The following is a 144,179-nucleotide window of genomic DNA, read 5'->3' as shown; positions in this document are numbered from 1 at the left end:
ATGAAATTCTCTGCACAGAATTTAGAATTTCCACCCATATACCTGTAGTTAAATTTTCCATTAGTGATGAAAATGACGGGGAGGGGGGGTGGTTTACCTGATTCTTCTGAGAAATAGAACTCTATTGATCTTGCTTCCACACTGACAGCAAATAGTCTGTCACTTGATGAAACTACTCAGAGTATTGGAATACTCATAGTATTGGAAATACTACCCATAGGTATAGCATTGTAGTATTATTTGCTCTATAATTTAATATTCTAGCATAAGTATTTTCTACAGGCTTTAATTCTCCCTTGAAGAGTCTTTAAGAATATAATTTCCTCAATAATATTTATCTTCTTGTTTTTTTTTTAAATTTTTTTTTCAATGTTTATTTATTTTGGGGACAGAGAGAGACAGAGCATGAATGGGGGAGGGGCAGAGAGAGAGGGAGACACAGAATCGGAAACAGGCTCCAGGCTCTGAGCCATCAGCCCAGAGCCTGACGCGGGGCTCGAACTCACGGACCACGAGATCGTGACCTGGCTGAAGTCGGACGCTTAACCGACTGTGCCACCCAGGCGCCCCTATCTTCTTGTTTTTTTAAGCTATATTATCTAGGGACCCATCAACTGATAGTGAAGATGATTGCTTTTGGTGCTAAAAGAAACCTTAAAATTTAAAACATTGTACCGAAAACAAAACAAAACAAAACAAGACACTGTAACATTCCCCTCACATACACCCATTTACACACAAGGAAACTGAGGCTCAGAGAAGTTCAATGGCTTTTCCAAGGTCATACAGTCACATAGTTCGCCAGTAGCACACCTGAGATTGTAACCCAGGTGTTCTGGTTCCTGATCCAAGGCACCTTCTGGCATAATACCCACTCCCGTGCCTGAACTGGAGGTAAAATAATAATGAGAATAAAAGGAGCAACTGATTTTGAATTCTTCCTGTGTATGTACGAACTGTTTTAAGAGCTTAATACAATGTGACTTATTTAATCCTCTCGACAACACTGTAAAGTGGACGCTACTTATTACTCTCATTTTACTGACGAAGAATTTGATAGACGTGCCACAGATCATGACCCCGAACAGAGCCAAAACTTGAACCCAGGCCTTCTGACTTCAGAAGCTGCACGCCTGTGGCACAATCAGTGTATTCCAAGGTATGAGCCAATTAGCGACTTTGAGACAAATAGTAAACGTACAGCACTGTCACTTGAATGGTAGAGACTGCAGCAAGGGGATCCACTGAATATGCTAGTTTAGGCGGCATGGCTCGGTTTTCTAAGTTTATCCCGGGGTATAAATAGAATTGCATCAATTATGTCTCCATACATCTGACAGCTGCAGCAGGAACACCATCAGGAGGCATTGCAAAGGCAGTAACAGCCTTGTTCCTGGATGCTCACAGCACAGTACCGACCGAAGGCTACAGAGGAATGGAGACAGAGACAACAGCCTCCTGGGACTCAGTTCTCTTCCACAAACAGCTGATTTCTTTCATCCCGACCATCCATTCCCGACGCTTTCTTGGAAATGTGTCATGCTACAACATTTACAGGCGATCTGAACTCCACTGCCTCAGTGAAGAGACCTGGAAGAAGTAGGCTCCTTATTTCACTTATTTGCCTTAATGTCTATATTAATATCTATATTAATATATGTATTAATATCTATATCTTGATATCTATATTGGCAAGCTTCAGATGTGCAGACTCCAAGATCCGACATCTATAAAGATAGATTGAAGTGACAGGACAGAAAGCAAGGATTCCCACAACGGGACATATACTGCTCAGTACTCCATCCTGGATAATGGCACCCAAGTGTCTATGACTTTACCTGTCTGTGAACAGCCCTCTATCCCTGTCTGACACATAGTGCGTGTTCAAAAATATGCGCCGAATAAATTAATCTGAGTTGAAGCTTAAATGGGGGCTGGTAGAACCAGATCAAAGCCCGGAATAGGGATCCAAACATTGCAGGCGACTTCCTCCCAGGTGGCAAATAGGTGTTTGTACATCTGGCGAGCATCAGTGTGGAGGAAGTCAGTAGAGGTTGCAGATCACGATAAAGAAATATTCAGTGTCAGGAATGCAATCAAGACAGGAAAAGGAGATGCAATGAACCAAAGACAAGGAGACCTGAAAGTGAAGCAAGAACTCTCTCAGATAAAAAGCCTTGAATATTTTTGCAGCTATAGGAAATGCCAATGGTAAGCTTCCCAATACCTGGTCAATGAAAGGATCCTGCAGATGCTGGCGGGGCATAAACGACTATTTCTCAGAACACCCATGTTTTCTATTATGGATCTACCAACAACGAACTTTCACGAAGCTGCTTAAGATTAAGTAGAAACATGACCAATGGGGGGAAGTGATGAAAAACAAAATTTGGGTTGCCATACAAAGGAGCTTCATTACCACTGAAGCAGAATGTGGGCAGAGGCAAAACAGCCATTGAAAGTGTCAAGCATGGTGTGCACGACACTGTGTGGGGAGTCTGCCTACGTACCTGTTGGGGTTAATTCCATGGATAAATCTACAGTGTTATGGTGACTGATCCCAGCATGTTAAGAGTAACCGTCAACCTAGAATCTCTTGCTAGAGTACTGAGAAACTATTTGTAACCTACCTATTTGCAGGAGATGAGAATCCCAGAAAAATGTAATTCCTTTCATTTTTATTAGCTTTTTAAATTATGAAAGCCCTTTTTAGTAACAACATGAAAAAATTATTTGCAACACTAGTAAAAATATCATGAAGGACACATGGTATGTTCACATGCTCACTGAAATGTCGGCACACAGATCCTACCATGTAGCTTTGGGGGTTCCTTCATGGAATGCAAGCCTCTTTGTGTCGAGTCTTTGCTCATGACTGGGTCTTTCAAAGAAGACACCCATCTCTCAGGACCTAACTTTGGCTGACTGCAGACAAACAACTGATTAGATGGAAACAACTCACCAATTGCTTGACTGACAAGGAATTTCCACACCTGACTTATCCAATCAGTTTGTGTAGGCAGAACAAGGAACACATTCCTGGAACGACGTAAGGACTTCACATGTGCCTGGCGTGATTACCGTAACTCAAAAATCTGGCTTGGAAATCTCACATCTTTATGATGATTGTAGTAGGGAAAAAATGGTAACTTGTTTCAGTGTTGTTGTTGTTGTTGTTGTTGTTTTATCATTTATAACCTCTGCTTTTGTAAGAAGCATTAGTATTTTTCTCTGTGTTTGCCAGATGTATAAGTAGATCACTCAAAGGAAGCATCTTACATAAAATGTGGCATCAGATTTGCAATAATGACCTAAAAACCCTCTGCTTTATTCGATCTACAAAATGATGTGATTACATTTTATGTAAGGGTTCATATTTTCCAGGTATTTAACATGTGATAGTTTATTTAATCACTTTGTCATAACACTGCTCCTCTTACCATATCCTTTATAATATCTATTCAATAGAGAAGTAAACTGAGGCTTGGAAGGATTTGGCAAGTATACAAGAGAGTCACTTTCATCATTTAGTAAAGAGTATATTTCTCTGGAAAACAACAAAAACAAAAGGATCTTCAATCAGGCTATACCTCAGCATAAAAATGCAAGAGAAGAAGAAACAACTCAACAGACAGGGTCTTTGGTAATAAAATCGGAGTGCCAGTCAACTCTCTAATTGCTCTCAGTTGCCGAGTAGAGTCAAGGATTGCATCCCAGAGGAATGGCATCAATTCAACAGCTGAAAGATACATTGGCATTATCCAAGCCTGTCCAAGGGAATAACGGGGAGTAGCCAGGATACGGAGAGAAGCCAGAACATGATGGCTGTGGAGTTCAGGGAGGGCAGGAATGTGAAGAGCTGTAGATGGACTGTGTAGACGTATAGAGGGTGGAGAGACCTAAACTGGGATAATAATCCATGGCAGAAGATCCCACGGGATGTTCAATGTGATATGAAACAGCCTTGGCTTTTTACTAAGAAGTACAAGAAGGACATCTTTAAGCCAGTGGATGTAGGTGCATCGTCAGTGGATCGAACCAGTTACTATGTGGAGAAGAGCAGAACCAGAGAGCTAGTCTGGTAAAGAAAAACAATAGGGTTCTTATGATAATCTAGAGGAAATATGACATAGGACTGCACTAAGGTAGTGGCAGTGTGAATGCAGAGAGATTGGAGAAGTAAAATTGTGTCTGCGAAGTAAAATTCACAAGACTTCTTACTGATGAGATGTGCTGCCTAAAAGAAAGCAAAGAGTCGAGGATGATGCCAAAGTTGGCAATTGAGCAAATGAGGTTTAGGAGAATATAGAAGAGATAACAACCGTGACTGTGGAAACAAGACTCCTGAGCATCTCCAAGGGCCCAGTTGAGGCTGGAGACCATGAATTCCCCGTGGCCCCAATCTTTATGGAAGGGACATTTCTAGAGCACCTGTCAGTCAGGGGCAGGATATAGCATCAGAGAAGGCAAACTTGTTTGTATTAGAAAAGGGGACATTTCTGAATGAGCATGAGCTGAGGGCAGGAGGGAAAATGACTTGGAGTAACGACAAGAGTGCGGAAGTGATGGGTCGTGCAATTTAAATCAGTAAGGAAAAGAAATGAAGAGAGAAGGAAGCTGGTAATATGGCTAAGTTGGAGGGGAACTTTGTTGAAGGTCCTTATAGTGTGAGGAGTACACACTATTAGAATAAGAGAGCTAGAAGGATAGGAACTTGTAGATAGAGTGGAATATTTGCGTCTCGGATTTTAAGAGGTGACGGAACCATTCCAGATGATGACATTCTCATGGGTTTGGGTGACGTGACACAGGTGACCCCATGGACCTCACTGGGGACAATGAGGAGAAGGGGCTGAGAGACCAGATTACTAGATTGGTGAACATTAGCGCCTTCCAGGGTGACTAGGAGGCTTGAAGTGGGGATGAAGAGTATGGGCAGTTGGAGCTTCACTGAAGGAGACAGGGTGGGCTGGCAGTTGGTAGGTAAGGGTAATGGAAAGAATGAGGGTTGGTGTAGCAGCAGCATGAGCCACAGGAGAGGAGGACTTTTTTTATTCTGGAAGCTCTGAAGGATTCCGGCAGCCACCTCCAGCTCCGGAGGTCCCTGGGTTGTGAGAAGATAAGCATACTCCGTTTGAGATGGCTGCAGGGAAAGCGGTGCCCGCAAGGGATAGTAAGGCGTCAGGGAAGGAGCTGTAGGGAAGGAAAGTCATTCTGAACCGAAATGAGAACTTTGGAGGGGAGAGAGGGAAGTCTTCGCAGGAGTAGGTAGATGAGGCGTTTGTATCCGGGAAGAGGAAACACAGCGCACCATGAGCGAGAGCTCAGGGAAAGCTAAGCTGGGAAAGGATAGTCCAGCTGAGCAGTCTCAGACTGCTGAGAAACAGTGACAGAGATCTAAGATATGATGAGTTTAAGGTGACTCTATTCTCCCCCCAACATGACTAATATGCAGATCTAGCTTACGCACACTCAGGGTTTAGTGTGTGAAGGGTGCATATCCTAGTCTGGAAGGCAAAAGGCAGTAGGAGGAGCAGCGCTTGGACACCTTCCCCAGAAACGTTCTGAGCTGAAGTTTCAAAACGCTATGCAGAGCCTCACAGATGTGGTCAGCATGGGTCTACAATGTGGAGCTGATGAGCTGCTCATCATAGTGATTAGGAACACACTACAGTCTCCACTCTGTGAACGGATGTGAAGTCTCATTTAAGTTCAAAGTCTGAGTCACTTGTCAACATTTATGGTCAACCGTTTAATCACTCTGTGATGCTGCCCCAACTTATTTTACGAACAGCTATAAAAGGAAGGAACTGAGGTGCAGTGGGTTTCAGTATCTTAGCGAAGGGTACACACTGACAGCAGTGAGAACGAACGAGAGCTTGATAAAATGGGAAAAGAAGAACAAACAAATGCCATAAAACTCAGTCACAAAACACACAGCTATTGGAATAGAGGGGGTCATTTAGTTAGGGACAAGGTGTCCCCCATGTCTCGGAAAGCCCCGGGAGCTTCACTCTGTTGCCTTCATTGATGCCATAAGCAGGTATGAAGCTCTATAAAACTAAAGAAAACTAAGCTTGGTGTTGTTTACGAGCAACACCGAGGAATACAAAAAAAGGTGACAAAGTCTCGATGAGTTAAATACCCAGACCAATAAGCAATCCACAGAATGAGGACCACTTGACTAAAGGATACATAGGACATGACAGTCCCAAAAGGGCCAGGGTAATAGGAGTAGAAGTGGGCGGTGGGTCAGGAAACGCTTAGTCCAGGAGGTGAAACAAACAGGATCTTCAAAGTGGAGTGGGTGGTCACAAGTTAGAAACGGAGAGAAAGGGCTTTCTGGAAAACTGGAGCCATCAGCGGCACAGAGCTGTGCAACGCTGTGGTCCACTGGGGGGATGGCACACAGTGCTCGAGGGTTCCAGAATCAGGGGTGAGGAGAGAGACAGAAAACCAACCAGGGTGGTAAGAAGAGACATGATTTGAAGAACTTCCTGGGACTTGGGCTTTTCCTACAGGTAGTGGAGATTATGGAAGGATTCTAAGCAGGAGGATCATCTGACTAGATTCGCAAGTTAGAAGGAGCACACCAGCTTCATTACGAATGTGAATGTGACATTTGAAATCACCTACTTAATACTAATTGATATGTATGATAATGATTTTTAATTAAGGTAAACCATATTCGTCAGAGCCTTAGAATATATGGAAATGTATAACATTTAAAGAAATATTTTCTACCCGACTGAAAATTTTAATGAAAGCCTCTTGATCCTAACATGACCTTATTTTGACATTTTGAGTTTAAAGGAGTACAATACCATTTTTTTGGAATTCACTTACAAAAACATCTCCCCCCCCCCCCCAGTAATGCTGGATGAATGTCTGTTTTCATACAGTGCTTTGAACTGAGAACAGGCAAAATAAAATGTTATGACATGTCCTAGGGGTCTTCCAAAGGTTGTCCATTCAGCATAATATAGAGGAAATGGCCAACGGTTTTCTGCCACATTGCACTTTAGAAATAGCTAGCTATACAGAAGTTATAAATGTTCATTGCCTGGGAAAAGTATTTGGACCATTAGTAATAGCTATTTCTCCAGATTCACCCTGATTTCCACTTGGTTAAGAAGCCACTCAGCATGATTTTCTCATATTCATATCTCATTATGCTATGACATTAGAGGACCTCGGTATATGGCTCTCCCGGGGAGGAACCACCACCAACGGAAATGGTTTATCCATCATTGAGGCAGCAATGAAATGAGGTACGACTGTTGCCTAGGTTACCTTTCCCACGGGATCTGCTTTAAGTTGTGAGTCTCTCGCTGACCAGGAATGAAGCACAGGGTCATTTAGGTCCCACAGAAAGATACATCACTGGGTTGCTGGAAATGTCTCTGTAACACCAGCCTTGAGAATCAACAGTCTTGCTGACGATGTCAAAATTTGTGGACAATGTCACTTCGGGGGAAGATTTCACCAAATGATTACGAACTCTATGAGCATCAAAGTTGGAGGATAATTAACACTGAGATGGAGAATTGATACGGGGGTATCAATTCTAGAAAGTTAGGGAACCAAGACACTAGTTGTTAGTAGCTAGTCATTTTTAGGGCAAAATTTCATCAAACATCTATACGTTAAACAGAGAGCATAATGCGTGGGCTGATCTAAGTGAATTTCGACTTTAGTCTCTCCTGAGGTGTTAGCAATTGCTGTGCATTTCATTTGCTCAATAAACCTGTCCGAAACACTGAAGGACATAACGTTTTGAGGTGAACAGTGCCCAATGTCAGTAAATTTATCATCTCGTTGGGAAGACGGCGCATTGTGTTCCACGTGCACGTGTTGATAGCTTTCTGTTTCCTGTGCCCTCCGTTCATTTTTCCCATCACTTAAAAGCTTCCTCTTCTCAGAAGCAAGCACAGTTATTCTAAATAGGCTAATAACCCTGATGTTACTGGCTAACGTAGTTATTATGGAAGGAAGAACGTTATTTATAAGAACCTTTGGGAAGATGAAATAAAAATTAAAAAAAAAAAAACAACTCTGACATCACATCTCTTCCAAATCGGATCTTGTATTTTCTAGGAAGATGGTGACATTGACCCACAATTGGTGTTAATGCTGAAGATAGTACACTAACCCTGGCAAAAGCTATCAGAAATCTACTACCCACCCTTGCTTACCTCATTCTCTCTTTGTGAAATAGAGTAAATGCGTGCAAAATAGCTCTTGTGGTTTTGTGATGCAGAGAGAAACCAGACAGAACATAACCAATTAATCTGTTAGGACTCTTTTATGATGCTGAGCCTGTGGACAGCCAGCAACCGGCCTCTCCTTTCCATGGGTCAAATAGTAATATGTTTTCACACCGTTATGGACCCATCAGAGGCGAAGAGACACATAAAATTTATAATTCACACACTATTTCCCTGGGTCAGATCACGGGAAAGGATAAGGAAATTAAAAATACGGAGACAAATGCTGAACAGAGAAAAGATTTGAACATCCAAGGAAGGAAGAGAGGAGAAATGGAGGTAAGAAAAGAAGAAAGGCAGACAATGAATGGACAAGCCTAAAAAAATATGAAGGAAAGCAAAGAAATGTGAATAAGATTAAAAAGAGTAGTTGTGATTGGGTTTTATGTAGAAACTTCTTTTTAAATTTATAATATACCAATTTCTGAAAAGGACTTGGAGAGGTTTTATAATGAACTAAAGGCATAGAGTAGACCCATCAATACACAGGTCAAGGAAACAGGAGTCATAAAAAAGGAGGCAGATGGGGCGCCTGGGTGGTCAGTCAGTTAAGGGACCGACTTCTAATCATGTCATAATCTCGGGGTTCCCTCTGCTGCTGGTGCAGAGCCTGCTTTGGATCCTCTGTCTCCCTCTCTCTCTGCCCCTCCCCAACTTGCTTGCATGCACGTGCTCTCTCTCTTTCAAAAATAAACATTAAAAAAATCTTTTTTTTAAATGAAACTTCTACAACAGAAATCAAAACTTGACTCTAAACTTGAGCTTCCAAAAGAACTATACCTACACACACATTTACTCCGAGAAAGAGAACAATGTAAGGAACTGTCCATTTCCCTTAATCCTGAATTGTAATAGGGATTTAGCCTTTATGTCTTTATATGAAGATCCCCATATAATATAGTAAAGAGCATTTTTAGTGGTTGTTTACAAACACAGAGAAACATTTTATGCTATAATATTAAACGTGAGAAAAACTTAAAAAAGGAACATTTAAGGAGAAAGGAGATAAAAGGGGATAATGTGAAGAAAAATAAACTACAATGTTTTAAATGTTTTTTACTTATTTTTGAGAGAGAGAGAGAGAGAGAGAGAGAGAGAGAGCGCAAGCAGGGGAGGGGCAGAGAGAGAGGGAGACACAGAATCCAAAGCAGGTTCCAGGCTCTGAGCTGTCAGCACAGAGCCCAGTGGAGGGCTTGAACCCACAAACCATGAGATCATGACCTAAGCCAAAGTCAGACGCTTCACCAACTGAGCCACCCAGGCACTGCCCACCCCCCCCCGCACCCCCCCCAAAAAAAAGCTTTAATGTAGAATGTACATAAAGAGGGGAGAAAAAAAGAAAAACATGGGAGAAAATATTGTGAGAACTAGAAATGTAGCAATACCCATTCAAAGAACAAAAAGAGAATATGCATAAAATAAATCATCAGTTGGACTAAGTCACATGGTCCTCAGAATCCGTATCATAAAGATACGTTATAGACGAGATTCTTTAAAAACTTGAAAAAAAATACAGCGTCTTCAATAAAGTCAAGGCAGACCCATTACAGAGTGAATGCTTCTTTGGAGAGGATAGTATAGTACCCAAAATGAGGAATGGAAAACATTAAGACATACAGGCAAAAGGCCAGTGAAGTGTGTTCTTATTTTAATTTATTGTTCTTTCCAAGATCAAATTCGATTTCAAAACCATGCAGCTGCTTTTTCAAATTGAGACACTAAAGAAGGCAGATCAGATTTCGTTTATATGCTCACATTGCTCCCAATAATAAGAATTTTGATTTAATGACCAAGATGGGAATTACAGTGATTGTGTAAAAGGAAAGTTAGAACACCACTGCCTCCAATAAGAGGCACCTAGTCCAGAAGAAATAGTGAGAGTAATACAGTCATGATTCCTCTAAACAGGACCTAAACCACTGAGTTAGATTACTCATTGCTCCTTTTTTTTTTTTTTAGACCCTTTCACTATTAATCCAATATGTAAGCACCTACAAGGGGCCAAGCTGGGAGATGGACAGAATTTATATATAGATGAACGTGGATATCTATCTAATTCCTCCTGGCTTCTGTTTCCAAGTAATAGAGTAAGATTCTCCAACACACATTTTAGGCTATCATACAAGACCGAAAAAAAAAAGTTTCTTCTTTTCAAAATGTCTCTTGATTTGGAAAACATAATTGTGCTTGCCACATTTTCTATTGTTTCGTGTCACACTGTCCTGAATTCTCAGAGGCTGCTCATTGGCAGTATGGATGAGAATTCTGACACAAAGAACAGTGGGCATTTCTTTGTCCACTTTCCTCCCTGAGATCCTGAGAATTTTGCACATCATTCTCAACACAATTTTCTCCCTTGATTTATCAATTGTGATGAGAAGTTGGAACTTGTTGACATAGGTGAGTCTAAAAAAGAAATTCCTCGGGGCACTGGGTGGCTCAGTCAGTTGAGCGTCTGACTTTGGCTCAGGTCATGATCTCGCGGTCTGTGGGTTCGAGCCCCATGTCGGGCTCTGTGCTGACAGCTAGGAGCCTGGAGCCTGCTTCGGATTCTGTGTCTCCCTCTCTCTCTGCCCCTCTCCCACTCATGCTTTGTCTCTCTCTCCCTCTCAAAAATAAGTAAACATTAAAAAAATTAAAAAAAAATAAAGAAGAAATTCCAGTTGACAAGTTATGACACTCCTCAATCTTCCTATAAAGAAAAACACATGCCAGTCCTTTAAAAGTTTTGGGAATTCTTAATAATATACGCGACAGAAAGTGCGATCAATGTGCCCAAATTACCGATCACTTCAATTTAAAACCTATCAGTCAATACAGGGAAGGTAAATTAGTCACATCAATGATTCATTATAGTCCCAAGCACTTGAAAATTGAACATACTTTCCTCAGTGAATTATTCAGTAAATTAATCTTACGGTGTGCATGCACAGCCTCAATTAATTAATCCCATTGAACCAGAGATTGATAGGGCATGAATGTACTTCATGACTTTAAGCAAGTAATAAAACTTTACGAAGGCATCTCTCCTTGTATTCAGCTTTCCCTAAACCCTCAAAATGAGCTCTGCAATAGTGATGCATCTCTCTTCCGACACTTATCTCTTTTCTCCCCAAACACATTCCTTACAGGAATGAGCTAAGCATTGTAATAGAAGTCTGTAGGTTGATTAATGGTGCTGACTCCTAAAAGTTTGTAAGTCATACTCTGGATATAGTGCAGACGCTTTGGTAGGAGCATTAATCCTTCCCCCTGGACCACTAGGGCATCACATAGGATCTCAATTCTTCGTTCTGAAAAGAAATCAGCAATTATCTAAAAGAACTAAAAGTACCCAAGGACTTAATTTGCCATTCACTCGGCACAGTCTACTTCATTATAATAACAAATATTTGGATGGAACTTACAGTTCACCAAAACCTGTCATTTGCATGATCCCTTTTGTCCCCCTATGATAGTTCTACATGGGAGATAAGGTACATTTGGTTAATACTTCTATTTTGCCAGTGAGAAAACTGGGGCTTAAAATTCCACTGCTTATTAGAGTTACCCAACACCCTATGAAGGTAGGACCTGAAACGGCAAAAAACCATGTTCCTCTTGTAGAATTCTGCCTCATTTCCCGTGTTTTAAAGGGGCTTGTTCTGATTCCTTTCATGGGCCCCTCCGGGTGCAGTCACGACGTTCCTCCATGATTCCACTTTCAGAGAGGGTGAAGTCATTCCCAGGTGGGGTTCCAAACTGAAAGCCCTTCAACAGCCTCCAAAGAGCCCTGCTCCGCCTTTCTGAAGCAAGCAGGCTGACAGGGTTTATTCTTTTACTAACCACTATAATATGCAATAACAAATGAAAGCTGTAATTGTTTTTCTTCCAAATATAACCTTTCTTTAGATGCTGTTTTATGAATCCTTCGCAATCCTAAACTGGAGGGTAGGTGAGTCTGAGGTTGCCACTTCGGTGATTGCATAATCAATTGAGAAAAAATTGCACGAACTGGGAACAAGAGTAACAACTGGAACAATAATGAAAAGAAGTACAAGGAAGCGGAGGTAAGCAACTGCATGTGTATTTTTGGAATCCTGCAAGACAGGAGATTACGTTAGGCGTGAGAGGAAAGGAGTTAAAGGCAAGTTTCACTTGTACTGTTTGTGTGATCTTTTGCAAAAGGTCTAGACTTTTCATTCAATATAGCGAAATGGCATTTAAATGCACGACCAGATAATGAACAGTATGACACTGTTCTTGGCCCAATGTGCTACCAATCTGATCTAAATAGTTTCTGCATTCAGAAATGAGTTTCGGGAAATAAACCTTAAGTGGGCAGTAAACTATAATGGGAAAAAAAAAAAAAACAAATACAGAAACATTTGCTGTCAGTCTCCCAGATCTGCTACCTGCGCGTTTTATCCTTTCTCTGGCATTTTAATGTATTAATTTATAATAAGTTTATAATTAATACATTTTTAATACATTAAGCTTCTGAAAACATGTCTAATTTAATGAGTATTTCATATCTATCCAAATACTTTCCTAATGTAAACCAGGCCATTCTATTAATGCACAAGCATACATCAAAGATATTGTGGGTTCTGTTCCAGACCACTGCAATAAAGTGAGCTTCATTATCTTTTAAAAGTAATACCCAATTCCTGGCATTGTTTTGACAATTAAACTACTAACGTGATAAGCACTCACTACGTACACAGAAATGGTAGCTGGTTATTAGGTCTCCAGCAAAATCAGATTATATTCTAGGGCTCCCATCTTTGAGAGCAGAGGCTCAGCTCTACTTGCTATGGGCATGAGCTGGGAAGGAAGTCCGCTCAAAAATAGACAAATGTGCTCTAGAGACCTCCTCCAGAAGCAGACTCCTCCAGAAACTGGGAGATGACTTCAGCGCGATTTCCAAAGACGTATGTTTTCGCTTTTGAGAAAGGATTCCTTTAAACAACTCCTTCTTGTACAGATAGAAAGCTGATTATTTTGCCGCCCTGAATAAGAAATAGGCTGATTCATAATTTATTCTATTTTCATTCTAAATCTTTCAATCAGAAAGAAGCCAGGCACAAAGAAGGTGCTCAAAAACATGTATCATATCCAGGCATACCTCGTCTTGCTCTGCTTTGCTTTACTGCACTTTACCGATACTGTGCTTTTTATGAACGGAAGGTTTATGGCGGTCTTGCATCCAGCCAGTCTACTGGCACCATTGTTCCAACAGCATTTGCTCACTTCACACCTCTGGGTCACATTTTGGTAATTCTCACAGTAGATCAGACTTTGTCACGATTAGTATATTTGGTGATCTGTAATCAGTGATTATGACTTGCGGTCGGCCTTTTTTAGCAATCAGGTGTTTTTTATTAAGGTACAGACATTTTTCTTGGGCAGAATGCTGTTGCACACATTAACAGAATACAGTATGGGGTAAACATAACCTTTGCGTGCACTGGGAAACCAAAGAACTCATGTTGCCCACTTTAATTTGGTTGTCTGGAATTGAACCCACAATCTCTCTGAGGTATCCCTATAAATTAATGGATGAGTCTGTTTTAGATTATGAAAGTATTGCATTAGATATTGAAAACTTACTAAGTTAGACATCTTTCAGGTGCTTAATGTATGAAAAATGTATTAATTATAAGTTTATTATAAATTAGTATCTAAAAATCAGTTCTCCACTTGCATCCTAGATTTTTCCCCTTTTTTTCCCCCACATAATAGTGGTGAGCTAAATAAAGCTATAATAATAATAATATAACATTGACTGAGGCTTAGGACGTGCCGGCCCTCACAGCAAGCGCTTTGGCCGATTATCTCACTTATCCCACACAGCAACCCTGAGCGAGGTGCCTTTACTACCCTATTTCATAGACGATGAAACTAAGGTGTGGACAAATTAATGTTATGTGCGTCGCTACTAAATGTATTGAAAAAATCAACTAGTAGCTTTGTGGTAGTAATGACACAAATTTATCTGTTGAAGTCATCTTCTTAAAATTAATATGGTATTTCCATGGGACTGCGCACACTCTGGGCCTGTTTCTCATTAAAAATAACAACACTCTGGGGACGCCTGGGTGGCTCAGTCGGTTAAGCATCCGACTTCGGCTCAGGTCGTGATCTCGCGGTCCGTGAGTTCGAGCCCCGCGTCGGGCTCTGTGCTGACAGCTCAGAGCCTGGAGCCTGTTTCAGATTCTGTGTCTCCCTCTCTCTGACCCTCCCCCGTTCATGCTCTGTCTCTCTCTGTCTCAAAAATAAATAAACATTAAAAAAAATTAAAAACAAATAACAACACTCTGGGGCGCCTGGGCTGGCTCAAGTTGGAGGAGCGTGAGACTCCTGACCTCTGGGCCGGGAGTTTGAGACACAGGTTGGGTGTAGAGACTACTTAGGTAAATAAAACTTCAGACAAACAAACAAATAAACAACACCCACACTTTGGGCGGCTATGCCTTTGACACCTCACAAGCTGTACCAAGAGTCAGAAGTTCTGGATGCAAGTCTCAGCTCTGCTACCCCCTGATGGGAAAGGGGAGACTTTCTACCTTAATAGTTGTTCTCCCCCAACAGAGAGTGACAATACTGTTAGGTGAGATGAAGAGAGTGTGCTGGAAGGTCCGGAAGAGGGCGTGCGGTCCCAGTTCCTTCAGGACAGGGAGCAGGGTTTATTATCTTTTTATCTCTCAAAGCAGTATTTTCTTCTCTGCTATGACACGCACATGGGTCAGTGAAGGGGCATTCCCTTGGGCATACTTGGAAATTAAAAAGCAATAAATATAATTCTACTTTTTCTCTATTCAAGTGAGTATACTACAATGCAAGTGAGTAAGATTAAAATAGATCTGTTCTAATGTATTGGGAAAGGACACTATTCACAGATTTTTGTGCCATAAATATCACTGTCCATAAATTACTTGCGAAGCATGTCAAAAATAGTTGGAAATGGGGCATCTAAGCTAACTTGTGGTATGTACTCAATAAATATCTGTTAATTGAATACATGTAGAAGGAGGAAAGAAGTCAATTATTTTATTCCTTGATAGCATCCAATATCAAAGAAGTAAATATTTGAACCATAAAAAAGCTATAATGTTATTGAAGAAGGATCAGAAATGTTTAATTATATTTTTTGATATTAAAATTCCTTTTCTGAAAAAAAGCCTCTCATAGGAAGGTGTGAAAATTATAATCTGTGTTTTAATCACGTCTGTATTACAAAGACAAAATTTTAACAAAGAAATTATTATGAAGAAAATGAGAAATTGCCATTAGCCCATTACTGTATTCTTAATTTATTTTATTTTTTGAAAGCATTGTCTATAGGGGTAGATATTTAATATGGTTGTAATATGTAAAAAGAAATTGAAGAAATTTATGGGTGGCCACTTGAGAATTTAGTGGGATCTACTGAAAAAGCAGACCTCCTTATCCACAGAATATCTAAAAATCTGCCTGAAGACTTGTTCTAATCAATAGTGAGAAGAATATCATAATATGTATAGAGGAGAAAAGCAAAGCAAAAAAATCACATTCATCTGAATCATAAATGCTACATAAGAAAACATAAGAAAATTCAATATATAAACTGGTTTGAAAAAAGGAGAAATTGATTGAACTAAGACATTTGATAGCTGTATAGTAACTAGTTGCTAAGTGTTAACTTGTAACCAAATACAATCATTCCAATTTCTTCCTCCTTCCCCCAAACCAGTGCGTAAGTGAAGATATAGGATGAGGATCCAAATAAACAAACATCAGACAATATGGTGGCAAGGAGCATGGCTTCGACCCCAGCCCTGCCGGGACCTAACCTGTCTGACTTTGGGCAAGTTACTTACTAAATGTTCTGATCTTTAATTTCCTTAAATTTAAATGGGGAGAGATAATGGCATCTAATTAATAGAGTGGTTGTATATACAGAACACATAAATGTCACTTCTGCTTTTTCGTTGATTTTGCTGCTGTTATGTTTAAGAAACTATCAATCCAAAATATTATGTTAGATATACTGTTAGGTATTATATTTTCGACTATGATGGGAGCTATGCAATGTGACAAAACACGAATTTTTAATCCATATCATTGCTGAAACCCAACATTTCATTTGCTGCATAAAAACATTTACTTCTCAAATGAGTAATTCAGCATTATTATACAGTAAGATTGTTGGTTCTGTTACCCTTAAGTAAGGCTATTTGGGTGGGATTGATCAGAAATATTTAAAGTTGTCTTTGGGAGTGAAAGAAACCATGTGTAGCTCCACTGCGAAGGAAGAGAATTTGTATAATAGAACAACTAAATTACTGAACAAAACAAAGTTAAAAACCCAACATTTGGAATAACAGTTGAGTGACTAATTTGAATAATTTGGTATCGTCTCCTTCTCCCTCCCTCCCTCCCTCTCTCTCTCTCTCTCTCTCTCTCTTTCTCACACACACACACACACAACCACTTAATTTTAATTAACTGCACCAAAACTTAAGAATCATATAGTCAGAAGAAGTATGTGACTCCTAATCGCTAACAAAACCTCAGTAGCACAGAAGAAATAGTTAACAATAATAAAAAAGCAGACTCAAGTTTCAAAGATGGCACCATGCTATTGAAAGGAGAGAGAGTGATGGCAGGTTTAGCTGTGCCTAAGTATCCACACACCTCCAATCATGTTTTTTTTTTTTTTTATGTCCTTCCTTGGTAAACACAAAAGGCTTTATTCTGAGAATCTCAGTGATGAAAAGAGATTTGCAGTCTTCACATCTTACAAAAAGGTGACAGGTGTAGTAGCTGAGCCAATAGAGCATTTGGTGCTTTTATATAAGGACCTTAAACTTCTGAAAGATGATTCAGAATCCTGTTAGAGGACCTATCAAATTGTAACAATAATTACTTCGCTTCAATTTAAACTCCCAGAAAATAAGGAAGCATTACAGTCATGTGGACATAGAATGTTACCAAAAGAAGCAAAATGTGTATGTTTACTATGCTAATCAAAATCATGCTAATTAAAATCTGAGTATGATACCATGTATAGAACTGGGCAATACTTTAAATATGAAGAACAAAGTGATTAGCGAAGCATCCCTTTTATCTGCTTGAATTACCTAAATAATCTGAATACAGCGTTGAATGTTGTCTTTGGTCTTTCCTACTTTACCTGCTCCCCTAGCCATAGCCCCACTCCAAACCCTCAGATTCGTTAAAAGTCACACTTACCAGCTAGTAAATATGCATGGCTCTTGGTGTGTGTGTGTGTGTGTGTGTGTGTGTGTATAAATTTATCTTGGAGGGAAAATTTATTCAACCCATAAACTTTCTTTCACCCACTGTTGGTTATACTCTGCAAATGACCTAATACAAGATGATTTCAGTACCTTAAAGTCAATCCTTCTCTGATAAAAATGGTGGCTCAGCCATGTGTGCTTAAGAAATGCGTACAAATGTGCGTGTGAACTAAAGAAGTGCATCTAAAGGGGTACAATCAGGTAGATTTGAGTATGAGACTCTCTACAGACACATTTGAAGAACATGAGTTTCAAGAATGTGCTTAATCTGCATGTGCATGTATATATGTATATAAATGTGTGTGCATGCGTAGATAAATATACATCTTCTTGGGATGCAATTCAGCATAATTATAAACCTGAGCTCTGCAGCTGTATGTTTGGCATTCAAATCCTAGGACCAACATTTAGAAACTGTGTGACCTTAAGCAAGTTTTTTAAATTCTCTTTGCCTTAGTTTCTTCATCTACTGAGTAGGCATAAAATTTTACCTACCTCATGGAGTCGTAATGAAAATCAACTAATCTTTTAAAAGTCTTAGCACTGGCACATAGTTGTCAGCAAAAATTATTGTCTACGATTATCTCCCCAAAAAGAAAAGATACATGCACTAATAAGTATAACTGTGCTTGCCATGTATGTGTTAGAGAATAACACGGTCTATACCTTATGTGCATTTTACTATTTTCTCCTCCCCCTCCCCTGGCCACTCCATAAATGTTGGCACTTTCTCCACCATTAGAGAACAGTAACAGAAAGAAGAGCTGGAGGGAGGGGCAACTGGGTGGCTCAGTAGGTTAAGCGTCTGACTTCGGCTCAGGTCATGATCTCACCATGTGTGAATTCAAGCCCCGCATCAGGCCCTGTGCTGACAACTCAGAACCGGGAGCCTGCTTTGGATTCTGTGTCTCCCTCTCTTTCTCTCTCTCTGCCCCTCCCCCACTCTCACTCTGTCTTGTCTTACTCAAAAATAAATAAACATTTAAAAATTTTTTTGAAAGGAAGGAAGGAAGGAAGGAAGGAAGGAAGGAAGGAAAGAAGGAAGAGCTGGAAGCAATCACTGAGCCCAGAGTAATCTCTGACTCAATGTGATGAAATTCCAGTGAGAAACCTGTGTGCCCTTGGCTAGTCAGCCTATTAAACATATTAGCACACAATTAGCACACTTGAAAATAAAGCAGGAACTCTATCTAGGCAAAGACTTGTTAACTCCTTGGGAAAGCAAAATTGAAACTCATAATTCAGAACAATTTAAAAACTTCCTTATTGTTCACTGCCAGTGTAGGTGGCTTTAGTATTTCAAATTCTGGGTCTAGTAAGGAGATCTCACTTACGTATTAGAGGTGCAGACTTATATTTGCTCCCCCAAGTTTACGCTCATGCGTATATTTCACCTCCTCCTTTCGTGGACATATGCAGATTTGTAGATAATGAATATAAAGTTTCTGATTACGTTTTTTTTAAATTATATTCATCAACAAAATGGCTTAGATTTGCAAGTAAACATACGGACCCTGTCCACAATTCCACTTTGAAAATCAGGATGGGCTTGTTCACTTTGAAAAAAATAATACTAATACCGGATGATTCAAAATTTAGTCAACATATATAAACATACTGCTATGATCAAAAAGGAGAGAGAGAAATTCTTCACTGACTGTTCATTAGTCAGAATGCTCAAGACTCCACCTAATGTACCAGAGTAAGTGGACTTTGCCTCTGTTTCCCACCTGCTTCGGTTTTCCAATTTACAGGCTTGTCGAATCCCGCAACCTATATCCAATTTATGATACAATCTGAAGATACATTTATTTATGAACAAATACAAGGACATATGCCCTATCATACCCTGCCTTTGGTCCAAAAATGCTAAGGCACTGAGGCAGTTCTGCAATATACTTAAGAATAAATACCTGGTAACTGTGCCCTTTCATTTTCTAGATGTTTGTTCGTGAGCAGATGACTCAAGGCTCCATTATTTTGCCCTCCCCAAAGAAAGATGATGATGAAAAGTTTAATCTCATCAAGTTGTTTTGAAAGTTAAATGAGATCATGAATAGAAAGGGCTTAGAGTTTGAGGCATATGTTAAGTCCTCAAGCAGTTAGCAGTTATTATTTCTCCTATCCTCTATGTCTAAATGCTCTTTTCTTCCATTTCCAACAAGGTATTTGCACATCAAGCGTAAAACCAAGTGATTCCTTGGTAAATCCTTCATGGCATCTCCAAGGAAGCCAAGCACATTTTTCCTTACAGAGAAAATGGGAAGCATCAATATGGAAAGAATGATACTGGGAAAGAAACAAGAAAAACCAGGCAAGAAATACACTCTATGCTGCCCTGGGTCAAGAGCTTGGTGACCTCTACTTTCTCTTTCCTGAATCCCTGATAACACCTTCATAGTCTGAGATGGAACTTCTGGGATGGAAAACCGGGGGGTTACAGAATTTAAGAAAATATAAGACTGAGATATTTTTGGTGCAAGTTCTGGATCTAACATTCTTTCTTGTTCTTTGGCCTGATAACGCCTGTTTTGCAGGTAGCTTTGACTGAGAGAGAGTACAAAACCCAGGCCTGTTACACAGGCTGGCTCTAGTCTCAAAAGAGAGGTACAATGGGGCACTTGAAATTTCATTTTAAGAATTTACCCTTTCCTGAATATGAAATAAGTAGGGATTCAGGGTGAAATGTAAGACTAAGACTAGAATGTATAGGCGCATCCCTGTTTGTGTGTGTGTGTGTGTGTGTGTGTGTGTGTGTGTGTGTGTTTTAATAATCTGAAGGTCAAACAGAGTGAAGTGTGCAGAATATTTCACACAAACATCCATGCAGTCCAGTGACAGGTTCTAGGTTCTCTCAAGGTAGCCCATCCCAGTTCTCACCCAGAGAGGGGAAATGACTCTTGTTCCCACCTCCACATTTCTGAACTGGGTCAGGAGCACTCACAGTCTTGTGGGATAGAAGATTTTAGATTTCAGATTTCTATAGTCATCTTAAGATGACTTAAGCATCTTAAGATGATGCTTCCATGTGTGAAAGCAACAGAAAGGTATGCATTGCTATGCACTGGCTCAAGAAATATTAAGTTCATTGAAATAAAACTAAGTACTTAAAACCATTTTTCAAGACATTGAATCAGAACAAGGAATTTAGAGATAGATCTTGCTGAACAACGTTTGTAATCATAGAAACCAGCGAAGCAAGGAACAATAAAGTAAGAGTTAATACAGCACAAGGCAACTGATTGGAAATACTTGAAAAAAGAAACCATGTATAGAAGGATATGCATATGTAATGAAAATAAAAAATTTAATGATGATCATTATACTCTAAATCCTCATTTATATCGCAAAAGATCTGAAACTGAGTATGAAGTAAGCAAACGCTAAAGCAAAATACACTACATCTTATCCTTGGCTTTGATAATGACTATAAAAAAATAAGGATAACCTGTAATTTTTCAAGGTAAAACTGAGAGCTAATTAAATTCTGAAAACAGATTTACACTCTCTAAGTCATTATTGTGAGAAAAAGAAAGGTTGAGAAGGCAAAAGATGGAGAAGAAATAAAACATGAAGGACAAAATGAAAGCAGACAAAAAGGCAAGAGGAGACAATGTGAGAGTATTAAACTACCAGCTTAAAAGCAAATACTCAAGGATCAAAAAATAAAGAAATACAAGTGCAGCCTCCTTAAAAGAAACTGACCTCAACAAAATGACACAGAGAATTTAAAAATAAAAGAATGACCCATGGTTCTCAAAAGAAAAGAGAAGCAGGTGGTAGCAATATTCGCTTAAGAACTAGAATTGCAAGCAAAATGTTTTAAACAGAACAGAAAAAGTAGTAATAATTATGTATAAAATTCAAAATGTTTTCTTTTTTAAATTTTTTTTCAACGTTTTTTATTTATTTTTGGGACAGAGAGAGACAGAGCATGAACGGGGGAGGGGCAGAGAGAGAGGGAGACACAGAATCGGAAACAGGCTCCAGGCTCTGAGCCATCAGCCCAGAGCCCGACGCGGGGCTCGAACCCACGGACCGCGAGATCGTGACCTGGCTGAAGTCGGACGCTGAACTGACTGCGCCACCCAGGCACCCCAAAATGTTTTAAAAAAAACCCTATTAGAATTCGACCAGAAACAGTTAAGTGCAAGAAATGCAAATACAGCTAACAGATCAGAGAGATTACAAAAAAGAAAAGAAAAGAAAATGAGTAACAGAGTGAATATAGGGAATAAATATAAACATAACACGTGTGTATCTGTGTGTATAACCACCCCTCTTCAATAAAAAGTACAATCTTCTTTTCAATTTCCAACTAATTCAAAATCTGAGAAACTGAGAAAAATCTTGAAGAATAGACATTATAAGGCCACATTTCTGACCAAAGTGTGGTAAAATCAGAAATTTACAAGAAAATTTCAGTAAGAACAAAAGCAACAAATACTCAACACTTTAGATATTAAAAATTAAGGTGACTATTGAGTTAAAAGAAAAGCCAAACCATAATTTTCAACAAATACGACGATTTGTGTTGAACCTTGGGTTTTGCTCTCATTGAACTGTATGCTTACAAATCCATTATCTCACCGAATCCTGCAAAGCACTCTAAGAAGTATTTTTACTATATATTGCAAATGAAGAAACATAATGATTTAAAGTTCCTTTCACAATATGTGCAGAAGTCAAACCCACGCCTGCATTTTTCTGTGCCCATGTTCTTGTTAACCGGATTATATTTCACATTTTTGGATGAGACCAAAGCAGGTTTTAGAGACAAATTCATAGTTATAAGTGTTCTCAGTACCAAATGAGAAGGATTTCAAGAAGAAGGTGCTAAGTGTTTAACTCAGGAAGTTATGAAAAGAAGGGGAAAAAAAGATCCAAATGAAATCAGATGAAGTAACTACAAAAATAGGTAATAAGTTATAAAATCAAAAGTAGAAGAATTAGGAGTATTAAAATTCATAAAACTCTGGAAAATCTTGCCAAAAGAGCATGAGAAAAATAGGACTACAATTAGGAAAAGAAAAAGGTAACTAATAACAGATTTGGAGAATAATCAAGTTTAGCAGAATCATATGCACAATTATTTGGTAACAACTGTCAAGAATTTTCATTAAATAATCAATAATAGATAAATGATAAATCCATAATTTACCAAAATTAATGAAGATATATAAAATATAAATAATCAAAAGGCTTAGAAAAAATATAATCTATATTTTTAAATTTTGTAAAAAAGGATTTGAGCTTTGTATCAAAAGTTTTACGGGTGGGCTATTCCAACATTTAAAGACTTGATAATCCTCATGCTTTATAAAAACTCTTCAACAGCATAAGGGAAAAGGGGAAGCCACCAATTAATTTTATATAATGAGTATGATTCTGATACAAATATGAGCCAAACGGAACTCAAAAATTTTTTTAAAAACTTTGAATCAATCTCAATTTTGAACATAAATGCACAAAGTTTCAGTGAAATAGTAGCAAATGGAATTCAATTCAACAGTACATTAAAAGAGAAACTTCTCATGACAAAGTCATTTAAATTAAAAAATTAAAGCCATATCAACAATGTGTGTACATATATGTACACACACACAATAATCCCAATGCATTAAAAACAAAGTATCTGATAAAAGGCATTTCTTTAATATCAGAGCACCTGCCTTAAACCAACCTCAATGCCATACTATTGGTAAAAGACTAACAGAATTTTTATTAAAATATAACAAGGATTATTTCAACATCATTATTGTATTTTTCAGTTTTATAACACTAATATAAAATATCTACCTAATTCAAAAAGATGTTAAACAAAACAAAAAATATATTTATTGCAAAGCAAGGGGCATTTTTCATGATTTATAATGAATGTATAATGGGGCCTATTTATAAATAATATATATGAAATCCAATAAATTAAAATGTTCTAAAAAAATGCAACGTCATACGCTAGACTCACCTTTCACTAAAAATCCTTCTAGACAAAATTAAAATCCACAAGTAAATATTTTACTTGCACCGCTGTCATTTTAAATTAACTTTTATAAACATAAATCTTTCCATACTCCTTTCCATCCTCATAGAGTACATCATGAAACACGTTTTAAGAATATCCACAAAAATAACATATATTTTGATACAGAGGTGAGAAGTTTGTTCCCATCTTTGAAAAAAGGAACAGCAAGATTACCTTTGGAAGATATCCATAAACACCTGAATTCCCGGGCAGATGGGGTTAGAAGAGTCCGCTGCTTGTGAACAGCTCAACAGCATGGAGTCCTCCAGGTTGGTGTATCTCTAAACGTGACCCACCTGGAGATCCATGGTGTCGAACAATGAACTTTCCACACCAGCAAGGTCTCCATAAAGTGAGGGGAATCCTCTTCACCATCGTTGGTTGAAGAACACACAACCTATGTCTACACTAACCCAAATCAGATTCTGTCCTTTGTCTTCTAGCTCAGAATGCCCTCCATCCATTTTCCATTTTTAAGCTCCCGGCCAGGATGTGTGCTTCCCAGAATCCAGATTAATCCTGAGCTTGGACATGTTGCTTTTGCTAAAGAAAGATGAACACGCAAACTAGCCAAACATTGCAAGTTGTGTCTACTTTCTCCTAAAGGTCCAAAGAGCACACCATGTTGGTTGCTGTGTAACAAACACATTAAATTGTACTTAGTGGCCAAATATATACATCTTGCTGTAGAATTTCAAAGCTCCACGACTATGCGTCTGTCATTACAGTTGTAACCTATACTTAACATGGTGGAGAAAGGATGCCCAGCTAACAGTCATGCGTAAAAACTGACGTGGGGTTGGAACTGCAACCAACTGTTAAAGGTCTAGTTGTTTCTGATTTGCCCTTTTCCATTCAGGGTCGTCCTAACAATGGTCAGGACCATTGTTGTTGTCCCCGCAGTCTAAGCTGCTCTATCCTCACTGTGGTCTGCTCCTGGTGCAGACCAGGAGCTACGTTTCATGGGATCCTTGAAGTTTTTTTCTGCTCTGCTTATTTCTGCTGTGCTCCTCAGCTCCTCACAGATGGCCACACCAGCTGCTCCAGAGCCCTGCAGTTATATTTGCTCCAAACACAGCCATTGTCCTGAGGCTGGAGTTAAGGTATAAGGAAAGAAAGTATCTGCATATGTGGCCTGTGTGCACAGGACCAGGGAAGGGCATTATTTAAATCCATGCATCCCATCTGTTTCTGATTTTAGATGCATTTACTTGGGGGCAATGTCTGTCATTTTTCAATTAGAGAGAGATAAAAATTAAAATGTATACACCATTGGGAGATACCATAGGTTAACTTCTCACTCCTTACAAAGCTGCTACCTAAATCTAAATTCTTCTGGAATTTATACCAGTTGTTAATTCTGAAAAAACATTCTAATTATCTTAACTACTGGCAACCGACTGCAAAAACAGATAGATGGACAGATAGATGAGTTTAAAAGAAACATCATAGTATGAATGTTAGTAGTAAATGACTGTTCCATATTTTGATCTGAGAGTAACTTCTGAGAGTGCAGAGAGGAGCTTAGAGCCTACTGGAAGCCACAGAAAAAACAAAGATCTGGTAAGGGAGGGGGCTGAAGTGTTAAGTTCTTCATTAATCTAGTTTAACTAGGAATATCATTTCATTACAGGAGGAGAGAATGATCGACAGTCTACTGACAGTTCTTCCTATCCGGCTCTGTAATAGATGAGCAACATCGCAGATGTATGCACACTCCCGTGTCAGAAAACCCCGGATTTCAGTTTCATCCTGGGTTCTAACAATTTAACCAGCAGCTACCTGTGCAAGTCACCCAGCCCCTGATCCCATGCCTCTCCGTGTGTTATTGGTAAGTGATAACAGTGTTTGTGAGGTATGAATAAGATAATGTGTGTGCAAGTTCTCTGTACATTGTAAAGCTTACACATTTAGGAAGTTTCTATACCATTATTATTTTTTAATGCAATTGACCAAGGAGCTGAAAGGCCAGGTCCTTAGAAAATGTGATCAAATAGCAGCTGCATGTTTTTAATAATAGAAATGGAAAGGAGGAGGGAAAATGACAAAAGGGGTTCATCAAGATCCAGAGACCATTGCTATCTGTGTTGCTACACTACAGGCTCACGGGAGAAGCTGCTGGTCTGTCTGATTCACTCCAGAAAGGGTCCAGAACATGATAGATGCTACATAACTAGACGCTGGAGAAAGAAATGCGTGTTTTTCTTTTCTTGTGGTCGGTATTTGGTATGTCCGTTTTCAAAACCGCCTAGAGGCCAAAACCACACTGATCCTGGAAATGGGCCTCTCATGCACCTGCCTCCATCCGTTTCCACCTTGAGCACAGAGGCAAACCCACTGTACCTTTCTACTTGGCCAAGAACCAAGGGTCACCACTCAATGTCCTTAATTTTGTGCAGTTCACAATTATTTGGATCCCCAAAGGACATTTTCATTTTCCCAGTACAGGGGTCTCCAAAGAGGGGTGCCTGCACTTCAGGGGATGTGTAAGATGATCCACTGGCTTGCAGGAAGAATTTACCTCATTCTTTTTTTTAAAAAGATGTTTGTGTGTGTGTGTGTGTATGTGTGTGTGTATAAATTATATATATAAATTATAAATTATATAGGTTAATGGGATATTGCATGTGTGTGTGTGTATAAATTATATATATATATAAATTATAAATTATATATATATACATATATATATATATATATATATAGTCAAGCAATATCCCGTGTGTGTGTGTGTATATATAAATTATATATATAAATTATAAATTATATAGGTTAATGGGATATACAGACTATACATATATATAGTCAAGCAATATCCCATTAACCTATATAATATCCAAATATTGATCAGGGCTCAAACTATTGTGATTAGAGGTAAGGAGCTGACATCCTCACTAAGTACCTACCCATATCACTCACATCTCTCAGTGTCCTCCTGCTGATTCCCACACGACCATCCCCGCCTCTCTCTGTGTCTCAGAGCTTTATCAGCAACCTAGAAATCTGCTCTGCCCGGCCCTTGTGGCAAGCCGGAAATGTCCCCAGGAGGCAGCCTTCAAATAATGATTATCTCAGCCGTGAGTATCGACATTGCCCAGCTCCCTCAATCCTCGGGCAAGATAATTCCGAGGCCCCGTTTCTGAGAAGTCCCCACGTGTTTGAGCTCCAGTCACCCTCTGAGGTGCCCAGCCTGACAGGACATCCTTAGCGGACTGCCTCTAACTCGGCTTTTGCTTCCCTGCATTTATGTCCTGAGCACAGATAGGGTCTTGGAGGAACCCCGCACCAAAAAAAAAAAAAAAAAAAACAGTCGTGTGGTCAAGATCGCCCAGATGCCACTGCTCCGCACTGTGCCTTATTTCATTGATTTCCAAGGCAATCCTCTCACAGGTACTGACAGAGCAAAATCAGTCCTGGTTTATTTCTCTCTATGGTAGAGTATGGCTGCAACGCCTAATACAAAAAAAAAAAAAAAAAAAAAAGAGCAACGTTGCAGCAAAATGTGTGGGTTAGTCTTAAGGTTTGTTTCCTTTCACCCGTATCTCCAGAGACCATCCTGGGCTCTTTCCGGGTTCTAAGCGGACGGAGAGGGAAGACACCCCACTTGGTGGTGACAACGGCCTCAGAAATAACCCTGCTTTTATTTGGGAGGCATGACTCTTTTTTCCCTATTAATGCACGCAAACAACATCAGGGCTCACTAGGTTTCTATGTTTGTTTGTTTATTTGAACAGTCTTCAGTGCCTCCTAGAAAACCAAAGGGAAAACAATGACAATAATAAAAACTAAGTACTCCTGTTTATAGAAGATTATTCTTCTTTATCTGATACTTTTCACTGTTTATCTTCCCTCGGGAATTTACTAGAGGTATCTGCATGAACACATGCTTTTTAAGCTACAAGTACATCCGTATCTGTTTGTCACCTAATCCATAATGCTCTCTTTGTATCTTTCCTCCCAACTATGAACTCTGAAGAAGATTCTGATGGTCTCAAAATAAGTCTTTGAGTTCAAGGAACCATAAAACAAGAGACGGATTACTACACTGTGTATTTTACAATGCACACAGACACCTTAGGGAGAGGTTGCAGCATTCAGTATTCTCTCTCTGTATCTGTTGCATTGTTTCTAAAGAAAGTAATGGAACACTTCTCAAGCCTCTTATATTAATGCCTTCTTAAATTCTTAATTTGTTTGAATGACATATATTCTGACTCTCAGTGACATGAATTAGGTGCTTAAATATCACACTCCTTAACCAACAAATATGCAAAGATGTGGCGTATCTTAGAAAATTTTTCATACTGTTTATCTCATTTGGAGTAGTCAATGGAGATCAGGAAGGTGGTAAGAATTCCCTGGTAGTCCCATTACAAAGACTCATTGAGTTTAGAATCAGTGGCTTAGATTCTTCTTGGGGTGAAGCCAATTATTCACATTAAAAAGTTAAGGAGCAGTCATTTGTCATCTGTGCTATCACAGGAAGTCTGGGTGCCCAATTGTGGGGACATTTTCTGTTTGCCAAATGACAGAGTTTCAATACAGAATCAGCTTTTCCTTTTTTTTTTTTATTAATTTAAATTTTAGTTAATTAACCAACAGTGCAATATTGGTTCAGGAGTAGAATTCAGTGATTCATCACTTACATACAATACCCAGTGCCCATCACTTTTCTTTATAAATAATGGATAATTAAATATAAATAATGAGTAAGAGCAACACATACGTGAGAAACCCTCTAGAGTGAAAGTGTTCATTTATGGAAGGCAATGGTCTATGCCTACTCGCCCATTATGAAACTACACAGATGATGAAGTTTTAGAGATTACTAGGAATATAATCAAAATATTGATATTCAGAATTACATAACATTCCTGAGAATAATAACTGTGATGTTTTGAATTTATGTAGCACAAACTCATGGTAAGCCATAAATCAGCCAAATCAACTTCAGCACAATAAAATCTGCCCTACTTACAACTTGACGCTTCATCATGAACTCTTCAGAATTTTCTATTCTTTCATACCTGTTTTATGTCTGTCCTTATATTAGCAACAAGATCTGAAGAGTGAAATCTTTCAGTTTTGTGTCCACCTTGATGGATAACCATGTTAAGTTTCTTTAACAAATCAAATAAGTGTTCATTTTAGCCTTTTAATTTCCCATTTTGCGTAGCCACGCCATAGCATTGACTGGTCTACCTTCAGGGTCTACCGCACCCAGTATATATTGAACACATCCTTTATTCTTTTTCCTATTTACTATGTGTCACAAGGTAGCTCATCCTTTCTGGTCAGCTACTTCTTTCTTGAAAGTCAGTTAGTCACTGGGACAGTTATTCTTTCGTTAATCAGGCACAGAAAGGACTCCACATGATCTGCTAATTCACACACACACACACACACACACACACACACACACCACTCTAATATTTAATCCAGTCTTAGAGATTTAACAATGTGAAGTAATTAACTACATGAATGATAAAATCAATGTACCAAACACTGATTATTGATAAGACCAACTTTTCTACTAGCTGTACCCATTGAGTGTTTGTCAGTGGAGATACCTTGTTACCAAATTAAGAGTATTTTCTAGATTTAACACTACTCAGCATTTAACAACTGGCAAGTTTTTGTTTTTAATTCTGCAAGCACACAATGAAAACATGAGCTTATCAAGTAAGCATTCCAAAAAATCATTTGTATAGACTCTGTGAAAATACATAAACCTTGAGAAAAATATTTCATTATTTTCAACATTAATTTTCCATTAAATTCATTATCAACTTTTCACCTGAAGTGTCTGATAACTAGAAATAAGATCACCTGAAATTTATTTATTGCCATCACAACGTGGCCATCGCTGGCAACAGCAGCAATCCTGAAGTATTTAAGACAGGAAGGAACAGCCCTGTATTGGCTAGCCTTTGTGATTCTATTATAGAAACACACAAAAATTAGATAAGATGTTGATTTTAGATAGAGATGACATTTAGAGTTTTACTTTCCTTTGGCCAGGTTTCTTATTTTAAAAAGAAAAACCTGCCAAAAAACACATTGTGGGGAGACATGAATGAAAGGCAAAAAGTGGGGAGAAACAGTGATTAGGTTTACACAAAAGTAAAAATTAAGACACGCAAAGAAGCAAATATGAGCTCTCCCCTGTGAAGCACAACAAATGCATGTCTGTTTTTACTTTTCATGACTATTATTAATGCTTGCCAAAAATGGCTCTAACAGTGGTGCAACCAGAACGCTGTAATTAGACTCTGAGTTACACCTAGGTATTCGGAAGGCAAACACAGAAAACAAAAAGCAGGGAAATGAATAAAAGATCAACTATTTTCAATTAAGAAAAATGACCTAACACCGCTTTCCAGTTCAGGAGCTCATTTATTACAGATCTGCCTTTGTTTGTTACCACTTGGCAATCTTATTTCCTAAAGGGAGACAGCATGAGAGCTTTTGAGCTGGGAACAAACGCGAGTTGAAAATAAGCTGTTTATATATGAATATACATATGCAATAGCAGTTTGCCATTATTATGCTGGCAAATACTAAATGCAGATAGTGAAGATCTCTCCGCTAAGACTTCTATATCGCAGCTTACCCTAATGCTCCTCTATATGCACTGGCTTCCGCAAACTCAAATGTTCAAAACGGAAATAATCAGACTTAGGAAACTGGCCCCTTTTCCGTCAGCCCAACTGCCTACCCTAAAAACCCAATTAATCACTCTTGGGGCCTGATTTTTGGAGGGCCGACCTACCACCACTACCACCACCAACACACGTACCCAATCACCCAGGCCAATCTAGCCTGACTTTTCAATATTTTCCCAACCCATCCTCTCCTTGTGACCTGCATCAGTACTGACTTAGTTTGTGGGTCACCGCCCTCTCTTACCTCATTTACTTTTCTGGGCTCCCTCCTTTCAGTCTTTCTTCTTGCCAAATTATTCTGCAATCTTCAATCACTGTCATTTTTCTTAACCATAAATCAATTGTTTCTCTCCTTCCATTAGCCTTTTCATGATGTTTCACTTCCTTAACCTCAACCTTGTTAAGGTGATATGTAAGATTTTTGACAGTATGTCATGGCCAACCTGTACAGCCAATGCCCATGACTCACCCTGCTCACTCCTGAGTCTGGTCATCCTGAACTGCCTTAATCTGGCAAACCCATCATGTCCTCCCCTCTGGTCATTCTTCAACCTCAACCGAGATTCCATGACCCTAAAGATGTTCTTATGTACTTTTCAGTTTGGGCTAGAATCACCCTGAAAACATGGATATGAGTGCACACGTGAAAACACACACACACACACATACATACAAATATACACATATGCAAGGCAGAATTATTAACTCTAAAAGTACTGGGGTCTTGGATCTCTTGGGTTGTATAGCTTACAACATACTGAACAATCTTCCAGCCTTGAAAGTACCACATTCTACTTAGAAACATAATCCCTCCTAGTGAAAACATTAATGCTGTCTTTAGATACACTTGAAGGTCTCATTATATTGCTTTCCTAGACCTAGACTAGACTGGGAAATTCAGGGAGATTGTTGGAATTCAGGAAAGTAACATTGACTTTAACCTCTCATAATCATTGAGGAATTGTGTCCCATTTCTCAGAGGATTGTGGGTACTGCCTTTCTAAGTGCCTCTGGTGAATATCACCTCTTAGAACTTCCAGAGGCCATCTAGTTCAAGGCTCTAACTTCAGGGTGAGACTAAAGCCCAGATGAATGTGACACTCTCTAAACAGGTCTACTATTACTGTTGAGGTTTCTTCAATTTCAGAAAGGTTAGAGATAATTTCCCCACTGCACAAATGCTTTTCTTTCCCTCTTGCATTGTCTGTGAAGAAAGAAAAAGAGGAAGTCTTACATTCTCGAAGACTTGGACTATACGAAGCATGAAATAGGTAACAGAAATGTCATATGCAAGAAGACAGTCCACCCAAAAAGTACCCCCAGTCTGTCACACATCACACATTCCCCCAGCTCCCCGACAGGTATATCAATTAATTGATCTCACTGATGATATACAGCTTCAAGACTTGCATGGCCAGAAGCAGAACTTCATACTCCTGAAATAACGGGAATCCAATCCATGTTTTATATGACGGTGACTATACTTCTTTTTCATTTCATTATTTATTTGAACATCAAATAGGCTGAGAAAATTGTTTATAGATGCTTGAGCATCCCACTTGATTCTTTACATTTTAAAGGTGCAACAGAGGTTTACAAGTGTGTTTCATTACACAAAGCAAAGCTGCAACAGAACACAATGACATCAATAAGAGTATGCGTCAGCAAAAAGGCATACTGATCCATCAGATGCGATCTGGCATTTGAGGCTTTTGCCATAAAAAGGAAAAAGTGATTTACCAAAGGAATATCATTTTAGGTGCTATGGGCAGGGTAAGGAAAGGTATAGTAGCAGGAAAGTTTAAACTGTGTGAATCTTAACTATCTCAACCATGGGAGACAGGGGAATAGGCATGTTAAGACTAAAACCCCAACTGTTTACTAGCAGGGCTATTAAACCTATTATCAGAGACTCCACACTAAGAAGTGTAAACTGAGGCACAGAAACAGCATGGCCAGAAGAGCGGAAACATCAGAAAGGGTTCATAGAACCTGCCTATTAATTCTGCATTTTAGATGTAACTCCTGGACTAATGAAGAGATGGAAACGGAATGAGGAAAAAGTCTGTAGCTCCAAGGAGATGAGGAAAATTGCAGGACTGAATTGCTAAAAACTTAAGAATTTCAAATTGTATTTTAAGAGGATTCTTCAAAGTTTTTAGGACATAGATTCTCATTATACGTGCTCAAAATTATGCATTACAGGACACACAGAAGTTTTATCAAACTGGAAATGAGGCCTATTTTAAGTACGCAGCTTTATATTTCTACCCACGGGCCCATTGTGAAGATCAAATAAAGAATAATGTTGTGAACATATTTTATATAATTAGGTAACATTATGAAAATATATTATTATTCCCAGGAATTATTTGAATCCAGGCAGATAAAATATTCTGCCCTAATTTCCTTTGCCGATCCTAGAAAAAATTTCCAGCTCTAAGATACCAAGAGATACCTCCATATTCCAAAGCACTGTATGAGTTTACACAATACTGACTCAAAAAATAAAAACAATTTAAGAAGCTGAAGTGCAAATGTAAAGCCCATTCGGTGACAGCCTTCAGTTTGTTCCTTTGCCTTATCCCCCTACTTGACAACAATGACAATCAGGCCCTGTTGAACAAATACTGTCCTTTCTGAAGAATTCTCGGTGATTGATAGGTGGCCACAGCTAAGTGTTGGATGCTTCTTGAATATAATAGCTTACATACTGTTTATAGCTTGCAAATATTGAGAGCCCTTTTTCTGATTGAAGATAAATCCATACACATTGTAAAAATTAAAAAAGAACTCTAAAAAATATAAAGTGAACATTCATTATGTTTTTTCCGAGAGATAATCAATATTGCATTTTCTGTAGATCCTTTGGGATTCTTCTTATTCATATGCTACCCTTTATATATCTATTACGATGATCATGATATAATCATTGGTATCATTCTATAGAGAGTGTGGTCAGGAAGGATATTTTGAGATCAGATACTTTTGTTTCTGCCATTATATAACACTTTGTAACCTACTATAATTTTAGATAATGGTTTATATTGAAGGGTGTCACCTCCAAGCTGATCACAGTTTCAATGATGATAGAACCAAGAAGAGACAAGGAGGTGGGAAGACCGGCTTTGTCTATTGAGAAAAGGTAGGATAAATTGGTTAAGAGTCAAGAACAGTGGGCATATAGCCAGAAAAAAAAAACAGAGAAAGAAAATTTGAAGATCTAGAAATAAAAGAACAGAATGAAATACAGTGCGTTTTACTAAGAAGAGTGTTTTAGGCCCAGCTGGCCCCAGAATAAAATGGGTTTGAACTGCACAGGTCCACTTATACACAGATTTTTTTTTTCCTGGTAAATACAACAGCACTGTAAGGGTATTTTTTCTTCCTTATGATATTCTTAATAATATTTTGTTTTCTCTAGCTTACTTTATTGGTAAGAATACGACATGTAATATATATAACATACAAAATATTAACTGTTTGTTACCAGTGAGGTTTCTGTGAAACAGTAGGCTATTAGTAATTAAGCTTGGGGGAAGTCAAACGTTATACATGGATTTTTGACTGCATGGTGGGGTGTTGGTGCCCCTAACCCTCACATTGTTCAGGAGTTGACTGTATAGTTATTTCATTGTGCTCCCTCCCTATCCACCCTCTTCCTTCTTTTCAGGGAGGATGGAGATTCCTGGTCAACACACAACCCCTCAGGCCATCCCCTATTTACTTTAGGTAGAAAGATGGTCTATCAACATAATAAAGCTAGAAATTAAGCTGAGATGCTTATACTATTAGGCAAAAGGCTTCTTTGTAAGGCCTACATCTCCTACTAGGAAAGACTGCAAGAAACCAGAGATCTACCTACCTGGCTTCAAGGCTGGATTCAGGAACCATGATATTCTGTGGTCAAAAAGTTTGCGAGAGTATAATGTCTTAAAGAAGTTAAGACCTCATCAGGAAGCAACTCAGAAAGAAGGAAGTTACCCCCAGTTAACTCTGGCCTAACTGGTGACTGGGGCCTAAATGGCAACCCAGCAGTAGAAGGAAAGAAGGAGTTTGCACCCTTATCTTGACTCTACATCATTATGATCAACCAGTGGCAAAATTATTTCAATTCAGGCAACTGACTGTCCCATTCAGTCCTTCCAGAACTACCAGGTATAATGGAAGGATAACATTTGCTTCCTACCTTCTCAGACAAGTCTTTGCTGCAAATCTTTCCAATATCCTTCCCCAGTCTAAAAGGATCATCCCTAAAAAGGCCATGGGATTAGAGAAAACATGGGTGCTACTGTCAGGAATGTTTTAAAACATGGAGAGCCAAAGAGATATGAACCCTTAATCTAACTTCACTGTAAGAGAACTTTGGCAAAAACACCATATTGTTTTTGTCTTCCATGGCTTCACCCTTGGACATTTTCAGATATGTACAACTTTTCTCCATTTCGGTATTTAAGCTCTTCTGAAGTTAATTCGAACTTAAAATTAACTCACTGACACCAATTTATTTGTTTTTTAGGCTTAAGGTCGTAATTTTCCATTCTGCTCATGCTATGGATCTTTCTCCGCACCCCCCCACCCTTGAGCTTTTTCTATGGGTTGGTACAATCTTGATGGTTCAGGGACTACCAAGCAAGGTAACCCAGAGAGGGTCTCACTAGACCAATACCATCTCACTGAAGAGTGAGGTGATCGTTTTCCTTTATTTGTCACAGTAAGCAAATCTTGCTCTTTCAGTCTTCTGAAAGCATATCCTTGATTCATGTATCATATGTATCATGTATGATAAATTGAAGAGCTCTTGTCCCTGCCTTCTAGTGGGATATTAAAGACATAAAATAAAAGTTACATAAAATGACTGCGTTAAATTCTAGGAAGAAATAGACAAGGTGCTAAGCTGGCCTGTAAACCAAGTCGTTATTTTAGAATCACAGGGAACAGCTTTCTGAGGAGTGGCAGATAATCAGACTACATAATGAGAGGATGCTTTCCATGCTAAGCATGAGAAGCTTCTATATGAAGGAAACAGAAAATGGCATATACTCTAAGCAGAAGCCTTAAAGCAGAAAGGGCCCATCATGGTCAAGAGACTGAGACAAACGAGTGTAGCTATGACCTGATTGAAGAAGAGAGCAGCTCAAGATGAGACTGGAGAGGTGGGAAGTTCTAGATTGTGCACCTAAGACCATGAGGGAAGGGAGGGAAGAATCAAGAATGAGTCATCACAAACACTCCCTCAGCCAAGTGCCTATGCTGAACATCATTAGTAAGTCATGTTGATAACATGTGTCCTTGATGGTCTGTGGGCTTCCTCCTCAGAAAACCAATGATTAACATTAGTCTAATCATGAGAAAAACATCAGACAAATGCACATTGAGGGCTGTTCTTTAAAATATCTGACCAGGACTCCTCAAAGCTGTCGAAGTCATCAAGGGTAAGGAAAGTCTGAGACACTGTCAGTATCAGAGAGTCTAAGGGAAAAGACATGACAACTAAATTTATTACGGTATCTGAAAGGGATCTTAGAACATAAAAAGGATATTGGGTAAAAACTAAGGAAATCCCAATAAAGTATGGACTTTAGTTAATAACTGGGTATCAATACTGGGTCATTAGCTGTGTCTAATGTATCATACTAATGTAAGATCTTAATACAGAGAAACTGGGTAATGGGGTATATGGGAACTCTGTACTATCTTTGTAACTTTCCTGTTAACTCTAAAACATGCTAATTTTTTTTAAAAGTTTATTTTAAAAAATCACTCCTGGGGCACCTGGGTGGCTCAGTCGGTTAAGTGTCCAACTCTTCAGCTCAGGTCATGATCTCGTGGTTTGTGGGACTGAGCCCTGACAGCTCGCAGAGCCTGCATGGGATTTTCTCCCTCCCTCTCTCACTGTCCCTCTCCCCCCTCAATCTCTCTCTCAAAATAAATAAAATATTAAAAAAACAATCAGTCCTAAGTTTCTAGACTTAGCAAATTAGTTGATAGCAAGTGGTACCATTTCCTGAAATGAGAAAGACAAGGAGACAAAAATGGGATAAATGCAGGAGGAAAGGGAAACAAGTTTCAGGAGGCAACAAAATTGTACTGTGGAGCACCTTAAATTAGAGATGTTAGTGAAACCTCCAAAGAGAAATGCCAGGCAGATGGGAATGGAGTTCTGGAAAGTAACGAGAGTTCTAGAGAGTAAATGAGCCCCCGCCCAGCTGCCGGGGGGTTGCCAGGAGTTGGTAAAGGGTACAAAATAACGGGGACAGAGTTTCACTCTGGGATGATGAGAAATGTTTGGGGATGGATAGTGGGGACAGTTGCACAACAACGTGAATGTATTTCATGCCACTGAACTGTACATTTACAAATGGTTCAAACAGTAAATTTTATATGATGTATATTTTCCCATAATAAAAAAAAGCCCACAAATGACTGGGTGGCAGAAGCACAAGTACTTATTTTATTAGTCTTCTATTTGAAAGGTTTATTTGTTTATTGTGAGACAGAGAGAGAGCATGAGCCAGTGGGTGGGGCAGAGACAGAGGGATAGAGAATGCCAAGCAGGCTCCATGCTGTCAGCACAGAGCCCAACATGGGGCTTGATCCCAAGAACCTTGAGATCATGACTTGAGCCCAAATCAAAAGTCGGATGCTTAACCAATTGAACCACCTGGGCGCCCCTACCCTTTTCTGTATCACAAGTGTAATAATACAGAACGGCAAAGTACACACAAAACCTTAAAGTGCTAACAAGAACAATGAAGATTGTGAATGGCACATATTCTAGATGGGAAGTCAAGGACAGTATCTTTGAGCTGGTGACTTTCAGTTGCTTGGCTTTTCTCTTGGTGTCCTTCCCAGAAGAAACTTCTTTGGGATCTAGAGACAAAGCCATTGGCTTGCATCTGAATCCCAGCTTCAGCTCTTACAGGTACTGTGACCTTGTCTTTTTTTTCAACCTTTCTAAGCACCCTTTTCCTTATCTGTAAATTGGAGGTAATATTTATCTTGAAGGTTTAGGTGAAGAACTAAGGTTTACACACACACACACACACACACACACACACACACGCATTATTGGACCTAAAGATGTACTCAACAAGGGCAGCTTTATCACTATAAACAGGGTCTTTGGACAGAGACATCCGTCACAGTCTCCTTCAAGTGGGAAAAGCCAGTGTGGCACACCAGGCACCCTGTTTAAGGTGGAAGGTTCTATTACTCACTAGAGCAGAACCCATGGTTTCTAGCTATCGGGATGAGAGCAGTCCTCTGGGGCTTCTCCCTAGAACACCCCTGATAAACAGATGTTTTCTATTCATGATCTTTCTGCCTCTGAGTCACAAATTCTCACTGCTGCAGAACAGGGCAATTTCCTTTTGACTACTGACATCCTTTGGGGATTCTGCAAAGGAAAACTACTTTATTTGAAAGGTAGCCAATGGTCAAAAAATACTCTGTGCAGAACCTTCTTTTGTTCTCCGGATATATGATCAATGAAAGAACACAGGAGATATCAGAGTTCTGATTCCACGTGCCCACCATCTTTCCTTAGGTCCCATATCCATTACCTCCTTCCCAATCTGTCTCAGCAGAACACAAGTCACCACTTCCAGAAATCACATCTAAGTGCAAACTACACATTTCTTAACTCTCCCCAAGATTAAGAATATTTTGTCTCAGTTTTGAAGGAATCTCCTTAAGATCTGGGAAATAACTTTAACCTATGACACCAGATCAGGAAACAAAATGCAGAACTATTCATCGTAAGGTTCACGCTGGACTTTGATGGAAAACATTTAGGAACAGCTGGATATGATAAGGTATGCTAGGGCAGGGAGAATTCTTTATTCTTCACTGGGTAATCCTAGTCAACTGAGAAAGTACCCAACTCTCATGTCTGCTTTATGTTTAGGAAATATCTCTGGATCCAATAGGAAAGTAAGTCAGTCTACCAAGACAAGGAACATAATTTTAAAAGATTTTCAAATGGAAAAAAAAATGCATCCCTATAACAGTACTATATAGATAATAAGCCAAATAAAAACAGGTGGAAATGTTTATCTGAATCTAAATTTGGGGAAAGAGCAATAATAATTTTAGCACGCTTCAACTGCATAGCATTTTAAATGTTTACAAAATGCTTCCAAATTTATTTCTTCTGATTCTTAAATTATCTTGTGAATTCAGAAGTATGTGTACTGGTAATGTCCATTACAGAAATGAATAAGCTGCAGGATTGAATGATGATGTCCTGAGAGTCTTTTCTTTCTTTCTTTTTTTTTTTTTTTTTGGAAAAAAGGTGCAATGCACTTGAGTTGGGACCGTTGATTTGTTTCCTGGTTCTGTCACATACTTGAAGTTGAGATTGGGCCAGCACCGAAGTACTCACATTCTTCATCTGGAACTCAGTAATAACACCTACTTCACAGGATTATAAAGGGGGTGATAGATGCAAAAATCAACGTGAAAGCAGGAAAGGTTCAATGGCTGCAAGGACGAAGCTCAAGAAGAACGAGGCCTGAGGTCAGGTCACCTCTCTGTGAGGAGGCATGGCTCCCCGAGCGCTCAAAGCCACCTGCAAAGGGCCGGCATTCGATAATAAGTCAACACGCGACCTCACGCCACCAGCCTTTCTCCTCAGCACACATCTCCCCGTCGGTATCGAATATTCTCCCAATATTCAAGAGCAGTAGCTCTGAAGGAAACGAGGACAGGATAAATTGGGTTGTGAGACAGAACAGTTCTTTTCTGAATAGGTGATCGCTTTTAATTGGAATAATCATACCAATGTCTCTTTGAAGCCAAGTCACCGTATTAACAAGAAGAACTCTTCTCATGATTTCCCATCGGAGGAAGGAAAACAGATCATAGCCCCATGTTAAATTAAGGGAAACCGTGAGGCCCGGGGCTCATCAACGAGCAGTCTGAGCAGGAAATGCTAATCCCTCATTTCTCAGAATTCGCTCCCTAGCAGAGAGACCTTCTGCCCTCGAGACAGAGGGCTGATGATTGGTGTAACTTGGAAAAGGTTATTCCTACCCATAAATTTAGTTCCTGTCTGAAAACCTGCTGAACTACTTCTCACTGAATTCCCACAGCTTCCAACACCACAGAGCAGAAGCTCACCTTAGGCTGAAGCAAGGATTAAACCAGGCAGGTTCTCAAAAGTATCACATCTCTCCTGTGCCCATTGCAATTTTGGGCGTGAGTGCGCACATTTCGGAGACATGACACAGAAGAGGGGAATTCAGCGCCTAAGCATTTTAAGACAGTAGAGCCTTTTTTAGGGTTCATTTTAGGAGCTCATGCACTAAGCTGTGAGTTGATGCTTTAGTCTTCTGTAGGAATCGGCAGCACGTAAGTAAAATTCTCCTGTTTAAATACGGCAGGGCGAAGCAACACATTCAGCAGAGCCATGGCTTAGTACAGCCCTGAGGAAATTGTAGTCCACCGGAGAGTCCCAGAGAGCTCCCCTCAGAAGGCCCACAAGACACCCTGTATCCCACCCAGAGGATGTAAAAATCCTCAGTGTGGTTTTCCTTCAGATCGGCCTTCCCAAAGATTCCTGTTGTCTCAGTGAATCAAGGCTGGTCATCAGAGCCCCTCCCAGGTCAGGGAACTTCTCTTCCTCACATCTTTCTCTTCAGACGGGGCCACAGTCAGATCACAAGGTTATTTCCAACTACAATTTAAAAAAATATATTCTAAGTGTCCCACAAAGGGAAACTGCTTCACAGACATCAAGCAGCAGAGACTTCTTCCTCATCTCCTCTGACTAGACACTTGGTTTCCTCAGAAGGGTGACAGAATCATTCTCGTCAGGAAGGGTCAGGGAAGTCTGGAGTTTGACAGTCAATTCTCTGTCCTTTGAGGGTGAGCTGCTTCAAGAGAAAAGTGTGGATACCTAATTCTTTGTGTACGTCTCTGTAACCCACTTGCAGGATTTATCACACCTGAGCTGCCAGTGAACTTTTTTTGTACACTCCAGGGCATTTCCGGGAGTGACACAGTGGGTTTCCTGTGAGGAAGGATGGCACACACAGCAGGACAGAAGGTTGGCATTCTGGATCCCCATTCAAGCTGTATCAACTCAGGCTATCGTCATCGGAGATGGCTACCTCTGAATTTCTTCAGCTTGTTGCAATCACCCTTTTAGAGTCTTTGTGAAAATGAAATGAGATGACGGATCTAATAATTTGTTGTAAGTTGTAGTTTTTTTTTTTTTTAACAAAGATTGCTTTCTTGAAACTATCATTATACAACCCACAAATAGGACTTCAGGAGAGCGGGGATCAAGCCCAGCGAGGAAGAGGCAGACATGTTCTGAAGCCAAACTGAGACACCTAATCCATTAGGTACATTTATGGGACAATGGAATACAGAAACTGTCAATGAGAACCACCACCACAAGTGAAGTTTCTTAACCCAAGCGATATGATGTTGGTTCACCTGTCTTCCGTAAGAAATGAAACAGAGTGGAACTAGTTATGCTTTGAGGAGCATTATAAGTATCCGTGAAACTTCTTCAAAAAGAAGGATCAGAAAACTTTGTGTTTGTAAAGCACCAGATAGTAAATATTATAGACTTTGAAGGCTCCATTTGGTCTCTGTTGCACATTCTTCTTCTTCTACTTCTTTTTTAAACGACCCTCTACCACTAACAACAAAAAAAAGAATTCTTGGCTAGTGGCCATATAGAAACAGGTCGAAGGCTGTATCTGGCAATAACTCCTACTCTAAAACAATGCCGTGACAAGCTTTGGGAACTCTAAAGCAACATGCAAATATAAGGGGTTATTCGCTCAAATCCATACTATTTTTTTTCTGACCTCCCAATGTGTACTTTATATATTTTGATACATTTTCTTTACTTCTGTTGTGACACCTGCTTCTTGATAAATTAAAGTGCAGTCATTCACTCTATAGCTTATATGCACTTACATGTAGAGGTGTGTTATATAAATTTGTGTCTTTAAAATATCATATATAGAATAAGCACTCAATTATACTAACAATAAATAATAACATCAATAGTATATATCCTGCTCTCTTTTACCCCAGTTATGTGGGTCTTCTTTTTCTTTTTAATTTTTAAAAAAATTTTTATTTATCTTTGAGAGAGAGACCGAGTGACTGGGAGAGGGGCAGAGAGAGAAGGAGACACAGAATCTGAAGCAGGCTCCAGGCTCTGAGCTGTCAGCACAGAGCCCGACGCAGGACTCGAATTCATGAACCATGAGATCATGACTTGAGCTGAAGTTGGATGCTTCCGAGCCACACAGGTGCCCCTATGTGGGTCTTCTTTTATTTTATTTTATTTTTTTCAACGTTTATTTATTTTTGGGACAGAGAGAGACAGAGCATGAACGGGGGAGGGGCAGAGAGAGAGGGAGACACAGAATCGGAAACAGGCTCCAGGCTCTGAGCCATCAGCCCAGAGCCCGACGCGGGGCTCGAACTCACGGACCGCGAGATCGTGACCTGGCTGAAGTCGGACGCTTAACCGACTGCGCCACCCAGGCGCCCCTGTGGGTCTTCTTTTATAAGAGATTACGGGCCTCTGAGTGAAATCTACTTGGGTTCAAAACCAAGCCATTCCACCTATCTGCTTCATCTTGAGTAGGTTATTTGACTTCTCTAAACCTCTCTCCCTCTTATGTACAATGGGGATTATGATGCCTACACCAACGAGCCATGAGAGCTGAGAAAGACGATGCACATGGAAGAACCTATCCCCATGTCTGGCACTATTTGGTAAAGACTCATTTCCATTCCAAGCCATACCCTTAGCAATTACTCATTCCATCAGTGACAGCAGTGGATCTGTGGCAAATATTTTTTGTCGTGTTTAACTGAACTATACATACCAAGTTATCGAGCTGTGCCTACATAATAACCAAACAACCATCAGAAAGCACAGAAGCCCACCAATCATGTTATGTGCAAACCCAATCATGGTATCTGGGGTACTGATAGATCCTAACAGATTGCTATGGTGTAACTCCCTGAGAGAAACATGGTTTTTACTGGATTGCCATGACAGCATCTCAGTTCTCTATTCATAAATACACCTTCTGGAAAAAATGCTAGAAGCTCTAATGCCCAGCAGAGATAAAACATTTGGATGACTGATTCAATTATTCACTGCTTCCCCCTGGAGGTTTCAGTGTCTCGGAAGGAGCCAATAACTAGCTCCACCAATATAGATAAATAACTAGAATTTTAAAAATAGGATAAATTTCCTGCTTCCTTCAGCATCTTGGTTACTTCCTTAGTATACACATAGGAATGGGCCTACTCTTCTCCCTAAAGCCCAGATCATTACGAATGGGGGAAAGTAATGGAATAGTAAGAGACCTTGCTCCGTGTTTACACGGGCCCACTTTCTTTTAATACAGGACACTATGACATTGGCAGACATCAGAAGTTAGATAATCCAATGGAATGAGCTAATTAATCTTCTCTGCCATGGTTCTATCCAATTTTCTACTGCCTTATTAGGTAAATGTCAGATGAAACAGAATGGTACGGGGCATAAAATAAAATGTTTCCCTTGGAGGAAAGATTTTGCTCATGGGAACCAAAAGGGTAAGTCTACACCTTTGCAATAGCATACTGGCTTTTCACGGTCTGATCCAAACTACCTCTTCAGCTTTCTTGAAAGATTTTGCTCATGGGAACCAAAAGGGTAAGTCTATACCTTTGCAATGGCATATTGGCTTTTCACGGTCTGATCCAAACAACCCATATTCCCATACCCACTGCTGTAGCCACTGAGAATAATGTGCAGCCACTGAGAATAAGGTGCAGCCACTGAGAATAATGTGCAGGACCTTGAATGTTCCATTCTTATGCTTTAGCACATGCTGTCCCCTCTTCTTGGAGATCCTCCCTCCCCCCCTGCCATGGACTGAATGATTGTATCCCCCCCCCCCCCCCGCCAAATTCATCTACTGAAGACCTAATCTCCAGTTTGATGGTATTGGGAGATGGTGCCTTTGGGAGAAAGTAAGGTCTTATGACAGTGGAGCCCTCGTAATGGATTAGTGCCCTTTATAAGAAGAGACAGAAGATCTTGCTGGCTCATGCTCTCCCATCCCCTACCCCCACCACATGAAAATACAGGAAGATGATGGCTCTCTGTAAAGCCAAAGGAGGGCTCTTGACAGAACCCTATCCTGCTGGTACCCGGATCTCAGACTTTCAGCCTTCAGAACTGTTAAGAAATAAATGTTTGCTGTTGGAACCACCCAGTCTGTGGTAGACTTGTTATAGGAGCCCAAGCTGACCAAGACATCCCATCAACCCAGTAAGACTATACTTGCTCTTTAAATGTTCTATTAAACCAAGCCTCTGCTAGGTTAGTCCCACTTCTCCTCTGTGGTTGCGGGAGTCCTAATACCTCTACTATAGGACACATATATTGTGTGTCACTGCTTATTCCTCACCTTATCTCCCAGGACAGACCCTAAGGGCTGGAATTATGATTAATCATCTTTGTATTCTCGATGTCCAGCAGAATACCTGGTTGCCACTAATTTTGCAGCAATAAATGCTGAAGAATAAATGAAAAAACAAGTGTTTCCAGTGTGTTAGTATCTGTCCCTTATAAAGCACTCCCATGTGCTTCTGTGGAAGGACTGAAAACCTCAGGGAGATGGAGAAGCAAACTTTCAAATGTAGAATGATGACAATGATACTGATACGAGTGATGGATTTTCTCCCAGTTTTAAGTTTGGATAATGTCTTCTTTATATAGAGGTACCTATACATATATGGTACCTGCGGAATTTTGGACTCTTCTGGGAAATGGTGGAATTGAAGGGAGTTCCCCAGTCCTGCTCATCTTTGCAAGCAAGCTGTGCTCCAGCTCTCTGTGGAATCCATCAGACAGAGGAGGAGGGAGGCGCTGGGGTCTGATTTGTCCCTCCCTTTTTGCCATCATTAAGGAGGTGCAATCTGCCACAGAAGGACTGTCATCCCCGTCCCAATACTTGTTCTTTAAGCTTACATGAAGATGGATGAAACATGTCTTAAAAGGTGGGGCAATTTAGCTTCCATCCTCCTTAAATACAGTTCCTCTGAAAACGAAGTCCCTGCTGTCTTCCGGTGGATTACTGGTACCAGTGAATGGCACCAGCTCATTGATAAGCTTAGGGAGCACATATCGGACAAACGACGAAGCAAAGCAGATTTCCTGCGATTTTTGTTGAAATGCTTCGATTCTGATCGTAGATCTTCACTTAGTGTGGACTTCTCTTCTAGTGAGGCAAGGTACGCAGCTTTATTTCCTGGCGACACGTCTCTTTGATTTTGCCACCGAGTGACCCCCAAAGAGAATACAGGATTTACAAACGAGGTTTCTGGCATGTTGTCCTATACTTCCTTGTCCTCTCACGGCTCCAAACGCCTCTTAAAATAGCTTCGCCAGTGGCTCCCCAACACCTCCCAGGAGCACATCACATTCCAGTGTAAGTGACAGGGGTCTGAGAGAGCATTCTGTCACCTCACTGTGAGTTTCTCTGGACCGTGAAATGCCCAGTGTCCCAGACAAGTCCAGGTCCTCAAGTCACCACCAACTGCTTCTCCTTGCCACTTTCCTCTGACATCAAATAAAGAAAAAAAAACCACACAAAAAATGGGCATTTCATTTTGAAAACATTTGTGGTGGCACTGATTACGCTTACGGTTATCAGGACTTAGGAGAGATGACAAAAAAATACAGCTTTGCGACTTGTCTTTTCTTTCTTACTCTAAAGATACTCCACGGGGGCGCCTGGGTGGCTCAGTCAGTTAAGCGTCCGACTTCAGCTCAGGTCGTGATCTCACGGTCTGTGAGTTTGAGCCCCGCGTCGGGCTCCGTGCTGACAGCTCAGACCCTGGAGCCTGCTTCGGATTCTGTGTCTCCCTCTCTCTCTGACCCTCCCCCATTCATGCTCTGTCTCTCTCTGTCTCAAAATAAATAAACATTAAAAAAAATTTTTAAAGATACTCCACGGACAACTTCTGTCAATTTGGCAGTAAGGGTGACGACATAGCTTCCCAATGACCTCATGAAATGGGGACACAGAAGAAAGAAGTAGATTTTGACCTTGTTTTCTAAAAGGCTTCACCCATTATACTTCCCTCTGCTTTTTAAAAAAGATGTCCGATATCTCAAGGAACAAATACATTGTTCAATTTGTTTTCAATTATTCTTTATTATGTAAAGTTAAAAGGCTGAGTTGTTATCTTCTTACAAGCATCAACAGTATTTAAAAAACCATATCGGTCCTGGGGCACCTGGGTGGCTCCGTCGGTTAAGCGCCGACTTCGGCTCAGGTCACGATCTCACGGTTTGTGAGTTCGAGTCCCACATCATGCTCTGTGCTGACAGCTCAGAGCCTGGGACCTGCCTCGGATTCTGTGTCTCCCTCTCTCTCTCTGTCCCTCCCCTGTTCATGCTCTGTCTCTCTCTGTCTCTCAAAAATAAATAAACATTATAAAAAATAAAATGAAAATAAAAAAAATATCAGTCCAAATAGATACTGCAAAGATTAATGAAAGCCCTAATTATTTACATGCAATTAGTAGCAAAAAAGACAAGATGAAATCTCTAAAACTTCCAGAAAGCAGGAAAGCAACTACTCTCAGGATCAGAGTAACCTGGGAAACCAGGGTCGATTCTTGGCAGGGACCCAAAACGATGACACAATGGTTGATTCATGTTCTGATAGGTTGGCACCACGTCACATCTACCATTAAAGTTTTGATAATCACTCATGTTGGAACCTCTGCCTTTCCAACCGAATCTCGCCACTAATTGAGACCCCTCTGTAAATCATCAAGGAAACAAACAATGGGAAGTGGAGAAAAGAATCAGAAGTCCCACGCAAATAAGGAAGAATTAGAAGGGTTGTTTTTTGTTTGTTTTGTTTTGTTTGGAGCTCAAGCCTTTCTTGGAAGGAATTAAACTCTAAGGTTAAAAATAATCCTGTGGAACATTTCATAGCGTAGTCATGGTGAAGGAATGAAATTGACAATGGTTTGGGTATCAGGATGTTCAGACGCCAAATCCTGGCTTTGTCACTTCAACTCGTCGTCACCCACAGGACAAGCCACTAGTACTTCTTTTTTTTTTTTTTTTTTTTTTAAATTTTTTTTTTCAACATTTATTTATTTTTGGGACAGAGAGAGACAGAGCATGAACGGGCGAGGGGCAGAGAGAGAGGGAGACACAGAATCGGAAACAGGCTCCAGGCTCTGAGCCATCAGCCCAGAGCCTGACGCGGGGCTCGAACTCCCGGACCGCGAGATCGTGACCTGGCTGAAGTCGGACGCTTAACCGACTGCGCCACCCAGGCGCCCCACCACTAGTACTTCTTGATCACAGGGTGTCAAACTAGATGAAGTTGGCTTTGCTAAATTCTTGAATGTGAAGCTGAAGGAACTACAGGTAAACTGAAAACAATGCAGTTGTCCCCAAGGTCATATTCTTAACCTCTACTCTATACTGCCTGACAGTGGGGATGCCTTTTGAGAGACACTGGAGCCTCAAGTCAGGGACAGTGGTCAAAGCCTTTTCTTCTTACTCTGTGGAGAAGCGGTGAAGGCCAGTGGAAGATTCCCGAAACGAGGGGAGCACAGGGCTGTGACTGCCGAGGCTGGGCGGTGCAGGTCCGGGGGAACGCGCAGCCTTAGAGAGGGTCAAAGTGGGTATATGTGGGCCTCTCCTTCCCAGGTGATACTCATGTGTGATGACAGAGAGGGGTCAGGTCCGAGGGGAAAGTGGGGATGCAAGCAGTGTTAGGCACAAAATAAGTGTTTAGCAAATACCTGCTGGTGAATGAATATGAGAACGAATAAATGAATCTTCCAATTCCACGCATGAGACCAAAGCTGTAGTATGGCAAGTTATCCAATATGGTACTTAGTTTCATGATGTGAATTGTTCTATATCTTTGGTCATGTATCTTGCAGATGGAGTCAAACAAAAACAATCACGAGTCCTGCAAATCCATCCTGGTACAGGGAAAAAGGGTCTGTTTAAATCAAACGTGATCTACGCTAGCTAAAATTTGTTTCGATGTAGGTTCTACATAAAACTAAACAAGTTGTGTTTCTTTAAAAGTTCAGGTCCTAGATATTAATTACATTGAACTTAAATAAAGTAATAATACTACTATATACCTACAAAGATAGCCCATAAAAAATTTTGCTCAGGTTTGGGTGAAGTGTTGGTCTCCAAAGCAGGAACATGTGTCAGAAGGAAAGATTTATTCTGAAAAACACTTTTTTTCTCTTTACCTAGAAAGAGAGATTCTTTGAGCTATTTCAGAAAATGATAACTTGCTATTATGAAACCAACAGAAGAAACAATTTAGGGTAGGAAGAAACTTCAAACTTTGAGCATACTAGTGGCACAAAATTATCATTAAATAAATATTTATTGAGCTCTGTTATATGACAAGAATAGATCTGGGCACAAGATTCAATGCTGAAAAGAAGAATTTAAAAAGAAAAAAACAAATCTTGCCCATATGGACCAGGTTTCTTCTAAGGAAACCAGAGAATATCAATGACAATTCATTATATAAAGGAGTTAAATATACGATATGTGTGGAAACTGAAGAGTGGGCTCAAGCAAAGACATTAAAAGTCAAGTTAAAAAAGTGGGCATCATAAGCTGCCCAGTGCAAAGGTCACGTCTGAATACCAGGAATGGCTAGATCAATGCTATCAAATAACATCACTCTTCCTGAAGGCAGAAAACAGAGAAAAGGGAGGAGGAGTATGAATGAACCTCTTAGGACTCTGTTGACTTCTCAAATAGAAACAAGAATGCTTGGTCTCCCATTGGGTAAAACAAAATAAGATTCATAGCGCTCCATTTACGGGTCAGTAGGAAGTATCTCGGGTAAATTTTGGGTTTTTACTTAGCTTCCTCAGGAGCCCTGACTGCTGAAGCTTGGAAAGTCAACTGGGAAGGAGAAATGGAAAACAAATAGCCCAGTGGTGTCCTTTTTTTTTTTACCTCTTTTTGTATATGCAGACTCAATGGAGTGGAAGAATGACCAAAACTGGATACACAAACCATTTAAGTTTTTCACGAGAAAGGTGAAAGATTTTTGTTGCTGGAATTACCAAATAAGTAATTTAAAAAAAACCATCTTATAAAAAATATAATATAAGGAAAACAAAAATAGTTACATAAAAACCACAAGCCAACTAACAATGCTCTTTTCTCACTAATTGCTGAAATAGTAAAGGGAAAAAAAAGAGAATTAAAATATTCACAACATGAGTTCTGCTGTGACTATTATTAGAAAGCTCCAGAATTTAAGAACATGGAACTGTATGATTAGAGAAATCCAACACAAGAATAAAATAATACACGTAATGAAATGAAAAAAAATATTTCTCGAATGCATAGCTAAAAGGTATCTTCAAGAAGTAAGAAAAAATCATTTGCTGATTTAATGAAAATACTAAAGAAAAACCAATGCCATGGAATATTATCCAGCACTAAAAAGGGACGAACTATCAAGCCATGAAAAGGCACAGGGGAACCTTAAATGCATATTAGTAAATGAAAAAAGCCAATCTGAAAAGGCTCCATACCCTATGATTCCCAATATATGACATTCTGGAAGAAACGAAACTATAGAGATAATAAAATGATCCAGTGATTGCCAAAGGTTAGGAGGGATGGAGGGATAAATGGGAGAGCACAGAGGATTTTTAGGGCAATGAAACTACTCTTTATTACACTATCATGGTAGATACATGTCATTACATATTTGTCAAAACCCTGGTGTAAAACTATGGGCTTGGGCTGATTATGATGTGTTAAAGTAGGCTCACCTACCGTAAGGAATGTACCAGTCTGGTGTAGGGTGTTGACAGTAGGGGAGTGCATAGGGGCAGGGGGTTTATGGGAACGCACTGTGTTTTCTCCTTAACTTTGCTGTGAACCTAAATCCATTATAAAAAATAGTTTATTTAAAAAAAAAAAGCTACTGCAGTAAGAAAAGTTATCTTTCGGTAATTATACAGAGTAATACAAAAATACCAGTTTGAAGTTTAGATAACTGAACTATTGCTACTGCTCCATTTTCAATTATAGTGCAAATGTAAACTAAGGGCACATGGGAGTTTGAGAGGAAAAAAAAAAAAAAGGATTTTAAAAAGTAGCCAAATATTTGCTGCAAGTGAATGAGTAAGTCACACTAATTTCATTAAGAGCCGCAAACAGGGATAATGACCTTTCGAAAAATCTGACCAATACATGGTGCAGTGATTTCAATGATCTGCAATTTCTAAGTCTTAGGGAAATGAGCTAACGGATTTACAGCCGCCATCAATTACTTCTGAAAATGCATCCCGTACCAAAAGGTGCCAAAATACAGGAATTGGAGAGATATCTATTAAAGGAGAAGAGAGCAGGGCTGCCAATTATAGCCAAGTCTCTAGATTCAGTATCTACTAAAATAATGGGACCACACCAGAGGGAAAAATATAACAAACCTTAGGCACTATAAAAGCTACAGAGAGACAGGGGCAATTAAGTAGCAGAGGATTGAGGAACCAAAGAAAGATCCAAGACCATGGGAACTCACACTGGGTAAAGAAACAAATGAGCTAGTTAACATCAAAAGAGGACACACCTGACGGCCTCTTTTTTTCCCCCCCCCATGAAAACGACCCCTGGGATTTAATCTGAATGCTTCCACGATCCAAAGACATCGTTTTCTTTTCTTTTCTTTTTTTGAATATGGAAACTTGCTGGAATACAAATATGACCTCTTTTCTGTATCTCTGCTTGAAAATAAAAAACTCAATTGAATTTAATTGAAAATAAAAAAATCAAGTTTTTAGTAAATTCTTAAAGAGGTGGAAGCCACGGTATCTCCTCATAAATGAAGGAATTTTAAAGAGGAACGCTAAGGATGCGAATTTCCTGAAGGATGTGTTATATAACAAACTAGGAGGGAGAAGAGCAATTATCACTTTAATTAATTAGGGCCCTGTTGTAGGTCCCTTGTGAAAGATAATCCTTGATTAAAAGTGTCAGTGTGTAAAAATATAGACTGATACTGAAATGTGAGAGTGTGAAATTTCAATTAATTGTAAAAAATTAGCTGGTATTATCATTCTAATGATTCTCTGGAGACTCTGGACATACAAACAAACAGAGTTGACGGTGTAAACAGAAATAGAATCAATCCACTCATGGTTCATCCCTCAAAATAATTCTTTTGGCCTTTTGTGTTTTTAGATCTGCAATGCAGAGGTTAATGTTAAGTAATAGCAATCGTTTTGCAGAGAAATGGAATACATAGAATAATACGAAATAGAAGGAGATTAAATAATATTTTACTAGCACGCAGTGTTTTTGCAGGCAACAGAAACTCTCCAACATACATATGCTTTATAAATATTCATGAAATCATATTATCTGCCTTAGGAATTCCGTACCTGGAAGCCTTGCTGAGACACTTTCCCCCGCTGTGCCTGGAAAGAGTTCCCGGGAACGAGGAAGGAGCAAGCATTTTCAAACTGAAGCCTAGAATTAGACTAAGCCAAGTGGTAAGTAGCCACAACACATTCTGAATCTCACCTGAGACCAATTCCTCGAACATAAACTTGGTTTTCATGATTCTCTTTCCTAAACACTAACTCAAGACTCGAAGTGTGATGTGCCTCTCTGTCTTTTTCTCTTCTCCCTCTTTTTCTTTCGCTTTATTATTGAAACTAGATGCCAAATGATAGAATGAGCCATTCTTCATTAAAAAAGAAAACAACCCTGCTGATGGCATAGTAAAACAAAACAAAACAAATTTTAAACTGTTCTCTGACATCAGGTAGGAGACTGATGCCTGTGGCAACAAACTCCCTCTAAGACCCAGAACAAACTTTTCTGTGTCAACGAGCTCCAGCTTCTGGACTTACAGAGAAAAAAACAAATAGCAAACATCTAACACATAGGGCATGAAGTATAGGAATGATATACATAAAGAAAGGGCATGGGTCCTAAAACTTGGTTGGTACCTAAGAAAGAGTGGCTGTTATTTCCTTGTTTTTGTTGTGATTATGATGGTCACAGAAATGTATCTCGCCCAAAATTTGAAATTTTCCCTCACATGGAAATATCCAGTCACGCTCACTTTAAAATCAAAGCAAAAGTCTGACTCCTTGTTTACCTTCGAGTGACATCCATTGGCCAAGACAACAGAAATTAAACTACATCATCCACCACTCCTTGCCTCCAGTATTCCCAACACACAGTACAAGGGGAGAAAAACAAGTTTGTAACGTTGAGGCTTACATGAGGACATAATTGCCCACTCCACTGATAAAATCTGACAGAAAAGTAATTTTGAGGAAGAAGCAAGAAACGAGCGGCCAGATCTGGGAAACACTTTGGCCCTGGGGCTGCTCTTTATCTTGTCCCTAAAATGAAACCAAGTGTCCTGATGCTCTCTAAAGAGCACAGTCAACTAGGGTTTTCCTATCATTTTCTATTTTTATGCTGGTTATATGGTAGGAGCCTTTTCTCTCTGGAGCAGGTGACGAGCAAGGCACAGGCTCTGAGAAAATCGTCATTGTGTCCCACAATATCCGATTGTATGTTCTTCTCTCTACCAATCAAATTTAGACCATGCTTGGATTTTATGAAGAGTGGGAGAAATCAGTCTTCTTGTAATTCTTTAACTCCCCATCGCACTCCTCCTAAAGATCTCCCCAGTGGTTAAACAGTCAAGAAATAATAGACTGGTCTTCCTGTATTATTCCATCTTGTTTACTGGCTTGGCATAGTTGGGGAGGCAAGGCAATAAAGCTCTTTGCTTTATTAAAGTGGTGACCAAAAGTGGTCATTAAAGTTCATGACCAAGGGTGAGCAAAAACATGAAGAAAAATCATTACAACTTTCCTGTTCCTAGAGGAGGGATTATATATGCTAGATCAGTCTGTTACTGAGGATCATGACAGGGCACCACCATTTGGAACCAGTTAACAGTGAAATGTATGGCCATTAACATTTAAGACAATTCCCTCCCTCTTAACACCTCCTCCAGGGCTGCCAGAGAGGAAGAGAATGAGGGCCAGGTGGTTGGCCTGGGTGGCTTAGTAATGGAAACTTGGTCAGAAAACCAGATAGGAGAGAGCTACAGAGGAGCTCTGGAATAATGAAGAAAGCTTCCCAGGAAGATGGCAGGGAGAATGAGAGGAATTGTGAAGGGGAACGAGTGAAGCAAAGCAGAGAAACGAAATCAAGTGCTTACGTCTTAAATGGCCAGGGCTGAGTTAACATAAGATAATACATGTGGGGTCTGTGCCCCTCTCGATAAACAGGTACAGGGGCAGTGAAATGGAAGAGAAGCATCTTTCCCTATGGCTGCCCTCCCGAGTAGTTATTTATCTACTGATGATAAAAGAAAATCAAAGTCTCTGGCCACAACTCGTACGACGTCAGGGCGGCGACGTTCAGGTTGAGCATCCTATCTTTGTTCCTCTTCCATGCCCTTTAGATGCCAATTCTTCAATGTGGTATCATTTAAAATGTGGCCCTGTGATCACCCACCTCAGTATCACCTGAGATGCTAGTTAAAAAATAGATTCCTGGGCCTGACCCCAAACCTGCTACCTAAAAATCTTTGCAAGAGAAACGGTATTTCAATGACTCACCTGTGAATTAATCTTTGCAAGGCCTTTTTAGGAGACAGTCACGGTGTAAGTTCTTCAGAGTCTGGTTATTCAGAGCACTCTACCTGGTAACTCTTGAATACCGACTGCTGAAAACGTGACCCCCAGTTCTACCATGAGATCAACACTCAAGGGCGTACAGGGTTCAGAAAAGAGAAGTCCTGGTTTTGTGACTTTTCTGAACCTAGGAAATAGAGAACTTGAAAATATGGCTCTGCTCCCACACTTTCTGCTATTCGTTTACACTGACCGGAAGAATCCACATCTTACAATTTTGTGGTTGCTACTGTTGCACATTAGCCACAGGCTGGACATGTGAATTTCAACCGGTGTGTGGCCTAGGGAGACGCTTCTAGCTCCCTTGCCACAATGAAAGAGACTGGGAGATGACGCATACTGATGAAGTTCCATATTGCTCCTGAAAACATTGGGAAAACACGAAGCTCCACATTTCCAATCCATTTGAAACTTACGTGTTTATAAAATTACGGCCTCTGTTCCGCTCTCAGATCTCCTGGGCCTCCCTGGGAAGGTCCAGATGAGGCTGTACCAGCAGCATCGGTTAATATTGTGCAAGTTGCCTGACACTTCCACAGGCCAAGCCTTTTGTAAACAGTGCAGTTTACTATCCAAGAACACAATTCAGCCAACCCCACAGAAAATGAAAAACCTGTGTTTTCACGTCCCAAGCACTTTGCTGTAACGATCAACTGCCAGAAGTGGCACTATTCTTATTTCGACTATGCATATCAAAACAACTAACATATACACGTACCCAGAACATATGACGCAGTGTGCCTGACTGTGGGAGATTAAATGAGATACAGAGTGTAAAATATTCAGCCACATCATAGCTTTTCTTAGCTACTGTTCTAAGTTTGGGTGATGGCCAGTATATGGGTCACACGTTTCTCACTGCTTACTATCCTAATAATAAATTAGATAAAGAGGAGGAAGAAGAAGAGGAGGAGAATAAAGAGAAAAATAAATATACTGGCCAATATTTATTTTGCATTTCTCTCGGGTCGGTCATTATACAGCTGTTTATGTGTATTATCTCCTTGTGCAGTGGGAGAATATAGACACGCAGAGAGAGATAGGACCTGGCAAAAAGGCTTTGGTCAGTTATGGAAGAAGATCTCATGTGGGTTTGAGTTTCAAGTTTACCCGACACAGCTGAGAAACAGTGAAGAATTTTTAACAAGAGAATGACATGTTCAGATTTGCATTTTAGAAAGGTCATGCTGGCAGCGTGAGGCATAGATTGTACTAGGGGAACACTGGAGGTGGGAGACCAGTTAGAAATGCAAAGGCTCTGGTGATAGTTCATGTGAGAGAAGCTAAAGGTCTGGAAAAGTTATGTGGATGGAGAGGAGGCAATTCTCAGAGACAGGTTGGACTGGGAGACACCATTAGATGGCGTAAGTAGAATCTGGACCGAGAACACAAGAAGACATTGCTTATTGGAGATCAACGTCACTTCTTCTAACGTGTCATGTAATTTGTGATTAATAATAATGTACAGGGGTGCGTGGGTGGCTCAGTTGGTTAAGCATCCGACTTCAGCTCAGGTCTTGATCTTGCAGTTCATGAGTTTGAGCCCCATGTCAGGCACTGGGCTGACAGCTCGGAGCCTGGAGCCTGCTTTGGATTCTGTGTCTCCCTCTCTCTCTGCCCCTCCCCTGCTCATGCTCTCTCTCTCTCTCTCTCTCTCTCTCTCTCAAAAATAAAAAAATAAAAAAAAAATAATGTACAGATTGACATTACCATTCACACAACAGAGAGTAAAACTTTCAAGTTTCTTATATAACAAAACAACTAAAAAATATTTACAATATAAAACTATATCTATATCTATATCTACATCCTATCCAACAAGAAAATGTTCCCATTCTAAAGGTAAAAGACTCCCATTTTGAAGTTTTAAAGACTTCAAAATATACAAGATTCCATTAGATTCTTCCTCAGAGATACCTCGGTGGAATCTCTTTGTCTCCCACAGAAATATTTTCACAGCAATTTTAAACATAGAAGGGTATAAATATCCCAGCTTTCCCATAACTTTCTAGAATTCTACAGAGTAAACAGCCCTATGTTCAGGCAATGAATTTCTTCGACTAATCCTTCTGCTTTAAAAAATATACTACTTACAGGTCTTTCTTGCCTGTGTCTATCTGAAATTAAAATTGGAAGTGAAATTTTCTCAAAAGTTTAAAAAAGGATGTTGTCGCCCTATCCAAAGTACTGTGCTTCCTGTTCCTGAACACCAGAGGGCATCATTCAGTGAAAGCCAGGATTTGGGAGAGAGGGAAAGACAAGGAATTCCACTGCTAATGAAAGAAACTGATTTTTTAGTGTGTACCCTTATCTACCATGAAGCATTACCATGGTAACAGCACCAGTTAAGATGATTGTATATTTAGGTCACAGTATAAAAGAAGGAGCTTGAACATGAGGGGGGGGGGGAAAGGGAAGTGAAATAAAGACAAGAATATATGAAGTGTGGAAGGAAGCAGACCAGCCAGAACCTACCTCACTCGCCCTTTGCCAATGGCTGTTTCCCAGAGCCACATCATGCCTTTCAAAACAAAGGTGGGTAGTAAATTCTAACCAAAATGAAAAGTTGCCACTAGAATTCAGAACCTTGAGCACTAGCAATCTTAATAAATTACGCGGAACTACTTCAGCATGGCAAAACGAAGAGAAAACTAGACTGGAAGTCGGGGTATGTGTGTTCTCAGGCAGTTCTTGGTCCTCTGAATCACGGTGGAAAAGCCACTTCCCCCACTTCCACACAGATCATGGGTCACTCTAAAAGATACCAATATCCTCCCTCATCCTTGTGCACCAGACAGAAGAAAATCTTAGTACAGCCATAGGCGAAAAGAACATCTGCCAAAACGCCAGGTGATTTCAGTGCCCTTGTTTTCCTTTGCCAGAGGCATTCACTGATTAATCAGAACAAGCACGTTGTGCCAAAGAAGAAGCTAGTTGGCACTGGATCTTTCTTGCTTAGGATTTAGGGGCTCCAACAAGCACATGCAGAGTTGAATTCAAAGGATGAGGAGAGGGGCGCCTGGGTGGCTCAGTTGGTTAAGCGTCTGACTTCGGCTCAGGTCATGATCTCGTGGTTTGTCAGTTCGAGCCCCACAGAGCCCGGAGCCTGATCTGGAGTCTGTGTCTCTCTCATGTGCTCTGCCCCTCCCCCTCTCATGCTATGTCTCCTTTCTCCAAAATAAATAAACATAAAAAAAAAATGTTTAAAAAAAAGGATGAGGAGAACAATGCTGAACTCTGGACACCACAGCTCTGACTTCCCCAAACACAGGCAAAATGAATGCTGCCACCGTTCCGAGAGCCAATCGGTACGGCACAAGACAACGACTGAAGTGCAACAGGCTGTGCGTTTGCATCCTGGGGCTGCAACTTACAAGCTGTGCAAAACTGGGCCGTTACCTGACCCCTCTGGATGCCGTAACATGGCGAAGATAACATCTTCCTCATAGCACTGTTGCAAGGATAAAATGAGAACTGCTTCATCTATTCGTTCCTTCAACACATATTTAATGAGCTCTAGAATGTGCCAGACGCTATCTGAAACAGTGGGGATAAAGCACTAACAGATGATATAATACACGAAAGGTGCTTAGGACGGTGCCAGAGACTTAGAACACAATCTAAAAACTCATTTCCAAGGAAAAATAACCTGCTTCCTTTGTCCCACAGAAAGACACCACCGCCACCACCACGCTCCCCCCCCCCCCCGTGACCTAGCGGAGCTTTGGGGTATACAGTCGGTCCACTGGCTCTGACACCTTACAACAAAAACAGTCCCAACACCTGCCCCGTGAACTGAAAGCAGACAAAGTGAAGACAGGATAGGACTGAAAGACAGGTAGTAACAGTCACAAGGAGAATATGGACAGTGTTTGATATATAGGAGTCTGAGAAAAGTTACCCGGCACTCACACCGTGAAATGTCCAGCCACCTCAAACGTAAGTTTAAACGAGGAAAGCCAGTCCGTCAAGGAAAACGTGTCAGCAAATGTGTCGGTCGGTCTCTAGATCCTACTGAGGAAAGTGGAGAAGGATGAAGATCAGATCACGAGTGGGATATGAGTGCTTGCATGTGGATAAGCACTGACACGCATTCTCTCACAGGCAGACCCCACACAAAGCCCGACGTCAGTGATGCGGGCTCCACCAAGCGCTTCTGACGGCACACCCAGCTTCTCGACCTCATTGTTTTCTCTCCCGTTCCTCTCTCCACTTCCTGTTATTCTACTGCCCCTCTTCTTCCCTTTTGCACTTGCCTTAACTTTGTCCACTGCTGTGGATCAGAGAGACAGGCACCTCCTCACCAGCCTGCCTCTCCTTCTCCACTGACTCGGGTGCCATGTTTTCCCTGCCAGCCGGCAGGCTGGGGACTGCTGTTTCCTTCAGACCTCAGAGGCTGCCCCTCCCTCCTGTGCCCTTGGCCCTGGGGGCTGGCTGCCCTGGATTGGAAGTGGAAAACGTCACTAGGATGCACCTCCAAGTGCCTGACGTTGGGGTTATCTGCGCAAAGGGGATAGGGTCACATTTGGAGCAATGTCCCCAAATTGAAAGAATGCGGGGACTCATCCTAAAGGGACTTTCACCTACACTTGACTGCTCTTCTTTCCATATCTGCCGCTGACTTTGAGAGCTGTAAAGGTTTTCTTTGGGTTCCCTTGAACTTGAACTATGATAGGGATATTCAAATCCACCTGTGTTGTCACTCCATTCCCTCTCCAGACACCCTGAAGCATCCTTACATAAACAACTATGCCTCTTTCTTTTGTGGGAAGACCAAGCATCTGTCAGGAAGCTCACCCTCAATTTTGGGTCCCAGGAATCTCCCCCACTCCCACCCTACTTCATTCATAGAGTTTTAAAACCCTAAGCTCACTTGGCTGGAATTTCCACACCTTTTTAAGGGAACTTCCACACCTTTATTTTTCAGATTTAATTGGCCCATTTGTTTAGCCCAGTAAAAAATACAGAATCAACAGAATTTGCTTATCTAGGTACTGCCTCAACTGGAACGCATTACTAATATTAGCAACAGCAATAAAAATTCACCTGGCATTCATATGTTACTTCTTGAGACTCTGGTGACGAATCCCGCAAAGCTGTAACCTTGCTGGCACAGGATTCTTCCCTCCATGTGAGGAGAGGCTCAAAAGTCCGGGTTCTAAATTGCAGTCCAGCAGCGTTCCCAGCGTGAAACCGTCTCCCGGCCAAATCCACTAGGTTACCTCTATGATTATCAGTCCCCGTGTTGTCACCACCCCAAATACGGCATGCACACGTGCCTAATTGTGGCTTAAAGGGTATCGGCATCATTATTTGCTTATCAGTCAAAATGGAATCTCCTGCCATATACTTTTCAGTACACCGTATACACACGCAGACCGCCAACAACATGCAATGCATGGCCTTTGCCCCAGGACGCGGGGTTGAACACCAGGACTTTATGAGCTGCCTCACTTTCAGAGCTCTCTGAATCCAGGGAAACCAGAGGAGCCTGGAGGGAAGTGAGGCGCTCATTACCCCAGAACCCAGCCATTTGGACTTCCCAGGGCGGACTGGGGAGAGGCTGCCCGCTGCAGGGGGGGGGGGGAGGGGTCTGGCCTGAGGCTTGCCGAAGGCAGAGGCCTGGTGTGCCCCAGCCTCTGGCCCCCTCGAACGCTGTGCTCACAAGAGCGCGACAGCAGGAGCCAGAGCACAGGGCCATTTCCTCCAGAGCCTCCCCACCCTCACCCCACCCCCAAAGTCGACTTTTTCCCAGGCCTTCCCAGTTGCCTCGCGGTTTCCCTCTGGAGTCTGGAGGGCTCCCTCCTCTGAGTGGCCATGGCGGTGGGTGGCCGAGGCCGCAGGTGCCCGGGGCTGCGGAGCTGGGGCTGCGTGCCAGGGCGCGGGCTAGTGTGCGGTAGAGCGTGGGGACGTGTGTTTGTGTCGCTGGCTGCGTGTACTAGGGAACGGCCGAACCACACGGCTGGCTGCCACGTACCCACTGCACCCAGCGCTAGGAGAAAGAGCAAGAAACGCAAAACAAACCGAGAGAGAGAGAGAGAGAGAGAGAGAGAGAGAGAGAGAGAGAGAGAGATGGAAAGGAACTAGAAAGTCAATGTGGGGGATTCCGAAGCTCAGGACTGGGAGGCGCCTGGCTCCGGCTGGGCTCGCAGTGCCTGGTCTGGCCAACTCGGAACCCTCCTGTGAATGAGGCCACAGACCTGCCATGGCCGTGAACTGACATAAGGACACGGGAGGGTGGCTTGGGTGAGCTATCGGCGGGCAGCTCTGCTTGCCTGAGGCGTTTACCTCCATTTCTCTGCTCTCCTCCTGCTTCTCTGCACTGACTCCCACAGATACTTCCACACAGGCAACAGCCTTGGTCTCCTGGCCTGGGACTGGTGGTGCCACGGAGCCTCGCAGGGATGATTTTGTGGCTCAAAGCAGCCTCGAGGACAGCGACGGGCAGGAGGGTAGAGAAAGGGATGGGGACGCTGGGGGAGACTGAGGCAGTAGGTACGTGCTGCTTGCTGGGTCACTAACTCGGGGGAGTCTTCCCTTCTCGAAAGCTCTCCCAGGCGAGCCTGCTCCACCCCCGCGGGGATGGGGGTCACGGGCACGGGGCAGAGCGCACAGGTGGGATTCCTTCGCAATCCACCCGGCGCGGGCTGGGACCGCACCTCGCGGGTTCCGCGAGCTACAAGTTAGCTGCGACCACATAGGTCCGCAGGTGCGGACGACGAGGGGAGCTGTGGGTGCAGCGCCTCTAACCGCGACCCCGGACCGGGGGTGAGGTGGGGGTCGGGGGAGCCCGGGCAGAATCCGGGACCTCGCGGGCTCCGGACTGGGGCAGCGTCCCCAAGCCCAGGCGGATGGATGACCTGGTGTGCAGGACCGAGGTGGGATGGGCTTGCGAGAGGCTTCCCCCTTCCTCCGTCCCGGGATCTTTCCTCGTTCTTATCGCCCCCTGCCCCTGGGCTGAGCAGCAAGCCTCCCTCCCGAGACGTGGCTCGACTGCCCGGGGCGCTGCTCGCAAGGCGGAGCCGGGGGTGCTGTGCGGACCCGGACGAGCAGGGCCTCCACCCCAAACGCCCGGCAGACGTGGCCAGACCCCCCCCCGCCCCCCCGCCCCCCCGCAGCGGGAAGGACCGTGGGAGGCAAGCAAGGGCGACGCTCTCCGAGTCTCTCCCACAACGGCATCTCGGGGAGGGGGCTGGGGGTCGGGGACGGCGGCGGGGCCGGCGGGCTGGAAGGAGGCGCGACGCCCCGCAGGCGCGGCTTCCAGGCTGCCTTAGCCACATTCCGCCGGACTCAGTGACCTGCGGAATCGCGCCCCCGCCCCGCGCTTTGCCTCGTTTGCCCCCTTCCTTCCAGACGCGCCATCACTGCCCTCGGCCCTCCAAGCCCCAGGAGCCAAAGTTTCCATCTTTGAATCTGCACTTACGGAGGACTATGGTCCGATTTCCCAGTACCCCCCCCCCCCCCTCGCCACCTTGATCCCTCCACGCCGGGTCCTGGGGATTGGGAGGGACCCAGCCGCGCCAGAGTCCCCCGGCGCGGGCGAGCGGGGAGCCGGGCAGCGTGGCGCCCTTACCTGCCGCGGGTTGTAGCTCCAGCTGCTCCGGGGCTGCGATTTCCTCGGTGAAGGCTGGCAGGAGCGAGGAGCCCTTAGCAGGTTCGGGGCTGACTGGCCCAGGGAGGAGCTGCGCACCGCTCAGAGTCCGGAGCCGGCCGCCGGCTCGCTTGCTCCCTTGATCTTGCCAGAGAAAAGGGAAAGATTAGTTGGGGCCGCGACGCCCGGAGGGGTGGGGCGGGGAGGCGGGGAGAGAGCGGACCCAAAGGCGCGGACCGGAGCAGCGGGGCGCGGGCGCGCGCGGGCAGAGTCGCGCACCCCACACCGGTCCCGGTCACTTGGCGAGTCTGGAACCCCTTCGCGGTTCAGGCAGGAGTTACACTGGCGCTGCCCCCGCCCTCCACACCGAGCCCCCAAAGGAAACGCGAAGGGGACTTTCAAACCTGGCTTTCGCGGAGACGACGAGTCTGGAGAGCCAAACAGGACCGAGACCTGGATGGAGCGGCGAGCCGGGCGGGATTCATTTCTTCACCGAAGTGCTGGGGGAAGTAGTAATTAGTGCGGGGGGGACAACACCTACTTCAGTGCCCTGGCGATTTCCTAGTGGGATCTGCGGTTTCAAGGCTCTTAGCCAACCCGCAGGCTGGCGTGTGTGTGCGCGCTCGTGTGTGTGTGTGTGTGTGTGTGTGTGTGTGTGTGCGTGTGTGTGTGTGTGTGTGTGCGCGTGTGTGTGTGCGCGCGCGCGCGCGCGCGCGCTCACTCTCCGGAGCGGGTCTCTGCGCCCGGGCGCCTTTGGTATAGCAGGAGACCCTGTCTGTTTTCCTGCGTGTGTGTGCGATTAGCTGCAATGGGCGGACAGTTTCTGGAGAAGAGAACATTTACAATTTTCTTTCAATATGACAGGATTAGTTGCTGTTGAAGGCGCTCCTCCAATGAAATCTCCTCTGCTCTCTGATTTGGCGGTTCTTCTGAGCAAATATGACAGCCTTTTGTCCAGGCTCCTTTCGCTCCTCCACGTCCATCCCCAGAGCCCAGGTCTCCATCTGCAGTTTCTACACCAGAACCTTGACAGTTACCACCAGCAGCTGCAGCACCATCACCACCCAGTCCCCTTCCTGCAAGTACATGATTGCTGTAAAGGTGACATAGGACACATTGGGAAGAACACAGTGTTGCTTCTCGATTGCGGAAGATGCTTAAGCTCAGTTTTTCCAGGTGGGAAAAATGTTAGAATGCATCCGCTATGCTTTGTAACCATGTAATCTTGCCGAACTGCTCACGGATTGCTTATTTCTTTGGGATACTGGCAAGTGTGTTACAGAAGTAATCTTTGTGGTTGTTGTTGTTGTTGTTGTTGTTGTTTCTCATTTTAAGCGCGTTCCAGTGCCCATGGTTTCTTCGACGAATAGGCATTAGGTTACAAAGTATTTATGGCACTTCGTGGAATTTGGGGTCTCCACGGAAAGAATTAAGATGCAAACTTCTTGCGTTCAGAACAGCCTTAGGTTTTCATTTATTCATTTTAATGAGAAATGGCTTCCAAGAAGAGTACTTATTATTTTTAGATACTAACCCATTTGATAAAGACACAATGATATGATTCTGAAGTATAGCTAAGTACCAGACTTTGCTCTTGCGAAACTATATGTATATATGCAGATAACATCAATTTTTGATACGTTACACAGACGCATTTTCTCTCGTTTACCTTTTGCAATCAAATGAAAAACACTGAAACCTTCAACTGAGTAACACAGAATTAGGTACATCGCCTTTTGTATCACAAAGACAGAGAGCAGGTTGGTTTAGTACGTCCAATTCAATTCAGTTCAATTCTTGATGCCCACGTTCTGGTAGGTGCCAAAGAGCATATAAATAGCAAAAGTCAGTGTCCCTGTACTTTATAAGTTTTCTGTCTTATTGATAAGGGAAGACACTCATATGAAACACCTATGTAGCAGTCGACAGTCAAGATAATTGATTATACAGCAATATAAATTCACTGATAAATGGAAATCCTAGAGCTAAAAGTTTCTGGCTGTTCTGTTAACTCAGAACTACCACCAAGCAGGATGCGGCATAAACTCAGTTTTGCTCTATTGAAGTCATCCTGAAATAATGCATTACAACACTGTGGCTCTACCCTCCAGCCCTCACCCCCCTACATCCTGCCATCGCCAGAAGATGATAAGATATTTGTTGGGAAATCAAAACAGTGCTCCCCAATCTTGGTCCCAGCCTCCCCAAATATTTGGTCCATTCCATTAACAACCTGATTTAGTCACTTCCTTTCCCTGAGGTGCTCTTTTAAAAATGAATTCACATCTTCCTTCCTTCCTCCATTATTTCTAGTGAACCTCTGTAAACCCATGGAGCTGCTTGAATCTTTTCTGACCACCCACACACACCAAAGCAGAAATGTAAGGGGGAATGCATCCCTGACCAGTAATGGAGAGGAAAAACCAGTGATCGGCTGCTGATTTGTTCCTTCGTATCATTAACGTCTTCTTATAAACAAGGCTACACATTCCAACCACAGCAATACAAGCAAAAAGCCAATGAAAGCTGGCAAATATTTCCTTAAACTTGAATAAAACAGAATCTGTGAGTAACTGAACTGCCGTGTTCAAAGGAAGCCACTATACTCGCAGCCTTTTGGAAAGGAGCTACAAATGGATGTAGCATTTTTGGCAAACAATCAGCAATGATGTCCATTTTCTTCTTCGAGGCCATTGCTGAAGACACTTTCGTATGTACACTTAGAAGCTGTGTCACTCACTGTGTGATTTTGGAAAACTTATTTAACTGCCCTGTAGAAGGGGTATAGGTGGTAGTAATATCTCCTGGGGTTATTATAAGGAATAATAGAGCTAACTCATGTAAAACTTTCAGAAGCATGCCTAGTATATAGCAAATAAGATATATTTATAAGACTGTTAAGATTTTAAAACATAGGTTCTTGGATCATACCTCTGACCTACTGAATCAGAATATTTAAGAATGAGCCTTGCCAATGGGAACCATACTGCTCATCAACACCATGCAGCGAACACGTTAAACATAATCCACTGTAATAATGACCCCCCTCAAACCCCCATCCACTTCTCCTTTCCCTTCTAGTTTCTCTTTCTTTTTTTTTTTTAATTTTTTTTTCAACGTTTATTTATTTTTGGGACAGAGAGAGACAGAGCATGAACGGGCGAGGGGCAGAGAGAGAGGGAGACACAGAATCGGAAACAGGCTCCAGGCTCTGAGCCATCAGCCCAGAGCCTGACGCGGGGCTCGAACTCACGGACCGCGAGATCGTGACCTGGCTGAAGTCGGACGCTTAACCGACTGCGCCACCCAGGCGCCCCTAGTTTCTCTTTCTTTATGAAAGATCATGTGTATTCTGAGCATTTTTTTTTTACTTTTTTTTAAATGTTTATCTATTTTGGAGAGAGCGAGAGCAAGAGCGAGAGCAAGAGAACACACATGGGGGAAGGGCAGAGAACGAGAGGGAGACAGAAAATCCCAAGCAGGCCCCGCGCTGTCGGCACAGAACCCGACGTGGGGCTCGAACCCATGAACCGTGAGATCACGACCCGAGCCAAAACCATGAGTCGGAAGCTTAACAGACTGAGCCACCCAAGTGCCTCTTTCATTGTTATTTCTTCAGCCAGTTTCCTTTCTGAGATAAAAGGTACACCCCAATTCCAGGCATACAGCTTTTCCATTTATTAGTAAGCCATGGTGCGGAACATTTTCAAAAGTGCTTTCTAAAGACTTTGTAGAATGCATCTACGTGTTCTCCTTTATCTGCATGGCTATTTTCCACCTCAAAGAACACTAATAAATTAGTAATTTCCACTTGTGAAGCCAAACGTCCTTACCTACAACCTCATGAAGCTAGTTTTAGGCAAGTGCTAAAGAGCTCAGATGCCTGAAAGGGATGACTTGGAATCTCTGACGAAGCTCCCTTTTGATTAAGACTATAAATAAGGTCACTCCCAACGTAAGGAGAAGGAGAATGACAGGTCTCACTCCTGGGAAGGCGGGGCATATTTTATTGTGCCACGTTGATTTTGGCGGAGCAATAATTAGACTTCGGTAATTAGATGCACAAATCAGCACTCTGTCATCGTAAGTGGATTAAGAGGGTGACAGGTTCAATTCAAGTGATTTCCCACCAGGTAGGGAGGCCATAACATTTTCTTAATTTTCTGCTTTCAAAGAACCAAGGAAGAAAACGAAGGGGAAGACTTGGTCTCTATGGGGAAAACGGACCCAGAGCAGGAGGCCTCGCCTTCTTCACTTCCCACTCACACAGACCATTCAGGAGCTGAACTAGGAGAGCGCAGCATTAATCAGCTGGAGCTTTGGGAAGGGCAAGCTGATTTGGCTAATGCCTACCAAAGGGACTTTGCTACTCCTCGACCTCAGTCTGAAATATAACAATCCTGGGCTAAAAGTGACCCTCCACCAGGTGACCATCACTGCTTAAAATGGGCTCTTCGGTCTCCCTCCCTGTTTTGCAATCTTCACAACAGCCTCATAATAGACACACTATTCTGCTGAGAGTAATTTGTTTTTCCCTACGCGCCTTCCCGGCGTAATTGAAATGCTTCTAGAAAAGATGGTCTCTTTTTCGCTTAGAAAATCTGAAGCTTTTCTTTTCCAGACCCTGCAAGAGGAGTTTTCACCAGAAATGAGAAACATTCTGAGGACAGTGTTTGGGAACAGTCTAACAAACAATGCTTGGCTAGTCTGTTTTCCTTTTCCTTTTTCTTGAAGTGCGGTATCACAGCTGTGTTAAAACCTTCCTCTCCTAGTGGGGATAGTGTTAGCCACAGCCTGAAAACTTTTACTGCTGCCGAGTCTAAAATATTTAAAATACGGTACAGAGCTCTTTTTCAAACAGGGAATGTAAAGAAGCGATGGGGGGGGGGGTAGGGGGGCGGTGCGGGGAGCAGGGGGAATGAAACGCCACCCTGCAAAATGTTACACAGCTGCAATGGTGATAAGTCAGTGTTAAGCATGCAGGAGAAAAAGGCCACTGGGACGCGTGTTTACTTAGGGAAGCACTTAGTGTTTGTGCATTCCTCCTACCAGGAGGTAATGCCGAGAGCCTCTTCGGAGGTAACCTCTAACACACAGAGAAGTGAAACATCTCAACCACGTCAACCTCAGGGTGTATTGCGACAAACAGCTTAAACCTCCTCCTTCCATGGCCTAAGCTGGATGCTGGGGTCTGAGGTGGAGATAAGATTCTAGCAAGTTTCAAATGAAACTCTTATCAGACTCTCCTTTGTGCATGGGGCTCTAAATGATTTGAATCCATGGCCCTTTGTGCACGAAAAGAGTAGTGTAGGAATACTCAAAATCCTTTTACTCCACAAAGAAACCTAATTTCTTAGAATTTGGAGTGACCTCATCACGTGCTCAGGGGAATTCATGTAATTTCTCACATCATATACTTAACCCTGTTCTTAAGCTGGAAGGATCCTTCAAGGGAAAGGTGGAAAAGCTAACACATTCTCAAAACCCATATCCTGGAGCCACCACCAGACAGAACGGCCTCCGCACTAAATGTGATTTACCCTCTGTTTCATGAGAGTGGCTGAGATCATTGTGATGCAGAAAGCTGTGGTTTGGCAAGCAAGACCCAAACTGACTGTGTCTGATAATATCGCTCCAGACAGACCCCACTGTTTCTCTTACTAATACTCCCAAAGAAGCATCCCTAAAGCATTCCTTGGCTTCCTGTGGCTAATAAGACGGATCCTGGACACTCTGTCCTTTCTTCCTCATTGATGCAGCAAGGTAACTGGGCTTGTGGCTTACGGGCTTCATTCACAGAATCTCATGGGCAGTATTCTCTAAATCCCTGCAGAAAGGAATGAGGCAAGGCCAGGCCCCAGGCAAAGTCAATGTACGTGCTACATTCCTACAAGGCTTTTATTGGCAAACATTTTCCTGGAAAATGAGTTAATTTAAAAAGCGTGCCACATAAGCATGTATTGGTAATCATTGAAAATCTTCAGTAACGACCAGTGAAAGATTCTAACCCCAGAGCTCTGCAGCTGACACAATGTGCTCTCCGTATATCGATGCCAGGATATGGAGTATACAGATTCTCCTGCTTGGAGAAAGGTTTCTCTCTTGAGCAAGTTTCATGTGAACAAGATAAGCAATCATGCAAAGCAATCACTGGGAAGGCATTACTAAAACTGGACCCTTATTAATGACCAATGAAGGGGAGCTGAATATGCTACCCCCAAATATGTGTCTTTGGCATATTGATTCTTTTGAGCTGTTTCTTTTTTTTTAAGAAACAGCAGACACAGAGGAAGCTCTGAAAACTGGGTAGAAGTTACCTTTTTTGTCAGAGACATTTATAGGGGAGAACTCCATTTATAAAGGTGTCTCCCTTTCTGTACCAGGAAGAGAAGGATGACTAAATCTCCAGGATCTCCTATCAGTGGAGAAGGGAAGGGCTTAAATCTGACCCTCACTTACTGTATTCTTCTGGATAACCTCCCACACTTGGTTTCATCTCCCTTCACCCAGGATCTTCTCTGGTCTTTAGCTGGAGATGTCATTAAAGGTGATTGCTTGAGCCATTTCAGGAGAGTCCCTCAGTTTTCCTGAGTCTCTCCCATGTATTCCAGAGAATACATGCTTTTGCTTGTTTTCCGCCTGCTCAGGCAAGAACCCAGAATGGGAGAGGGAACATTATTTTTCCTCCCTGACGTGATCGACCAAAACCTTGGGCTCATGGTTTATAGTAGCCAGCGTGGACAAATGTAACTAAACGTCATGGGATTCCATGCCTAATTTCCAAAGTCGGTTAATGGAGAAGCCTAGAATAGGACAAGAGCACCCCCACACACTCTTTGTCCAGGGTACTGTGTCTACGGTGCACTTCCAATTACTCTGTAGCTTTCTGCTTTCTTTTACTAATTTGTTTTGTATTGTTTTGTGTTTTGGAAGTAATAAGGTGACTGCAAAGTCACTTAGCAATGAGAGCCCCTGGCACATGGACATTTCTGTAATTCCTTGAGAAGAAAACTCTTAGTCATGGCTATTACAGCTTATTCTAATTATATAATAGCATTAGGATGAACGTAATGTTACTTAGAACTGGGATGCAGTCCCTGTGCATGGGATGGCCTCAAATGTTTTCTAATTCCAAGCCTATTTGCCTTTAAACATTCTCTCAGGCCCCACTGCTACTCTGTTCTTAGGCATTCTATACACTGGCTTGAGAATCACCAGATAATCTTGACCTCAAATCTCTACTTCCTAATGCTTCTGCTTAAGTTTAGACTTGAACTCCTTAAATTTATATATATATATATATACACACACGCTTCTGGTCTGAACCATGCTCCTCCTAGCTCTTTAAAAAATATATATGTCTATTTACTTATGAGGGAGAGAGAGAGAGAAAATAAATTGGGGAGAGGCAGAGAGAGAGAGGGAGAGGGAGAGAGAGGAATCCAAAGCAGGCTCCAGGCCCTGAGCTGTCAGCACAGAGCTCGATGTGGGGCTTGAACTTGAGCCATTAGATCACAACCTGAGCCAAAGTCAGATGCTCAACCAACAGAGCCACCCAGGTGCCCCTCCTCCTAGCTCTTTTAAACCTAACAACATTTCCTATAAATCTGGGCTGTAGTCATTACGACCAAGACCTTTTCCCTGAGCCACCAAGTCAGTTTTCATTAACCATATTCAGTCTCGACTGTATTTGATGTGGTTAACTGTTCACAACTCTAGAGAACGTTTCTCAGGATACTACCATACCAATATGATAATGATTCTCAGTGAGGAATTTTAAAACTCATATTAAAATATGAGTTGTCTTTGGCACTGGGTTTATTACCTTTGGCCAGAACACTAATATGCATATTAAGATAAATACATTATTTATATGTCATTAAAATAATCTCAACACATTAAAAACATTTTTCACTATGCCTGCTTAATGATGATGACTTACTTTGAAATGTCAGAATTGGTAAAATTTCTCATTTTGTTCTCCCTCCTCTCCAGAACTTCGAATTATTGTTCTTGGTTCTTTTTTTTTTTTTTTTTAATTTTTTTTTTTCAACGTTTATTTATTTTTGGGACAGAGAGCGACAGAGCATGAACGGGGGAAGGGCAGAGAGAGAGGGAGACACAGAATCGGAAACAGGCTCCAGGCTCTGAGCCATCAGCCCAGAGCCCGACGCAGGGCTCGAACTCACGGACCGCGAGATCGTGACCTGGCTGAAGTCGGACACTTAACCGACTGCGCCACCCAGGCGCCCCTATTGTTCTTGGTTCTAATGTGGAGATGTTACTTGTGGATTTCACTTGTGACCTAAAAGGAAAGCGCTGAATTAACAGACTAACAGAGACAGAGAAACAGGAATGAATTCTAAAAAATGATCACAGTGGACGGGATGGGATTAGAATGGACAGAGGGAGAATGGGAACAAATTGTGAAAAAGGCACTAACCAAGAGAAATTAGATTTCCTAACGGAGCCAATACCCATGATCTGAAAAAGGCAATGAATAAGTAGCTCCCTGTGCCCACCACAACATACATCCTTGAGAGGATGGGAAACTAAGCAGGTAGGAAAGGGCAAGGAGCCACTTCTGTTCTGAGCTCCTTTGTTAACCCACTGGGAACGACACCTTGGCTCTCGTGCCGACACCTGAAAGTTCTCAGCTCCTCAAAGGCAGCTTGTGAACCCATTTCACTGAGCTCTTAAGGTAATGAGGTAGCAAAAACAAAAATAGTCCTGGAAGAGCTTCTATTTCTTTCTTTTTGCCTGCTTTCTCCCTGGTGTGGTGACAGTTCTCTCTGTGGACCTCTTTAGAAACCTGACGGCTCAGATGAAAAGAAGGTATTCAAAAGAGACTTGGGGTGTGGTGACGGCGTGGAGGCTAGAACTGAAATGTAGAGCAATGTAGTTGCTAAGGATAAGGGTCAGAGTCTAATACTCAAAACCAGCAGGCCACTGTGTCTCTCCAAATGGATCCAGGGTGAACCAGAAAAATTAATCTCAATGTTTTATTAAAGATATAAATAGCATCTTCTGTGCCGGTTTTACAAAGCACAGCAACACCAGGGAGAGAGCATTTTTTAAGCATTTCTATGTGACTGTGTATAAACACATGGAGTATTTGTTTAGCTTTTGGTTCGTCCTGAAGAATAAAGTGACTCTCTAGTATAGATAATACTTCATAATACCATTCCAAACAACAGGAGTTTGTAGATGAATGATTCTTTTGGAGTAGATCTTGCGTCTCCATTCACCTTACCCTATGTCTGCTCCTATCATTGCAAATGCTTATATATTTCCTTAATAGTGACCATCTTGACTCACTTAAAAATAACTTGCCTGTTTGTGTGCACACTTCTGTGTGGTGAGATCGTCAAATGGCAAACTTCAGCTTTTCACAAAAAGAATGATGTAGCCTGCACACAGCGTCGCCCTATTGCAATGGGATGGATTGGGTGAATATGTACCCGGCCACACCTGGGAACATCAGTCTCTTGTAACCAGGTCACCTTAAGCATTGGAAAACCCACTGAACCACATATTTTGAGGAATGATCGTTTGACCAACATTAAACAATGCACTCACTCTGTATCTCTGAATTACCTTAGTAAAGTAAATTTATGATTTTAGGCTTCATTAATTTAAAAACAAATGTTAACCACCTGACAGATTTGTTCCACCATCTATTACAAAATAACCTGGATTCCTAAGTGAAATGCAACAGTGATATCTTAGTAGAAAGTGCTCTGGATCCTAATCTCAATTCTTTCTGGTTGCATGGCCTTGAACAAGTAATTTAACTCATCCATGTTTCATCCTCTTTATCTGCAAAATGGCCATGTGTCCACCCTAGGTAATTCCAGATTATAGAAAAAGATATTTTGGGGCGCCTGGGTGGCGCAGTCAGTTAAGCGTCCGACTTCAGCCAGGTCACGATCTCGCGGTCCGGGAGTTCGAGCCCCGCATCAGGCTCTGGGCTGATGGCTCAGAGCCTGGAGCCTGTTTCCGATTCTGTGTCTCCCTCTCTCTCTGCCCCTCCCCTGTTCATGCTCTGTCTCTCTCTGTCCCAAAAAAAAAATAAATAAATAAATAAACATTGAAAAAAAAATTAAAAAAAAAAAAAAGAAAAAGATATTTTAATATCTTAGGATTCATTATATTTTGAGAAACCAGCTATTACTAACACCTCTTTGGCTAATTTTATGATTATTTTTATAATCTTTAATGTTTACATGTGCTAAGTTTGTTCGGCAGAATAATGCCTCCCTCTCCAAAGATGTCCACATTCAAATCCCTGGAATTTCTGAATATGTTCCCATACATGGCCAAAAACAAAACAAAAAAAATAGATGGCAATTGTAATTAAAGTTGCTAATCCACTGACCTTTAGAGAGATTATCCTACATTATTTAGTCAGGCCCCATGCCACACAAGTGTCCTTAAGACTCGGTATCAGAGTAATATGATGTGACAAGGACTTAACTGGCCATTGATGGCTTTGAAGATGGAAGGAGCCATGAGCCAAGGGATGCCTGAAGGCTGCAGAAGCTGGAAAGTGCAAGAAAACAGATTCTCTCTTAGAGCCTCCTGAAGCAATGCAGCCCGGCTGACATGTTGACTGTAGCCTAGTACAAAGTGATTTAGGTATTGTAGACTTAACATTGATTTAGATTATCCAAATTTCCAGATGAGTCCTTATGTTCGTGGTAATATAATTGTGCCCCAAAGCCTCAGTCAAGTATACTCACTACAATAACCTTCCTAGGGTGAGGACAGGGGGTGGGGGTGCAAAAGGTTTGAAGAGGCAGTTTAGTGATACTAAGTGTTCAGCACTTAGGGCACTTCAGTGCATTTACTACTTTTGAGTCAGTACCTTGGAAAGAGGACGGGACACATTCTTTTACAGCAGATGGTCAGGATTGGTCCAAATGCCAATTACTCTGTGGTTTCAACCCCTGTCAAGGTCTCTGAGATCTGGGGAATGACTGGACTTCTCATCGCCTGAGAAGGAATCGTAAAGTTGCCTCCATTTTGGAGTAGCTCTTGCCTTACCATCAAATTCCCTCAACTGAGTTTTGGCAAAGCCAGTTGGAGCGAAAATGTTGGGTTTTCCCTGACCCAATGCTGCAGACCACATGTAGCTTCTGTGAATTTTCTCAGTCTGAATTGTTTTCCTTATCTCCTCACATTCTAGTCTCATTCTCTTCCTTGAATCTCATAGCCCTTGTGTATAACCTGTCTTTATAGCCCAGTAATACTCTTGACTTAGAATAAAGGCAAACTGAGCTCACAACTAAAAGGCTTGGATAGAAGAAGGTATGGGTTACAGAAAAGCCACCATGAGTCATTCATCATTCATTTAGTAAACAATATTTATTTCCTGCCTACCATAAGCTATGCATGGTTCTATGTGCTAGAGGCAAAGGTTGACCAAGCCCAAATTTTGCTTTCATGGGCATCTTGTGGGAGAATCAGGCAGAAAACAGGAAAAAAATCTTATCTATCTATCTATCTATCTATCTATCTATCTACCTATGTGTACGTGTAAAACAATTATAATTACTATAAACAACAAAAACAAGTAAAGAGACTAGTCTATATGAGATATTATGGAGCTTGCTAAATATTTACAGTTCTCCCTCCTTGCGTACACAAGGTCAGACTGCAGCTTTGGTGCGACAGACTCGTGTGATCGGTTTCACTTACGAGGTGTGAGTGGCACTGATGTCCGCTGAGCGTTTTACCAGTGTGAGAACCTGCAGGGCTCTCCTTCCCTCTGGTCCAGCAACTGGCAACATTCAAGATGGTAGATGCTCCATTGTTTGGGTCCCTGAGCGACTCTTGGTAACTAGTGGCTATAGAGTGGGATTGTGAAATCAAACTCTGTTGTTGTTTTAAGCCACAAATATATGTTTGTCCCTCCACAACATAACCTCTCCTATTCTGTTGATAAAGATAGTCAAGGGATGGCACAACACTAACCAGCAGAAACTTCACCAGAGACATGACTGGTGATAAGTGAGCAGTGTTAACTTCTGGGATAAGAATATTTCAGACAGAGGAAATGGCTAGTGAGATATGCTTAAGCGAGGCTCTAAGAAAATTCTGTTCCCCTCTGAAACAGGCTTGGATATGGATGACAGCTCCAGACAATGCCAGGTTTTTATTTTTTTCCTCATCCTATTTCTTACCTCATGATTTCTATTTATTCACATACTAATATTTATTTTGAAAAGCATGGTAGACGTTTGAACCCATATCTTTACTTCTTAGAAATCCAATCCCAGAAATATGGCTAAGGACCTAACTTATTTCTTAGCCCTACAATTTTCCGTTCAGGTATAGTCACTTTTTTTTGCACTACTTTTAAATCTTCACCCAAGTTATTGTTATAAATTTCTTTGTAACCCTGGGGCAATGCTTAGGAACCCATGCAGCCTCTGAATCACTCCAATGTCATCATTTTCATCTATTCACTTATTGAGACAAATATTTATTAAGCAACTACAATACGCCAGATTCTGGGAAGACCACTTGGGATAAAATAATGAACAAAGAGAACTTGCACTGTAGTGGAGGAAACAAATATTAAGCAAGTAACCACATCAATTCAATAGAAAATGACGACTATGATAAATGTAATGGAATAAAGATCGTATTGCTCTGAGAGTACATAAAAGGGGAATTTGAATCTGCCAGGGAGTTCAGAGAAGGCTTGCCTGAGGAAGTGAAGTTTGAGCGGACATCTCATAGATGGGGAGGAATTAATCAGGTGAAGAGCCGAAAGAAACATTTGTTTGGAAAAGGGAACCACAGGTCAAATCTTCTGTGGCGGAAGAGAACACGGAGGGTGGAAAAAACTAAAGAGAAATCCATAAGGATGAAATGAGATTTATGGGGTGCCTTTCATGAGAGGAAATGGACTGGGTAGGCATGGAGGAGGGAAGCCATGCATGGAACTATAGCCATGTGTAGGAACTCTGTGTCTTTACCATGAAGGTAGGGGATTTGAGGAAAGATGACTATAATCAAATATGTTAAACAAACAAAGTGCTGGCCACAGTGTGGAGAATGGGTTGGAGGAAGGCCAGAATAAATGTGGGTAGGTCAACAGGACCATGGCCTAAGACCAATGAACACATGGCGACAACTCTGATTAGTGGCACTGTGGTGGGAATAGAGAAAAATGATGAAGTCCATTTTGAACGAGGTGAACTTTATGAGGTTTGGCGAAGAGTGGATACGGTGGAGGAAGAGGGAGATTTTGAGGATGACACCCTGCAGTCTGAGGTGGTAATGCTACTGACTAAAACTGGAAACATGGGAAGAGAACAAAGCTCTCAGAGGTTTCATGTTGGGCGTACTGAGTTTGAAGGACCTTTCAGACAAACAAGAGGGAATGGCAAATAGACAGCTGAAACTACAGATCTGAGACTCAAATAAAGGTCTAAGCTAGATATATAACTTTATGAGTCATTTGCTCCTAGGTGGTAATTGAAGCCATGGGCAAGGCTGAGACTGCCTAGGGAGAGACTGTGGTGCGAGGAGCAGCAGGGGTGGGAAGCCACGGAAGATCAACAGAGCAAGCAGAGAAGGAACAGAAGATGTGGGGTTGGAACTAGAACTGAATCAGGACCAACATCAGGAAATCTTTCTGTCCGCCATGGTCCAGGGACAAGATTTCAAAGAGTTTGTGTCTCAATAGTCAAGTTCTCCATAAAAGAATTTACTTCCCAGATTAATCGGGCAGCTTATCAGAGTTCGAGAATGAAGGACAGCTCTCTGCTCTGAAAGCAGCTACTGCTCTTTTCCCCACAAGTTGTCCCAAAGTTGAGTGAAAGAAAAATGACCATTTTCTGCTACCTGTTTTCCAAAACAGTAGAAGGTTAACTGCATCCAATTATAAAAATTAAGGACTAGGCATACAGACACTAAGGAGAATGGATGACTAGAAAAAAAGAAAGATCAATAAAAAAAGTCCTCCTGAGACCTCAAGAGGCAGCACTCTCCGAGGCCACAGACAGAACACACAAGCTTTCTCAGCACAATGGCCCTTGAAACCGTTGCTGTTTACAAGTTGGCTAAATAGTTTTGAGTCATCCTGACAACCTGAGGTTGAATTACGTTAACTCTACTCCTTCAGAAAGCAGAAAAGCTCACGTGCGTGGTACATTAGTTTCTTTAAAGAAAAAAAAAAGTAACAGGACTTGAAGGAGTAAACTTCAGTCATCTTGAAAATAAACCTTCTCCCAAACTCTCATTTCCATATGAGCTAGGTAAATGTATATGCATGGATTAATCAGTGCTTTAGTTAATAGTCTTTCCTGCCTTTAGACAGTAACAGGAAGCATATTTAAACTTTGTGTATTAGTTTGCTAGGATTGCTATAACAAGGTACCGTAAACTGCGTAACTTAGCAGAAAAATATTATCTCTCAGGTGTGGAGGCAAGAAGTCTGAAATCAAAGTGTGGTCAGGGTTAGTTCTTTCTGAGGGCCATAAGAGAAGATTCTGTTCCAGGATTCTCTTCTTTGCTTATAAAAAACTGTCTTCATGTTCACATGACATTCTCTAAATTTGGCAAGTCTGTCTCCAAATTTACTCTTTTTATTAAGACACCAGTTATGTGAGATTAGGGCTCACCCTAATGACCTCATTTTAACTTGTAAAGATCCTGTCTCCAAAAAAGGTCACATTCTGAGGTACCGGGGCTAGGGTTTCAACATATGAATGGGGCGGGGGGAGCACAATATTACCCATAGCATTTGATATCTGTGAAAAATGAGTAAGTTAATAAATTATATTTGCTACCTGCTGTTAATGTTGGTTAAAGGTATGCTCTTTAAAGTTTATTTTAGTATTGCTGATGTTACATTAAATTCACTTGTCTTACCTGCTTAATGATTAAAAGCAGTGTTTAATAATTAATGATTAGACACTGTGCTCCCATAATATTTATCACAGTCAGCCTGGTGCTCAATTCTTCCATAAATATCACCTTTTCTAATTCTCTTGTAACCTTCTTGGGGACACAGACCATATAGTGATCATCTAACTATACTTGTTGTACCTAGCATTGTGCTTTGCCCATGATCCGTCATTAATAAGCACTTTTTTTGAGGTGAATTGAATTGAAATGTTAGTTGAGATAATAAATCCGCAAAGTCACTATAGAACTGTATGAAGTTCATTGACTCGCAGAGAAGAGTGCTTTAGACTCATTCACCAGGTTCTAATTAAATAAGGTAATGAAAAATTGACAAATGGTAGCTCGATGAGACCAATTCTGCCTATTTTGTTCTCTGGACATTCATCAGCCTTGCATTCCAGGAATGCCTTCAATGAACAAGGACGGATCAGGAGTCTGGGCCCACCTCTAAAACAATGAGCCCAAGGATTTGATTGTCCAACTGTCTTCAAGAGTCAGTCTGGTAGCATCTTGTACCTGGCTAGAGCGTTTGGCACAATTAAGTTTATTCATACCTGGGGCACCTCGATAGCTCAGCTGGTTGAGCGTCCAACTTCGGTCCAGGTCATGATCTCGTGATTCACGAGTTTGAGCCCCATGTTGGGTTCTGTGCTGACAGCTCAGAGCCTGGAGCCTGCTTCGGATTCTGTGTCTCCTTCTCTCTCTGCCCTCCCCACTCATGTTCTGTCTCTCTGTCTCTCTAAAATAAATAAAAACGTTAAAAAAAAAGATTAATCATACCTGACAGAATTTTCCCACACGCCACATGTCACTAACTGAAATGAGACAAAGAGTGTGAATATATGTAAATTGTATATAGTTTCTACATTGTTCACTAATTTGCAGGTAGGTTCTGATGTCATTTTTAGGTCATTCAGGTCTCAATTCTAATATCACCTTTTTGAAGATACTTTCCTGATCATGCAATCTAAAGATTCCTTTCTGCCTCATTCACTTTCTATCACTTTTTCCTTTTAGACATTTTCTTTGTTACTGTTGACCACTATTGAATATAATCATTTATATTTTTGTTTACTATCTACATTTCCATGTTCCCCAACCCTCCACCTGAATATAAACTCCATGACAGTAGGAGCCTACTCATTCTTTCTTTTTGAGATCTTACTCACTGGGCCTGGCTATAGTAGAAATTCAACATTTGGTGAGTATGACTCTGCACCACTCCCTGTGTCCCCATGCCAGTTCTCTGAAGTCCCCACCTCTTACCAATGTCCCTTCCATCATGCAACGTAAGCATCAGTGGTTTCCTTGCTGTTCTCCAAGCATATCAAGCACTGTGTCCAGCCTTGGCAGGTACTTTTCCCTCTACTTTGGAATGTTCTGACCACAGAAGTCTGCATGCTTTTTGCTTTCACCTTTTTCAGATCTCTTCTCAATATACCCTAATGCCCTAATGTCTTTTCTGTATGAAAGCCCTTTCCCCCCGAGGCTCTAATGCCTTGCTTTGTCTTATTTTTCTTCATAGTCACTACAGTCACCATGTGTCAGGGCGTACATTTATTTGTTGAACTGGATGCTGTGAGATACGACTTAGACATCCCTTCAGCAGGTAGACTTTCTTCCTCCAAGCTGTGGAGAGTGTTGCCTGCTCAAAGACCATGGTTAATGAACCTGCTCCATGGGACATTGCCCTTGGCTAAAGGACGCAGTCTCACTCAAGGTTTTGTCTCTCCCAAGGGGCAACCACATCAAATACATGGTCAGAGCAAAAGCCATCCCAATTCCAAGCTGTCTGTGGAGTTTTCTTGTCGCAGTTAATTCTCAGTTTTGGCTTTCCCTCTGCCCACACTTGCTTTGATCACTCTGACCCGTCTTGATCCTTAATAAACCTCCTGTGCACAAACCTCAATTTCAGAGTCTGTTTTCCTGAGAACACAAGCTAAGACTTATATCGAGTATAAGCTCCATGAACATGGGGACTTTGTCTGCTGATTCACTTACTCACTGTTGCATCCCCCCAGTGACTGGAACAGTACCTGAAAGGTGCTTGATTAATAGTTGCCAAATACATAATGAATACGAAGACGCTCATGTCTCTTCCCAAAGGAGAACTTATGAACATGGATAATATGTATATACACGCGCGCGCGCGCACACACACACACACACACACACACATTTTTACTAGGAGACAATACAAAGCAGCTTTCAGGAGATTTGAAGAAAGCAAGCTGGGAATGAATAACCCCTATGGATAATTTATCTTGCATTATGCAAGTCCAGCCTTTAGTGTTTTCACAGAAACATCTAGTGTCACTCCAGTGTCATTTCATAGCCCATTTAACCTTCCTAGAAACTATATAAAGAAGGCATTTGAGAAATTCTATTTCCTAAATGATGAAACCGAAGATTAGAAAGTTTAAAATGACTACCTAAGACCACTCATTACTAGGACATGGCAGAAATAATACCCAAACTCAGGTCTTCCGTGCTTTTGTGCCATGTTCCTTTTCATTCTTTTGTTAAGAATAAATCCAGTTCACGGTGACTGTGTTAATTTCATGTAAGTATAAATACACATGCCCCTAACTTCTTGTCCAAGCTTTATTTAAAACTTAAGGTCCTTCAGTACCCAGGCATCCCTCTTTGATCAAGACTCACAAATTCCTCAAGTAGAAACTTAACTTAGAAGATTCTATTGCTTTTAAGATTCGTTTATGAAATTCTTAATACACACTGCAGGAAATACTAATCACTATGTCATTGATCTTCAGAAGCCTTTCCTCTAAGAGCCACTGATTAGTCCTGTTACTATAGACACATCAATATGATTTGTCAATGTAACTTACTCACCAAAGTCTAAATTTGAATAGAAGAGATGCACAAAATATTTAATACGCTAGGGATATAGTTTATATTAATATAGAGATCTGTCTTTATACACCCCTGTGAATAAACTAAATACATTTAATCAACAAACTTAATAAATTCAATCAGTACATGCATTATAATCATGGATAAGTAGTTTTTAAAAAGCACTTCATGTTCAGTATTTTTTTAATGTTTATTTATTTTTGAGAGAGAGAGAGAGAGAGAGACAGAGTGCAAGTGGGGGAGGGGCAAAAACAGAGGGAGACACAGAATCCAAAGCAGGCCCCAGGCTCTGAGCTGTTAGCACAGAGCCCGTCGCGGGGCTTGGATAAACAGAAGTGAGAGATTATGACCTGAGACAAAGTCGGACGTCCAACCGACTGAGCAACCCAGGTGCCCCATGTTCAGTAGCTTTGACTTCGTAATGGTTCACTTGAATCTAATGGCAAGTCAGACTGAGAACATTTAATACTATTAAGGCACCAAAGCTGTTTTAGAGAAACATTTTTCAGGGGAATAAGGAGCACCAATGGGTAGCACCCATTTCAGATCTGCTTTGATGAGCATATCAAAGCACAGTTGACTGGTGACCATAGCTTTTGTCCCTCTGGATCCACACAGGCCATGCTTCCCATAGGCTGAGCCTGGCAAAGGTGCCAAAGTGGATTAAGCTGCTGAGACGTAGGAATACTCGAACTAGTGGCTTTGCCTTGAGGATTCTGCATTGACCTGGCTGAACCTTTCTTGCCTCTCACCTTCCAAAATGTTAGATCTGTACTGCTGTCTGAAGAATCTTCTTGCCTTCTCCTGTTCACCTCTAGTAAATAAATCTCTTTCATATACATCTAAACCCATACTGGCATCTGCTTCTCGGCTGATCCAAATCAGTACAAATGATAAATAAAGACTTTACCACAGAAGATTCCACCTCTACCTCATAGCCTACTATACTCAAACACAGGATTCAACATAACTTTCAAAATAACTGAAGTTTTGACTATTCCTCATTAAGTTCCTAAGACACATCCAGAAATCACTCCAGTGGAATCTCACACGGGTCACACCCATCCTCAGGAGGTGCAAAAAGGATACTTTTCCTAATATGGCAATCCTTCATGGTTAATTTTTGGTAGAGTCACAGTAGAAAAAACAACCGTGGTTGTGATATCAAGACATTGTTGCATCGTATAGATCCAAATGGAAAAGAAGTAATATACTCTTTCTTAGCTTGAAAGGAAAAAATGATCGTGGGCTCCAGAGATATGGAAGATAAAGAAGACGAGGAAGAATGGTGAGGACACACCCATTTTGTAGTTCCAGCCTACAAAAGCTGCCAGACTTCCTGTCATGACTGCCAGATAGCTGTCCCTGCTGGGCACACTGGAGGGAAGAATTAATCTTCCAAGAGACTCCATCTGCAGTGATGGACATGTGCAGCAGTGTTATTCCTTGATATACAGTTAGTTGCATTATGAGCCTCATAAAGCGATCAATCAATAAATTACTTTTTTCTAGAAACCACGTGTGTTTATTCCGAGACGTTCTGTGTAAGGATGTATGAGAGGCTACTCATTGGTAGCACCTTGGGGCGGACATATTGTTCTCAGGGTAACTAAACTGAAAGAGGCAGGAACTCACGACAGACTCACCACTAGTCCCCACTGGCTTTTGGGTAAATCACCACAGGCTCTCTGAGCTAAAGTCTCCTCATGCAAAACAATGTCGTGACATGTAGCATCCTTAACTCAAGGGATTGGACATATTCAATGGAGTCTAAGTGTTTACAAGGGCTATGTAAATAAGGAAGGAGGTACAAGAATAAAAGGATATTTTGGGTGGCTCAGTTGGTTAAGCGTCTGACTCTTGATTTTGGCTCAGGTCGCGATCTCAAGGTCATGACATCAAGCCCTGCATCGGGCCCCATCTCTCTCTGCCCCTCCCCCCACTTGCATGCATGCGCATTCTCTCTGTCTTAAAATAAATAAACATTTACTAAATAAATAATATTTTTTCTTTACAAAAGAAGTCTGTGCCATAAAATTGCTAAAATTGAAACCTCCCAGCATTTCACTCGTTGGAACAAAAATTGCACAGTTGAAACATGGGAGTGAGGAGCCCCTTGTGACCTTTCCTGTGTGCCGCACACCCCCTTTGTGGCTTTCAGTTCTTAATGCGCTGTGTTTGTGTTGGCTACTGTTGGGCAGATCATCCCATTTCCATTTACAGGCAAGAATATGGATTTTTTAATGTACCCCCTATAGTTTATAATATAATCAGTGACCAAGGCACTAATAAATATTACGCAGGGCTTAAATTTTAATCCCTTTTCTTTTTTTCCCCCACAATAGGGTCCTATGGTGACCGCCACATTTCTGTTTAATATTTTTATTCATCAAACTGAAATATCGGCAACAAAATTACATCTTCCGACCCCAAGACCTCCATTATCTATTCTAACATCTGGTCCACTATTTCTCCTTTTTTCTATACCCATGGCCAATATGCAATTCAGGTTATTTTTATATCACCTTTTCTTTTCTCTTTTCTTTTCTTTTCTCTTCTTTTTTAATTAATTTATTTAAATTCAAGTTAGTTAACATATAACGTAGTATTGTTTCAGGAGTAGAAACCAGTGAATCGTCACTTACACATAACACCCAGTGCTCAACCCAACAAGTGCCCTCCTTAAGGCCCATCACCCGTTTAGCACATCCCCCTACCCACCTCCCCTCCAGCAACCCTCAGTTTGTTCTCTGTATTTAAGAGTCTCTTATGGTTTGCCTCCCTTTCTGTTTTTATCTTATTTTTCCTTCCCTTCCCCTATGTTCATCTGCTGTGTTTCTTAAATTCCACATATGAGTGAAATCACATATTTGTCATTCTCTGACTCATTTCACTTAGCACAATATACTCTAATTCCATCCACATTGTTGCAAATGGCAGGATTTCATTCTTTTTGATTGCCCAGTGGTATTCCATCGTGTGGGTATATATATATATATATATATATATATATATATATATATATATATAACCACCACCCCTAGTGCTGCTATCAACATTAGGGTGAATGTGCCCCTTCGAATCAGCATTTTTGTATTACCTTTTCTATTGGCAGGATCTCCAAATAACCTTCCCCACTACCTCGAGTCCCTTACTCTTCATATCACTACCAGATTACAGTTCTATAAGCCTCTTACTCTGGAATCACCAGTGATTAAATTAGAAAAAAACTCATCTTCTCTAGCCTGACTTTCAAAGCCAACTACAATCTGATTCACACTAACTTTTTCAGCTATATTTCCCATTATCCTTCTCTATCAAATTTTTTTCTGTGCGGGAAAATGCTTTACTACCTCCTTTCAGAACTAAGGCTGCATCTTTCCACCTTCTTGCTCCTCTTCCCCAGAAATGCTCTTTCTTCCTCAAATACCACTTACTTCTTGAACTCGAAGGGTCTTGAGAGAGATCTGTCTAATGCCCTTTATTTATTTTATTTTTTAATTTTCTAAAAAAAATTTAATGTTTGTTTATTTTTGAGAGAGAGAGACACACACAGTGTGAGCGGAGGAGGAGGAGAGGGAGACACAGAATCCGAAGCAGGCTCCAGGCTCTGAGCTGGCAGCACAGAGCCTGACATGCATCTCGAACCCACAAACTGTGACATCATGACCTGAGCTGAAGTTGGACACTTAACCGACTGAGCCACCCACGTGTCCCCTAAGGCCCTTTATTTTAAACTGAGATACACAAAGATTGGGGGGGGGGGCAAATTCCTTCAGTAAGTAAAAGCCCCATGTTCTGAACACACAGCTCAGAAATATGATGTCTGTGTTATTTCCACTGTGCTCGGCAACTTGCACGGGGCTGGCAACTCAGATGACGTCAATGCCCAGATTCCATGGATTCTAATGCAGTATCCTCTGAGACCTAACTTAAATGTGACCCCTACCGCCAATGCTCATGCTGAAGCCAGGTGGGAATTCTATCTTTTCTGAATCTCTATATCACTTTTACTGTTTCTATAATTCACCTGAATATTAGCCATGCGATGCTTTGTGATAATCCTCAATTTTTCTTACTGATTTGTAAACTACGGAAACACCACCTACTGCTGAAAAAATTCAAACTGCACAGAGATGTGTAAAAAGAAAATGGAAAGAACACTAACTTGCCTACAAGTCCCCCTCCAAAGTAATAACTACTAAGTTATTATTGTTCAGATGATTTTTCTATGCATCTAATAACACAGAATTAGTATATCCAGAAAAGAACCAGGTGATATTCCACAGAGCTCACGTCCAATCCTTCTTTTGTTTTCTCCCCAAAGTATGCAAACGCATGTGCATGCACATGCACACACACATTTTAATGTGACCAGTATACACACACACACACACACACACACACACACAATCTTTTGAATTGTTCCAATGTTTTACTAGGACAGGCAATTTGATGATGAGTATTTATGCTCTTTTACAGAATACTTCTATAAAAATTATAGGAGATTTAGCAAAAAGGAATTGTCAACTGTACATACATTTAAAATTTAAATAAAGTTTCACAAGCTCCCCTCCCAAATTCACCAGCAGTACATATGAGGATTTACTTTTCGTACACTCACTAATCTGCATGTTTTCAGTTTTTACCAATCCAATCGATAAAAATGCTAGCATGTTATTATAATATGTATGTATGTGCATACATCACACTTATCTATCATCTATCTATCTATCTACAAGACATGTTTTTTTCTATACATTTTTTTCCTTTTCCCCATTTTTCAACATTTCTTCCATTATTTTTCTGGGCTTTCTTTGACACATTTTGCAATAAATTACCTTTGTTAAATGTTTTACCTTATTTAGTGCTAGAATGAAAAGTTAAGGCAGAGATTTTCTTTCCACCTTTGTCTTCTCTGTATTCAATACAGACCTTTCACAAAGTAGGTGTTCAGTAAATACTTACAGATTGGCTTTCTATGGCAGACTAGCTGTCCACTTTGAAAGCTAAATTAAACAGAAACAAGAGATATTTGAATTCTAGGATGAGAGGGCTGGCTACCGCTGTGACAAAGTCCTTCTCCAGTCTAACATGGTGTCCACAGAGCCAGGAGTACAGAACCTCCTCTCTGAATCCTCCATTTATACACCCAATGGGCTAGTGAAGGAGTCCAACTTTAAAAAATTCATGGAGTTAGGGATATTTATCTCCTTTACTGACCTATGAGACAGTGCTGCTTAGAAAACAATATCCTTCTTCATCATTTATTACGCTGTGTCTGTCCACTTTATAATTATGCACATTGTAAGGCTCTTTTCCACTTTGTGTCTTCGTGTTTTAATTTCTTTAAGAAAACAGGAACTACACTTGACATCAGTTGGTAAGAGTCAAAGACATACGCCCATTCCATCTCCTTTCTCTTGATCAGATGAGAATATGCACCATTCTTTACATCCAGGTGAATGAAGAAATTATAAAATACGTATAATGGGTGAAAGGAAAGAGAAAAACACATAATCTGTATATTCTTCCTGTGAAACTTGCATCTATCTCGAGAAGAGACTTAGCCTCATGGTACCAGCTGCCTCTGCAGCTCAGGGGAAACCTAGTTCTTTATACAGCTTGAGGGAGCAGCTATCCATCAGCTGTCCAAGGGGAAAAAAAATCCATGAAGCCTAACTCAAGTCATCTGTCAAATTGAATATTCTTTCTGTTCTGTCACTGAAGAATTTCAAGCAATTTCCACCTTTCCATAAGTGTGCAATGTCTAGGGCTCTCTCCAACACTGTCAAGTGTTTCTGAGAAGGTTGCTGTTTGAGTCTCAGAGTTCCCAGGGAGGATAGACACACATCACCACTATTCTTCCCCATCATTTCCTCCGTATCCCCACTCCCACATGACTAATTTCTTCCATTCCATAACACGAACTGCTACCCAATTACTCCAGCCCACTCATTACCTTGCCTTGCTGCTCCCCTTCTGTCATATAGCCCAACAATCCAAGGATAGAAATTGGTAGTTGTATACGTGATTCTACATGCTTTATTTATTTCTCAGGAATATTTAGAGAAAGTTTGTAGCTCCTCGGCTCAACAGCAGAATCAACGGTTTCACTTCTGCAGCCTGAACTTGTCCCTTCCTTCGTGGGACCATCTCTTTCACTTCCTTCCTGTATCATTATTGTTACCACTGCCCCAAAACAGCAGCATCTCATTTGAACCCTGTACCACCATCCTGCTGCTCTGTTTTCCTCCTACTCCACTTTTTCTCCAATTATCTGACTATTCCCCTCTGCTACATTTCCCCTTTCTTCCCTTCCTCACTTATACTTCCATCATTTGGTTGTTTTTGTCTTTTAAGAATTATACATTGTTAACCTTTTTTCCCAGAGGACCTTTAGGCGGAAGCCCTTGATATTTCTTTTCCTGGTTTGTTGCATAAAGGTTTCTAAGAGAGTTGTTAGACAGCCAGCGAGCCCTGTGATGTATGGCTATTGTGCCCAAGCAGCGGCGTAGCTGGAAAAACTGAACAAAACACAAGAATCTCAAGGGAAACAAAAAACTAATGTAAAATGGCATAAACCCCTAGTTTCAAAAGGATCGTTACAATAATCTAGGCAAGCCTCAGTATTTTATTTAAGAGGATACTGCAGCTCAAAGATGATAAGCAATTTACCTAAGGTCACACAACTAATAGGTGGCAGGACTGAGCAAAAGGTAACTGGACTCAAGTCTCCTGCCTGCTGATTGAGTTCCTTCTGTTTCTTTCAGTATAGTCCCTTCACCATCTTCCAAGGTCAAAAATTTAGCACGAGCTCTGTGAACCCTCTCCCATTTAATCTAGGGGTACACAGATCACTGGCACGCATCAAGGGAGTTACTTTCCATGGAAGGGAAGTCAATCTGACAACAGCTCAGGAGCTCACAATTGCATTGTTTTAAGAGCAAACTGCCTCTCTGTTCTGCCTTCTAAATTATAGGGGAGGAAGAATCCAAGCTCCTAATAAAGTTTTAAATAGACTGCATCAAACGGCATGCTAACTTTGAATAACGGTGCCATCCAGGAGAGCCGCATCAGGATTCCAGCAGACCAGGGCTTGGGGCCAGTGATAGGAGCTGAGGACTCTCTAGGTCTTTAACCTACCTCTAAGCCAAAGATAAAGGTAACAGAGTCTCAAACTGCCTTCCTCTGACGTCTTCATAAGTTTTATACTTGGAAAAAGAAAAGGAATTCCCTACTCTGGGTGGTTCATGATAGCTGCCTGCAAGCAGTTTCATCGGATTTGCGAAGCTGCTGTCTCCAGATTTGTTTCAAGACTGCAGGACCATGGGCAAGGGGAGCAGAACAGAAAGAGAGAAGAGGGTATCTCCCCAGCTAATTATATTCATTTCAGGAATGTTGGTCCCTATATATGAGTTCTAACTTCCATGAGGGCACCCTCGTACAAAAAGTGGACCCTTCATGCTATCGATGCCTTGTTTTATTTTGTTTTGTTTTTTTCCCTTAAACTACTGGAGAGGGGTTTAGTATGGAGGGTTTCTGGAGAAGGGAAGAAAGCATTTTTAATTGCAGACTTTAGATGTTCTTTTTTTTTTTTAATTTTTTTTTTCAACGTTTATTTATTTTTGGGACAGAGAGAGACAGAGCATGAACGGGGGAGGGGCAGAGAGAGAGGGAGACACAGAATCGGAAACAGGCTCCAGTCTCCGAGCCATCAGCCCAGAGCCCGACGCGGGGCTCGAACTCACGGACCGCGAGATCGTGACCTGGCTGAAGTCGGCCGCTTAACCGACTGCGCCACCCAGGCGCCCCTAGATGTTCTTTTTATACAAACAAACCCAATAAGCAACATTTGTGATAATGTCTTATGTTTTTATTTGCCTGGGATACACAGGATTATCTCTTATCAGGGAGGAAAATTTCAAAAACTATATTGCTTTAGTTTAGATTAGACGTGTCACATAAAATACGACACCAGTTAAATTTGAATTTAAGATGAACAATATTTTTTTTTTATAAATTGTCCCCCAAACTTCACAGGGGCATAAGTACATTTTAAAAGACTTCACTGTTTACCTGAAGCTCTAATGTAACTGGGTATTCTTAGATTTTTTACTTACTAACTCTGGCAATCCTAGCTTAGATACCAATATTGAACCAACTGTGGATTCCTCTGCCTCTGGAATTTTATAGAAATTCCAAGTTGTAAGAATCAGGGAGCACCTGATACAGTTAAAAGAGAAAAGGAAAACAGAAGAAAGGGAGAATAAAGTTCTCTGAAAATGACATCAAATAATTTCAAAGTGGTTTTGGATACGTTTGAAAAATCTGGCTTTACTCCACAGATTGAAATTATGATTTCTGCTATCAGTGTATAAAGTTTGACTTTACAAATATAGCAGTTAGAAAATTTACAAAAATCATTTGTTGCCACAATACCGGTTAATGTTGAAGGCAATAGTTTTTCACACTTTTGGAGGTAGATGACAAGGGAATGTTCTACGGTTGTCAAGATTGGGGGTACTGAATAAATATGGTAAATGTTGAAATCCAGGATCAGATGCTTATTAGCAATATGATATTGAATAAGTATTTTACATGCCCTGTGCCTCAGTTATTTCATTTGTAAATATGGGATAACAAGAGTGCCTATTTTATAGGTTCCCTATGAGGATTGACTGGCATAGTGCATATAAAATTTTTTTAACATTTATTCATTTTTGAGAGTGAGAGAGACAGAGCATGAGTGGTGGAGGGGCAGAGAGAGAGGGAGACACAGGATCAGAAGCAGGCTCCAGGCTCCGAGCTGTCAGCACAGAGCCCGACGCGGGGCTCGAACTCACAGACTGTGAGATCATGACCTGAGCCGAAGTCGGATGCTCAACCGACTGAGGCACCCAGGCACCCCTCACACAGTGAATATAAACTGAGCACAGTGCTTGGCAAACAAGTGTCCAAGTAGCAGTGACTCTTTGCCCATCTTCCTCTTTCAAAAATGTTTCCTAAACTATTAAATGTAAGATTAAAAAATTGTGGTCTATTCAATAATGGACTCCTACTCAGAAATAAGAACAAACTCTGGTGCATACAACGTTGACATTACTGAATGTCCCAAATACAATTCTGAGAAAAAGTAGCCAGATAAATGAGAATGTGGTACCTATCTGTGGCATATAATGACATCTCAAGTGGATCACTTTTAACATATCTTCACCATAACACAAAAGTATTTTTAGTAACATAAAATTAAAAAGATAATAATAATGGAGGAAAATAAGGCAAACAGTAAAAACAAATGAATTAAAGACTTTCAGTAAAAAATAATAATCAAAATGAATATCACAGTAAAACAGGAAAAAACCAATAATACATATAATACATATATTTGGTTTTGTTTTTACAAAGTGTTCTATACATGGTTTTGGATTTTATGAAAAAAAAAAATTTTTTCCAGAGAGAGAGAGAGCAGGGGAGAGGGGCAAGGGAGAGAGAGAGAGAGAGAGAGAGAGAGAGAGAGAGAGATTGAGAACCCCATGCAGGTTCCAGGCCCCACCTGAAGACCAACACAGGGCTTGATCCCACAACTCTGGGATCGTGACCTGAGCCAAAATCAAGTCATATGCTCAACAAACTGAGCCACTCAGGCCCCCATATATGTTTTTATAACTGCATGGGAAAATGCCTGAAAAGCTCTACCACAATACTGACTGATTTCTTTTCTTTTCTTTTCTTTTCTTTTCTTTTCTTTTCTTTTCTTTTCTTTTCTTTCTTTCTTTCTTTCTTTCTTTTTGTGGCATGGTAGGGTATTCTTTCTTAATTACATTTAATTCTGAGCAAGTATAAGTATTAAAATAAGTAATTTCTTAGAAAGAAACTTGCTTTAGTTCCACATTTGCTTTATTATATTTATTCTTCCAAAACACCATCTCACTCTATTCATTGAAATGAAATTCAGTATCAAGTAAACTATGATCTCCTGGAGCACCTGGCTACCCTCCTTATTGATGGTCTATGGGAGAGACAGGAGTCTGTAGCCTGGGTAAAGAGGTGATAGAGACACAGTGAGAGCGAGAATTAGAGAGAGAAAATTCCACGTGGTAATAATTTCAAAAATCTCTTCAGTCAACAGCACAGCATAAACAGCATGATAAAACAATTATGTAAAAATTGAAATAAATATGCAAAATACACAAAATACAAGTTTGTATTTCTATAAATGTTAAAATATGTACAATACCTTTTCCCAAATATTTAAATATGCTTCATATTACAGTATTTTGTCAACTTCCTCCACTAGAGACTTGACCACATTAATCATAGATATTTTTTAATGCCTTCCTAAAATTCCAAAATCTTGATCATTTCTTAGTCTGGTTGTGTTGACTGCTTTGTCTCTTGACCATGGATGGTTTTCTATGCATTGTTTTGATGTTTCACAACTTTTGACTGGTTCCTGAGATAATTAATATGTATGCCTGAGATTCACCTGCTGCTTCTGATGCTAGACCTTCACTGTGGAGGGTTGAATTAATTTAGGCAAATGTTGAGCTGTTTTGGGTCTTACTGTTATGATTACTTTCAGCACACTACAGCCTTCAGATTCCTTTGGTATCATCTTATGCTTAATGTGGAGATTGGTGTGAAAGTGGATTTTTCTCAAGTTTCACTGGATAGAAGCACTGCTTTAGCTACATTCAAATATTTTGAGATGTTATGTGATTTTTATTGGATTCTAAATCTTTTTATTATAACGTTTGATTTCTTCTTTTACCTATAAGGTAAATAAAATGTGTTGCTTAGTTTCTAAATTATTTGGTAGATCCCAGGTATCTTTCTGTTATCAACTTATAATTTAATTATCTTGTAGTCAGAAAACACACTTTGTATTGTTTCAGTCACTCCTTATTCACTAAACTTTGTTTTATGGCCAAGATCATGATAATATCTTAGTAAATTTTTTGTGTGCACTTGTAAAAAAGATGAGTGCAATATTTTACAACTTTCAGGTCAGTTTGCTTGACAGCCTATTATTGTTCCCTATATCTTTATTTTTACTAATTGTCTGTTTTCTCGATTTGCCAATTTTTGAGAGAGAGCTGATGAAATCTCTAAATATAATTACGGATATTTCTATTTTAAATACATATATTTGAGTCTGTACAGATATAAGTAAATAATTGAATAAATAAATAAATGGATAAGGAGCAAATCTTCTTTACTGAAGAATTCCAAATATTAAATATAGAAAAAAATGAGGTAAGTAAAAATTCATCACAGTGATGACTGCTCCAGGCATGATCCACTAATGCATGGTGAAATTTGTGGGTGAAACTTCATGAAACACAGGAAACTTGCACAGCTTCAAAATATCTCCCACAAATACATATTCATTGTCATGGTGGTTCTAATAGAGGACCACAAATTATTTGATATGCATGTCCTCAGGAGATGGAGGTTCATTCTCCTTCCCTTGTCTGGACTTAGTGACTCACTTTTAATGAATAGAGTATGGAAAAGAAAAAAAGAAATCTAGTAGAGACATCTCAGATACATTAACAAAATGATCAAAGTTAATATCATCAGTACTAAGTCCTATTGATATCATGTACTTCCTGATAAAATATAATGATAAGCACACTTCAACCCTGTAGTATGTTTCCCCCAAATCCATAAGCTAATTCCCATGAGACAAACTAAATGAAAGGAACTCTGCAAGATACCTGACTAGTACTCTTTAAAGGTGTCAGTATCATGAAAGAAGAAGAAAAACGAAGCAAATGTCACAGATCAGAAGATACTAAGTATACATGATGATTAAATGCAACCCAGCATCCTGAAATAGAGGGAATTAGTGGAAAAACTGGTAAAATCTGAATAAAGTCTGTAGTTTAGTTAATCATATCGTACCAATGTTAAATTCTTAGTTTGGGTGATACATGATGTTAATGCTATGGAAGCCTGAACAAAAGGAATATGGAAACTCTCTATATTATCTTAAAAACTCTTCTCTTAATCTAAAATTATTTCAAAATGAAAATTACAAAAACAAAACTCTTTAACATTTGTTTACATGACAAAATATGGACCTTTGTCACCCTTTCATGCCTCAGCAAGGATGGCTGTCTTCTAGCCCCCAGTGCTTGGGATGCTCCTTCCAGGGTTTTTGCACTAGGTACAGAGGTTTTTCCTTTGGCTTTAATTAAAGCTCTTAACTCCCACTGAAATGTAGTAATCCCTCCCTGACTCTTCAGATCTCAGATCAAGCATCTCAGTCTCTTGCTGACACACATCATTAGAACAAATCCTTTTATAAGTTCTCATACATCGTGTACCACTTCCCCACAGTCTAAGTCATAGTGGTAATTGTGCATTCGTTTGTATCATTATTTATTGATATTTGTCACTTCCACCAGGCAGGAAACTCAACTGTCAGGGACTATATATACCTTAACTTACCCAGTGCTTGGCATAAGCTTGGGCACATAGTAGGCACTCCATATGGACTTGATGAATAAATGGTCTAGTCTCCTACATAGCTGAAGCATTCCAAATTGTTCTACTGCTTTCCTACAAAAGAGGGAGGGAACACTTGCCTTTCTGTCAAACATATTGGCGGGCAAAACATCCTGGTTACAAATATTGTATGAGGAAATACCTGAAAGGGGGGAGCTTTTAAGTACTCTGAGACCCTTCATAAAAAGAAACAGAAATGTGACAGCCCCCCTATGTTCTTCTCTGTCCAACTCCTACCCCACAAAATCTTCAGGCTATTCTGCCTTGCAGTTTAAAGTCTTAGGGCTCCTTCAACAGCCACTTTCACTCGAAGGATAAAGAATAAGAGGAATTAGACATGACTACAATGCAAGTTGAGTAAGTCTTTGTCTCCCTTTCCTGTCTCTCTTCTTCCTTTGTTGTTGTTGTTGTTGCTGTTGCTAATTGAAAGAAGTGAAAACCCATTTCATGATTTTCTGTTTGTTAGGTGAATGATTCTTTGAGGCATTTCCCAGGGGGACTCCCTTTACATTTTAGGAACATTCTAGTTCAGTGATAGCAGATGGAACATCATGGTTGAAAATTTTTAAAGAGAAACAATGAAATGAGTTCCACAAAGATAACTAGGTGGCAGTTGCACAGGCGAAGAAGAAGAAGAAGAAGAAGAAGAAGAAGAAGAAGAAGAAGGGGGAGGAGGAGGAGGAGGAGGAAACCTATTTGGAACTAAACCCTGCACCCAGGTAATTGGGAAATGGGGAATGTAAAGGGAAGGGAAGATTAACTCTTTCTTGGTTTATATTTTGAAGTATCGCTTGTGATGCTTACTAACTTACTGAGAATGGAAATCCTCTATTTGATTTAATTTCTTACAGCATCCACTGTTCCTTGTGAGGGACTGGGGAAGGAGTAATAGGAACTCAATTCCTTCTAGCACTCAGGATAGACCCTTTATTCCTCAGTACGAATGTTTATTATTTGACTTTCTGTGGGATTATTACTGGACATTAGCTGCCCTAAATAGAGAACAAAATAACTGGTCCTTTGTTAAAGGAATAACAGGTATTAATGAGCTGATTGGAAAAATTCCAGAAGTCAAAAGTTCTGCTGATTTGTAAAGCTCAGGTTGTCCCTTATATAAGCAATTTTGACTCATTTTATAAGTCCTGTTAGCTAAATGGGTTATGAAGAGCCCATGATCATGAATTTCTCTCCAATAAACATATTTTAAACAAACATGATGCATATGCATGCATTCTGTGTTAACGTTTAGAAACAAAGTAGAGAGAGCACACATCACTCACCATCACCAACCAGATCTAACATTTGCTCCCTCTGTATATCACAAAGAACACTTATCAACATTGTTTTTACTAATTCACTTACTATAACTTAATAATTTTCTCATATTATTAATGGGTGTCCCTAAATCAAATGGGATTGGATATCACATCAGCTGAAAGCACAATTGAAAAAGAAAAGAAAGAAAAACAACAATACCAAAACCTCTAAGAGGTTTCTAAGCACAGTTTGATGCATGTGCTGAGTGAGGACTGGGTGAGGTAACTAATGTGATCCCAGCTTCTCTCTACAGTCAATTGTCAAGCTCAAGAGCTGAATATACTGCTACAGATGAGGTTTACATAAATCGGAAAAACCTTTGCCAGAAATAATCTTACCAAAGATCCTGCCATTCCAGCTGTATCGTTTACCAGGGATTTTCCATAGAGAAATGTGAGAGGCCTCTCTCCACACTGGATATGATGTTATGGGTGCTGCTGTACTTGCCCTCAAACTGCTCCAACATTCTCCTATGACTTTGTTTGGAATTTTCAGTCTTGGAGTGCCTGGGTGGCTCGGTCGGTTAGGTGTCCAACTCTTGATTTAGGCGTGGGTCATGATCTCACCATTTGTAGGCTCAAGCCCCACATTGGGCTCTGTGCTGACAGCATGGAGCCTGCTTGGGATTCTCTCTCTCCCTCTCCTTTCTCTCAAAATAACTAAATCAACATTTAAAAAGTTCTCAGTCATTAGATGGGTAGTTGGGATTAGACATTGACTATTCCAGGAAGTATAAATGTAGGCACCACAGCATCAGTCTTTGAAGGGATGGGAGATGACGCACAAAACATACATTTTAATTGGGCTTGGAAAGTGGAATAAAAGATGTGGAGGTACAGTAAAAATCAAGTTATGAGCCACGGAGCACTAGTCAGGAAGAAGGGGCCAGTAAAATGGGGATCATTGGCTAGTCCTTTGAAAACTGAACATATGGGACATGTAGAGACAGAAGGCGTAGGTTTGTCAGGCAGAGTGGAAGATGTGGGCAGAAAGACATGGGCACAGCAGCTGCTTGAAATTTGCTGGATGTGAGAAATCACAGGAGTTATATAGCTTTCAATTTTAATAAAGTTAAGGTCAGGGCATCTATCTATCTATCTATCTATCATCTATCTATCTAGTTATCTACCACTCGTATGTATAACAGTTAACATTGGTTACACATTAAATAGCTGACACTACCTGGCTCTTTGGTTTTGTTGAGTATTTGTGTTATTTTATTTTATTTTATTTTATTTTATTTTTTATTTTTAGAGAGAGCACGAGTAGGGGAGAAGGGCAGGAGGGGGGAAGAGCAGGACAGAGAGAGAGAGAGAGAGAGAATCTTTCTGTGTGTGGAGCTCAATGCAGGGCTCAACCCCATGATCCTGGGGTTCATGACCTGAGCCAAAATCAAGAGTCAGATGCTCAACCAGCTGAGCCACCCAGGTGCCCCAAGTATTTGTGTTATATAAGATAAGGTCATGTTTTTAGTTTATTTCATGGAAGAGAAAATACTGACATAGTAAATTAAAAAAAAATCAGCTCTTTCAAGGGTTTTCCATCACAGTCTTTGTGTGTCAACTTGTGTTTGTGAAGATGATATGTTCTTGCAAAGTAATATAACCCTGTGTAAAATATTTTCCCCTTAAAATGAATTCTGACTCTATAGAGAGAGATGGTATTTATCCATAATTTACTCAAACAATTTTTAAAATTACCTGAACATATCCCCACATCAACAACTAAAGGAATAAACATGGCATTTAGAAAAACAAAAACACTGCTTCCTCATGCAAAGGTTTATAAACAGAAAGTGGATACTAATTAGTAGAGCCGAACTGTTGCAAAGGCACCAATAAACTTTAATAAGTTGAGAAACACCTACAGTACATTTCTATCTTTATTATGATAAATACACTTTGCTAGATCTACATGAGCAAGTACATAGTTTATTAGAATGGGTCATGTTTCTTTCTGTTCCAGTTATATAAAATTGTATTGAGGAAGTAATTTCTAGCAGGTTTGTTGAGGAAAGGAAACTTCCAGCTTCAGAGTCTCCTATCCCTTGCCTCAAACTTCAAAAGTAAGAACAGAGTCTGAGAAACACCTTTTCAATACCAATAACTCCTGCTTTGCTGTAAATGTTTGTCAGCTGGTTCTCTCAGGGTAAGGTAGGGAGACATGATTTGTAGCATTTGATTTCTATGGTGTAAATATTCCCATCGGGGTCAATTTCAATGGGACGGCAACTGGCTTCCCAGTTCCTAAATTTTCCCTGAAAATTTAGCAGCTGCCTCTCTTGAGTTGTTATGACCTGGCTCTAGCACATAGATGCTTTTGATGGGTCAAATATTAAAGACATTCATATTCCATTAGCAAAAACTCAGGAAGATTAATTTAGTTAATCTGCCCTCCCTCTTCCTGCAGGGGTCAAAAGCAAATCTCCAGGTGAAAAGACAAAAGCACTGGGAGCCAGGTAGCTGGGCTCCTCTTTATGCCCATCCCCCCTTATGTATTTTATTGAACCTTGACCCCATATCTGGCCTGGAGAAGTCAAGAGAAGAACCAGAATCACTTAAGAAGGAAGTAGCTTATCCTTCTTCATATGTGGATTAAAAAAAAATTGAATGTAGATTGGCTGTAAGTAGCTTCCCAAATTGAGAGTTTATAGCAGCGGTTCTCACCTCTAAACGCATGGTAGAGTCAGCTGGAGAGTTTTCAAAACTGTTGAGGACTAGTTCCAATCCCCAGAGATGTTTTGGAGGTCACTGATTTCCCTGGGATAGTTTCTAAAAACTGATGTAGAACCCATAGGTGCTACAACTTGAACTTTTCAGTTCAGCTCATAAATATCAGGAAAGAAGAGATCTTTGTCTAGGTTTTATGATAGTCCCCAAATCAAAAAGAAAACAATAAGGGACCATTAATTACACCATGATCACTCATGATGGACTTGCAAAAGTGATGTACAGTTTTGTGAAGCTCACCTACCACCAGGCATAGAGGATAAGTCATTATTGTTCTTAGGGAGGATTTTTGGGGGGCGTCCAATTGTGAGAGTGTGGTATTTCCCCTCACCCCACTCACCATGTAGAAAGGGGAAAGGGTTATTTTATTCTCAATTCAAGTGAGACGGGTTTTAAGAGGATCCCTCAGGGAGCTTGAGGTATATCACTTGAACTTTGGAGGAATAGAAGAGACAGATTTTTGTGTCATGTCTCAGAACTTCAGAGGCAAAAGTTGCGGTGGGAGCTAGTGGGAGAGGGAAATGGAAGGCTCCTCAGCTAAACTTCCACTGGCAGCAAGACAGAATGTGTCTTTGTGTTGGATAAGCCTAGGCGAAGAGCCATGTAGGAGGGGTTTTATCTGCAGGTCATTTTAAGGGGACATGATCCCAGAGGAATCCCTTCTAGGGACAGGCTATCTCAGCAGAAAGAAGCTGAGGTATAATCTCAGATGCAGATTCAAAGAGGACTATCTTCAGCGGCCACATCAGTCTCTGGCTGGAGGAGAGGCCGTTGTCCACACTGAGAGAGCTACAGGTATTTCCAATGGAGAACCTCTAAGGTATCCTTAAAGTCTATGCAGGAGAGTCAGTTTAAACATCCGCTAAACCCAGAAAACCCTGACATCAGACCACACGTAAGATCTTTTCTGTCTCCATTTTACTCTATATTGCCCCACATGTACCTAAGCTGGGCACCAGTGAGAATACCCCATGGGGTAAAGGAGGGTAGCATAAGTAGCAAAAGGCAAGGACCTGGAAAACTTATGGTGCACATCTTATTTCTTCACTGAAGGCTGCCAAGCTTGAAGCAATATTATCCCACTGGAGAGGGGTGAATATTTAACATGAAGTTCAGAGTTGTGATTACACTGGATTTAGCTTTTTAATTATGGAAATGAAGCCTTTTCTTGTGATTAATGGGACTAGAGGACTTTTTTTTTTTAAACGTCCAAGAGAGTAGAACAGTTATTACATCTGCTCAAGGGCAGTGAAAGCAAAAACTGGAGCCCAGATAATGGGTTTAGAGGAACAAAGACAGAAGGAATGAAGTTATATTCTGCTGCACTGTATGGAAGCCTGGTCTTTCAATGTACTTGTTGTTCTATTCCACCATAACTCAGTGAAGTCTAAAAACTCATTCATTCAGCCTGCCTGATGTCTAAAAACCCATTAGAACATAATTTCTAACAATGTGACTGTAATTTTCTCCGCAACAGTATAATCAAAATGAATAGTAACAAAGTCCAGTTGTAGGACAAGGTGTGTGTATGTGGTGTGGTGGAAAAAGACTTACAGAAAGGGGGTGCCTGGGTGGATCAGTCAGTTGAGCGTCCAACTTCAGCTTAGGTCATGATCTCACAGTTCATGGGTTTGAGCCCTGCGTCAGGCTCTGTGCTGACAGCTCAGAGTCTGGAGCCTGCTTCAGATTCTGTCTCTGTGTGTGTGTGTCTCTCTCTCTGTGTTCCTCCCCCACTCACACTCAGTATCTCTCTCTCTCTCTCTCTCTCTCTCTCAAAAATAAATAAAGCTTAAAAAAAAGAATTACAGGAAGAAAACAAAGGTTCTGATCTCGGCTGTGCCATTTTTTTAAAACATTTTTTTAACGTTTATTTTTGAGACAGAGAGAGACAGAGCATGAACGGGGGAGGGGCAGAGAGAGAGGGAAACACAGAATCGGAAGCAGGCTCCAGGCTCTGAGCCATCAGCCCAGAGCCCGACGCGGGGCTCGAACTCACGGACCGCGAGATCGTGACCTGAGCTGAAGTCGGACACTTAACCGACTGCGCCACCCAGGCACCCCTGGGCTGTGCCATTTTTAAAGTGTGCAACTATGGGAAAGTAACTTAACTTCTCTTAACCTGTGATGGCTCTGAAGATTCAAAATGATGATATTTGCCCTGCCTGCCTCTCAAATTTGTAGCAAGAAAAATAGAGGACAAAGCTTTGAAAAATAGCTAGTTTTTGTAAATGTATAGGCTGTAAGAGGGCTCAAAATGTAGTGAACAACTCAGAAGCCAAGCCATTGTTCTCATTAAACTATTTCTCTTGCCTTTTTTCTATCAGAGGAATAAAATCTTTTCTTAAGAGAAAAGAATCTTTCTTGATTCCAAGAAAAAATCAAACACACAAACAAACTAAATAAACAAAACAAAACAAAATGCAAAAAAAAAAAACACCCCATGTTAGTTCTCTGGCTTTTGTTTCCTCTTAGTGCATTTCTCTTGAGAGGCAGAAATCAGAATCTCAGAGAAGACCCATTTCTTGTATTTTAAACTAACATTGATTTATAGTAAATAAAAATGTTATTTTGGATATACATTTGGAAAAATGTGTATTTTTATAAGACAAGTAAAAGTCTCCTATAACCCCAACATTCAACAATAATTACTGTCAGAATGCTATGGTAATATAAGCTCCAGGAAGACAGGTGTTTGGTTCACAATGCTATATCTCCCTGCTTTGGATGCCGTGAGGCACACAGTATCACTCAATATGCACTTGAAATCTTAACATGTGTTAAGATTTTGGTATGTTAAATTTTAGTTTATCTTCAATGTGTGTGTGCATCGGTGTACAGAGATTTATCAACCAAAAATAGACAATAACAAAACCAGGGCAGTACAATACCACATCAGTTGGGCTCTTCAGTTACAAAGAAAAAAATAACCTCAGGTAATGTAAGATTTAGCATAAGGATATACATGGAAAAAAAAAAAACCCCAACAACATCTTGCAGGTAGACTCAAGAAATACTAATGTAATTTGTCCTTATAGAGACATGAATATAGATTGTGAATGGCAAAGTCATCCAGACAGTAAAGCAGGTCTACCCAACAGGTTTCAGTAGCAAAATGTTGTGACTTCATGATCTGGAGCTCTATTACTAATATGACTTGGGTGTCTTCCACATCAAGACTGTTTTCCAGGTGTTTTTTTGTTTTGTTTTTTTATTTTTTTTTTGACTTACATATCTACTAAAAATTGCTCAAGTCTTTATTTAAAAATTCCAACTCTCTAATAGAGTGAATCCAATTGTTCTAAATAGTTTCCTTTATCCTTGAGTAGACAAAATTTGTACCCAACTATACCCAAGACCACTGGCTAACAGAGAGCTTAGTTAAGTCAAATGGCCACTATGGTCTTACCTGCTGTATCCAGGTCATCATGAGGACTTAATTGAGAAAAAAAAAACCTTTAAATAGGCCTATCACATATTCTGAGAACAGACTGATGCAGAAATTATACTGTATACTATTTTGTAACCTGCTTTATTATTTGATATGTTATTATCTCATTTAATTCATGTCTTAAAATCTGATTAATAACACAAATAGTGCTTTTATAGTAGGCATGTATCAGAATTTCTCAATATTTTATTGTTACTACTTAGTTTGCTTCATATTATCACTAATATAAATAGTATTGAAATAAACAATTATGTTTGAAAATCTTTTTTCACATCTTTGATCATTGCTTGGGAGTAAGGCTCTTCTTGAGGCTGGACAGTTTTTCAGATGTTCCTTGTTCTGATGACCTTGACAGGTTTGAGGAGTATTAGTCAAGTTGTAATCTTATTTTCAGGGCATAGATAATATTCCTGGTATGAATATAGCTAAATCTGACAATTTTCCTATCACTGGTCATTTGAATTGCTTCCATTTTCCACTATTAAAATTTTAATTCTATTAACAAATTTGCTTCATTGTCTTCCTACCTTTGTTAATTGGAAAGGATAAATCTGAAGCTAGCCTGCTCTTTCTTTCTTCCTTTGTTAGAAACCTGTTACACTTCTCACTCATTCATCTTCCTTCCATGGGCTGTCAGGGTAGACATATAACCCTTTGTCCCTTGCTTTATACTAACACAGAAGTAAATAAAAGTCGTGTTCTGTCCAGAATCTTAATTCTTTCTTGGCAAGAAATCTCTTATTTTTGTTTACTTTTGTTTTTGTTTTATTTTTTGGGAGAGGGGTCACCACATTTCCATGATGTTTTACAGGGGCACATTTTAAGAAAAAAAAAACATTAAAGTATGCTATTACCAATGATTTTAACTGACTCAGATTTTCTTCAGCTCTGGATCTTTTGTTTTGTTTTGTTTTCTATTGTGGCTACTGCTTCACTTCCATTTGTTTTTTCTGTTCTTTAGGAAGTCAAATTATCAGTAATTTATATCTAAAATGAAACAGATTTGTCAACTGTTCCTTTTTATATTTACTTTTTCTTTAACAAAATTTTTTTAACATTAATTTATTTTTGAGAGACAGAGAGACACAGCATGAGTGGGGGAGGAGCAGAGAGAGAAGGAGACACAGAATCTGAAGCAGGTTCCAGGTCCTGAGCTGTCAGCACAGAGCTCGATGTAGGGCTCAAACTCGCCAACCATGAGATCATGACCTGAGCTGAAGTTGGATGCTTAACAGACTGAGAGCCACCCAGCTGCCCCTATTTTTTCTTTATATTTTAATATAAGAGTTGTCATGCAAAAACAACCCTATAGATGACATAAATGTAAGTTATAAAGCACAATCAAAATATTAGCAATCTTACCATGCTGCTTCACAACTAAACATTACCAACACTGCAATCCCAATTTACCCTGTGCGCTCCTTGCTTAACCATTCCTGGATCTCTATCCAAGAAGGGGCTGGTGTCATTTAGTTTTTGTCATCCCTCTGCATTTTAAAATTGTTGTACAATACGTATGTGTATACACATCCATATCCATGACAGTCTGTTGATTAATTTTGCTTAATTTTAGGATTTGTAAAAATTCTATCAACCTGTAGATTTCTGGGATGACTTTTATTTTTCCCTGACCATTGAATGTAATGTTCCTAAAATTCTTCATGTTACACGTAGCTAGAGTTTATTGTCATTGCTCTATAATAACCTATTGTTATTATTGTTATAGGTTATATATAACCTATTGTGTGTATACATTTTTTATTTACCCATTCTCTTGACAATAGGCAAAGTACATTGATTCTAGTTTCTAAGATTAGAGCTGCAATGAACAATTTGTAGATGTGTTCTCCAATGTACTTTTCACATGTTTCCCTAGAGCATTGTCTAAGAGTGTAATAGCTAGGTCATAGGTAATGTGAATATTCATGCTTATAAAATACTACCAAATTGTTTTCAGTCTCTTTTCACAGATTTATATTCCCATTATCAATTTATAAAAAGTCAAGCTGATCTACACCTCTTGATCCTTTCAGAAGTTTCTAGTTTTTGTCAGTATAATTGTTTTAAAATCCTGTCTCATTGTGCTATTAATTTACATACCTCTGATAGTACTTTTGAATATCTTTTAGCATGTTTATATACCATTTGTGTGTTCTCATTTGTAAAAAGTCTATTCATGGTTTGGCCCACTCTTCTGTTGGGTAGTTTACTGATGTATAGAAGTTCCTTTAGAGAAGTTCCATTACTTGGCAAATTCTTATTTTTGTTTCACTTACAATGTCTTCATTTTTCATTTGGCCTTAAGAGGTTATCTTGCTGGGCATGCAATTGTACTTGACGGTCATTTCCTCTAAACACCACGAGTCTATTAATTCACTGTCATCTGGCTTCTGTTGCTGCTTTTGAGTCTGCTGTCCACCTGCATTCATTTTAAGTCTGTCATTTCTCTTTGCCTGCTTTTAAGATCTTCTTCTTGCCTTTATTGTTATTTAGTGTATAGTGATACATAGGAGTCATTTTTCAAAAATTTTAATCTCTTAGGGGTATGTGCGTGCTGTTGAAATCATCAACTGAATTTTAGATTTCACGATTACATTTCATTTTGTGAAATTTTAAAACTCCTTTTTAAAAAAAAAAGGCCTGTGGGTCTCAATTCAGGATGATTTTCCTCCAGGGAAAGTTCGCTTCTGCCTCTTCCGGGAGCCAGGGTCTAGCACATGGGATGTCTGGACTCAGTGCAGGACCCTGGGCTCAAACCTGGGCCTCTCAGCTGACTCAGGGCTAAGAATCCTGATGGTAATGCTGTTACAGGCAATTGTCACCAACCCGGCTCTTGGACTTGTCTATTACTTGCCATTCCTAAGAAAATCCCTTACTCTTAAAGGGCTGGGTAGAATTGTGAAACTAGAAATACATTTTTAAATGTGTCCTATCCAAAAGATAATTCTACTTTTGGGAAAGTGGGGTGAAGTTCTCAGAGCACCTTATTGGTCATACTGCCAAGGGAGGAAGTATTTCAACTTTTTAATAATATGTTTCATTTTCTCCATTTCCTCTACATTTCCTTAAGGAATATCTCAAGTTCATCTTGCTCATCACTAATTTAATTTTCTGTATTGCCTCTTTGTCCTTATTTGTTCTCATACATATTTTATTCCACCCGTTTATTTTTAATTTTATTATAAGCTACCATATCATTTTTATCACCTTTTTGTTTATATCTGCCTCTCAAAGCTTTTTCTCATCTCAAACTGTAGTCTTATCAATTCATTGTTCGTTTCTCATATCTTAGAGGTCATATCCTCTTATATTTTATTGAGAACACAAGAACTGATATATTCTAAATTTTATGTCTGTTTTTTGAAATATTTCTCAGAAGTATGTTAACTTTGCACTCTATTTCCCTCTCAGGCTGCAGGTACTGTAGTTATCCATTCTATTAGTTATCCTTGAAATAAGAGCTACCTTCTAGCAAAGCATAATGTTTATTGAGAGAGAGATAAAGATGAAAACAAAGATAAAGCTTCTTCTTAATTATTATCACTGTACCTCAGTTGTTTTTCGAATCCTCTTGGCAGGTATCAAACTAGAGAGGTACTAGATAACTACACCGCTGAGTCAGACTGTACTGGGGTGAAAACTGTTCTGGAGTATCCAGAGTATTCTGGATATTCTGAATCTGGATATTTCTGAGTATTGTGAAAACTATTCCAGAGTATCCTGGACCCGGTGTGCATCAGTCCCAGAGCAACACAACTAATAGGATAGACAGAGAGAGACACAAGAGGAGAGTTATAATAGGAATAGGCTCACATGATAATGGAGGCTAAGTCCCACGATGTCTGCAAATATGCCATAAACAAGCTGGAGAAGCAAGAAAGCCGGTAGTATATTTCACTATGAGTCCGAAGGCCTGAGAACCAGGGGAGCCCCAGGGTCCAAGGCTTAAGCCCCAGGGTACAAGGTGTAAGGCTTAAGAGGGATGGCACTAGTTCAAGTCCTGGAATCAAGATGCCAGGAGTTTCCATGTCCAAGGTCAGGAGAAGACTGATGTCCCAGCTCAAGAAGAACCAAGAATAAAGTATCCCCCTTCCTCTACCTTCTTGTTTCATTCAGGCCCTCAAGGGAATGGATGACACCTGCTCATACTGGTGAGGGCAGATCTCCTCTACTCAGTCTACAGATTCACACGGCTCATCTCTCCTGGAAACAGACACACCCAGAAGTCATGTTTTAGCAGCTACCTGGGAGTCCCATAGCCCAGTCAGGTCAACACATCGAATTAACCATCACATGGTGCATGTTCTTTTTTGTTTACTGTAAAGAAAAGAGTGTTTCTGGGAATGATCTAGTTGTGGTTTTCTGTGTCTAGGAACTCTTCTCCCACCATGTCCAAAGGAGCACTGCTTGCGTGGCTTCTCCAGTCCTGACCCATTTCTGCCCATTCTGCTCTGCCTTCAATGATTGCCCTCTTCAACCCTTAACTGTGTTCTGTTATGGGAAATTCTTCTATTGGAAGGGATGCTGGCAGGGGGTGGGGGTGAGCTAGGTGGCTCAGTAAGTTAAAGGCTTAACTCTTGGTTTCAGCTCAGGTCATGATCTCGTGGTTCTTGAGTTTGAGCCACACATTGGGCTCTCCACTGACAGTGATGAGTCTTCTTGGGATTTTCTCTCTCTGCCCCTCCACCACTCACATTGTCTCTGTCTCTCTCAAAATAAATAAATTAATTTTTTTAAAAAAGAAGGAAATGGATGTGGGAAGAGGCACTTATGGGAGGATACACAGGGCAGGACAGGATTAATCTCAGTGAGCTAATAAGGCAGCAGAAGGACCACTGTCTGGGTTTCTGCTAGATACAACCCATGGGACTTCTTATATAGACAGAAGACTGCAGAGATGGGAAGAGGCATCCCCAAACAGTCCTTCATGCCAGGCAGAAGATTTTCTCTTGAGCAGCACTGCCGTCCATATAAACTGCACATTAATAGCTTTTTATTTCAGTTTATAGATCTTAAGTTAGTGTTAATTCCTCTCAGATTCTACCAGTAACTTGTTTTGGGTGTTCATTCTTTGATGTTATATGTTTTCTATTTAAGGCTGTGCAGATATTTTATGGACCTCTCAGAGAGACCAAGTCGTGGAATGCCGGTCAGTCACCTTGCTACTCCAGAAGTCTGCCTGATTTTATGAGACATCTTCCACCTGCACTCAAATGTCATAGTTTAATTACTATCTCGTAATGAGAAGAAAAGCAGAGGAGGGTCACAGAAGTCTGATTTCCACCCCTCAGTGAGTGCTTTTCTGTGATGTCTGCCCCTTCTCAGAGCTTCAGCTAAGACTACCTCTGTGTTGTCCTGCCGAGGGCGTGAGGCTGAGAGAAACAAACACACTCTAAATCCTGGCTGGGTCAATAACTGGCTACACAACCATGAGGAAGCCACTTAAAATTTCCAGCTGCCTTATTTCTCAAATGAAAAAAAAAAATGCTTGCCTTTCCTGCTGAGCAGGTGCAATTATCCACACAGAGGCCAGAGGTGAAGAGAGGCTGATTCAAGCAGATAAGACAAGCAGTGTGGTCCAGTGAGGAAGAGAGTAACATAGCAGAGGAACATGACTGAGAAAATGGAGGAAAAAAAAGAGTTTTAACATCACCAACAGGAGCAACAACTTACAGCATTTGTAGAGCACGGTGTCTCAAAATGTGGTTCGTCCAAGTAGCAGCCCCGAGGAATCAGACACACGGATCCTTGGGCTCCAGTCCAAACCACCTGAATGAGGAGCTCTGAGGGTGGCACCAGCTATCTGTGTTTTAATAAGCCATTGGGATAATTTCTAAGGCTCATAAATTTTGACAATCACTGGAGTAGAAAGGTCCCTAAATATATATATCGCCTCACCCTATTCACCCTGAAGGTGAAGACTATCTTATTCAACTTTGAATATTAAGCACCTAGCTTTCTGATAGAGAGCAGATACCTAAGAATTCTTAAAAATTAATTCTTTGGGGCACCTAGGTGGCTCAGATGGTTCAGTGTCCAACTCTTGATTTCAGCTCAGGTCATGATCCCAGGGTTGTGGGATCAGGCCTTGTGTCTGGTTCCATGTTGAGTGTGGAGCCTGCTTAGGATTCTTTCTCTCTGTCTCTTTGTGTGTCTCTCTCTCCCTCTCCCCGACTCACTCTCTCTCTAAAAGAAAAATAAAAATTGAAACAAAAATTAATTTTGTCAATTAAATTTAGGGCAAATGTCATGTTATCTAACCTCAATTGGACTCTTGCTGATGCTTAGCAATTCTCTTCCTTGCTCTAAACTTTTTCATTCAAATCAATCATTAACTCTACCTCTCCATTCTTTATGGATGGCTGCTGGCTTGTACCTTCCTTACTACATCAAGGGATTTCAGTCAACTTTCCTTTTCTATACTTCAGTAATTACTCTATCATTTCTACCCAATTTTCAGCCTTTGCTATTGACTCAAGTAAGTTCATTCTTCTGGGGAAGGTGAAGGCCACCACTTTGATTCTTTTCTCATCTTTTCTTATCTTGTTCTCTACTCTCTCCTTTCCTGCATTTTTCACTTCTTTTCTAAGTATACTGATGTTTTATGGGTGTTGATCTTCTCAAAGATTCAGCTTTTGGTTTTGTTAATTTCCTATGTTGTTTTTCTATTTTCTGTTCATTTATCTCTGCTCTAATCTTTATTAGCTCCTTCCTTTGCTGGCTTTGAATGTAACTTTTCCTTTCCTTTTCTACTTGTCCAAGGTATAGAGTTAGGTTATTGATTTTAGATCTCCCTTCTTTTTTCTTTAATGTAGGAATTATTAGCTATTAATTTCCCTCTGAGCACTGCTTTTGCTGCATTTCAAAAATGTTGATATTTTATGTTTCTGTTTCATTTGTCTTGAGCTATTTTCTAATTTTCCTTGTGATTTCTTCCTTGGTTCACTGATCAAGAGTATTTTCTTTAATTTCTACACATGGTGGTTGAGCCTGAGGTCATTTGAAGCGTTATCCCTCATATGGATGCTTGAGCTGGGAAAACTCAAAAGCTGGAACAGTGGTTAAGGATCGCTGTTTGTATTCTCTCCAAATGGTCTCTCTGGCCTGGCAGCTTCAGGATAGCCAGACTTCTTTGGAGCCTCCGGGATCCAAAGATGTATGTAACAAAAGAAAGCCAGGAGGAAACTGTATCCCCTTAAAGTCTTAGATTCAGAAGTCACACAGTATTACCTGTTCCCTGTGTGTGTCAGAGCAGGTAGAGGCTCTAACCAAATTCAAGGGGAAGAAACACAGTCCTCATCTTATCATTGTCCCACTTAAAAAGAGCCAGGGGCACCTGGGTGGCTCAGTCAGTAATCGTGTGACTTCAGCTCAGGTCATGATCTCGCGGTTTGTGAGTTCGAGCCCTGCGTTGGGCTCTGTGCTGACAGCTCAGAGCCTGGAGCCTGCTTTGGATTCTGTTTCTCCCTCTCTCTCTGCTCTTCCCCCACTCACACTCTGTCCCTCTTTCTCAAAAGAAATAAAAAAATAATAAAACAAACAAACAAATAAATAACATTAAAAAAAAGAGCCAGTAATATGGGCAATATTTTTATGGCCACTAATTTAGTTAAATACAATATGATATAGGATAACAGTAATATCATTCTGACTCCAAATTAAAAATAAAAGTTTATTTAATGGAAGATATTTTATATGTAAAATAATAGAACTGTGGTGGCTGAATAATACAACAATTATTCCTTTTGTTCGTGTCTATCTCAAATCATACATTTGAATATGTTTGTCTTTGCTATATTCAATAACATCACAAAATGGCTTTAGTATTGTTATTTATATAAATATAAACAAAGTGATTATTATTACAGTTTTCATCCACCCTGTTACTTTCTGGGCACAGATATTGCTACACAGGGATAAAGAGAATTGAGAATGGAGACACAGAAACCCAAACATAAAATCCTGTTCACTTATGTATGAATCTATATCTTCCCTTGTTCTACAGAACTCATTCAGGCTTTCCTTTCTTAACACAGGGCTACTGGTTATAGGTGTAGATACCGAGGAATAAAGAGATGTGAGAAGAGACTTGAAGACACAAAAATGTCAAATAAAATATAGAGTCATAATTTATGTACGGGTGTATACTTTGCCTCATTATATGGAAAGGACCTGAACTGTCAAAAGGATACGTGAAAGTAAAAGGCATCAATGTTGCATTCATAAACCTCTCTTCTCTTTGCAAAAGCAAAACAATGCAAAAAGTGCCTTTCTCATCATGCATTCGTTTCTGAATTTGTGCAAAGCGGCATAAGGGGTAGACTGGGCTGATTTGCATTGGGAGGGGCATAGGAACTCTCTGTAGAAGGAAAAACCCGTAAGGCAAAGAGCAGAGTGATAAGAAATACAAAAGTCCTTGCGTGCTGGATTTTAAAGTGTAGGATGGTTAAAGTGACAGATGGCGCAATTGACAACCTCTACTTCGAGGAGCTCTGGGGAGACAGATGGGTATAAAGAAGGGTTATGAATATTGTACGATGTGTGAATGGAACTCCAGGGAGGATTTTCATTCACACTTCCATTAGAATATCAATAGCTCTTCAGTTGTTTTTGGATATTAGATTGTCAATTCTTTTGAATAGGACACTATGTTGAAACAGACCAGTAGACTAAAGACACAACTGCTTTCTTATCTCTTCAATGAGGGTATTCAAAAAGGACAACTAATAATTCATAGAATATAGTAGAAAGAGAACTTAGTTAGGAATTGTGAGATAGGAGTTCTAGTCTAGGCTCAGAAAGAACAATTTAATCTACTAAGATTCTGTCTTAATTTAGTTATAAGACAAAAGAAAGATACACAAATATGTATCTGTTTGGCCTTATGACCTTACCACTCCCAAACAAGTTGTTCACAAGAAAAGTTGCAAGATTAATTATAAATCTATTTCTCCACATGCCAATCAATCATGATATAATCTTCATTTTCCAAAGGAATTGGGAAGATATGGATATAGATACATTACATATGGTTTATGTAATATATGTAAATGGTGGTCCTTGACTTCAGAAAGTTTCTGGGAATTCAAAATAGACTTTTAAGAGCTGCTATTTTTTCACCATGACCACATCTACAAGTGAACATTTTCCAGTTAAATTATCTGACTCTTAGGCAATTCGTCTCCACTCAACTCATCAGGCAAATTGGACCTGTGTAGTCATCATGGTTATCCAAGGGACCCGTTCAATTGGATTTCAGTTTGATGTGTTTTAGCTCAATAGACACAGTTTGAGCTAGTTGGGAGATGTGCAAGGCAACTGTCTCAAGAGCTTATGAATTACCACAGTCTTATTTGGCACAAATCATTTCTCAGCAGAGAAAATATCTTTGGAGATAATTTTTTTTCAATACAGTACTAACTGTGCCTTATAGACTGTTTTAAAACGATCTCTGAGCCTATTCTTATTGTTGCCAGCCTACAGAAACACAAGGTGGCGTAAAGATCAATGACCTAGCAATCAAATGACTGCGCTGTAGTACCGTTTGATCTACTAACTTCACGAAAAGTTCATAATTCCTCACAGTCCAGTTTCCTCATCAGTAAAATGAGAGGACTGAAAAAGAGAACGGCTATCCTTCTTTTCACTTACAGGATTTTCTGTGCCATCTTTTAATATGTTTGTTCAAAAGGTATAGTAAGTTGGATCTTGGGACAAAATAGATGCTGAACTTGATATTACCAGTACCTGCTCTATTATCATGTCCCTGTAAACTTGAATCAAGAATAGCACTGTAGCTGCCATATTGGAAACTAGAACCAAAGAGCTAACACGTTTTCATTATATAGCACACACAAACAGTTCTTTGGAAATGAAGGAAATATCAAAGTGCAAACATATGCTGCTGACCTTAAAGGAGAGAGAGGGTAAAAATCGAGACCAAAGCATGGGAAATCTACACAGACAAAAAGAAAAAGAAAACCAGTGTTGTATGTGGAGCATGAGCCAATGTATTAGACATACCCAGTCAACATCAGTCTGTTCTCAATATAAGTACTCTGTTTTTCACTGAAAAAAGTAAATGCACGATTTTGAAAGTCAATGCCAAGATCTACCACCCCTGAGTACTGTCCCTTATTACTACTCCCTGTCCCAACATTTCCTCGTCCCATCTGACATGATACTCTCATGAACAGAACAATCTAATTGATTTTAGATAATGGTCTATTTTTTATTTATCCAAAAAATATTATTTAATATCATGTATAGCCATGGAGCATGAATTCCAACTTACATATAGCAGGAAACATTTTCTGCCTCTACTGGCTATTTCTACTTTACTTCATTACATGGGAACTTCAATCATTTTGTAAGTTTTGAAGAAAATAGCTAATCTCCTTTTGTGTCTCCTCAATAACTTCTCCACAAAGAAATGAATTAAGATGAATCAAAAAGGAGGAGAAACCTTCTGATGCCTGGGATACCTGCAAATGTGTTTATATCAAACAGAGATGTGGAAAGTATATAACTGGAACATCTATGTAGTTAAGTTTCCATGGTTTAGTTAAACAACACCGGCTTCCCAACAGCATGGTTCAAACTTCAGTTGCCATGGTGTATTAATTGTGAGTAATTACATAAAGTGCAAACTCCCCTGCTAGCTCTTGAGCCCAGAAATCAATATGTAAATAACAAGTGCACATTATCATCAGTGACCAATCATGTCACTTCTTCCAAAATCTGTTGGTTGACTTGTCTCTGTACATCTGTTACTCTGTTCACGCACAGAGAACAAAGCTTACAGTGGTTGCTTCCTTATCTCCCAGTGATAAACCATATGATATTATATAAAAATGGATAATCTGAAGAAGAAATGGGGTCTTGTACACCAATGTTTATAGCAGCACTTTCAACAATAGCCAAATTATGGAAAGAGCCTAAATGTCCATCAACTGATGAATGGATACAGAAATTGTGGTTTATATACACAATGGAATACTACGTGGCAATGAGAAAGAATGAAATCTGGCCTTTTGTAGCAACGTGGATGGAACTGGAGAGTGTTATTCTAAGTGAAATAAGTCAGGCAGAGAAAGACAGATACCATATGTTTTCACTCCTATGTGGATCCTGAGAAACTTAACAGAAGACCATGGGGGAGGGGAAGGAAAAAAAACAAAACAAGGTTAGAGAGGGAGGGAGCCAAACCATAAGAGACTAAAAACTGAGAACAAACTGAGGGTTGATGGGGGGTGGGAAGGAGCGGAGGAGGGTGGGTGATGGGTATTGAGGAGGGCACCTGTTGGGATGAGCACTGGGTGTTGTATGGAAACCAATTTGACAATAAATTTCATATTAAAAAAAAAAGAAGAAATGGGCTAACAAAGATGAAAGTGCAGCAAAGCAGGGGAAAGAGATAGTGCTGGAAGGGGAACTTGAATCTACCATCAATGAATTCCCAGAAGACATAGCAGACCTTGGGAATATGGACACAGCCATTATTTGAGAGCCTGTAGATATGCAGCCAGAGGAACTGAGCGAAGGTCGACTCCTAATCATTGATGAGGGGAGCAACTGAGACCAAAGGAATGGAGACTTCCCAGAGGAAGTTGCGCTGGCAAACAACTTCACATTGAGGGATCTCTCAGGCATTTTTCTCAAGATTGAAAGCACAAAGGATAAAATGCTACCAGTTGATTCAAAATGAGAGTGGAGTAGGACAATTTGTCAAAGCTTAGAAAAGATACCTGCTCTCTACTGTAAGTTCTATGATGAGAAGTGAAAGGCAAGCACTGTTCAAATTACTCCCAATGAGTTTTCTACAAAGAAATAAAGCATTTTAATTCAAGCTTTCTAATATTTTAAACCACAGTGTACTCAATACGTACGTATTTGGCATAATATTTAAGGAAGTACTTCATGGACATTTTAAATTAATTGATTCATTAATAAATAATTTATAAAATGTATCCTTTTATATAAATACAAGTATAGTATAACAATATAATTGTCGCTATATATAATGTTAATTATATTTTTTAAATTAATAAAAATTGTATGATTTTATAGTTATAATTAGTAAATCGATAGTTATTTATTAAATAGCTTTTTTTCCATTTCCCTACACAAATATAATTGACAGATTTTAATGTTTTGACAAAAATTTTTTAAGGTGAAAGAACAATTGTGATTTTTCTCATTAGTTACTGACATTGCTTTGCCCAGTTTCAGCTTACATGATCATTTTTACGGTCCTGCAATACTGTATTTTACGGTTCTCCAAGGTAAACATAGCTTATATTTAAAATTATAATTAGCTACCTTACCTCTTCACATTCTTTAGTCCTGATTCCTTCAGGCAGCTGTAATGATCTCTTCCTGCTGTGCCTCCCAGGATTTATCTCCATATTCCCAAATGATATGCTAAATTGCATTCTCTTGACTCATTTCAATATATTTTCTTAATTATTTTTTGCTTCCTTTTCTTGAATTCTTTTTTACAGCACTATAATATTTCATTGCCATATAGTATTTGAGTTACTGACTGAAATACAATTTGCTTATCTATTCTAATAGCGGTGAGCCATTGGGTATTTTCCTGTTCTTGCCTGTATACATAAAACTGCTAAGAAGATTATTTTGTGAGTCTTTTGACATTATTGACACCGAAACCTGAAGTATCAATTATTTTCTTTGCACAGCCATAAAATTTAATGCAAATTTTGTTTTCTTTTTGACCATATTTACTTCAGAAATCATACCTAGATTTTTTTCTTACTGCATAAAAAATTAAACTCACATAGTGAAGTCTAGCATACACGTCAGTGTTATACAACAAACCACTATGTTCCTCGGGATTTGTTGATAACAACTTATTTTTTTAATTATACATAAGATAGTGATGTTTAACTTCACTAGTGCTTTCTTTTTCATCGCATCAATGACTAGTCTCTTGGTTCTTCCTGGCCCTGCTTTACAAAGTGACACCAGAAAGTTAATTTGAGAAGTTAGCATTTGGTTTTGGCTGACATGATGTTCAAAGTTATCTTTTAATATTTAATTGATCTGGACTTTCAGTGATTTTAATGATCTCCTGATATTTTAAACTCTCCGACTCTATGTATATATTAATGATTCTACTAAATATTCTTGTTTTCCTTATAGGCTGTCTCTTATGGAATGTAAAAGATTATAAATAGAATAGTAAATGAATATGTTATTTGAAGATTGCCGTGTGATGACTAATCACGCTCCCTCTCCATGCCACTGCACCACCAAGAGCAGAATCAGTTGACAGACACAGATGTGAAACAGAGGGGTGATCAAAGTATGTAACTCACTATTGGTAAAACTGAGGTGGAGAATATGGTTTGCCCTGTGGCCCATTATTATTTCCTCTGGAATTAAATGTATCTGCCCAGAACTGCATAAAGCCCTTCTCTAGGCTCATCTGTCCGAGAGGTTGCTTTGGGGCGAGGCCACAGTCCCAAATCTCCTCAAGGACCATGGTAGAAATATGGAGAGAAAGAGAATTGAAATGTGCATAATGTTTACATGGGGTCGGTCCTATTATTACCTTCAATTCTAAGAACTTTTATATTTATTAAAATATTTAATATTTACCAAAACTCTACACATCTCCCTTTTAATGATGAATAATTAGAGGCATAGAAAGAGTAAGTAACTTGCCCAAGATCACACTGTTAGTAAGTGTCTGAGCTGAGATTTAAACCCACATGAAGTCCATAATATTTCCCATGGTCTACAATTTCATTTTCCCCCATAACTTAAGGGTAAAACAACGTCCCTCAAGGAAGAAGATCAGCTCCCAACTTCATGGGCCACTTTTTAAATACACAACATTGCTTTCTTGCCTATATTCTTGGAACTGGTGTGGGAAATTCATCTTTGGCTCTTCCCCCTCCCTGACTCGGAATTCTGAAATGGGTCTGCATCATGCATTAATTAAGTTAGCCCAAAGATTATCATATACCCCCAAATTGGTATCTCACTATTATAATTCCCACTTTAAGTGTTTTTCTGCCATTCTGTGGCATATAGCCCATTAGAGGCTATGCAACGAACATAAATGACTCCATAAAATTACCATGAAGTATTTTTATCAACATAAAATATCCCACTACTCAATTTTGCATAATACAAACTCTCTTGCATTATTAAATTATCAAGGGAGAATTAAAGGCCAAAAATTTAAGCTCCTTGCCCTTGCAATTCAAAATCCTAAGAAATTAAAATCCTTAAACCATCTTCTCTAATTCTTTATTCTGGTTAGTCTCAGTCTTAGGGGAGGCTCCTTAAGTTCCTGGTGGAGCTGGGAGTCCTGAATGGTAGCATCCTGGGCTTTCTTCTGTGTGAAAAGGAATGTCTCCCAAATGTAAGTCAGCCAAACCTATGTATCTGTATCTCATGGGTCTGGAGTTTTAAGTGTTCTAATGAATTTACAGATCAAATATTTGTCCATCTCCCTTTCAAATTCCACTAAAACACAATTACACACACAGAGGGACAGAGAGAATGGGGAAGGGCAAGGTTCCAGAAAATGGAAGGCTTCACTGAATTTTAGGTGGACAGAAAGCACAGGGATGAATGTAATTAACTAGCTGAATACAGGGGACCATGTGAGAAGGGCAGCTAGATTGTCCTGCTCATCTCTGAGAGGTTTAGGACTTGAGGACATTGGAGACCAAAAAAGACACAAGAGAATAAATGATATAAAAGCAGGGAATTTTGAAAAGATTTCATATTAAAAAGTTGATAGCCCTGGCGAGGTCTTCTCCTCTGCCAACACACTCCAGCCCCAACAGACATGCTTTAGGAAAACAGGTTTAGTTTCTGAAAAAAACTAATTCAGAAAGCCAGAGGCCCAAGGGACACAGTAGAGATATTGGAGTGAGAACATTTGATCTAAGAATCATGCCATTTTCAATCCTGAAAATTTCTATTTATTTATTCATGCGTAACACACACAAGTATACAGATTTTATGTGCATATCTCTGTGGATTTTTATTTATGAATGTCTACATATTACACCCTCCAGATCTATCCTATGGAGCATTTCCAACACACTTCAGAAGGCCCATTATGCCCAGTCAATGTCTACTGCCTGTGTTAACCACTAATCTGACTTGTGCTATCACAGACTAATATTACCAATTGTAAGTAGAATCCTACCAATTTTTCTGTATGGCTTCTTTTGTTCTTTTATATCTTTGAGAGTCATCTGTGTTGGTTCATGGAACAGTAATAAATTATTTTTTTTTATTGCTATGCGGTAGTCCACTCATGAACACACTTCTCTTTCATTTTACATTCTTTGGATGGATATATAAAGTTGTTTCCAACTTTAGCTACTATGAATAAAACTGCCATAAACATTCCTATACATGTCTTTTGGTAGGCGTATGCCCACATTTCTTATAAGTATATATCTAGAAGAGGAGTTGCTAGGTCACAGAGTAGGCATATGTGGAATTTTCGTAGACACCACAAAACAGTATCTCAGATTGTCTTGCTTATTTATAAACCTACCAGACATGAATAAAAATTTTTAGGGAAATTATTTGACCACTATTTCTTCAGACAGTGCCTCTCTTCAATGTCCTCTATTAACTAACTCTATAATGCCTATTAAATTTGTGTTTGTGGCTTCTGAGTCCATCATCTATATTTCATATTGTTTTCCCTACTTGTAATCTTTCACCTCTCTGAGCAGCAATCTGTTTTATAACAATACTCTTCTCTAGTCAGGGACAGAATAGCCACAATTAACACTCCCATTCAAAAATAATTAAATGAGAAGCACACAGAATCAATAGTCATAGCATAGCAATTCTGAAACTCTAGGAGGCAAATGTTCACAGATTTCTCTCTGTTGAGAAGTAGCTTCCTAGTCAATTGTCCTTCCTGACTCTTATCCCCACTGTCTGGGATTGGGGGACACTTCTTTCCTTCTTTCCCCTTATCCACTGCTGAAAAGGGCCCTAAAAAATATGCCCTTCTAGTAGGCTGAGCTACTCACTCACATTTTGTCTTCCAAGTTAACCTGGGTGATAGTTTTTGCCAAATATTTGTTATTACATAATATAGGGTACTTTTAAAATAGTTTTCCATAGTAGTTTCTTACATCCTGTCACATAGTCAGGTTTTCTATAACAGCATTACCCAACTTCTAGTACCAATTTTCCTGTTTTGCTGGATGTAACAAACATCCATAAAATCTCAGTGGCATCTAACAATAGGGTTGTAGGTCTGCCAAAGGCTGGGCTATCTCTAATATCAGAAAGAGAAATTAAGAAAATGATCACATTAACAATTGTATCTAAAACAATAAAATTACTAGCAATAAATTTAACCAAGGAGGTGGAAGATTACAGGAAGCTATAAAATACTGATGAAAGAAACTGAAGAAGACACAAATAAATGGAGACATATTCCATGCTCATGAGTTGGAGGAATTAATATTGTTAACATGTCCCTAGTACCCAAACCAATCTATAGACCCAGTGTAATCCTCACCAAAATCCAATGGCGTATTATACAGAAATAGGATAAACAATCTTAAAATTTGTATAAAACCACAAAAAGACCCTGAATAGCCTAAGCAATTTTGAGAAAGAAAAAAGTTGGAGGCATCACATTTTCTGATTACAAAACTACAGTAATCAAAACACTACATTGTTGGCATAAAAACAGAGACATAGATCAATGGAACAGCATGGAGAGCCCAGAAACAAATCCATGCATATATGGTCAATTAAGTCATGACAAAGAAGCCACGAATATACAATGGGGAAAGAATAATCTCTTCAATAAATGATATCAGGAAAACTAGATCACATCCAATAAAATGAACTGGACACCTATTTTATACCACACACAAAAACCATTTCAAAATGGATGAAGGAACTGAATGTGAGACCTAAACCCTGAAAATTCCTAGAAGAAAACATAACAAGCAAAGAAAACAAGAGACAAGCAAAAACAGATTCTTAAGTATAGGGAACAAAATGATGGTCACCAGAGGGGAAGGGGGGTGTGACATAGGTGAAGTGGACTTTTATACTCTTGTCGTGATGACCACTGAGTAACGTACAGAATTGTTGAATCAATGTATCACACACCTGAAATTAATATCACACTGTATGTCAACTATAGCTGGAATTAAATAAATACTAATTTTAATTAATTAATTAATTAATTAAAGCATAGCAGATACTTTCCTTGACATTGGTCTTGCCAATGATTTTTTTTTATTTTGACACCATAAGCAAAGGCAACAAAAGCAAAAATAAACAGACAGAACTACATTAAAGGACTTCTGCACAGCGAGGAAAACAATAAAAAAAAATGAAAAAAGTAATCTACTGAATAGGTGAAAAAACACACATTATGTGCTAATATCCAAAATATACAAAAATTCATACAACTCAATAGCAAAAAAAACAAAAACAAAAACAAAAAACAAAATGAAAAAAAAACAAACAAAAACAATCTGATTTTAAAAATGGGCAGAGGAACTGAATCACCGTTTGCAAAGAAGACATACAAATGCCTTACGTAACGAGATGTCTAACATCACTATTATCAGGAAATACAAATTAAAACCACAATGAGGCATCAACTCACTCCTGTTAGAATGGCTATCATCAAAGAGACAAGAGACAACAAGTGTTGGTGAGGGAGAAAAGGGAACCCTGCACACTGCTGGTGGGAATGTAAATAGGTGCAGACACTATGAAAAACAGTATGGAGATTCTTCAAAAAAATTAAAAATAGAATTATCCAGCAATAATATATATATATATATATATATATATATATATATATATATAGGCACTTCTGAGTATATATCCAAAGGGAATGAAATAAGTATCTCAAACAGGTATCTGTACTCCCATGTTGATTATTTACAACAGTAGCATAATTTACAATAGTCAAAACATGGAAACACCCTAGGTGTCCATTGATGGGTTGATGGATATGGAAAATGTGCTATAAAGATAACGGAATATTATTCAGCCATATAAAAGACAAATAAGTAGGGGCGCCTGGGTGGCGCAGTCGGTTAAGCGTCCGACTTCAGCCAGGTCACGATCTCGCGCTCCGTGAGTTCGAGCCCCGCGTCAGGCTCTGGGATGATGGCTCAGAGCCTGGAGCCTGTTTCCGATTCTGTGTCTCCCTCTCTCTCTGCCCCTCCCCCGTTCATGCTCTGTCTCTCTCTGTCCCAAAAATAAATAAAAAATGTTGAAAAAAGAAAAAAAAAAAAATTTTTAAAAAAAAAAAAAAAAAAAAAAAAAAAGACAAATAAGTAAATCCTACCATTTGCAACAACATGGATGGACCTTGAGGGCATTACGCTAAGTGAAATAGGTCAGACAAATACATATACCCCATTCTATGTAGAATCTTAAAAGAATTAAACTCATAGGAACAGAGCACAAACTGGTGGCTATAAGAGGCAGAAGATAGGGAGTGAAAGGTGGGAGAAATGGGTACAAGCTTCCAGTTAGGATACGTAAGTTCTAAGAATGTAATATACAACATGGTGACCATAGTTAATGGTACTCAATTGTATACGTGAAAGTTGCTAAGAAAGTAGGTTTTAAAAGTTCTCTTACAAGAAAAATAACTGTAATTATGTGAGGTGATGGATGTTAACTGAACTTATTGTGATAATCATTTCACTATATATATATATATATATATATATATATATATATATACACACACACACACACATATATAAAATCATGATTTGGTGCACATTAAATGAATACAATATTATACATAAATTATATCCCTATAAAGCTGGAAAAGTGTTGATCACAGATTTTTCAATTTCTGTTGGTAGGCAATAAGTTCAGACACTGTTTTGTTTTGTTTTGTTTTGTTTTGTTTTGTTTTTGGTATTAAGCCTGACTTTGGTTCACATTATATGAAGATGTTCTTAATTCCTGTAGCGGAACATTAGGCTACCATGGACTATTTTCAGTTCCAGATCTAGGAAGTATATGGCTTCAGACTGAGTTTACTTCTTCATGTTTTACATTTCCATTCTCTTTCTGGTTTATGGAGATGTTCATTTAAATTCACACCCTTGCAATAAGACAGATTTGGGACTGCTATCTAAACAGACTCTTACCATAGAGCATTCAGAGTGAATATATAGGCAAAGTGGGGTTAGTGAGGTTACCGGTCTTAAAATGTCCTACTGAATTTTAATACTTAAAAATAATCTGTCGCTAGTACAATAGGTATTGATCTTCATTTTACTCAATATCCTCTTTCACAAAAGATGTTAGCTAATTGCATCAATAGGGCAAACAAGAATATGAGGTGTAATCTACTCTAAACATCTGACAGACTATTTTCAAGCTCTTTTGGAAGCTAATTTTGCAGCAGATGTTTGCATACAATATGCTAATTTCAAATGGTGCTTATTTAGTTCTTGGAGGAAAATATATCAAATTATCCTTCATTTGGAAGAACTTCTACATTCCCTAGAACAACCCCAAGTATCTTAGAGGGTTTTCTTACTGGACATAGTAATTTGACTGGAAAGAATATAGTTTACTGGAAGGAGAACAGATTCTAATGACAGATAAATCTGTGATCTAAAACTCTATTATTTTCTAACTGTGTAACCTCAGACAAAGTTAATTTCTAAAAGCCTTAGTTTCTATTTGTCAGATGGAAATGACAATGGCTATCGAATTTCCAGCACTTTGGGTGGTTTAATTGAGATAATTGACTATAAACTTCATAAAAGGGAGGGTACAGAGTTGATGTTCAATATATATTAGTTTCAGTGTCTCTTTACCCCATATCTGCAAGATTTTATCCTAAAATGTAAAAGTGACAACCCCAAGCTTTTCCTTCCAGTCACTCTTAACGAGTAAGATTATGCTTACTAGCTCGTTTAACCCCTTCATGTCAGGACAACAAAACCTGGATCAAAAAATAGATGCTACTTCTCGATGTGAGCATATGTGTTTCCATTTCTTATTTCGGCTTTGGAAGAAGTGGGGGATACTTTAAGACAGGAGCTTGTAGGAATCAGTTCAATCACTTAGTAATTCTGAAAGATGGCCCAGGAGATGCTGTTCTGCTTACACAGACTCTACAAATAGATAATACCATAATGAACTTTTGTTCTAAGGAGATATTTTATACCTCTAACATATTAAATATAACAAATGCCAAATGGAATTAAAGAGATGGAACAAAACTCAGTACATTCGTTCCCAATCTAAATTCACCCTTGAGGTACCTTAGGACAGAATCTGAGATATTCTGCCGAAAAGTTTTCTTCTTTTAGTCTCACAAACACCATGTCGCACTGTGCATATTGGTGCTTCTCTGTGAGCAGGTCAACAATCATTTTGCAAATACAAATCAGAGAATTCTTGAGCAAGAAATGCCAAAGTTATTGTTCCAACGCCAATTTTTCATGGTGGGAGGTTATAAAAATTTCCTCTAGGATAATACACACATACACACACACACACATACACACACACACACACACACACACACACACACACACACACACAAACTTGAAATAAGAAGACCTGGATTCAAAGCCCAGCTTCAACTCTTTCTACTAATATAACCATGAGTCTTTCCAAAATTCAGTTTCATCACTCCTGAAATATATAATTTTTGACTAACATTATGTGTTTTTTGTACACCAGATACAGAAGCATATGGATTGCCCTCCATTCCTCCTTATGTGAATAATGTTACAGACCCTAAAGAAAACGCTTAGTTTCTTTGATGGATGGAAGAAGTTGAGGTTCAAAATACCAGAAATATGATTTTTATTCACATACATGTCCCCTGCCCCTAATATGTGTATTATCCAACAATCAACTCAATAGGAAATAGTAAATTAAATACAGTATTAAACAGTACCATCAAAAAGATTTTTTATTCGACTTAACCTTCATGATTTTCACTTTCGAGAAAGTTAGGAAAACCCACAGAAAACTTGAAGTTGAGGGGTGCCTCAGTTGCCCAGATGGTTGAGAGTTTGACTCTTGATTTTGGCTCGGGTCATGATCTCAGGGTTGTGCAATCAAGTCCTGTGTTGGTCTCTGTGCTGAGCATGGAGCCTGCTTGAGAGTCTCTCTCTCTCTCTCTCTCTCTCTCTCTCTCTCTCTCTCTCTTCCTTCCTCCCTGCCTTCCTCCTCCCTCCTTCCTTCCCTCCATCTACCCATCTCCCCCACTTGTGCTCTGTCTCTCTCTCTCTCTCAAATAAAAAAAGAGAAAACTTGAGAATAAAATGACTATACGATTCAACAAATGTTTGTAAAGTATCACTATGTCTTTATGCTGTATTAGGTTCTGGGAGGAAGATATAAATAAAGCACCACCCAAAATTGTAACTCTTATACACTGCTGATGGAAAAGTACAATGACACAGTCACTTCGGAAAACAGTCTGGCAGTTTCTCTGATGGCTAACATAGAGTTACTATACGATCCAGTAATTCTACTCCTAGATATACACCCAAGAGAAATGAAAACCTATGTCCACACAAAACTTGTACATGAATATGCATAAAAGCATTATTCATAACAGCCAAAAACAACGCAAATGTCTATCAGTGGATGAAATGATATATCCATACAATGTTATATTATTCAGCAATAAAAATAAGTACTACAATATAGACACTATGTGCTACAACATAGACAAATCTGGAAACATTATGCTAAGTAAAAGAAGCCAGTCACAAAGGGCCATACATTGTACGGGTTCACTTAAATGAAATGCCCAGAATAGTAAAATCTACAGAAACAGAGATTATACTGCTTAAAGCAGGATAAGGGAGTTGAAAGAATTGGGAGATGTGAAGGGGGGACGAAGGCTCAGGGGTGTGGAGTTTCTCTTTGGGGTAATGAAAATGTTCTAAAATGAATTATGGTGAGGGATGCACAATTCTGTGAGTATAGTAAAAGCCACTGAATTATACACCACATGTTTGAGCTGCATGTGAATCACATCTCAATGAAGTTGATAAAAATAAAGTTTATTTATCAAGTGAGACAAACATGTTAAGAAATAAACTATGATGGCTGCTGTTACACAGATCCATTTCATTCTTTAAATCATTCTTTCATTGCACAGTTATTTAGTAACTGTGTCAGGCACCTTGCTGGCAGTGGGACACATACACAGTGGCTTCCACCCTCATGGAGTTAGCCACTAACAGCACGGTGACCAGTGCGCTGCTGATTTTCTTTGTTGAGAAAAATGAGACTAGGACCCTGTTGATTTATGGAAGTTAATTTCTAGTTTGTGTGTGTCCTAAATAGAAGTACTTCAGTTAAGTTTCATCAAAGATGTGAAGGTTTCTCACATAGGGTTTTTAGATAGGATTTCTAGAAAGAGGGACAGAGTAGAAACTCAGACAGAAATGAGGTGCTTTATCTTAGAAAGATGAAGCGTCCTTAATGACAGCCTGAAATGCGATCATCTCTTTGACCAGCTGTATAGATTTTTTTCTGATATTAGTCAGACATTGTAACAATTTGGAGTTCCTGAGCAAAAATACAAAGAGATATGATCAACCAAATAGCTTACATGTCACAATTTAGGACACCACATCTTTTTTGGTTATTTTTTGCTCCAGCATAGTCAACATACGGTATTATGTTAATTTCAGGTGTAGGACGCTGAATCTTTTCCTACCTCTGTGCTGTATTACCTGCCTCACTCAGAACAGGTGGTTCCGTATACATGAACGTCCATTGGCAAGAAACAGAGATTTACTGGGACGAAGTCAAATTTTTGATTTTTTTTTCCTTTCTGTTCTTTTTTTCTGTCACATTCAGAATTTGTGGATCTCTTGTAACTTGGAGAGTCTGACCATGTCTTACTTTGTCCCATCCACCTCTCCCTCCCAACTCAGGAAACTAAAGCAGAAACAAGCATGAGTTTTAAGAGGAAAAGGGTCTGGATCAGCAAGTTATTTTGGCCTGAGCTAGAAGAGATTTTTATTGATAAAATATAGACAGACTCATGAGGACACACCCTGTGGAGATTTGGAGCCAACGTCCATCCAAGGAACCACTGATCTAGATGCCAGCATGATCTAAACACTTAGGAGAGGCTGGTGTTCCAACCGCTGCTTTGCCACTAACTAGTTGTGTGATATTAAGAAAACCAACACTTCAGTACATTAGCTTCCCTCCTTTGTCAATTGAAGGAAATGAACTGGACGACCTTTCAGTTCCTCTTAGCTCCGAAATTGGTATTTTCTTCATTGTGTCACAGTCAATTTATGAATTCTTTTTCTTATATATTTTTGAGCATAGCATAGGGATTAAGAGCAAAGGATTTGGAATTAGACAGAACCGGGAGTTCATTTACATCCTATCATTTATTAGGAAGCTGTCTGTGCCCTGGGAAAATTCTTTACAAGCCTCATTTACCTCATCTGTAGAGGAAGAGAAGAGAATGACCAAAGGTTGTCTGGAGTATTTTAAATGATATCCCATATAAAAAGCACCTGGACCACACGATGTGCTCAATAAATGAAAGCTATTATTACAACTGATTTAGACTATATATAGAGTAGTCTACTTAGCATCTCTGATACTATAATCCTGTTATACGCAAAGTTTCTATCTAATGCATTATAATATTGTATTTCCTTACTAATGCCATGTGTTTATCTTTAATCTATGATGGGCAGAAACAACTTCTAAGCTATAAGCCAAATTCTGACTCTAACAATTGCTCCCATTACCTGACGGCTATCTCCTGTCTCACATTGTACGAAGATGTCTATATTGACAATGCGGAAAGACTATGAGGGAAACAGAGGGAAGCGGGGAGTAACGTAAAGAACACTAGCCTAGAAGTAAGAAAAGGGAAAAAGGGGCAAAGAAAAGGAATAGTATAAAAAGAAATACCTTAATTTGAACTCTTTACATTTTTATATCTTCCAAGCCGTTTACAGAGACCAAATGTTATTTTTATAATGGGGGAAATTACATATCTCCTAGAAGGATGAATATATCAGTGTATAAAAACAGTACTTAAAAAATTCAAAGTAGCTTTTGACGAGAGAAGAGTAGAGGCTAAGTGGATTTCTTCATCCTTGTCTAAATCAGACCTAAGGCATACGTACATAGATGCACCAGCCTATAGCTCTCCAGTCATGCATATATTTATAGGTATGCTTCCCCAAAGAGGCACGTCTCCACATCTATTTACAGTTGAACATAGGCTTGTATTCACTAAACATAGAGATCCGTTCAATCAAAGAGACACGCAAACTCTTATTTGTATTCATCCAAATACATAGGCATCGCAAACACGGACACCCACACTCAGAGGAAGTATCTACACCAGCTGAAAGCAATTCTTCAGTTTTAGTGCAAAGGAAGAGAGCAGTTTTTCTCAAAATCTTTTAAACCTTTGTAAGTACAGTGCTTTTTTTTTTTTCACTTCTAAAATCTGGATGTGCAAGAGATCCCAGCTCATCACTAGAATAGCTTAGGATTTTCAAGTTAAAAATAAACATTATGTAGCGAAATTAGTTTTTGTATCTCCTTCCTAATTTTATATGCAATGATTTCATAAGTGCTTTAGGACAGTGTAAAGTCATGAGCTTTTGGCCTCATTACAGCAAGTCTGCTGGGCTGGCCTCAGGGAAGCAGCGGTGGGAACTGCCCAGTGCCCGTGGAAGACTGAGGACACAAAGTCCTTTTTGGAGCAAAACTATAATCTTCGGTCCCAGATAGACTTGTGCAAAAGTTTAAATGAGTAAATTTCAGGCATGCCAATGGAAGACCCAGGAAATATACTTGGTGGACATAACAGCTATTTTAACCCAGAGGTTCACATAAATATTAGCACCATTAGTTTGGGAGCCACACTCTGTCGCAGTGGTTCTCAAAGTTTAGTGAACAACCGAGTAGCCTGGAGGGCCTGTCAAAACAGGAGTTGCTTGGTCCCACCTCCGGAGTCTCGAGAATCTGTATTCTAAGCAAGTACCTAAATGGTGATGATGCTGCTGGTCTGTGGACCACAGTTGAGAACCGGGCATCAGAGGGAATGATTTAGGGATGGCGGATGTATCAGAAACTTTCTGGGAGTAGAGGTGGGGTCTGATGGGCATATGGAATCTTGCAAACTTGTATAGGGACTTCTACTTCACCGCTTTCACTCCCAACCGCCTCCTCCCAGAGTGATAACTCACTGGACTATGAAAAGTATGTTGTTTCAATCATAGAAGTAGTTAGTATTAGCCTTTAAAAACTTTTTAAAATTAGAAAAGAGTTATTAGGAAGTAGGGAAAGAAAAAGGTTAGAAGCCCACAGCCTCATCATTGCCAAGCTCCCATAGACTTTGGAAATAAATATTTGTTTGTTATGCTAATGTAAACTTAAAGGTATTAATTAAATGACATGAAAGTCATAAAGCAAAGGGAAGAACACTTACATTTATGGAAAATTAGTGCCGAAGATTTCCTCTCTGGTAATGTTGACTAGAAGTCTTGTAGGCTTGGCCGATGAAATCACCTTCCATATCGCAGTGAGTAAAGGGTGATTCTGAGTGTCTTAGCAGAGAGAAGGCAGAAAGAATGAACATAAAGTCCCAACGACAGCAGAATGCTCTCCCTTCAAGGAAAGAGAAAGAAATAGCCAAAGGACAAACTTATGTCTCAGCTTCTGAGATCAAAGAAACTGGTTTTAGCTCAAAGCTGGTGCTATGGAGCAGCCACTCCTCATGGCAGTTAGTTAATGATGGGACTGCTTGCTTCTATGCACAGAGTCACTATGACAGAGACTGGGCAAGTCACTTAACCTCTTTTGGTCCCAGTTTCCTCATCTATAAAATGAGGGAGTTGGAATAGATGATTTCTGAAGTCCCTTCCAGCTCTAACATTTTATGATTTAGCGCCTGACTGGTCACCGTGGCCTCTTAAGTTCTACTGTGCACAGCTACACATGATTTATAAAACACTCCGGCACAGGATGCTGGCTGATCTTCACAAATGAAAGGAAAAGAGCTAGCTTTAGGCAAACCAGAGAAGTAATCCAAATTTTATTTAACCTTCTTTAAGTTTCGTTAAACCTGATCATTATGCCCTTTTAGATTTCCTTTTAGGCAACTCAGGTTTCTTTCCATTTCCTCATTATCCTTTCTTCATACTTCACTTCCAAAGGCATATCAAGTATTGATTAACATTGTAAGAAATATTCACTGGGCAATTGATCAATTCTCTAAAGTATGGTTAAATTGAAAAGATGCGCAAAGGTAGATGAGGATACCAAGACTTAGTGCAGACAATTACAGAATCCAAGAAAAACGTCTGGGGAAGAAGGCTTAGGAACCCAAGCAAAACATGGGCAATAAGTTTGAGGACTTACGAGGACTGGAGATGAGTTTAGTAAACCCAAATGAATGAGAACCTTGATCCTCAAACACAATTCTCACATAGTCCAGCAGAATCAAAGCTTGTACATAAAGGGATAAAAAAAAAATCCAAGCTTAGTAAGTTTCAGGCAAATAACACTAAAATAATTGTAACCATCTTGGCAAGGGGGTATGTAGGCAGTAACTGGGGAAATTCCTCACAGAATCCTTCCCACTGCTCCTGAAATCTTACTATATCTTCCTCTAAGGCTGACTCCTGAGGAAAACCTGATCAGTTGGTCTAGAATCCCTGAAAGCTTGGCTATATTTTTCTGAACTCCTTTTTAAACTTGCCTCCATTTCCTAGGGGGAACCTTTTGAAGGACCCTGATCTGGTGAGGAGAGATGAAGGAGCATGTGCCTAGGAGTTATTGACTTCTAACCAGGAAACCTGAACTTGAAGACTTCTTCCTGAACATTGGTTTGCCTCCATACCTGGGTCAATTTCCTGTGCTTCTTCTTCTTCCCTTCCACATTGTAACCTAACCATGGTCAAACACGTGATCATGTTCTTACGCTTTTGACCATCCACCTAAAGCCAACTGACTTAGAGTTATTGAAACTATAGTCCCTCCATCACCTAGAATATCTAGTCTTTAAGACAGGGATAGCTGAAAAGGCTACCAGACAACTAGGTAAGAGGCAGTGGCAGAGAAGAATCCAAAAGAGCAGCAAGAGACTTAGTGCAAGCCTATAGTGGGTAACGTGAAATGAATTAAAATTCAAAACCAGAACACTAACTCTGAATAAGTGTTACTGGGTGTATATAAATACAAAGAAATCTGTATATTAGCAGAATTTAAAAATAACAACAAAGGCAAGAGATTTTGAAAATTTGGCTTTACTGTGAAAGAAAAATATTTACATAATTTTTTCCTGTGCCTAATTACTACATAGATTAATGACATTATGTGGCAATTAATTAATCTATCATATTAATGATTGATAGCAGTTTATTCTAAGTTTTATAGAGCTACATCATTAAATTATGTCAAATATGCTATGATTATATGTCTTCATAGTTCATGTTTGGAGGGAGCACAATTATCTATTCATAATTCAAAAAGAAATTAGAGGAAAGAGTGAATGACTGGACTGTTACGTTTATGGAGTCAGCCTTAAAGGAATATTGGCCTCCTTAAAATCTCCATTCAGAACAATAAAAAAACTACTGCTTTTCTCCACTTTCAAAACTATCCTGACATGAACTGGGAGGCAACTCAGGTCCCCACGTTTTGTTCTTAATCATCCCTTCATACAGACATGGCTTGAAAGATAACTAACAACCAAATCCTTTTATTTCTTCATCTACTCTGTAGAATAGACCCAGATTGAATACTTTAAAACCATCACAACTACAGGGTGTCTGGGTGGCTCAGTCAGTTAAGTGTCAGACTTTAGCTCAGGTCACAATCTCATGGTCCATGGGTTCAAGCCCCACATTGGGCTCTGTGCTGGCAGCTCAGAGCCTGGAACCTGCTTGGGATTCTGTGTCTCCCTCTCTCTCTGCCTCTCCCCCACTCACGCTCTGTGTCTCTGTTGTTTTAAAACAATCACAACCAATTTTGCTTTACTCTTAAGTATTTTTATATTGACTACTGAATTTAAGAGTCCCTTATAAAATCATCAAGGGACCTTTTAAGAAATTCAGATGAAATCTTCGATTAATTTTAACTCCAAATCCACTCTTCATATTTTAGCCAAATGTGGAAAACTATACTGTTTTCCCAGTGCCCCTGGCTTCGCACAGACTAGCTTCTGACCCAGAGAAAATGGCAGCATGTCCAGATATCCTGGGACAGCTGAAAGTGGGGGTGCATAATGTGTTTACTTTAATAAATGCAAGGAGCAATCCAAACACGAAACTATTATAAGGAACACAGTAGGCCACACATTCTCTAAAAAATCCTACTGCTTCAAATACAAGGAGCCAAAGGAACTATCAGTGATAGTTTACGGAGCCAATGCCAAAGGAATGCTATAACAAGTGAAAGTCACACGAGAGTATGTTTTCAAATGTCAATGCATGCTCCGTCTTCAAAACTTGCCATAGCTACATAAAACCTCTAATATTATTTGCCAAGTAATTTTACTGAAATGTATTTAAACAAACTTAATTAAACATTTTTTTTAAATAGCTTCTTTCTCTGAGTTAATACAACTGGTCATACTTCCCTTCCCTCTATCCACACCCCTCGCAATTTTCCCATCAAGGAGTCTAATCATCCTTTGAATCTGGGAAGGCCTTGTAACTCACTATGGCCAATGAAATGGGTAGAAGCAAAGTTATGCCATTTCTGGGATATTAGATCTTAAAAGATCTTGTGCACTGCTGCTTTCTCCTGGGGCCCCCGCCTTTGTCGTAGGATAGTTTGCTGCATCAAAATCTAACTAATACAACCATGTATACCTTTTATAGTTCTCCTTCCTCAAGACACCCTTGGGTTGGGGAGGATGGAACTTTAGTGGAAACAGCAAAGATCACATATCTTACTTTCATGACTGACTCATTTGTTTCTTTAAACAGAGGTCCTATATATGGTAACTCTTAGGAGGTTATCTATGAGACAAGATCTGCTTATGCAGTGCATTTGGCTCTGGAGGAACAAAGAGAAGACAAAGCAGCATGTCAGAAAATATAGGAGAGACTTGTCACTATGGGTTGATCCTGGGTAAAGTTTAAACTAACAGGGTTGGGGGCACCTGGGTGGCTCAGCAGGTTAAGCATCTGACTTCAGCTCACGTCATGATCTTGCAGTTCAGAGCCTGACAGCTCACAGCCTAGAGCCTGGAGCCTGCTTTGGATTCTGTGGCTCCTCTCTCTCTCTCTCTCTCTCTCTCTCTCTCTCTCTGCCTTTCCCCCCTCTCTCTCCCTCTCTCAAAAATATATAAAACATAAAAAAAATAAAGTAATAGAGTCAAAATGACCTTCATCAGTGCTCAGCTCAGCTAAAAGGAAACTAGACCTGGATAAAGGGCAGAAATACTGTTCAAGAATATAGTATGAATTTAGCCAATGTATCTTTAGAGACACATTAAGATGTGTTAATAGGGCTAATTTTTGTCTCTTTGCTAGGAGTCTCATATGAGAACAATACTAGAGTTAGGTGGCAGAATATCTATGCCAAGATTTCCCAGTATGATGGACATATCCACAAAGACAAAAATTACTGTATCACCTAGGTCTAGAGGACATATAAGAACACTAGAAAATTAATTGGATGGGAGTACTTGTGAGTGAAGATTCTAAGAGAGAGTTTTCAGAGTGCTGTGAGCTTCCCTTTTCTTTCTACTCAAAGGAATAGAGGGAGGTACCTCCTCCAAATCAAGCCAAGTATGTGAAAGATTCAAGTCAGAATATTAGAGAATACATAAACTTGTGCTTTATTCTCTTCTGGAAAACTCTGAAGGCAATGATCTAGCTGAAGCAGTCTAGAGAGGCAAAGGAGGCAACAGTTAATATGGGATGGAGAAAGCTGAACATCTCTACCAAGGCCAGATGATGAGCTCCACAAGAACAATTATACATCATGGAGGTGCTATGTGTCCTTGATATGATGTGATAAAAATGGCACTTTACTTATGATCTTCCTCCTCCAAAACCTACAACCCCAGTCTCACTATGCAAAAAACATCAAATTCCAATTGAATGGCAATCTACGATATATTAGAACAGTACTTCTCAAGACTTTCAAGGTCATTGAAAACTAGGAAAGTCTGAAAAACTATCACAGCCAAGAAAAGCCTAGGGATATGAGGACTAAATGTAACGTGGTTTCCTGGATGGATTTTAAAATGGTAAAATGAGGCAAAGACAAGGGAAATGCAAATAAACGAGGGAAGTATAAATAAAAGGGATTTTACTTAATAATAATGTATCAGTATCAGTTCAGCAACCATAACAAATATGTCATACTAATGTAAGATGTTAATTATATGGGAGACTTTATAGAGTGAAAGGGATAAGATGGGAACTCTACTATCTGCTCATTTTTTCTATAAATGTAAAACTTTTCTGAAAAACATTCTATTTAAAAAATAGTAGCAGATGGATGGACAAGAAGGTCCCACCAAATGGGCAATGAGTTTACCATGAGTATCTTCCACTGTCCTCAATTCAGTCCAAAATCCTGAAGGAGGCATGAGAGCAGGTAGAGAATTTAAGAAGAATCCCTCTAGTTCTGGCTTAAGGATCAGGAAAGGGTCGTTGTTGTCTTTTTTTTTTTAAGTTAACATACAGTGTTACATTAGTTTCAGGTGTACAACATAGTGATTCAACAATTCTATACATCACCCAGTGCTCATCCCAACAAGCGCCCTCCTTAATCCCCATCCCTATTTCACCCATGCCCCCACCCACCTCCCCTCTAACCATCAGTTTGTTGCCTATAGTTAAGTCTGTTTCTTGGTTTGCCTCTCTCTCCCTCTCTTGTTTGCTCCTTTGTTGTGCTTTTTAATCCACATATGAGTGACCTGGTATTTGTCTTTCTCTGACCACCTTACTTTGCTTAGCATTATACTCTCTAGCTCCATCTGTGTCATTGCAAATGGCAAGATCTCATTCTTTTTTATGGCTGAATACTATTCCATTGGAGATATACACATCTTCTTTATCCATTCATTTATCAATAGACACCGGAGCTGCTCCTATAATTTGGCTATTGTAGATAATGCTGCTATAAACATAGGGGTGCATGCATCCCTTTGAATGATTTTTGTATTTTGGGGGTAAATACCCAGCAGTGCAATTATTGGATCATAGGGTAATTCTATTTTTAACTTTTTGAGGAACCTCCATGTTTTCCACAGTGGCTGTACCAGTTTGCATTCCGACTAACAGTGCAAGAAGGTTCCTTTTTCTCCACATCTTTGCCAACACCTGTTGTTTCTTGTGTTTTGTTTTTTTTATTTTAGCCATTCTGACAGGTGTGAGCTGGTATCATTTCCCTGATGATAAGTGATGTTGAGCATCTTTCCATATGTCTAGTGGCCATCTGTATGTCTTATTTGCATACATGTGCATGTCTTCTGTGCATTGTTTAATTGGATTATTTGGGTTTTGAGTGATGAGTTGTATAAGTACTTTACATATTTTGGATACTAACTCTCTATTGGATATGTGATTTTGAAATATCTTCTCCCATTCATTCAGTACGTTGCCTTTTAGTTTTGTTAATTTTTTCCTTCACTGTGCAGAAGGTTTTTATTTTGATGTAGCCCCAATAGTTTACTTGTGCTTTTGTTTTTCTTGCCTCAGGAGACATATCTAGAAAAACATTGTTATGGCTGATGTCAGAGCTCTCTTCTAAGATTAGAATGGTTTCAGGTCTCACATTTAGGTCTTTAACCCACTTGGGGCTTATTTTTATGGGTAAGAAAGTGGTGCAGTTTCATTCTTTTGCATGTAGCTGACCAGTTTTCCCAACACTATTTGTTGAAGAGACTGTCTTTTTCCCATTGGTTATTCTTTCCTGCTTTGACAAAGATTAATTGATCATGTAAATGTTGGTTTATATCTGGGCTTTCTAGTCTGTTCCATGGATCTATGTGTCTACTTTTGTGCCATTACCATACTGGTTTGATTACTACAGCTTTGCACTATAACTTGAAGTCTGAAATTGTGATACTTCCAGCTTTGTTTTTTGTTTCCAAGATTGCTTTGGCTATTCAGGGTCTTTTGTGGTTCCATATAAATTGTAGGACTTTTGTTTTAATTTTGTGAAAAATGCTGTTTGTATTTTGATAGGGACTGCATTAAATCTGTAGATTGCTTTGGGTAGTATAGACATTTTACCAATATTTGTTCTTCCAATCCATGAACATGGGATGTCTTTCCATTTCTTTGTGTCATCTTCAATTTCTTTCATCAGTGTTTTATAGTTTTCAGAGTACAAGTCTTTCACCTCTGGTTGGGCTTATTCCCAGGTATTTTATTACATTTGGTGCAACTATAAATGGGGGTGTCTTCTTACTTTCTCTTTCTCCTGCTTCACTATTAGTGTGTAGAAATGCAACAGATTTCTGCAATTTATTTTGTATCCTGCGACTTTACTGAATTCATTTATCAGTTCTAGTAGTTTTTTAGTGGTCTTTTGGATTTCCTATATATAGTATCATGTCATCTGCAAAAAGTGAAAGTTTTACTTCTTCCTTAGCAATGTGGATGACCTTTATGTCTTTGCATTGCATGACTGCTGTGGCTAGGACTTCCAGTAGTAGGTTGAATAAAAGTTGTGAGGGTGTACATCCTTGTCTTGTTTTTGACCTTAGGGGGAATGCTCTCAGTTTTTTTCCCCACTGAGTATGATGTTAGCTATGGGTTTGTCATATATGTCCTTTATTATGTTGAGTCAGGAAAGGGTCTTCTAACATTCAGATACAATAGAGGAAATTCCTCATTTTTCTTTTATTTATTTTTTTTGTTTTCTTACATCCCAGCCCCCAAATAACCTTATGACATAATATCAGCAGAGGCAATGGAAACCCAAAGAAGTCTAAAACTCTGAAAGAAAGGAATCTTTCTCTCCTATCAGAGAAGCTGTGATCCCAAGGGGCAGGAGAAACTCTTTTAGTTATCTGTGTCTCTGTCCTTCTGACCATTGACCCCAGACACAGGCATAGTCCAAGAAAGTACACAGCACAACAGGGTATATAAAGCCTGGCTTCCTTAATGGAGTAACTAAAAGGGAGTACTGAGGAGACCAAAGAACAGGAGGAATATGGGAATGTGACCTCTTAAAATCCTTTACTACCTCCTAGGTTCATCCCTAAGCTAAGCATGTATGAACCGGACCTTAAACTAAGCATGCACGAGCCTGAGCCTAACCACTGTACATCGTACATAGACTTTGCTAACCAATCTATGGGATGGACCACCATTCAAGTCCCAGACTGTCCATTGTGGGGGCAGATGTACACACGGCACAGATCTTAACAGTACTGCTAAGAATTTGAAAATTGAACTGGCACTGGAATTAAAACCCACAGAAGGTTGGTCAAGACTTACAGCCTGAGCCCAGCTGGGATGACTGCCTGCTTAAAATATAATTAATATTCTCTACTGAAATTAAGCCAGAGTCTCTTAACATAATATTGAAAACGTCCAGGATACAATCAAAAATACTCAGCCTAGGAAAAACAAGAGAAATCTCAACTTGCACGAATAGGAACATTCAGAAGTCAACACTGAGATGGCACAGATGTATCATATAATATATATTATATGATATAATATATCCAAAATATAATATAATATAATATATTATATATATAATATAATAGCCAAAATTAAAAAAAAAACTCAGTGGATGAGCCAATGGCAGAATGAAGATGACCGAAGAGTCAGTGAATCTGAATAGAGACCAGTTAGAAATTATCCAATATGAACTACTGAAGTATAAATTAATGGAAAAAATAAACAGAGCCTCAGGAACATGTGGAAACGTATCAAAATGTCTAATATTCATGCTATCAGTGCTTGAGGAGCAGAAGAGAAAATGCAGTGCCCAAATTTTTTTAAAAATAAAGACTGAAGACTTCTCAAATTTGGCAAAAGAAATAAACCTACCAATTCAAGTTCACAAAATCTCAGTGAAGATAAACTCCCCATAATCCATATTTAAATATATCATTATTAAACTGCTTACAACTAACGATAAAGAAAAAATCTTAAAAGTACCCAGAGAAAAATGATGTGTACTTTTGCTGGAATGATGATTCAAATGACTATGGATGTCTCCTGAAAAATCATGGGGCCAGAAAAATGAGCAATGACGATCCTAAAATGAAAGGAAGTATAATGCATAATTCCAAAGCCAGCCAAAATATCCTTCAGGAATGAAGATGAAATAATATTCTCAGATTAAGGAAATAAGATTTGTTGGTAGCAAACACACTGTAATATAATTGTACAGAAATTCTTAAGACAGAAGACAAATGATCCCCAAAGGAAACTTGGAACCTCCGGAATAAAGAAAGAGTAAGAGAAATCAAGAGTGAAAAATAAGAGTAAAAATTGGGGTGAATATAAAAGAGTATTATTTAGTTGTATAAAATACATTTTGACAGTCGGGAGCAAAAATTGTAACATTGTCTAATGAAGTTTCCAGTGTATGCGGAGGTAATGTATAGACAACTAGAGCACGAAGTGGGGAGGGTAAAGGGCTCTCTATACGGTGGCAAGGATCTAACCTGAAACAGTAAAAACATGAGTAGAGTGAAGTATATGTATTAAAACACCCAGAGAAACCTCTGTAAATTGTGCAAAGAGAAATGCAAATTAAAACCACCAATACTTTTGTCAGCGTATTAGTATGGCTAAAATAGGATATATTGACGATCCCAAGTGTTAGTGGAAAAGACGAGCAACTGGAATATTGCTGGAGGGAATGGAAAAAAGGCTAACCACTCTGGAAAACAGTTTGGCAATTTCTTATAAGCACCCCCTTGCCCCGTGACCTAACAATCTCACTTTTAGGTGTTCACTCCGGAGGAATGAAAACTTACATTCATACAACTGTATCCCCAAGTTTATGGCAGCCAAATGGCCTTCAATGAGTGAATGGATGAAAAAATTGGAGCACATTCACTCAGTGGAACGCTACTCAGCAAGAAAAAGCAACGTGCTGGTGATACATGGTAACGCCTTGGGAGAATCTCAGCGGCATTTTGCGGACCGAAACAATCCATTCTCAAAAAATTACATTCTGTTTAGATAGCATTCTTGTGAATACAAAACTACAGATCAAAGCAGCAGTTGCCAGGTTTAGGAGTGGGGGACAGTGTGACTATAAAAGGAAAGCAAAAGGGAGTCTCTTAGGGTAACGGAGCTGTTCTGTACCTTGATTTTGCTGGTAGCTTTGCAAATCTATACATGTGTAAACACTCACAGAACTGTATATCCACACCTGTTAATTTTATTGCATATTAACATACCTTATTAAGGTATATATTTCAAAAGGAATTCACAGAGATAAAAACAAGATTAAAATCAGAGGAGACAAATGAAATCTCTAACTCTGTGGGCACTGAAGGCAATAACACAGAATATCCTGTTGTCAAAATGTCTTTTGAACTTGAGAGGTCACAGATAGCAACCCGATAGTGCTAAATTCACAGAATGTGCTTCATCTACTGGATAAATTATATTTAAAAAATTCACCAGGCCAAATGGCATTCACTCCAAATGTTTTGAAGAATGCTTTTAATGAGAATCTGGTTCCGATTCTCTTGAGTTTTTCCAGGCATACTCTATTTCACCTTTGAATTTCCAGCCACACAGCACCTATAGCACTCTTCATTTTCTGGCAGTTTATTGACAGTCGTAAGCGTTCATAAATGTGAAATATAAATTAATGACCTGGAGTCCAAAAAAGGAGGGATACATTTAGATTTCCCCTGCAGTAAATGAATGCTTGTTCATAAAAGTTACCCTGAAGTAGTTCTAGCTGATGTCCTGTGGACAGAGAGGCAAAGATAAGGTTTATAAGGAGGACCATCGATGTCTTGGATACCAATCTCTTGGCCCCTGTGAAAACTCTCAGGCAGAGGAAGAAAGCATCTGCATTCACGAAGTGAATTCAAGATAACATGTGGTGAACACAGGTACTTGCCATACAAATAATAGGAGAAAAAGAAAAGCATTCGGGGTAACACAGAAATGAGAAATTGATTAAAAAATTCTGAAAATCTTCCCTTCTAATTATTCCTTATATTCATATTTATTCATATCCTTCAGTGAAGAGAAGAAATGAAAGGAATAAATTTAAGATAATTTTTTTTCAGCGAATGTTTTGTAGTTCTTTTTGTGTAATTACTGAGCAAGGCTATTAAAGTTACCTACAAGGATCAGCTCCCTTCTCCACTGTTACCAAAGGTTGACATTTTTATAATTCTCTTTTCTGTTCTTTTGGACACCTTTATGAAAATCCTGACATGACCTTCCCCAGAAGAAAATGGATTACTCAGATTTCCATAAAGTCATTTTCCAATGTGATTGATTCTCTTCATTTGGTTGAAGAGTAGGGACTAACATGGTAGCTGTTTCTCTCCCAGATGTCAGAAGATCTTGAGAGAAAAATTTATCAGGCTGCTTGAACACAGTATTTCAGGAAGGAGATACAAAGTTTCCAGGTTCGGAAATGAGAAAAAATGGGAAAAGAGGGGTTTCAAAGAAAATGGCTTCCCTCAACAGATGGCCATTTGTAAAAAGAAGTCACAGATCAAGAGTTCTCTGTACTGGCTGCAATGATAGATAATTTATATACATAACTCAAATCAGTTCTCTCAGTAACCTCTGGAGAATGAGAACATATTCCAAGATTATACGAAGTATGACCGTTCTTGATATACCCCCTGAAAATTCAACTCTACCTCTTCTGATTTTTGCTTAGACACTACTTTTTAAAAAACATCACAAACCCCTCTGCACCTAATAGTACCTTTCCCCCCCTTTCTTTTAAAAAAATATAAGTATTATGTAATTCTAGGAGCCATCTTGTAAGTATTTGTAACACTTAAAATGGGTTACTGAACGAGAAAAAGAAACTATATCAGTTATATAGGCAGTCAACTGCCTATACCAATTTTCAATACTTTCTGAAATGCATGCGATTTCAAACAGTCCATCTTTGTGTTTCTATCACTGCATTTGTAAATTCACGTTTAAGGTTAAATCCGTTTACCAATTAAATGTAAACTGTTATTGTTCACCAATGCTTCTTATCGTCATCTGTTCTCTTGCTCCAAGACCTCCTCCCTGATTACCCAAGGATGTAACATTTTAGTTTAAAAAAAGATGAAGATTATTGACTAAAAAGGCAGGTTACGGAAATATATGGTGTGATTTTATTTTGTTGAAAAGATACATTTATGGATGTGTTATTCATGTAACTGAGAGAGAGAAAAATTTATTCATCTGACTCCGAAAGAGAGAGAGAGAGAGAGAGAGGGAGGGAGAGAGGGAGGGATAGAAAAGGAAGAAGAGGAGGAGGAGAATGGAGGGGAGATCCAGAAGGGTATACACTAAAGTGTTAACATTAAGTATGAACTTTTATTATTGTTTGTGATTTTTATTATCTGTACTTCTCAATTTTCTATGGTGCCTATGTATAGCTTCTACTATATATACTATGCCTATGTATAGCTTCTACTATCTACATATATGTATATATAAAACAACTTGAAGAAAGCACTAATTTAAGTTTTGTTTGAGGCAACTATTTTATCCTACTGAAAAAAGAAACAAAAGAAACACATAGCCTCTTGCCAAGGATAAATCAACTCAGATGCCAACAAGAGGTCTCAAGTTTGCCTGGAATTTCCAAGTTCACGAATGTGGAGTGGTCTCTAAATTTGGAAATCTGTTTTTCCCATTGCTAATAATAAATCCGCTCTGTACTATTGTACACAGAGCACTGGATCCCCTACACCATAAAAATAACCCCCTTTATTTATGGTCACACTGTCTCAAGTGCCCACAACCAATTGTCTCCCCTGCTTTGGGGGCCAGAACTCTTCTTGTCCCTCCTCACTTCACTCTTATTAGCCCCAATTCCCTAACAAATTTGGTAAACACTAAAAATAAAATAGGCAACTTACTGAAAGACGATGCACAAATAGTATACATATTTTACACTTTGAAATAATAGTCAATGTGTTCTTTTAGTTTCCTAGTCTGTGGGATCACAAGTTTTCCTTCTCCGTATTATACAAAGTACACCTCCTTTAAATAACAAAAGAAAAGACACCAAGGGTATGTCATTGCTCACTGAATGATGGCATGCCAACTAGAAGACATTTCCCTCTGATTCCCAGAAGCCTCTGTGACATCTCTAGGTCACAGACCTTTGAGACCCCTCCTCTCAAACTTCTCGACCCTACTACACTCTACGGAAGATCTTTTATGGCAGGGTAAAAGACACCACTCTTTATCTTCACAAAGCAAATGGCTTCCACGGTGAATTTGGAGGGAACAGGCAGACACAATAGGTTGTTGCAAAAAGATTCCCAAAAATAAAGATTAAAAGTTTCTCTCCCTCTCTCTCTTGCTCTCGTTCTCCCTCTCTCCCCCCTTTTCTCTCTTTGCCTCTCCCCCTCCCTCCATTTCAATCAGGAGCGTAGTTCTCTTTCTGTAATTGAGGAGACCCAGGCAGAGGGCTGTTCCCTGAGAGTGACGAGTGTGTGGGCAGCTCTAAGTCTATTATTTGTAATGGCTGAGAGCCTTGCCAGACTGCTGTAACATATCGGTACTTCAGAGAAGCAAGGAAACATCGTAAGATTTCATTTACTTAATGGCTTACAGATTGAGTTCCATACGGCATTGAATGTTGTACAATTTTCCTTATAATGTGTTGGACTAGTTTTAAAAACAGTACAAATGGTTTTTTATTAAATAAAGGTAGCATTTTCCTCCTTTGAATTAGCTAGTTCCAATGGACAAATCACATCAAATGCATACACAGAAATTTTAGGTAAAAGAAATGAAATATTATTCCTCTAACTTCAACCAAAAGCAGGATTCTACCCTACTGAACCCTCCAGTGATATAACCCAAAACATAGCAGTTGAGTTTTCAGAGTGTTTTTCAAATAGGGAAAGCTTGCAAACGTAGTCCAATCTTTTTAGAAGATGGGTAGTGTTTGATTTACTTATGCTATTCTTTGATGTTATATATTTATTTATGCTATTCTTTCTTTAACTGAGATCGAAAAAAAATATTACTTGACCTGTGTGGGCCCTTACAGAACTTTCCGTTTGTCCTGGCATGTACATTCTTCAGTGAATTCTGGGGAAAACTGATGTCAAAAGGATTCTGTCATGGGACTTCCTCTCCTGAATGACAGCCTATGTTGAATAAAGGCACTTCAAAGCACTGTGGCATTAAGGAGTTAAACTAATGCCACATACTCGTCTCATTCAAAAAACAAGATTAATGATGGTCATCGAGAAGCAAGGAATCTTTACAGGCCACTGTAGACAGGGAAGGAGTCAGTGACAAGGAGATAAGATGTGTTTTGGACTTCAATTGCACATGTGGAGGTAAGAGCATTTTATGACTAAAGGGCAGGTGAGGGCGTCCAGGAGTGTCTGGTCACAAAGAGGAAAGCAGTCTGGGTGAAAGACAGGTGGAGATGGAAAGGTTGGGGGCACAGGGGGGGCGCAGACAGGGAAGGTGGTAAATAGAAAATGGGGCAAATACTTAGGTACCCATTTGAGGAGTTTGGATTTGATCCTTTAAATGCTAAGAAGTCATCAAAGTTTTCTGAAAAATGAGGACTGTTATCTCACGAAAGGAAGGGGAGAACTACGATATGAAATACAGGGAAGGGAAGGGTGAGACAGCTAACTGTGACTTTCTCCGCTGGTAACGAAGACAAGTGTATTGGACACGGAGATGGATCCATATGAAACACAGCAGCAGCAACAACAGCCGCCGGGGCGACATACACCTGACCTGCACCACGGCTGAACTTTGCTTAACAGTAAGTGGGCTTCTGGCAATAGAAACAATGCAGAAGAAAAGAACTGAGGCAAAGAAGAGAAAGATCCTCAGAGCATAGGAGATACTGTCATGTTTTCCCCTTTGTAAATGGCTGCCAAGTTGAGGGAAAAAATTGTCTATTTAAAACTACCTTGTTGGGATGCCTGGGTGGCTCAGTCGGTTAAGCGGCCGACTTCAGCTCAGGTCATGATCTCACAGCCCGTGAGTTCGAGCCCCGCGTCGGGCTCTGTGCTGACAGCTCAGAGCCTGGAGCCTGTTTTGGATTCTGTGTCTCCCTCTCTCTGACCCTCCCCCATTCATGCTCTGTCTCTCTCTGTCTCAAAAATAAATAAACGTTAAAAAAAATAAAAAATAACACTACCTTGTTGATTTCAAATCAATTTGATTAAGTTTAAATTAATGTTAATCAGTTTACCTTTTTTTCCCAATTCCCTGTAACCAGTCCCCTAGCTCTCCTGTTGCCAGATTAGACACTTCCCTCACCCCATGTGGTCCCCCACTAGTGTTTCCTATGTTACACCATGGATTTCCCTACTTCCCTCAGCTTTCCGAGCGTCTGCTGTGCTACCCTTCCTATTTACAACTTTTTCCCATTCTCTCTCTTTCCCAGATTATACCACATGGCATATTATACATATTGTACTGGTCTCAAAATTCGAGTCTTCTTTAGCTTAAAAAAAATTCCCTATAAGGATCGTTTCAGAGTTTTTCTTCTCCAACTTCTCCATGCGTCACCCCTTAGCTTTTAATTAACAATGAAGCTTTTATTGAATTGAGAAGATGAAAACAATCTGCATGAGCTTTATGATGCACTTGTCTTAAAGCAAATGACTGTCTCTAAAGTCATCTGTCTGATTCTCAATCAATGTTTTCCACTTCTCCAGTCTGAGTTCTCCCCCTAAGGGCTGGATCCTATCACTTCTTGCTCCTTCTGGGGTTCTGTCTCCACCACAGATAGTCCGTCTGCTCCTAAGTAAATTTTAGCTTACTATTTATCTTTTGGAAAGAAATACAACACAATTTACTGAGGGAAAACCTTTGTTCTATTAAGTCAGTGGAATTTTGTAAGTGTTCGGTTTCCATTTTTCAGATTCCTATTAGGGATTTTCCTTCAGGTTGGTTGGCCAACATCTGTAACAACCTCCCCCCCTTTTTAAATCTTACTGAAATGCGAGAAAACTCTAAAAACCACTTGGTACCACTAAATCCGGTGTACCACCACAAAACCCAGAAAGATGTGATTAAATAATCAGAACATAGAGACATCTCTTGACAGCATAAAACAGATTGTTTATGAAACCTGACCACACTTTGTCTACGCAGTTCATAACAGACTTTAAGATAAAGGACCACCAAATACATGAGTTCACTCAGCAAGACTTGCAAAGTTTTACAATTCCAAAGGCAGCTAGAAGTGGGGGTAGGACCAGCCCTGTCAGGTTGTTAACAGGTTGATTAATTTAAAGGCTATGGAACAGTTACATTGGCGTCTCAATAAGGAATTTTTCTGGAAGCTAAAACTCAGTAAAGAGCTCTCTAAGTAAAATGGAAGCCCTGCCCTAGGACATTCTGCATGCACATTTGGTCAAGAAAAAACCACCACAGTGGATAAAAACAACCCCAAAACAAAAAACCCCCACAAAACTGTTGTACCTATAAATTGCCTTCTTCTAAGGAAAACCCAGACACACACAAACCTTCTCCTCATTTTCCCCACCCCTAACCCTTGCTCTCAGCAAACATCCTTCACAATCAGGGTCAGCATTCATTGTGGGAGGAAAATTATCATACTGAAGGTTAAATAACAAGAGTAAAGCCTCTGTGTTGGTATTTTCTCTATAATTCATTATGAGTTTTGTTTCTTGATGTGTATTCTATGTTGATAAAGGTACTTTTAGATGTTAACCCAGACACTTTTAATTAAGAAAGAATAAAAGCAGAAATATTTCAAGGATTCAGAATGGGAAAGATACACACACATGCGCGTGCGCGCCATCTTCAATGGTGCTCGCATATCTGACACAATGTGTCTCCAATATAATTCTCTAATGCATGCTGATAATCAGGTGTCAAAGAGCTAAGGAGTACTAAGCTGAATTTGGGATTATGAAAGGAAACTACCAAACATCATCATATTAAAAGTTACGTTTTTCAGAATTTAAGGGAAAAAAATTCTCTCCTCCCTTTAAAAAAAAGTCAGTGTCCCTTGGAATATGCTGCATTTTCCCTCCTAAGGACATTTTAAGAAAACCTAGCTAGATCTAAGGAACCAAAATACAAACAAGTATCAAGTAACTGAGTAAAAAGCTTAGTAGGGTTAGAGAATTATGGAGTTATTTCCTTCAAGACTAATTTTGGAAGATTTGAAGCATGTGGACAGTGACAATCTATTTATTTTCCTTATTTTTCCTACATTCAGTGTTCAGCAAATGCAAAACGAACCACCACTCAGCTCTGGATATTCGCCATTCAGTAGACAATTCTCTCTGGCTGAGGCCAGAATGAAAAACACCCAAGAAATCAACCATATTCTTGACCCTTCCTCCGTTCTTCGCTTAGTCTTCCTTCTCTCCTGCTTTCACCCTTCTAAGCACTTAGTGACCGTGTTTTGAAAGTGGAACACCTAGAATGACATATAAATTGTTTTCTTAAAATATTTCACAAGGAAAACTCACTTTTCCATTATCGTTAGCCTATAAACTCAAAGTTGATGCTATAAGAAATTCAAGCAATTCCTCAACCACTGAGGAAGAAGAAAGGGGCAAATTCCTCCTTCCTTTGCCTTTTGGTTTCTTCAGGCTGCCACTGATTTGGATAATCAGGCCTCCACAATGGGGAGGGCAGTCTACTTTACCGAGTCCAAAGTTTGTCGCAAAAACACACTTGTGGACACAGAAAGAAATAACGTGGTTCAGTCAAGTTTACGAAATTAGCTGTCGCAGAGGATAAATAACTAGATTGCTGAAAATTTTATTTTTTTTCCCTAACCCTGTATAATTTTTTTCCACTGATAAATTATTAGGTGTATTTTCGAATCACATCCAAATGATACCATAAACGTAAAGAACCCTGTTCGAGCACTGAATCCATCCAAACGGTGGACTGGGAATCTATATGCCATTCATTATCTTTGGAGCTGAACTAGTCAACCTAACAGCTTTTGACTGAAACATGCCCCCCAGCTTGGCATCCAGGGAGGTGCAGGAGAGGGATGAGGTGAGTTCATCTGAACCCAACTATCCACAACTACCTGACACAGCCATCGTATTTTGGCTGCCTTTCCCAGTGATCTGTCACCGTGACTTAAGTCTTTTTTCACTTAGTGCAAGTCAAGAGTAAGAAATGCAAGTAAAACCTGATTCAATGTTCAAATTCTCCATCACCAAAATAGAAGAGACACTGATTTTTCTGTGCACTCTTAGGAAAAAGTTATAACTATTAAAAAACCACAGCCATTTGTATTTACATTCTGACTTTAGCAACACTGTACTAAAACTTATTTTTTAATGATACCCCAAACGGCTGATAAGTGTATCTATGGAACGCTCTATAAATGGCCTGAAGAAGCCAAATGTTTATGTGCATGACTATTGGGCCTGCATTTTCTGTCTTCTGCTGAACAACTTCCTTAATTCTTTTCTTCTCTTGCCCCAGAGAACATGGACAGTAGGGAGAGAATTCCTACAGCTGGTTATGAAATCACTATGTAATTTTAGAATAACCAATTCAGAAGCAAGACCAGTAGAAATCTGAACCATCACCGACAAAGGAGCAATCCCTTCTTAGAAAGGGCTTCAGAAGATTAAAAGTGCAAAAACTCCTCAAGATATCTTATGATGAAGAAATACTCTAAATGACAGAACAAGCCAGCATATTTGGGCTGGATGGGTTCTCAGACCTCATGTATTGATTTTTTTTAGAGGTCCAAAAGGTTTAATCTCTTACTCTGGAATACATAATTAGACAGAGGCAAACCATAGACTACAACTCAGTGTTTTGGTCTGTCTCAAAGTTCAGTGTTCATTCTACCTTACTCTGCGACATTTCTTTGTGTTTTAATTTAGGATGCTCTTCAAAAGTATGAGATACTTTCCTAAAGATGCTCTGTAAATTTGCTTAATGTAATACTTACCGTATTATAAATACATAGACTAACCTCCACATAAAAAAAAAAAACAAAAAACTACCTCAGGGCACCTGGGTGGTTCGGTCAGTTAAGCATCTGACTTTGGCTCAGGTCATGATCTCCTGGTTCATAGGTTTGAGCCCTGCATTGGGCTCTGTGCTGACAGCTTAGAGCCTGGAGCCTGCTTCCGATTCTGTGTCTCCTTCTCTCTCTGTCCCTTCCCCACTCACACTCTCTGTCTCTCAAAAATAAGTAAACATTAATTTTTTTTAAAGCTACCTTGAACGTTTAGCACTCTAAAGAAGTCTAGGGTAGCGGGAATAATCATGCAACTATTTGAATTATGAGTCTGATTTTCCCATATGGGTACTGTCTATATTTCAAGGTGTCGTGGCCCTGGTTGAGGTTTCTTTCCCTCCTTACGAATGATAACAGTACCCTGCAAAGTTTCTCAAGCACCAGGTAAATAGTCCACATTTTTCACAGACACATTGCTGCTGCTGTGTCCTACTCTCCAGACACGATGGCTGCCACTAACACCCATGGCACCAACCCCCAGCGTACGTGGGAGTTATACGTGGGAGTTCACAAACCTTGACGCTCACTCAGGTGACACCACGTATCAATTAAATCAGAATGTCCAGGGGGGCGGAAACCAGGCCTGGGTACTTTTTCAAAGATCCCAAGTGATTGAAAGCAAAGTCTGGGAAGCGCTGGCCTATTCACAGGAGCTGTCAGATACCCAAGCTACAGAGTAGTCTATGGGGTAAATGGAGTAGAATCGTATTCCCCACCTTTTCTATTATGATCTGTCCTTGGGTGCATGGGTTAGCTCTCTCTTGGCTCTCAGTCCTACACATGCCTTTTAATTTTCTCCTCTCTTCTTTTTCTTGGACTCCTTTGCGAACTGGGCTTTGATTAAATTCTGCCAAAGCGAGGCTTTGGCGGCTGATTGGAAGTCAAGAGAAAGAAATCATTTTTATCTACTTCTGGCCCTGGCAGCTGCTGTGGTATCAGCCGTAAGTCCAGCAGCACTGGAGGAACCGTAGGCTCCTGGCTCCTCACTGTGTTCTCTTCATGGGTTCTGGGCAATTGTAGCACCTTTCTGCATTTATTTGCATTGCTTTATCCCTTTGGATCCTCCTTCCCAACAATTTAGAAACATTTAGCTACATTAAGTACCTCTGAAATACCTAGAGCGATTTCCTTTTCCCTCAGCTTTATGGAGGTGCAATTGACAAATAAAACTGTAAGATACTGGGGCACCTGGGTGGCTCAGTTGGTTAAGCGTCCAACTTCGGCTCAGGTCATGATCTTGCAGTTTAAGAGTTGGAGCCCCGTGTCGGGCTCGGTGCTAACAGCTTGGAGCTTGGAGCCTGGAGCCTTCTTCAAATTCTGTGTCTCCCTCTCTCTCTCGTCCCTCCCCCGCTTACACTCTGTGTCTCTCAAAAATGAATAAAAAGCATTAAAATTTTTTTAAAAATGTGCAAGATATTTATGGTGGATGTCACAATGACTTGACATAAGCATGTACATGGTGAAAGGCGTCCTCCCACCTAGTTAATGGACCCATACATCACTATTGCCCACGGAAGCACTGAGTGAAGGGTATAATGTACTGAAGCGGGCTGTGGAAATGTAAAGAAGGATGTACACAGATCACTACGGCACTTTAAGGGGAAAAAAGAGCAGGCAGATCCATTGAAAAAGACGTCAGGA

Source organism: Prionailurus viverrinus, chromosome A2 (assembly GCF_022837055.1).
Source record: "Prionailurus viverrinus isolate Anna chromosome A2, UM_Priviv_1.0, whole genome shotgun sequence".
Taxonomy (NCBI): domain Eukaryota; kingdom Metazoa; phylum Chordata; class Mammalia; order Carnivora; family Felidae; genus Prionailurus; species Prionailurus viverrinus.
This window is presented reverse-complemented; position numbering follows the sequence as displayed.